Genomic DNA, 139,351 nt, shown 5'->3' on the forward strand with positions numbered 1-139,351 from the left:
ATATATAGTAGATAGAAGATAGATAGATAGATAGATTGATTGGTAGATGTGATAGATAGATAGATAGATGTGATATACATATGTGAAAGATAGATAGATGTACTAGATAGATAGTTAGATGTGATAGATATATATGATAGATAGATAGATGTGAAAGATCTGTAGATGTGATAGATAGATGGTACAGATAGATAGATGGTACAGATAGATAGATGTGACAGATAGATAGATACATAGATAGATAGATAGATACATAGATAAATAGATAGTTGGGTACATAGATAGATAGATAGATAGAAGGATTCAGTGATGGTAAAACATAGAATATCCAAAGAATATTGCTGTGAAAAGATACCTGGAAGATGGCCCTTCCCTAAAATAGAGATGTGTATCCATATCCATACATAATCCAAAGCTTCATGTGCAGCACGCTATGGAACCTCTGGCTCTCTCCCAGCTTATGAAAACAATCACCATTGGCTGACCCATGCGCCTGATCTCTCTCGCCCAGTGTGGCTTAGCCGTGTGCGAGAGGGAGTTTTCAGGGCATTTCATGGAGTGCAGGGTATCGTCCAGCCCTACATTTGCCTCAACGCAAGGCAGGATGATGATAAGAGACATTCCAACAGGCACATACCGTGTGTAATATCAAAAATATTCATATCATATTCCATTCTTGTCAAAGTGAAAGTTCTTCACTCGATCATTCCTCTTGTGTCAGCATTTAATTCAATTTTCTACTCTGATTATGTGCATACCTTTTCCGTTTGGGTTGTGTGCATAAATATTCTCCGGGTATCACACACAGGAGCAGGACCTGGAGAAGGACCTGGAGCTGGAGAAGGAGCAGGGCAGGAGGCTTGGGTATAGATACTAAGGGAGATACTCTGGAGTTTGAAATTGTACTCTCGACGAAGATTTGCTACAAATTCAATTGCAACTGTTGGTGAAAGCCAGGACCAGGACTTTACTTCAGGGGCCCATTTGGGGGAGCACTGGGAGAAAAATGTTGAGGCTTTTGTCGTTGGACAAAACCACATTCCCCTAAGCGAATGGAAGCACGCTTTTCCATGCCATTTTGTTCCATTAAAATCACTCGAATCAGAGACCTTTTCAGAGCCCGAGTGTATATCTTTCTCTCTTGACTGCTCGCTCTCTCTCCCAGTGAGACTTTCGTATGTTGTCCTCTCGTCCTGTCTCACATTTTATTGCCTACTTTTTTGGGCGCACAGGAATTCCCCTTGTGCCCTTTCAATCAAGCATTGCCTCAATCAATTCATTAAAAATCGATGTATTTTGCACCCTTCGGTGGCCCAAGATCTCCCTCAAAGGGATCATTGGGGTTAAGAGAAAGTAATGGTAAAGGAAAAGGGAACTGGAACTGGAAAGGCGGCACTCTGATTTTCCTATGCAGCAGCACATTACCCCTTGAATGCGATTCTTTCGCAGTAAATTAGGCAAATTAAAATTGCAAATTTCCTTTGCCAGCAAAGAAGGAGAGGCATGTGCCGTGTGCTGTGTCTTAATGCATATTTATGAAAGGTCCTTTCACCTATCGAAGCGAGGGACGGGTGCCTGGCGAAGGGGGGGGGGAGAGAGTCTTGATTAAATTTGCATTCGCCCAAAAAAGGAAGCGAAAGAAAGAAAGAAAAAGCTGAATTTACCTAAGAGAGAGAGAGAGAAAGAAGAAGGCTTTCTAGCATAAGAAGAAGTTGGAGCCGCAGAACAATAGAAAAAAGTGGGGGGCAAATGGAGGCGGGGGGGGCAGAAGAAAGGAGCCAGGCGAAAGAAGGAGGAACCACGCAAAAGCAGACGACGTTGATTTATGTGTGTGGAAAAGGGAGAGCCAGAGAGAGTGGAGTGTAGGGTCTAGGACTGCGCCATAATGTCCTTGAAAGGGATGTTGAAGTATATGCGTGTGTCTGTGTGTGTGTGTGTGTGTGTGTGTGTGCTCGTTTATGGTACAGGTGTCCCATAGCCACTGGCAAAAGCCAAAGGAAATGGCATTTCCCATTAACATGGCGTCGTCACCCTCACCCTTGTGTTGCCCCTGCTGGACCCCCTCATGGCCGGCGAATTGGACATCCTTTCATTCGTAATGCCCGGAACCCTTCTTTAATCCCTGCTTTAAGCCCCAACGAAAAATACGTGCCGCTAAATACACAAAAAAATTGGAAACGAAAAGAAAGAGCAAATCTTTTCCCCGCATACTCCTCAGTAAATGGAATTTCCACTGAGATTGAGATCAGGAATTGTCTATAAAAGGTCTATAAAAAGGCGTTCCTGTGGAATATCTAAGCTTTAAATAGTGTTTACTTGCCTTTTGCCTATCATTCTATCAATTAAATCGATTGATAAATCGATAAATAATACCATATTGCAACTATTAGCTTTTCACAGATGTAGCTATCGTTTTTTATCGATTTAATATCGTTTATTTTTGAGTTTATTTATGCTATTACAAGTTTTAATCGATATTTAATCGATGAAAGATGGCCTAGAATCGGGTGCTCGGAAGTCCTTCCAGATCGATCCACATTCAATTACGGCTAATTCTAGGGGCACATGTGCCTCGACAAAAACGTTAAGATTTTCCGCTTTATGTCTTTGGCATCCTTCCGGAATGGAAGGAACAGCTCAGAGCTCACATGCGAGAAGTTCCATCTGTATTTTGTGCCTTTCACTCGTCCAACGATCAGCACTGGACAGAGAACATTCACATTCAATCGTCCGGGTTGTCGTGGGCAGAAGCCCCAACTGGAAAGGTAGGAGCAGGTGGTGGCAGCGACACGTGGAGCACAAACGGCGCCAAGGGGAAGATGCCACGAGAACAGGATCGCCTACGTCGGAGTAGCCTGCCGTCTAGCCTGCCGTCTAGCCTGCGTCCAATGTTCCGAGATGTTTTAACATCAAGCACGAATGAGATGCGGGCTTAATGTTTAATTTAAGATTCTATAGAGTGCAAATTTCAGACTGTCGCGACACTGCAGTATGTCGCATAAGCCGATTATCCTTCCAGGAGTGGGTCCTGGGCCCTCTACTCGTCTCCTTTCAATGCCTTGGCCTTCGCGCAGTTAATCTTTCCTTTTCCCATTTGGGTAAATGCAAATTGTAGCCGTCTAAGCGATGGCAGCTGCCACTGGCAGATGCACTCGTGCTTTCTGGAATCCCTGCCAAATCCTGTAGTCCTGCTGCTGTTTTTGCTGCTGCAAAATGTTAATTAATTTGAATTTCAACATGACTCTGAGGACGGAGCGGGCCACGCAGGCACACACAATTTTTGCCATTGTTTCTGTTTCTGTTGCTGTTGCTGTTGCTGTGGCGAGGAGCACTTTTGGGGTCGTGAGAGCAGAGCTCCCATGGAAACTGCCAGAGAAAACTCGGGTGAAAACTGATGCAATGGCGAACTGATGCCGCCACCGACGCCGGAGTGGCCCCCGCCTGTCCCCCGAAAGCCCCCTGCTGTCGAGTAGGAAATGCACTGGCAGTGTTGCGTGTAGTTGCTGTCGTTTCTGCCGCTTCTGTCGCTTATAACAATGACACCAAATTACATCATTAATGGAAAATGAACAACAAAACAACAGACGATCCCCAGCACATTGGGGGAGTGGCAGAAGTGGCAGAAGTGGCAGTTTGGAGATGTATTGCATCATGTCGCGCCCTGTTTTTGCCCTCTGTAGAAATGTATCTTTGGAGCTGCGGTTTCGTGCGAAACCCATTGAGGAAATGTATTTCAAGACGGAATGTGGCATGCTTCAATGGCACATGCTTCAATCGTTAAGCAGAAGATTTGTGTCCAGGAAAAGTTCCCATCAAAGCTGCCGACACATGAAAACTCACTGCCAAGCCACACTGCGAGAGAGAGAAAGGGGTATTAATACTCACCACGAACGGCTAAGCCACACTGGAAGTGAGTGCAAGTGTAAAAGAAGTTAGCCAACCGAAACGATAGTAAGGAAAACAGCAAATCTCACTGGGCGAGAGCTAGAGGTGGAAAGAGAGACCCTCAACTGCTAAGCCACACTGGAGAACACGAAAATTAACAGAGAGATCCACTAAAACTCACCCTGAACGGCTAAGCCACACGGCTAAGCCACACTGAAAGAGAAAGAAACTGTTGGAGAGAGAGGGAGAGTGAAAGAGAGTTGAGGACCAACTGCTAAGCCACACTGGGAGAGCGCTAGCGGTGTAGAGATGAAAAGTGCTGATATGGCGCACCTGACGCTTCCCCATCTGGTAAGACACACTGGGAGAGAGAGAGAGAAAATCCGTCCCTGACTATGAACATGAAATCTCCATTAAATGTTCTCCACAATGCCCATCAAACTCCTAAGTAGAGCCAACAGAAAACAGATCCGCCGTTGCTCCTGTCGCTGCCGCTTTACTAATTTGCAATGACTTTTGCAACACTGGATGTGGCAAAAAATCACCGCCAATGGCTGAAAACTTTGCCGTGTGCTCTGAAACCAAAAACTTGTGCAACAAAGTTGTGCATTTCAGCAGAAAATCCCATTGGAAACTTTTGTATCGTGAAGGAGGCATCTTCTGCACTCACTTCCGTCTCGCCCTCTCTGCGAATTTCCAACACTGAAAAGTAGTAGTAGTAGTTTTTGCTCTACAAATTGGTCCTCAACTCGGTTTGCATTCTCCTTTATCAGAGCTCTGGCATCGCCATCGTCGTCACAAACATCAAACAGAAAGCCATCACCATCCGCCGCAGAAAGCCATCGGAAAGTGTCAGCAGGTGAAATGTGTTTCTTTTTTATTCGCATTGAAAGGCAGAAAATGTGTCGGAATCTCTTGTGGTGGGCTGGCAGGAGGCTGTGCTGGGTGTTGGCTGTTGGGTGTTGGATGTTGGGGTTGGTAAACAGCTTTTGGTTCAACAAACTTCAATTAATGGTCCACCGCAGCATCGCAGCACAGGCAGGGCTTTTGTTGTACCTTTGTTTGGGTTTGGCAAACTACTACACAAAAATGGAGTACAAAAATCGAGCGAAAATGTGTAAAAAGTGTAATGGAAAAAAAGCAACCCAGCAAATAAACCAGATACCAGAAACCATAAACCATAAACCAGCACATCGAAGATTAAAATATTCTAATGGGGGCAGGGAACACTGTTTGATATAGTCCTACACATATCGTTTTGCATTGAGGTGTTGAAATTAGTTCTAAAGTCTTTCTGTCTCCCTGGGAGAGAGCTACGAGGAGGAGGTGGGGTTTTACGGATATCAGCATTGGATTCGAAAAACATTTATGCTTCGATTTTCTCAAAGTTCTGTGGAAGATACATTAAAATATTTTTATTATAGCTTAATTTTTATTTTTATTTTTGCCAAATTTGTATTTATTTTTTAAGTGTTTTAAAGTGTATTCATATAAAATGTATTTTTTGTTAAAACTTTAAATTGTTTTTTTTTTTTTAATTCTGTTTTAAAATTCTGTGGAAAAAACACAAGTAATTTTAATTTTTCATGTTATTATTATTTTTTATTATTTTTTTTTTTTATTATTCACTATTTTTTTTTATTATAATTTATTTTTTTTTTTTGTATCCTAAGATAAATTTCTTTAAAAAAAAAATTCCTCAATTCTGCCAGTCCTATTGAATCTGCAATACGAGAGTACACCTCCGGAAAGAGTAGGTCTAAACATAAACTTTGACGACACTTATCCACAAGTGTCGACTGTCGTGGTGGTTGATGCTTATAACGAGCGCGAACTAAGCCACACACTATCCACCATCCGGACACCGCACCGCACCACAATTTATGGGAGGATGGGGAGGTGAATGGGGACTACCTTTCCATACCACAGAAAGTTATGGCTAACCCCAGCTACCAGGTTGGGTCCATAGAAGCTGGCAGACAGGCGGGGAGGAGGCATTGGAGGTGGACTTTTGTTGCAGATTTCTTTCTATATTTCTCATTCATTTTTCCCTAGTTTTCACTAGTCTTTTCTTTTCTTTTCTTTTCCTTACATTATTTTGGCCCTTTCTTTTCTTGACTTTTTTTTGCACTTCCATTTCTTTGCTCTTCTGTTTCTTTTCTTTACTTTATTTTGCTTTCCGCTTCCTCTTTTGTGCGTAAATATTTGCGTGGCTTAAAAATGTGCTGCCTTTTGATGGGTGGGTAGGGGGTTAGTGGTTTTAAAAAGCTTCAAAATGTACATATATCTTGAATTTATTCGAGCATATTTTCGCATGCAGTTTTATTGAATTTTTGGCTGAATTTTCCAATATGTAGATTCTTGGCATTGTTGCCGCTGTCGCCGCTCTCCCTCGAGCGGTAACCATTTTGTGGTTCCATTTCCAAGAAGCATATTAAAAAAAAATATGGTGCATAAAGCTGTCGGATTTGGAAACTTTTATGTGTGGTGTGGCAGGCACTGGCTGTGGCTGGGGCTGCATAAAACTTGCAACAATGTTGTTGCGGCCATAAAGTTTTTAATTAAAATTGTGACACACATTTGTTTGATTCATTTCTCATGGTCGCAACTCTGGACAAATATTTGCCGTAGCGGGCAACCCTCGAATTGGCGGATGGAACAATGGGAATGAAACAAAAAACGAAAGAAAACATTGATTCACTTTGGGATTTGGGTCGCTGTTTCCTGAAAGGAGGCTCCGCCTTGGCACGAATCTGTCACGAGAAGGATTTAAAATCTTGATGTTTCTGTTGCCTCTCTTCCCCCCTCTCGCTCTTTAAATCCTTTAAGGATTGAGAGCTCATTCAGCTGGATTGGGGCTAAGGCCTTGCCACGTTTCGTTGCACACAGCAGCAGCAGCAGCAGCAAAGCGAACACTTGGGAAAAACGACAGGCAAATACAAAGTGCAATTCAAAGTCGCTTAATTAAAAATGCCTCATGCTGCATGCCTCTTGCTGCATGCTGCATGCTGCATGCTGCAAACTTCTAATTAAGATTATAATGCAGTTGTTCCTTGTGCGGCACTAGAAATACAAATTTATGGGCATTGCAGAGCCAAAAGGAACGACGGAAAGGAATGCAAAATAATTGGAATTTTTGGAACTGAACTGAAGTGATCCCAAAGCGAATGGCACAATGGAAACGAAATCGAAATTAAAAGAATGGAACGAGAAAATGGAAACCAATAAAATGAACAATGAACAAAAGCACAGGAAAACGAATGGAATCCATGTAGAATATAAGACGATTCTTCTTTGAAAATAACAAAGGCTACAATCGGGTGCTTGGAAGTCCTTCTAGATCCAGATCAATTACAAAAAAGCTAAGACCTCTTTGGCATACTAGAAGAGCTTTTAAGTGGCGGAAGGACAGAGTGGAAGGAACCATTTTATGTGCAGAGTCAGAAGAGTTTAGAATTCACATGCAAGAAGCTCCACCCGTATTTTGTGCCTTTCAATCGCCGAACGATCAGCACTAGACCGGGAATACTCGCATTCTATCGTCAGGGTTATTGTCTCGGGCTGGTATTCTTCTTTCTGATGGCCCTTCTCAAAAAGGATAAAGCAACAGCGAAAGCGAGAACGAATCAAATCGATAAAAGCCGTGTATCGCCTGTCTTTAAGGAGCTGTTCTCTTCGCTGCTAACCTGTAACCAGAAAATCCTAACTGACGTGGCCAAAAGAGAGTGAAGAAAGCAATGCATGGGCATCTAACAGAAGCGCACACACAGCACTTAGGCAATTAAGGTTAATTCCCAGAGATGGGCATTCGACCAAATCCATTTATAATGCTAATTTATTGATTTTGTGTGTGTGTGTAAGTGAAGCAAAATCGAATGAAAATATTACAAGAGCGATGGCCTTATGAGGTCTACCATTAGGTCTCTCTTCTTTGGTGACCCTTAAAAAATTTGAACACCATATTTCTGTGGTTTTAAAGAGCTTTAAACCATTATTTCTTGATTATTAAGAACTTTGAACTTGTAGTTGCACGTTTTTAAATTGTATTTAGACATTGTTCTATGATCCGCAAAAGTGGTGACCCTAAATAGGTTTTCTATGTCGGTTTTCTATGTTATTTAACATTTTTTAAAAGTGAAAACCATAGAAAACGATTATAAATAGGGGTAGCCCTTTGGTGCTACATTGGTGACCCCTAATTCATTTTCTTGTCACATTGGTGACCCATCATTTTCGGTTCTAGCCATAAAAACCCCAATTTGCCAGAAGTAAACGCAGATAATACACAGACAGTGATTGCCTGTGATGTGAATGGGATTTCAGATGATTGAGGCGATGACTGTTGCTCCAAATGCCATTTGCATGGTCATAGCATGCTTGTTGTTAACCGCACCGATGAAAAGAAAACGAAAAAACTCATACCGAAAGCAGATTCCCCCCCATTTCCGACCTGGAGTCCTGGCCCTGTCCACGCATGGCTGGGCATGGCAGGAAAAATGGCATAACAACGAGCGAGAGAGGAAGAGAGAGGGAGCCATATTCAGTGCAAAAGTTTGTGGCAAAATTTATTATATGCAGAAGAGGGGGGCATGGCCAGAACCCTTTCTCCCCGTTTTGGGGATGGCGAGGAAATTTGCTTCCATCTCCTCTCATTCTTGGCATTAAATATTGATTTTCTGTTGGGTATATGTGTGTTTTCGCTCCGTGGCTCTGTGGTTACTGGGGGGAAAGCGCTCTCATGCCACATTTCGAGGCATAATTTATGCAATCCGCAAGACAGACACACTTTTTGATGGCGCGGGGCTTGTGCAAAATATAATCTAAAAAGCATTATTTGTGGAAAATTGCGCATGCATTTTATTAGCGACAGAAACAATTCCATAAATAGTTTGCAAATCATTTTAGCGAACATTTGAAACACTTGTGTTTTCCATTCACGTATTTTCCATTCATTTTCATGCCACTCGAAGCCCATCCCATCTGTCATGGCCAAACATTTATAGTTCATTAAATTCGCATTGTTGGAGAATGGCTTTCGATAGATAAATTGATAAAAGTGTTTTAATTAAACTGCTGCTGGCGATGATAACCCTCAATAAAATGAATTTCAATATTATTAACGGAGCGGAGCGGCGTGAGCATCCATTCGATAATGTTGAAAAGTGCGATGTAAATACAAGGGCGAAATATTTTATAATGAACGGAAAATGAACAGAAAATCTACGCAAAAGATATGCCTGTGACAAGCGGAAAAATTCCTGCCCGGATAATGGGAGATTACTAATCGATAATCACATCAATGACTGAATTGTGTGATTATCGATATTTATCTGTATTACATCGATTATTGAATAGACTTCATTAAACTGTGATAGCTTCTAGATCAACGTGAAAATAATTTAAATATCGATGAATAATACTTATCCGATAATCACATAAATTTATCGACGATGGCGATTTTATCAGAAAATGTTGCGATCTATGTGAAAATAAAATGAGTAATATCGATTAATGATCGATAAAAATGGCTAATAATCGATATCTAAATACAATCGGAATCTTTGAATACCTATCTTCTTCGTAACAACTTTGCTTTTGAATGAATTTCGATTAATAATCGATAAACGCACTATTGTAGTGATTGTCCCTACTTTCTTTGGCACATCGAAACAGTCGTGGAACAGCACACCGACTCCACTTGAAGCGCATCCATCAAACAAGCGAAATATTCAACATTTTCCCCCAAATGACTTCCCAATTGCCGGGGTTCCAGGGGGATGGGGGAAATGCAACTGCAACTCGAATTGCAAAATGATTTCTCTTGCCTTTACGTCTCATTAGGGATCTATCTCTCCCTCTGTCTCTGTCGCTCTTCCTGGGCGTATGCCTGCCTCATGGATGGCGGGGGTCTGTCTCCCTGTCCCCCATTCTGTGAGCAATTAACAAGATGGCGCCTGCCGTTCTTTGTTGGCAGAACTTTTCAATGCACACGCCACTCACGCCAATGCAGCTAAAGGATGGGGGCAGGAGGCACAGACGGGAGCGGGGGAGGGGGCGACTGCGCCTAGACACGACATATCGTCCGCACACGCCATCACCTTTGGGCCTCCTTTTATATGCCCATTTGTCACAATATTTGCTGTGAAAGGCAACTAATAAATTCTCTTACTGCACTGCCACACTTGTCTCCTTCGCGTCCCTGTCCCGACCATGTCCTGTGCTGTGCTGTGCTTTCCTTTGCTGTGTCCTTCCCTCGTCACTGTCTGTTGATTGAGGTCCCGCTGCTCTACTTTGTACACCTACCGACATCAAACAGCTGCCAGCCTGCACACACGACACGTTTTACACCGATGGTTTTTCCTGTTGTTGTTCTTCACACACTTATTGTGTAATTTGTTTTTGCATTCTCTGGCTGGCTCTCGACTGAAGATAGAGAACACGTGCTACTCCCTCGAATCAAATGTGCCATTCGCATGTAGACGTTAGAAAACGTGGACACGTTGAAGGCTTAGATGTTGGCACATATAAGAAAATTGGAAAATGGAAAAACAAGTGTGGATCGGAGACGGTTAAAAAACGTCGTTGGAAATGGTATCGTGTCTTTTCCTCTTCTCTCTTTTCCTAGCCTCCTCATTTTCATCACTGCATTCCTCTACTACTTTTCTCCCTGCTCCTCCGCTTCCTCTACTATTTTCTCCCTGCTCCTCCGCTTCTCAAATACATTTCTCTGCTGCTTTGCTCCGACAGTTTCGACTTCACTTTGACTGAAAGTTTTCAATGCATACACATGTCAACAGGGTAAAAGTTTCCATTGCTAAATTGCCTTGCCAAAGGCACTCTTCTTCACTCTCTTCATTGCTTGCCCAGAACCTAAAGTCGTCCTGTGCCCACCCCGTCGCCGGCCCTCTGTGGTTTATGGCCCAAACCATTCACAAAATATGTATCCTCAGCCGAAGGAGCAGCAGGAGATGGCAGCAGGGGAGCCGGCCTTAGAGGTAGACGGAGCCTCCTACTAGGAAGAAGCTACTTAGACCAGTGGCTGTCGGACTGACGGGCTGACGGGTTTTGGCTTTGGCTTCCTTTGGGATATTTGTGGATTGCCTGCCATTTGCCATTGAAATTGTTTTGTAATTGCAAAATTGGGCATTTGCTGGGAGCAGGATGAGAGGCATAGGAGGATAACGTTAACGTTCGTAACTGAACCGCAACAGTGGCCCCAAGCAACAGAGGAGTTGAGTGGATTGGAGGGGGATACCAGGGGTATGCAGAGGTAGAGGTGGAGGTAGAGCTAGAGCTAGAGCAGGGAGGTCCATCATCCCCCGTGTGTCCATGTGTGATGATGTGCTGAAATCATTCGACTGCAAATTATGTACACTGTATCGTACTCTAGTGCTTCGAAGTTTAGGCCCGTCCCCAAATATAACTTATTAAAGCACCTGCCAACGTTGATTAGTGAAGAGGATTCTAGCTCTCTCTCTCTCTCTACACATTTTGCCATTCAGACGTCTTCCATCCGATCCGCGGTGACTCGTGAATGGCTCTTTTTCTTCGGTAAATGATTAAAACCTTTGAAATGTGAACATTTCCTAGAGTTACTAGTACGTTACGGCCGGCCCCTCCCTCTATTTCTGTCTGCTTCTGTTTCTGTCTCTGTTTGTCTCTTTGTTGTTTTCCAACTTAATTTTCATCTTGTGCGAACAATTTCGTTTCAATTTCTGTTTCCTGTTTGTCGCCGTAGGAGTTCCAGGGGTATTCAAGTTGTATTCATGAAAATGGAACAGATTGCCACGCAGATTTTTTTCCAATATGAAAGACCCCCCCAAGAGCTGACTAGAGTGGTGTTTCATACGACATTTTGGCATCTTTAGTTCATAGAATTTCGTTCATTTTAAGGAAATTTCAAGCGCTTCAATTCGCTGCGAAAGTGGACAAGGATTCCAGGGATCAGTGATCGGCAAAGGGTATATTTTGATCAGCCCCATATACTCTTTCGCCTCCTAACTACAGCCAGTACTAGTGGAAATCCTATAATTAGTAGATGCTGACTTCAATTCAGTATCTTTTCCCATTACTGGGTATCTCATGGTCGAGGTTTTCTCTCTTATTTGTCTGTGCCTGTGCCGTTGCCGTTGCCGTTGCGTGCGTGCAGTGGGAGATGATGATGATAATGTTGATAAACTGATAACAAGGCGCGCTGCTGTTATGACAACAACGAAACAAACAATTCTAGTCACGCAATACGCACACACCAACAAAAACAATAAAAGAAACACACACACTCGCACACACACACACACGAAGGTGAGCAAGCAGCCTGAACAAAAGCTCGGCTCGGAGCAGCGGCCCAGGGTACATTTAACAGAAGGTGGGGCGTCCCAAGAGAGAGATAGAGCATACACAAAGCAGTTCTGCCTTACCTTCTCTTGAACATACCTTGCCCTTGAGCGGCAGAGAGGGGAGGTGCCAGAAAAAAAACTGAAAACCAAAGCCAGCAACAATTGAAACGTGCAACGAATGGCAATTGCTTAAAAATAAGAGAGAAAAACAAAAAAAATAAGAACAATAAGCAGCAGCAGCAGAAGAAGAAGAAGAAGCAAAAGCAACAAGAAATAAACATAAACGAAAGCAATGGGTGACAAGGAGACAAAGTCAGAAGCGGCCAAACAGAGAGACAGCGAAACAGACAACCGAGAGAGCGCTGGAGAGAGAGCGAGAGCGAGAGAAGAGCAGGAGTGGGTGCCGAAGCGATTTATGCATAAGCAGACACATGCACCCTGTGTCCCGCCCTCTCCGGCAGATCCACTAACTCGCTTTATTGTTCGCTCTTCCACCCACCACTCTCCCACTCTCCCGCCCTCCCAGCTAGCACCACCCACCTTCCACTGAGACCACTCGCACTAGCACACTAGCAATTCGCAACGCCAACTTTTTCACACTTCAAAAGCAAGAAGCTAAAAAAATGGGTAGCTTTTTGTGAGGACGAAGTTTTAGTTATACTCTTATAAAAGGTAAAAGGGTAATTTCCACCGATTGCTTATATAGTGAACCGATCTTAGTGGCTCTCATTGTCGAAACAGAAACATAATGGAATCATCTACAGATGAATCTGATCAAGAAAATTCCATCGAAGATTGCAAGGATTCTTTGAGCATTCCGTTCTCGGCCTTATAACCCTTATAACTCTCTCCCAGGGACACCTTTCCAGCTGTGCCCCCTCATTCATTATGTTATACATGTGTATTTTCATAATCTTTGATACCTTCTGAAAGGGTACACAAAAAAGGCACTCAGCAACAGCAATAGCCATGGGCTACGAATCTACGAGCACAACTATGCATAACTAACTGTCTGCGTGTCTGACTGTCAGACGACCCCATCATGCACCCACCACATCTGCATCTACCTCCCCTCACCCCTCACCCCCCACGACCCCACGCGCCCACGCCCGTCAAGCACTTTATGCTAATTGCGCTTTTGCCTTTTGGTCAGGTGGCAGCCAATGCAAGTCGTAGACAAGTCAAGTGGTGCTCTGTTGTTCAGCGCGTGGAGGAGTCTACTGGAGGTAGTGGCGGTGGTAGTGGGTGCAAGGCGCGGTGGTGGCGGAGAAGTAGTGGTTTATGTTGTGGGGGAGCAATTCAGCACAAAACTATAAATAAGTACATGCATTAAAAGATTTATGGATGGATGGATGGATGGATGGATGGTACCTGTTGATAAGTAAAGTCGTAAAGTTCTCTCCATCTTTGTGTACAAGAAAGACTCTGGAAAACTCAGTATATCCATAAATGATTATTAATCGATAGCCGTATCGATAAAGAAGCAAACTCGGGATTCTCCATTAAGTAGGCTATGAAATCCTGCGCTGTGTGGTCCTTCGCTGAGCTCTTCTTGTTCCTGGCTTATTTCTGATTGAGAGAGAGGATGCCAAAGTGCCCGCCCTCCTCTGAGGCTTACGCCTTAGTTATGTCTCTGGTCCGTCTTCTGTTGCTTTTCTGCTCTGCGACATCTACTTATCAAATTTTTCCATATGATTGGCTGACGGCTAGATGGCTGGACGGATATAGATATGTATATGGCTTGACAGGAGACTGTGACGTTGATGGACGTTGAACGTGGACATTGTTAACCCAACAGTGTCTTTCGTTGGCTGCTGGCTGCTGGCTGCTGCTGCGCTTAATTATTCAAATGAAATTCCCTTCTTTGTTTGCTCTCCTCTCGCTTGTTTGCTTTGCATTCCGGATTTGTGCTTGTCTGTTTCTCTCTGTTTGCTTTTGTAGCGCTCTGTTTGCCTTGGCCGGTTGAAGTTCACGTTTACTCAGTCGTTGCTCATGGCTAAGAGCACACACACAGACCCAAACATTTGGCAAATAAATATTATATTCTATGTTTTAAAAATATATGATATACTCATACAATAAAAGGTGAAACGGTCAAACGGTGAAACGGTGGAGCGCCAAAAGAAAGAGCATTGAAACGGAAGAGAATGTTCAGACTGTACGATTTTATTCTCACCGTAAGATCCCCACCGATAATCTCCGGCTCCCATGCATAAAAAAGCTAAGCCTTGGCCATAAAACGACTCTAAACCAAACCGTTTTCTGACCTTGTCTGAAGTCTCAGCCTCAAGCGCCTGCAAATCGAAGGTTCCGCTTTTTATTGTTAATTGGCATTAATTGTATATAATTTTATTTTTTGCTATTCTTTTTTATACCCTAACAATGGGCGGCCTTTACAGATCTTTGGATCAAATGTTCAGTCTATATTTTCTACTTCTAAGATTTTAGTTCGTGGTTGTCAATCGATATATCGGACAAAATCGGAAAGATATTTGTATCTAGTTATTTTTGTGGGTCTTTTTTTACGGAAAACTGAACAAAATACTCCATTTTCGATTTTATGTTAAGTGTAATCGATAAATATATATTATTTTCGATATACAAAAAGCACAAAAAGTTCTCAAAAAACACAATATTATCGAAAAATTCCATTTTATTTTATTATGTAAATTTGAATCGATTATCGATGATTATCAGTCCACAAAACTATCGTTTTGTCGTATTTTCACTCAAAATACAACTTTTTTCTGTAGCATTTAATGTATTTGAACAAAATTCGATACTTTTATCATGAAATACCATGGAAAATCGGTGGACACGATCTGTCGTCCTAGGACAGAATGAAGCTGAACTTTGACTGTAGGAATGAGACTATGTTTGCCAAATTTAAACAGAATCTGAGAGATACATGCATACTCGTGCATATCTGTAAACTTTGGTTGCCAATCTGCCATTTGATGTTGCCACAAAACTTGGCTCTGGTGCAAAGCCAACAAATGAGTCACAAAGCCATATCGAAAGGGGTGTGTGTCACAGACACTCCGGGAAGGGAAGGGAACGGAAGGGAAGGGAAGGGAAGGGAGGGTACAAAAAATAATAACTGCCAAATTTTGTGTGCGAATTGCATGCGAGTATTATTTTGAATAAATTGATACCAGACCCGCAGTGCGAGTGCGAATGTGTGTGAGCGGAGTCTCTCTTTCGCCGTGTGTGTGTGTGTGTGTGCGAATATTTAATTGCATAATGTGACCAGACTGACATACTGTCCGTTGGATATCATCATCATCATTATCGGTACGTGGGGAGGGGGATGACTAATGGGCCATCATACCGCTCCAAAGCCATTGAGCATCATGTAATGCCAAAATGAAGAAAAGAAAGAAAACGTGGGGGGAAAAGCAGCAAACCAGAAAAACAATCGCAAACAGCGTATGAAGAAGAAACGAAGAAACAAAAAAAGAAACGCCGCACAAAGAAGCAGAAAGAAGAAACGCAATCATCAAACAGCAACAAAAAGATCAATTATGCAAGAGAGTTACAGTTAGGCGTCACTCCGCGAGCCAGTAGCGGAGTGAGAGTGATAGAGAGATTCGGAGCCACCGCCATCGAGAGAGCGGAGCAGTAACTGCAGGGGAGAGCGGAACAGCAACTGAGAGAGAGAGAGAGAGCAGCAGCAGCAGCAGCAGGTGAGAGTGAGAGATGGCTGTAAAGGGAGCCTGCCTGAGGCGTGAGTTTTTTTTGTTTTTTTTTTTTTGGACTGGGCCAACATTTCATGTTTCGTTTTGATTTCGTTAGCCATTTCTTGTTTGGGTTTTGTGTGCTTTTCTTTTGCTTTAATAAAGCGAAAGCGCAACGCCGCCGCGCAATGCGATTTGCAACAAAAACGAGTCCACGCCACCACAAAAAAAGCCAAATATGTAGTGAAAAAAAAAACAGACTGAATAATTGATTCGATTGATTGATTGATTGAATGAATGAGTTGGGGAGTGGACTGGAGTGGAGTGGACTGGACTGGACTGGCAAGTGGTTGTTAAAGTGAGTGACGACAGTAATTGGTTGCCAATTCCATATGCATGAGAGCGAGCACGAGGAGTAGAAAAGGGAGTTTCGTATGCTATGCAGGCGTCAGGAGCCGCTGGAGTGTGGTGAAATGATCAGATCAGCGCGATCAGTTCGGCTGCTGTGGTGAAGTGAGGGATTTGTGATGCTTTGTGGTGAAATCGGACGAAAGCCCTGCCGCTGCCTCTGCCGCTGCCGCTGCCGCTGCGCTTTCGAATCAAACAGATAGACGCTGGAGTGCGTGTGCGTGTGCGTGTGTCTGTGTGCGTGTGGAGGTGAGAAGGAATATCTTGACACCTGGAATGCGTGTAAAAGTGGGAAGGAAAGGAATCGATGACATTGAAATACCTGTGGAGGTGACAATCATCGCATTCGGATGACCTCTCAAATAGCTGCGGAGGTGAGAACTTCATTCGGATGACAATTGATCAGGGGCTTTGTCGTGCCTCCTGCTTGCATTCGAGACGCGTTGAGATTGTGATTGAGATATCTTCAACTTATTTAGTATGCAACAGCCATGTTCAGCGCAAAAATGTATACCCAGAAAAGTAGCTATAAAATGGCGCATAAAAAAGTGATTTCCCTGCTTTTAAAAGGGGTATTCCCAACTTTTATACAACTTTTGCCACATTCGGGCACAAATAAAAATTTTAAGAGTACAAAATTTGAAAGCCCATTATACGCTTCAATTGGGCCAACAAAAACAACAAAAAGAAAACAAAAACAAAAATTCCTTTTCCGGCAGTCGACCGGCGCCATTTTGTTTGTGCGCCATTTTCCGACACGATTTTTGCCGTAAAGCACTTTCAATTTGATGCCCAAGTTGGTCTCTTTTTTTTTTTATATGCTTTTATGCGGCCATTACCGCAGCAACGCCCCCAAGCCGCAGGCCCCAACCTCCGGGTAAAAGCCCTCCAAAAGTTGATGGAATTACATTTAACGGAATAAAATGACGACGAATGGCCGAGAACATAGAAATTGATAGTTTTTGACGGTGAAATTTGAATAAAATTTGGGCATTCGTGTAATGGAAAGCCACATAAACAAAATGTTTCGAATTTTGATGAAATAATCGTGCCATCACATCAGATGGGTAGGCGATCAGGGGAGGGGGGGGCCAGGTGTCTTTCCCGGACTGCGCATTTCCGTCGTTTTAATCCTTTAATGTGCCCCAGCCCTGCTGCTCCTACTGCCTACTGTCGGGACAGGATGTGCACCATCTGTGTCCCGTCGCTCGCCAAATCCATTATTATTATTATTTCTCTTTTTTGTGCATCATTTTTGCACGCCGGTTGCCGTCAGTATGGGATCCCAGGCAGTAGGCGGCTCATTGTTTGCGGTGTTAATATTTGGCGTCTGGCACCCAACAGACAGGAGGAGCAGCATCCAGCTACAGGACGGAGACCAAAACATCAGCAAACACACCGAGCAGAACTGTGGAGTGCAACAGGGACAACAGACAAACATCCAGGACACCTTCTCATCCTCATTTGGCAGAGGAGCAGGCAAGGCAGGGCAGGGTAGGGTAGGGCAGGGCAGGCCGTGTGCCATTTAATTGTCACTCTTTTTTTTTTTTTTTGCTGTTTGTCTCAGTGTCGCTGCTGTAGTTGTTGTAATGTCATTGCACTTTTTAGAGGCAGGGATGTTGCATGTGCCTGCAAAGGAATGGAAATATGCCAAAAATAGCTGCAGAATCTGTGGAAATATGAACAAAATTTAACCTTAACTGAAGCAAATGTACATTCAAGTGAGAGGAATACTTTGAAAGGACACTTGGCTCTGTAAAATAACTCGAATAACAGGGAAAATAATGGATAAAGCAATGGAATGGAAAAAAATACAATATTTAATTGGAAAAAGAGTCTCAGATTGGGTTGAGTGGCCAGAAATGGAGATTGCTTCAGAAAATGTATTAGATGATAAGATATTTACATAGTATATGATATAAGAGAGGGAAAAACCCATTCGTGTACACTTGGAAATATCTTGAAATGTATTTTGAAAACAAAGAAAAATGCTAGAACCGCTAAGAATAACAAAGACTAGCGGTCTAAAAGAAAACGTACATAATAGCTGGGAAAAATCCGATGGAATATTCAAACGAATACCTGAAAGCACACACAAGATGAGGGACTGAAAAGCGTAAATGGTAGTGTATGCTAGGGAAAAGCGTAACCTCAATAGACAAAAACAATGGGAATAAACAATATGCTCTAAGATGGCATTTGCTGTGAATATGCCAAGTGATCTTGGGATTGAGATAAGCCCTCACAAAACTAAAAAAAAGTTAAGAACAAATTTTTGACGTGTTTCTTTATGTTTCATTACAGGATGTCCGATGCGCAGATCTAGCCATTAGTATACCCAACAATCCCGGCCTCGACGATGGTGCCTCGTATCGTCTGGACTATAGTCCGCCCTTTGGCTATCCGGAGCCAAACACAACCATCGCCTCCAGGGACATTGGCGATGAGATACAATTCTCGCGTGCCCTTCCCGGCACCAAATACAATTTCTGGCTTTATTACACGAATTTCACGCATCACGATTGGCTCACATGGACGGTGACCATAACAACGGGTGAGTAATGGAAGGAAAACGGTGTTGCTTGCCAGCACTGGCTCTTTTGCAGTGTTGGTAAGCGAGCAGAACATTGCTGCTTAGACTGCCTTTGGTACAGTTCCGTCCAAAGGGACTTTCGCTAATAGTTTTTGGGGGGGAATATGAGAAGCATTGGCAGAGCAGACATTTGAGGATTAAGGCCTCCTTCCTCAGGTTGAGGGAATTCACATCACAAAAGATTAGGACCTCGTCCGCCAATGGCTTCTACTCTCCATCTAATTGCCTTTTCCTGTTGTGTCCGACAGTGGCAGGACAAGTGAGAGAAAACTCTATCGATGAAACCAAATACACGACGAACGGTCTGCAAATTGCTAATTGCAGTTCAATAGTAGGCCGCCCCCCGCCTTAACCATCGTCTGGGTGTTGCCTAATGAGCAAAACTCTGACTAAAGCCACTGCTGTTACACGATATCTTTTGTACCGCCGCGACGGCTTTGTGGCAATACCAGTGGGATGGATATTTCAGCAATGTACATTTGATAGCATGAAAGTCCAATGCAAGGAAGACATTCCATTCCATTCAATTGTGGGGTTCCACCCGAATGGATTTACATACACATACACTCGGAAAAGTGGAACAGTAAAATGAAAACCATCCATATTTCAATTCAACACACATCGAAGATTTTAACCAAAAGGTCCTCTTTTTTTCAAAGCGGATCCCCAAATCACCCCAAATTTTAGTGTCTCCCGACTGTATGCATGAACGTGTAAAGGAACACCCGTACAAACCGTGTGAATGGCTCTCTTGCGCTCTACGAACAGTGTGAATGGCAAAACGCATCGGTTAAATGCGTATCGTGTGACAGTCACTCGAGCAACAGAATCAATTTGGCAAAAGAGAGTGAGAGCGAGCCAGTGGGAAGTTTGGGCGGAGGCGGGGGGAGTGTCTGAGCGGCCAACACCTGTCCCTTGGTGACCGACCACCAGCGGGTGCGAGCGGTAGAGAGAGTGGTCAAGGGAGACAGAGAAAAGGGCGTGGAAGTGCGCCTATAAAATGACCCAAGGGTATCGTTTGAATGAAATGGAAGTGGACCCAGCCCCCACGTGCCGCAGACAATCCACAAACAATCCTCCAGGGAGGGAAGGGGGGTGGTAGGCATTGGGAGGCCATCGGTGTTGTTGCTGGAATAACGAGAGCGAGGAGTGTCCACAGTCCCCACTGTCAAAGAAAATTCCAAGACAAAAACAAAGCAAAGCCGCGCGGAATGGATGAAAGTGAGAAGAAACGATCAAAAAGTATGTACATATGTACGTGTGTATACGTGTGTATACGTGTGTGTGTGTGCCGATGGCTTTATCGATCGACAGGCAGAAGTAAAAAAGCTTTAGCAGAGGGCGCTTTTGACAGCGAAAGCTTAGAGGGAGATTAGAGAGCGAGTGGGAGTGGGAGTGGGAGAGGGAGAGGGAGATTTCAGATTCGAGTTTCAAGTGGAAGCTGTCGCAGGAGCGGGTGGGCACGAGATAGAGGAAGAAATCCGACTGGAAGCGTAAGCTCTTCCTAGCCTAAAGCCTGGAATGGAAGTTTGAGTGGAAATAGACGCTGAGAGACGGACAAAAACAATGATTTTATTCAATTAATTCGTCACATTCGAAGAATGTGTCAGTGGGTTGAGTGCCAATCTACTGGTCTTCTGGTGGACTCATCTCAATCGCCTCCTGCTCGTGCTCCTGCTCCTGCTCCTGCTCTGCTGCTGGGATCTCAGTCTCGCTCTCAACTGATAGATCCGGAATCTCCTGTGGCAACCGCTGCCAAAGGTACTTGCTGTCCAGGTCCTCCAGTCGCTGGGACTCTTCGTCGTGCTTCTTCAGCAACATTTTCGATACCATTATCTCGTGCACCAGAAAGACCACCGGAATGGCGACAACGGCCAGGGACAAGGCCACGTAGAGAAAGAATATTTTTGACCAATCGAACATGGTGGACTAATTTTGTTGGTTACGAAATTTTCGAATAGGGGATAGGGAGTTTGTTTAGAAAACTATGAATGAAGTATATGTACTACACAACTATACAACGGAGTCTTGACTGATCGGTCAAGGGGAGTAAGATATACATATACTGAATGAGTGGATGGGATTGTTTAAGCTATGCTTGAGAGACCCAGATCTACGGGCTTTTCCTACTCCTGAGACCCATGGGTATGAGCCTAGACTTGAAGCCTAGACTACTTCAATTCTCTTTGGGAGTATCCTTCGTCTCTCGGTTTCGTCTGTTTGTCAATGCCTTGGGCAGCTGTCGTCGATCCGAAGAATCCAACAACAAAATACACACATCCAACCAAGAGCAATCTGTGTTGGAAGGATTCTGTCGCTTCCTTCAGATGGGAATAGAGCTCGAGATTAGGGACTAGCCTGAGAGAGCGGCAAGTAGACACATCCAAAGGGATTTCTCTCGTCTCAATTGATGCATAATTTGTGCCTGTAATTCCTTTTTCCAGCACCCGATCCACCATCGAATCTGTCAGTGCAGGTGAGGAGCGGCAAGAATGCCATCATCCTGTGGTCCCCGCCCACCCAGGGCAGCTATACGGCATTCAAGATCAAGGTGCTGGGCCTGTCAGAGGCCTCGAGCAGCTTCAACCGCACCTTCCAGGTGAACGACAACACATTCCAGCACAGCGTGAAGGAACTGACGCCCGGCGCCACCTACCAGGTGCAGGCCTACACGATCTACGATGGCAAGGAGTCGGTGGCCTATACGAGCCGAAATTTTACCACAAGTGAGTAATCGTCCTGTTGGTCCTTCCCCCCAGGTGGCAGTACCCCGGCCCGATAACTACCATTCGTTTGTTGTACTTTGGTGATGGTGTGACTCAACCTTTGATTAACTTCTCTGTTTCCCCACGCTCTCATTGTAACTAAAAAACAAATGCCAATCTAATAACCAAACACACACACACAAAAACACACACAAAAAACACACAAAAAGGTCGAAGGACGCGGCACAAAGAGTTGCTGGACATAAAGATCCTAAGAGGTAATGTTTTAAACCAACCAATGCAACCCATTCCTATCTGCATGCCACACACAACTGGTGTTCCCCTTTGCACTCACTAGACCGTAAGTGAGGCACGTAACCCTGACCCCCAGCACCCCCCCACACACAGCGCCAGTGGCAGTCCCAATCCCAATCCCAATCCCAATCCCAGAGGCCTCAACAGCAAACTACTGACTAACCGGCATTGGTCTGGCACTGGTCCAAAATGTGCACGAAAATTCATTTTTAATCCGACAATTGCCAAACCGCAGTGCACTTTCTCCCAGAGACCACACAGTGGCAAAGCAACAGCCAACGGACCACAGCAAAGCAGTGTACATTCTGCAGTTTACACGTACAGTGGTCACTCCTGTTAGGTGGGATGTAGCAACTCGAACTCGTTCCAAAACCGCTTAAGGAGCATCAAATAATCAAAGAAATGCTAGGAGGAGGACTCTATATACTGTAGAGGCGTCCCTCATAATCAGGATAACCGATTAAAGTGCTTAAGAACAGTTCTTTAGAGATTCTTCTTTAATTCAACAAAAAACCAGTTGAAATATTTGAAGTGCCAGATATTCTGCTTTAGCGCACAGATAATTCTACGAATACATACAAAACAAACAGTTGCAAGTATTTTATGTGGCGGCACACGTCCCTCGACAACAAGATACCAGTTTCCAGTGTTCTGAAGAACAGTTCTTAGATAATTTGTCAGAAATTTGTTGATCAGAATGTGTAAAATAAATATAGTCTTGCAGCAGTGCAAGGATGACTCTTACAGGACTAGATATCTAGATATTTCATGAATTTGCCGACACTCTTTGGCACCATTTGAAGCACTTAGCGATGGTCTTTATTTCAAGAATATGTTTGCCAAGGACTACCAAAGTATTTTAGCCCCCTCCAAGCACTACAAATCAGAGTAATTTTGTAAACTTTAGATCTAGCTTAAGCACTAACATTTGCCTAAACTTTAACGCTTGCTTTACGTATAACACAAAAATGTTTCATTGCTGTAAGGAACTGAACCCAGTAGCATCTCAGTTGCATGATAACCACTGTACCCACTGCATCCCAAAACAGTCGAAAAGAAAGCACTAGAAACTAGAATATTCTGCAACAAAAACACACAACAACAAGGCTCTAACACAAAGCAATCCTCTGCCATTGCCGAATATCAATCCCTACCGTCCCGCAGAGCCCAACACGCCGGGGAAATTCATTGTCTGGTTCCGTAATGAGACGACGCTGCTGGTGCTGTGGCAACCGCCATATCCCGCCGGCATTTATACGCACTACAAGGTCTCCATCGAGCCGCCGGACGCCAACGACAGCGTCCTCTATGTGGAGAAGGAGGGCGAGCCCCCGGGACCGGCGCAGGCGGCCTTCAAGGGTCTGGTGCCGGGCAGAGCCTACAATATCTCAGTGCAGACAATGTCCGAGGACGAGATATCGCTGCCGACGACAGCCCAGTATCGAACAGTGCCGTTGCGTCCGCTGAACGTTACCTTTGACCGGGACTTTATCACCTCCAATTCGTTCCGGGTGCTCTGGGAGGCCCCCAAGGGGATATCGGAGTTCGACAAGTACCAGGTGTCGGTGGCCACCACCCGCCGCCAGTCGACGGTGACACGCAGCAACGAGCCGATCGCGTACTTTGACTTCAGGGACATTGCCGAGCCCGGCAAGACGTTCAACGTGATCGTGAAGACGGTGTCGGGAAAGGTAACCTCATGGCCAGCCACGGGGGATGTGACGCTGCGTCCGTTGCCGGTTAGGAATCTGCGAAGCATCAACGATGACAAGACCAACACGATGGTCATCACGTGGGAGGCGGATCCGGCCAGTACACAGGATGAATATCGCATTGTGTGAGTAAAAGGGGACCCGGCAGACACGTATGCACAAACGAATGCCAGAGCCCCTCGATCTCTTTTGATCTCTTATGAACACTTTTTTCCCTACCGCAGATACCACGAGCTGGAGACCTTCAATGGCGACACCAGCACCCTGACCACGGATCGGACACGCTTCACCTTGGAGAGCCTCCTGCCCGGCCGGAACTACTCTCTCTCCGTTCAGGCCGTGTCCAAGAAGATGGAATCGAATGAAACCAGCATCTTTGTGGTCACACGACCCTCTTCGCCCATCATTGAGGATCTGAAGAGCATTCGCATGGGTCTGAACATCAGCTGGAAAAGCGACGTCAACTCAAAGCAGGAACAGTACGAGGTCTTGTACTCGAGAAACGGGACGAGCGAGGTGCGAACTCTCATCACCAAGGAGTCGCGGCTGGTTATCAAGAATCTGCAGCCGGGCGCGGGCTACGAACTGAAGGTCTTTGCCGTCAGTCATGAGCTGAGGAGCGAGCCGCATGCCTACTTCCAGGCCGTCTGTAAGTGGCCTCCAAAGCAGTGCCAGCTAATCCGCAGCTAATTTTTGAATCTCCCCGTGTATTCGCAGATCCCAATCCACCGCGCAACATGACCATCGAAACGGTGCGCAGCAATTCAGTTTTGGTCCATTGGTCGCCCCCAGAGAGCGGAGAGTTTACGGAGTACTCGATACGCTATCGGACGGACAGCGAACAGCAGTGGGTGCGCCTGCCCAGTGTCCGTTCAACGGAGGCGGACATCACCGACATGACCAAGGGCGAGAAGTACACCATTCAGGTGAATACCGTCAGCTTTGGCGTCGAGAGTCCTGTGCCCCAGGAGGTAAACACGACAGTGCCCCCGAATCCCGTCTCGAATATCATCCAACTGGTGGACTCGCGCAACATTACGCTGGAGTGGCCCAAGCCGGAGGGACGAGTGGAGTCGTACATTCTGAAATGGTGGCCCAGCGACAATCCCGGTCGTGTCCAGACCAAAAATGTCTCCGAGAATAAGTCGGGTAAGGACCTATAGAGCTTTTCTTTTTGTTCTTTCAATCTTTTTGTGGCACTCTGAACCCCATCTCTAATGGAAATATATAATGATAATGATTCTCTCCCACAGCTGATGATCTGTCCACAGTGCGTGTGCTCATTGGCGAACTGATGCCGGGCGTGCAGTACAAGTTTGATATACAGACAACATCGTATGGCATCCTTTCGGGTATCACCAGCCTCTATCCGCGCACAATGCCGCTCATTCAGTCGGATGTGGTGGTGGCCAATGGCGAGAAGGAGGACGAACGGGAGACGATCACCCTGAGCTATACGCCCACACCGCAGTCCTCATCGAAGTTCGACATCTATCGCTTCTCGCTGGGCGATGCCGAGATCAAGGACAAGGAGAAGCTGGCCAACGATACGGACCGAAAGGTTACCTTCACAGGCTTGGTGCCGGGACGCCTGTACAACATCACCGTATGGACGGTGAGCGGCGGTGTGGCCAGTCTGCCCATTCAGCGGCAGGATCGCCTCTATCCAGAGCCCATTACCCAGCTGCATGCCACCAATATCACGGACACAGAGATCTCGCTGCGCTGGGACCTGCCCAAGGGCGAGTACAATGATTTCGATATTGCCTACCTCACGGCCGACAACCTGCTGGCCCAGAACATGACCATACGGAATGATATCACGATCAGCGATCTGCGGCCGCATCGTAACTACACCTTCACGGTGGTGGTGCGCTCCGGCACAGAGTCGTCGGTGCTGCGCAGCAGTTCCCCGCTCTCGGCGAGTTTCACCACCAACGAGGCCGTGCCCGGACGTGTGGAGCGTTTCCATCCGACTGATGTCCAGCCCAGCGAGATCAATTTCGAGTGGTCGCTGCCGTCCAGCGAGGCCAACGGAGTGATCCGACAGTTTTCGATTGCGTACACGAACGTCAACAATCTGACGGATGCCGGCATGCAGGACTTTGACTCCGAGGAGTCCATCGGTGTGATCAAGAACCTTAAGCCCGGCGAGACGTACGTCTTCAAGATACAGGCCAAGACGGCAATTGGCTTTGGGCCGGAGCGGGAGTACAGGCAAACGATGCCCATATTGGCGCCACCACGACCCGCCACCCAGGTGGTGCCCACGGAAGTGTATCGCAGCTCGTCCACGATACAGATCCGTTTCCGCAAGAACTACTTCTCCGATCAGAACGGACAGGTGCGCATGTACACGATCATTGTGGCCGAGGATGATGCCAAGAATGCCTCTGGGCTGGAGATGCCCAGCTGGCATGACGTCCAGTCGTACAGCGTGTGGCTGCCCTATCAGGCCATCGATCCGTACTATCCGTTTGAGAATCGATCTGTGGAGGACTTCACCATTGGCACCGAGAACTGTGACAATCACAAGATCGGCTACTGCAACGGACCCCTGAAGTCTGGCACCACATATCGCGTGAAAGTGCGCGCCTTCACGGGACCCGACAAGTTCACGGACACCGCCTATAGTTTCCCCATTCAGACAGGTAAGAGTCCCTATCCCCTAGCCCGCCCACCATGCATACTATTCCTTAATCCATCTCTCGTTGTGTATTTAAACCATGTCTTGCGTTTGCATGTTCTATGTTAAAAGAACTGCTAAGCTCTCCGGGTAAGCCATCGAATTTAGGTGAAACTTTGGTTTTTTTTTTTAGTTTTTCTCTCTTGCATAAACCTTAGATGGCTTTTTCTTTGATTTGTTTACGTTTTCCAACTGAAATTCGTCACGAGTGTTCAAAATGTATCTACAAAGATTGTTAAACCAGGCGTTTCTTACAGTGTACGTACAGCAGCGCCCTTCGGCTGAGCTTGGGTGTCGCTTGGGTGTCGCTTGGGCCTGCCATTGCATATAAAAAGCCTCCACAGTTTTGAGAATCTAGTATATGACCTTTGATGTACCGTCTTACGCGTCGTACAGTAGCGCCCTTCGGCTGATTTATATATATACTAGACTTTTCTTAGCTGAATGTCTCTTAGAGTGTCTCTTGGAGATGTGATGACGTTTTCATCCAGTATTTCTTACATTAAATTCTGCTCATTTCTATACTCTTCTGTTTACGTTATGTAATGCAGCAGCGCACCTCGGCTGCTCGTAGAATGCGGCGCTTAACAGGCTCTGGCTTGCTGTCGCTCGGTCCATAGACTGACTGCCTCTCATATTCTCATAATTGTAGTGGATATCTTTTCTTGGACCTGCGCGTCATCTGCAGTACTGTACCGTTCCGTTACTGCGGATAATTCTCCTAAAACTATCTTAAAATCCCTAAGCCTGTGATACGAAGTTTATTTCTTGGCGATATCCTTTTGTTTTCATGCCCCGCAATCTCTCAGCACCTGCCACTAATGCTACGATTGTTGTTCCACCTTTAGATCAGGACAACACCTCATTGATTGTGGCCATCACTGTGCCACTGACCATTATTCTGGTGCTGCTTGTGACGTTGATGTTCTATAAGCGACGGCGCAACAATTGCCGCAAGACCACCAAGGACTCGCGGGCCAACGACAACATGTCCCTGCCGGATAGCGTTATCGAACAGAACCGTCCCATTCTGATCAAGAACTTTGCGGAGCACTATCGTCTGATGTCCGCCGACTCGGACTTCCGTTTCAGCGAGGAGTTCGAGGAACTGAAGCATGTGGGTCGCGACCAGCCATGCACTTTTGCGGATTTGCCCTGCAATCGTCCAAAGAACCGATTCACCAACATCCTGCCCTACGATCATTCACGCTTCAAGCTCCAGCCCGTGGACGACGACGAGGGCTCCGACTACATCAACGCCAACTATGTGCCCGGCCACAACTCGCCGCGCGAGTTTATTGTCACCCAGGGACCGCTGCACTCGACGCGGGACGACTTCTGGCGCATGTGCTGGGAGAGCAACTCGCGGGCGATCGTGATGCTGACCCGCTGCTTCGAGAAGGGCAGGGAGAAGTGCGATCAGTACTGGCCCAACGACACGGTGCCGGTCTTTTACGGTGACATCAAGGTCCAGATCCTGAACGACAGTCACTATGCCGACTGGGTGATGACCGAGTTTATGCTCTGCAGAGTAAGAATGAACTTCCCCAATCGTTCTGGATCGATTCTAAACACCTTTTTGTCTGTTTACAGGGCAGCGAGCAGCGCATTTTGAGGCACTTCCACTTTACCACTTGGCCCGACTTCGGGGTGCCAAATCCTCCCCAAACGCTGGTGCGTTTCGTGCGCGCCTTCCGTGATCGAATCGGGGCCGAGCAGCGACCGATTGTGGTCCACTGCAGTGCTGGCGTTGGTAGATCGGGCACCTTCATCACACTGGATCGCATACTCCAGCAGATCAATACCTCCGACTACGTGGACATCTTTGGCATCGTCTATGCCATGCGAAAGGGTGCGTCTACATTTTGGCTGCAGCAAAAAATGTTTAGCAAAATAGGAGAATGTTTTAGAAGCTGTTTTAGCTCTGTACATTTTAAATGAATGAAACTCTTTGTGTGCAACGGGGAAATCTTCTTCGTCGAGGCACATGTGTCGCGACATTAAGATACCCCTGTAAGTTACCCTCAAGATACCCCTCAGTTAGCTTATATACAATATGTAAATTCCACAAGCGATTCCAGCTCTCTTGTAGGATCATTCTCCAAAGCTGTACATTTTCTGGCCGTTGTCGATTGTCTCGTATTTCACGAAATAATCCTTCCTATTTCCTATTTAGAGCGCGTTTGGATGGTCCAAACGGAGCAGCAGTACATCTGCATCCACCAGTGCCTGCTGGCGGTGCTCGAGGGCAAGGAGAACATTGTGGGTCCTGCGCGGGAGATGCACGACAACGAGGGCTACGAAGGTATGTGACGATCATGCCTTTATATCCCCAAATCCGTACGCTTCATCCAGTTTTCGCTCGCGCGAGCGCGTGCGCGCACACAAAAATGACTAACCCCCACCCACCGAAAAAGAAACACTCCTTTATGGGACACACCCAAGGACAACATGGGATCGATGGAGCCTGAAACTTGTGTTTTATTTTATTTTTAGTGTAGCTTTGTACAAAAAAAAAAAAATGAATACCCTACAGACCTTCGGTGATGGGCTAACAAAATGACTAACTTAACGCTCTCTTCCCATTCATTGCCCATTTCTGCTGCTGCTAAAAAAAATATATATATATATATGAAAAAAAAAAACAAAAACAAAGGACAACAAGTGGTGCAGCTGGACGAGAACGGAGATGTGGTGGCCACCATTGAGGGCCATCTCTCGCATCACGAACTGCAGCAGGCCGAGGCGGAGGCCATTGACGATGAGAACGCGGCCATACTGCACGACGATCAGCAGCCGCTCACCAGCAGCTTCATTGGCCACAAAAGCCTCAATCTGCCCACAACCACATCGATGAGCTCCTTCGGCGGCGGGGCTGGCAACAATCTGACGGATGGCCCGGACAGATGACATTCGGTTGTCAATCAGAGCGATAACAACAACTCTGTGGTTATCGTTCTGGTTGACAACAAGCCCAGTTCGATGATCTGCAAGGACAGCAAGAGTAATCTCGACATCATCGATCCCAAGCATCAGCAGCATCTGCATCAGCATCAGCCACAGCCTCCATCGTGCACATCCATTGGCGGGGGGCATGGGAATGGCTACAACACGCTCCAGCATAGACGCAAATCACAGCTGATCACGTTCAGCTCATCGTCCTGTGATATCAAGAACAGTCTCAGCCATGAGCATATCTCCAATGGTGGTACCGGAGGTACCGGCAGCAATCGCGCCAGTCGCGCCAATGTTCGTCTCAGTTTCGCCGAAGAGGATGTGATGATCATACCGCAACAGCATCCGCAGCATACACAGCACACACAGCATCCCCAGGACGATGAGGTCTTTGTGCGACGTCGCTCCCTGCTCGAAGTGGAGCTGGGCGTGGAGGTGGGCGAGGAGGGTGAATTGGTGCCACAGCTAGAGCTCGATGAAGAGGAGGAGGAGGATGAAGATGAAGAGGAAGAAGAGGAGCTCAACGTGGACGAGGACCACGACGAAGAGGACGTTGAGCTGTATATGCACGACGAATTCGAGACGCACATCGATGCCAAATCGAACAATGCCAACGATGACAGTGGCGGCGGCAGCTATGAGGACTCCCATGCCCTTCACTCCTCCCTGGGCGGCAGCAATCGGAACAGCCTCGAGAAGGATGACGACGACATCGAGGTGGATGTGATCAGCACCGATGTCAGCTGCTACGACCAGTTGCTGGGCAGCAGCTGCAATACCCGCAATGGCGATGACGATGACATTGCCACCTTGATGGGCGATGCCGATTCGAATTATGCCACAACGAAGCTCTGCAAGACCTCTCTGCATCATGGCATACTGGTTGGTGCTGGAGCTGGCGCTGGTGCTGGCTCAGCCATGGGCGGTAATGGTGGTGGCAATGGAGGCAACGGCGGCGCTGGTGGCGGCGGTGGCGGTGGCGGTGGCTGTGGTGGCGGCGGCGGCGGCGGCTCCATTGGCGCAGAGGCCGGCGGCGGCATTATCTATGCCAATCCATTCATGGGTTTGTAGACAAACACACACACACACACACAGTATCCCCATGGAATGGAGAGACAACTATTTGTATTACTCGTATGTTTTCTGTGCTGCCTGCCATTCATTTATATTTGCATGACTTCTTTTCTTACGTTTTTTTCCATATACATACATATGTATTTTATGTTATATGTTATTTTTTATTTAATATCTAACATGCATGTCAGCTATGTGCTTAGGGATGATTGCAAATGAATGATTTCTCATCCAAAAATGATGGTATATCTTACAGATGACGAGGGCATTGCCGAGTCGGGGATGTAGGAGGCCCCCAATAACTCAACCGAAACAGAACCGAACCCAACTCAACCCAAACCAACCCAACCATCATGTGGCAAAACTATCGTACATTATTATTTACTTAAGAGATGAGGAGTGGAATGGAATCGATGATCAACGCTTGATATTAATACTTGGATATACAATATACAATATACAATATATATATATATATATATATGTACTACACTACTTTACACCGATCTACAACAGATCTATCGAATGGGAATGCAGCAATCTCGCCAAACACGCATCAATTTATACATTTTATATACTATATATATATACTATATATATGTGTATGTACTAAAAATCTATATCTAATATATTTGTAATTGTAATTGCTGCTTCAACAACAACAACAACAAGATGAAGAAAGAATGGAAGGATACAGATGATTGTATTTTTACGCTAGCCACAATTTGATATTTGTATATGTATCTTCCAATTTTTTTTGTACACCTAATGTTAGTGGATATATAAGTAATGTATGTATTGTGACGAGCAAAGCGCTAAATGTTTTACGTTTTTTTTTTAAACATATACACACAAGCATACAAAATACGATATAAAGACCTATATAGATACTGGATAAACAATATGCCTAATACTAGATCGTAAACGAAACTAAAAACTAAACTATAGATCGCACAAAAACAACAAACAAACCAGCAACAAAAAAACAACCATAAAAACAAATACACAGATACACAATGCAATAATTAATTGAGTTACATAGTTTTTAAACGAAAATGTTTGTAACGTTAATTGTATAGTTTTTTTTTTATTTTTGATTTTTTATTTTATTCCTCCCCACATATACAATATGTATGCATGTTTTTTTTTTATATTATTATTTGTACAATTTTATAAACCTTATGTGTATGTACTATGTGCTACTTATAGTCTTTTGTGTTTAAAATTACATTTTATTGAAAAACAAACAACAAAATACTCTTTATACTTTATATATTGAATTTGGCGCTCACTTAACCATAGAATGGAGCCATCAGATCAATCGAAACACGTTACAAAAAAGTAAAAACAAACGTAATTTAAAACACCGATGCAGAAGAAAAACAAAGACAACCAGGAAACCGATATGGTTACGATATGGATGCAGCACAACAAATAACGAATAACGAATGACCAACGCATTTTTTAAGGCGATAATCATTTACCAACAAAAGAATCCCACGAAAAACTGTAGACTATAGAGAGAGAGAGAGAGAGAGCGAGGGGGAAAATACTAGTACCCATCCATATAGAGAGGGCTGTTGCCAGACAGCCGGTGCCAAAGCCTAAACGAACAGAACCCATACAGAACAGAAACACCCCCGACTGTTATACCAATAGAAAAAGAAAAAAACAAAACAAAAATAAATAAATAAACTAATAGAATTTGTAGTCCAAATAATTTGCATACATTTTTGTACTTTATTTATTTGTCCAAATAAATATAAGAACAGAAGAACACATAAGAAGTTAGTTAAAATGTTTAACCGAAAGAACTGTGAGACAGAAGAGAGACACAATAGAAAGGTGCAATAGAAATCAATAATAGTTTTGCTTCTAGATTAGTGCAAAGAAAGCGATACAGAAGAGACAACGAAAGGAGGAACCCACCCCTCCCCCCCCATGCATACAAAGATGAAAGAACTATGAAAGAAAAGTCTGTATAATGCATGAATATCCGAATATATAGTACTACCCCCCCCCCCCCCACACACACACACACACACACCCTACCCCTACTAACATAAAACCGACTTGTATGCGTATATATATATATATAGTCGTACATGAAATACATACATATGCATATACATATACATACATACATACAATATAGACATATATAAAATATATATCATTGTAATAATTTGTAATGTTTATCAGTAGAATTATATGAACAGAGGAAAATCGCGAAAACTCGAAAAATGAACAAACAGAAAAGCAAAGAACGCATGCGGCAACAACCATTAAAGTGTACTGTAAAATGTGTAACATTGTGTTTCAATATTTCATTTCCGTATCCGCTTTCGCTTTAGAGAGGGTGCAAATGTTTGGCGTTTGGGTTAATTTATTGTAGATTTTTTTCTAAGTACTATTTAAAGATAGGTTTAACAGGGTATCTCTCACAATTTGAATACATATTGTGGAGTATAAAGCATATTTATAAGTAGGAAGATACCATTGAGGTGTGGCAGTTTCCCTGGTCATAAAAGATAAAGTGGCAAGGGGAATGATCACCTACTGGGCACTGCCACTGATACTGGCTGCACCAGAGGCTGGAGCTGTTTCCGTCATGGCCAGCGTGGCATCCAGCTCGGCTTGAATCTGTTCAAACTGATTGTAGAGCTGCAATAGCTCTGGGTGTGTCATCTCTGAACTAATGTCCTCTCCAGCTGCTGTTCGCAACTGCAGCACGCCTATTGGCGTCTTGTCGCGTTGCTGGCAATGCGAGGAGACCTCTACGTGCAGCTTCCAGGCCACGTCCTCGACCACATTTGACTCGTAGCGCGGACTGGCCAGATTCTCCATGATCGGAGTCGCCTCGCGCACCCACAGCCGCAGAATGGCATCGATCTTGGCCTCGTCCTCCAGCTGGAGCTTCTCGCGCAGCTCGCGCTGCAGCAGACTCGGCTTAATGATGAACGTGGAGATGCGACGCAGGATGTACGAGAATGTTTTGATTAGCAGCAAAAAGTCGGCACGCGGCACGCCCACCAGCCGCTCCAGCTCCTCCAGCGTGTACTCCGGCTCATTGCTGCTGGTGGGTGTGTCCTCGGCGATGCTGTCGGCCCGCTCCGTGGTGGTGACGCTGGTGCCCACGGTGCTCGTCGGGGCTGCAGCCGTTGCGCTGGGGCTCATCTGCCGATGGGTGTACCACAGCACCGTGTTGAAGGTATCGTACGGCAGGGCATTGATGATTTTTATACCCTCTCGGGCCCTGATTGGGTGGATAAAGGCACTTTGAAGGGACGGGGAACAACTCAGTTTGGTTTCTATTTACCGTTCTGTAATTTTTATCCAGTTTATGCTCATGTCCCCACTCTTGTTTATTCGGCTTATTATTATTATTATTAGTCAGCTGGTGCCAGCGTTGCCACTTTCCCATACTCGGTCGATAGTATCGATAGCCGTTTCTTGAGATTTTCTTTTTTTGAGATTTCTTCTCGTTTTCTTTAACTTCTCGCTTAAACCTAATTTCAGACACAATCCAAAAAAAAGAGCCCGTAAAGTGGACTAAGTTCGCTTTTCATCAGTATATTTACGGTATAATTTGAAAACGAAACGGTATATTTTGGTATATTTCTGAGGGTCAGACGAAAAAAAGAGTCGCAATTGTGAATGGGCTATAACAAAGGGTATGGACAACAGGCAGAAACCGCCAAAGAAAATTGCAATTTGCGTACGAACCTCACCTCGCGTGTGAGGACAATATACCTTGAAGGCAAATTGACAAGGTATACTGTGCAAATAGGGTGCATTTCACCTTGCATGCATTGCATTTTCTGGGCCGCGTTGGCTGTTATCCACACCTTGCTTTTCCTTCCGTTATGTAGAAAATGCGTAGTAACCGTGTAGAGTTTATTATAGACTATTGTTTTTTTCGGTTTGACAACACATTGTGCCGTGTGCTGTTTTATTGCTCTTGCTAAATAAAGTTGCTAACAACAACCCCCCGCACACACACACACATACGAACACACGAATGTGCTGCTGCGGAGCAAGAAGTGTTGCTTAAAACGGTCGAAATATTCAGTGAAAACTCAGTATACGGGTAGTCCGTATAATCGAAGACGAAGTCCGACTCAAATTTTTTAGAGTGTTTAGTGGTTTAGTGTCAGAGTGCGTAAGGCATACAGTGACCAAGAGAGTGGAAAAAGTGGGAGTGTAAAGAGTGCAATGACAACGTCGACAGTTAAGCGATGCCGACGATCGTCGCAAACGACGAGCTCCGGCGGTGATGCGGTTCCCGCTGAGGATGTCGATGATGATGTGATGACCGATACCAACAGTCCCATGCACACCAGCAACAGTCTGTCCAAACGGGACTCCGAGGAGGATGCCTGGGCATCCAAGGGCTACAACTATATCAATCCCTTCGTGCATCGCCTCGAAATCGACAGTCACATTGAGGTGGCCAAGGTGAGTCGTGGGCTTCGATTCCCATTTATATTCCCATTCCCATTTTTCAGACCGAAACGCTGTTTGCTATTCGCTGTTCGCCTTTCGCCATTTCCTCTCTCTGCCATCCATTCATGCAAATCGAAGCGAGCGAGCACTCAGCACATGGGCGCCCGCCGCTGAGCTAATGATGGAGTAGGCACAACTGTTGTTGCTGCTTCCGCAAGTGCGCTGCTACTTTCTCTTGCACTCTTTTTGGTATGCTCTATGCTCTCTGTCATTGCCTTTTGCATTGCACTTGACATGCATTTCCGTTACAGTCATTGTTCAACTTGTTGTTCTCTTCTCCTTTGCAATGAGCTCTTTTTTTTTTATCTGCCGCTGCCGCTGCCTACGTCAACGCTTCGCAGGCGGGCAGCGAGAATCGTATGATTTTCTTGTTCCACTTGCGGTTCTTGCTGCTGTTGCTGTTGTTGTTGCGTACGTTGTTGCCGGTTCTTTTGGCATGTGCTGTGCTCTTACCATTCCCCCTTCGAGTCCCACGCTCGCTCGCTTTTTCTCACTCCTCACGCCCAGCTGGTGTCTTGTGCCGCTTTGTTCTGGCTGCTCTTGCTTCTCCTCCTTCCGGCGGTGGGTTCCAAACAACGGTACACTCTCCCCCCTCCGATGGCGCAATCCGCAAATCGCTTACAGTTTCCCACACGTTCTAATTGCTCCCCAGCAACAAAGTGTTTTGGCAAAAACAAACACCAACGCCGTAAAATGGCGCGAGTTTTACAGCCCTGAAAATGATCTAATTTGAGAATATCGCCAGAACCAGAGTGTTCCCCTGCAAATTTCAGTAGATGCAGAGCTTGACCTTGTTTCAATATTGTCTAAAGAGAGGAAATCTCTTTGAATATTCATGTGTTCTCATCGTCCACGGAACAGCCCTACTATTTTCGACCTTCCACAGCAGTGCCGTTGTTTATTTACTTCCCTGGATCATCGTTAGTTGACATAGGTCGATATCTCCCGCTATTAGTATGTACATATGTATGTACAGCGGTATGCATTCTGAATCATTTTGTATGGTTCGACTATTTTTAAAATTACTAAATACTAGAGCTCCCGTAAGACCACAATCGTAATGCACTGGCACTGGCAATTGATTAGATCGGGCATTTGCCATGGTATGCATAAATAATCACCTACTTATACATATGTATGTACATCTGTATATACCTGTGTGTATATGCCTGTGTAGCTGTGGGGTGTACCAATCATGTCATAGCTGATCTCAATGACGCACCCAAATGGGTCTTTCGACTGAGTCAAGGCTCAAAGTCTCAATTGAAATAGAGCCATGCTGAACAAACAGACACACCGATTGGTTTGATAAGGCTCAGGCAGGCGGGCAAGTAGGCAGCCAGGCAGCCAGGCAGTTCAGGGAAATGAAATACTGAAATGCATGCTGAAAGCTGGATTAGGCTGAAAACAAACTACCGAGCAGATTGTGCAGCATTAGAGAAAGGAATAGGCTATCTTTTGTCTTTGCATTCTCGGTACCAGTTGTTTGATTTTTGCATTCTCTTTTGCACTTCTGTCGGTTGTCGAAGAGCAATAATTTCGAAGAACCCCCTATAGCATGATTATAAAAAGCTCAATACAACAGATAGAGAGAGGGAGGGAGGGCGCCAGACACAGCTGATCGCCGATGCAGAAACGGTGAAGCGCAGAGCGGAAGATCAGAAGAGAGGAAGTGCCCAAAACGGAACGAGCCATTGACCCAGTAATAACATTAAAAACGACAAAACAAAAAACCCCCGACCCCAGCTGCACAGCTGCACAGAGTCAGGTCGAGTGTCGAGGGGGGAGCGATTCCGTTGACTGCAAAAAATAAACGAACAAAAACCGGTTTTCACTTGGTTTTATAGACTTGAAAAGTTCAAGGTACTCTGCGCCGGCATTGGCATTGACTACTCAACGGTTGGCTTCTTCTGTTGCTCTTCGCGCTCTTCTTTCGCTTTATATTTGATATGGGGAGATTAGGTGGGTATCGATTCGAAGGGTACATATGTATGTACTTTCCCTTGCCTGTGATCAAAAGCCAATCAAATCTAATGTCAAGATGTAGCATGAGGGACCATGCGTGGTTTCTTATGACAGATGGTGCGAGCGGGGTTCCAGTTCTCATTTAGGCTATCCATCGTCTCTCACCGCGGCACGCTGCCTCTTTGGCGACGCACAACGTAGATCGAGACTGGAGACCCTGCTACGGCGCAAGATGGCAAGAACAAATACATTGCTTGGGCATGATTTAGCACATATACCCCTGATAGTACTCTGTGTGCCAAAAATTAAAAAAGAATTTGGGAAAATGCCATCTCTATCTCTCCATAAGTATCTCTCAGAGTTCTTCCCGAGAAGAACACACAGATCATTAAGTCTGAGTGGCGGATAAGGTATCCCATGGTCGGACTATCGATTAAAGCATTCTCCTACGTGTTGTCTTTTCTTCTGCTTCCACCAACAAAAGCTGCTTGCCGGCAAAAGCCTCCTCACCTACGAGTATGCACGCATTTGTTGCTGCCCGATGGAATTTGTTCTAAAATAAACTAAAAAACATTCGCCAAGTAAAAAAGTCCACAGTCTAGCATGAAAAGCACCGTTGTACGGGGGTGCTCTGCTCTCCTGAGGCTGGGAGAGGGGCAATCAAAAATTTGTTTCGCATTTATTTGAACGCTTTTTGACCGATAATCGAAGCTAAAGTCCGGTACGTGGCCCAGTAGCCAGCACTTGACTGATAAGCGGCGATTAGTAGCCATTATCGACAGCTATCGACAGATGTAAACATTGAAATCATTGTGAGGGAATGGATTTATGGGCTCCGGCCCCCTACCACAAGTATAAATATGTGTGCGATCAAAGGGGTAATATAGCTAAGGTTAAGAAGAGACCACGCGAATACTTGTATCCAGAGATACCAGTAGGAATACATTGACACGCTCTAGGAACAGGGACAATCATTGAACAATAGATCTGTAAATGTAAAGAAATATATGTACCAATACCAGGTGACCCAGTAGACCCGGCAAATCATTTGCCGCAGTATTGTGAACACTATTAATGTTGCTCCGAACGATGCCATTTGGAAGCACTTTCGGATGAGGGGAAAATTTAATATTTGCTTCGTGCTCGATTTGTTCATTGTCTGCCGCTTACTCTGTAAGTGTCAATTACGTACCGGAGCGCTTGTCTCCGTTCCAATTGCCGCTTTTGATTACGTGGATCTCCTGCCCCTTGTGATTGAGATTGCAGTTGCGACATGCGCACACGCACATTTTCGTTATCTTGTTGGACTCAATCGTCTGTTCTTTCTGCTCTACTATTTCGCCTGTTTCCTGCTCTATTCTGTTCTTGCCGAATCGGATGCAGCGGGAAAAATCAATACTTGCTGATGTATTCTTGTTGCATCACAGTGCGCCGCCAGAAAGGTTAATGCATAGGTATGCTACATTTAGGTATGCTATATAAACTTTTTGCAGATAAAACCATGTTCGTTGATCTAACGATGCTCAAGAGGCAATCAATTGAATAATTTAGCTTTTGCCTTGCAGATCTATGTGCTGACGGTTCTGTTGCTGCCCATCCGTGTGGTCGGATGCGTGCTCTCCCTTCTCTCTGCGTGGATGTTCGCCTGCATTGGGCTCTATGGAATGACACTGGATGATCTCAAGGCTAAGCCGCTCTCCGGCTGGCGCAAGTAAGTGATATCCGGGTATCCTGTGGCCGAGCTAATCGTCTTTATTTTTCTGTCCACAGGCAAATGCAATACATGACGGCCAAGGCCATGCGCATGCTGTACACCTCAGGATCTTTTCACCACGTGAGCATGAAGGGGACACCGGCGACACCAAAGCAGGCACCCATTCTGGTGGTGGCACCGCACTCCTCCTACGTGGACTCCATTCTGGTGGTGGCCACCGGCCCGCCCTCGATAGTGGCCAAGCGCGAGACGGCAGACATACCGCTGCTGGGGCGCATCATAAACTACGCCCAGCCGATCTATGTGCAGCGCGAGGATCCCAATTCCAGGCAAAACACGATACGGGACATTGTGGACCGGGCCCGCTCCACAGACGATTGGCCGCAGGTCGTCATCTTTGCCGAGGGCACTTGCACGAATCGCACGGCTCTGATCAAGTTCAAGCCGGGCGCCTTCTACCCGGGCGTGCCGGTGCAGCCAGTGCTGCTCAAGTATCCGAATAAATATGACACCTTCACCTGGACCTGGGATGGACCCGGAGTGTATGTTTACAAAGATCTGGTTCTCTATGTTTCACTTATCTGATGTGTTGCTTCCTATCCCCCCTCCGCACTTTAGCCTACGTCTCCTTTGGCTGACGATGACTCAGTTCTACAATCGCTGCGAGGTCGAATACCTGCCCGTCTACCAGCCAAACGAAGCCGAGATGGCCGATGCCAATCTCTACGCCAATAATGTGCGCGAGGTGATGGCCAAGTAAGTGGAGGGTGTTCCCCGCAGCTACATTTAAGGATTCAAGGATCAGAGAAAATGCCAGTTGAAGACTAGCCAATGGCCGCAAGAAATCAAGACAACTAGGGCGCGAGAGCTGCTCAGATGCAAGATAAAGACCCAAAGAACAGTACAGCTTAGGCATTACTCAAGTTACTCAATATGAATATTTTTCCCGGGAATCGTTATAGTTAGTATTTCCCCGAGCTATATTCCGCTGAAAGCTCTATTGAACTATCGATCGCTTCTTAGTTTTAAGCTGTACCTAAGTATAGTTTTGTTGATTAATGCTTTGATTGGACTTGATAGGGCTCTGGGTGTGCCCACGTCGGACTATTCATTCGAGGATGTGATCATAATGAGTCGGGCCCGTGACATGAAGATTCCCTTCCCCGGCGACATTGTGGAGATCGAGCGGACCATCGATCAACTGGGACTGCTGGAGAGTACACGGGATGCGGAGTTGTGCGCGAAATACTTGAGCTTGTCCAACACGGACAAGCTGGACATCATCACCTTTGCGGAGCTGCTCCAGGTGGATCTGAAGAACCCGAGTTTGCACAAATTGTTTGCCCTTCTGGATCATGTATGTATCTTCGACGATCCGTCTCGCTCTAATTGACGTTGACTATCTCGTTTCGTTCAGCGTCGTCGTGGCACAGTCTCGCTGAAAAGTTTTCTCCTGTGCTCGCTCTTCAGCAAATTGAAAAACGCCGACCTGTCGACCTTTCTACGGGCACTGATCAATGTAATGTATAAAGTCGATTTTTTCGAAGTGCGCTTCCCTCATCATAGCCAACTTCTTCTCTACCGCAGCTTTATAGCGAGTCGAGTGAGAAAATCAGTAGGGACAGCTTCGTGCGTCTGATGCGACATGCTGGTGGCAAGCTGAACGAGCAGAAGGCCCAGGTGCTCTACTATGCGCTGGACACCGCCAACATCGGCTACGTCTCCTTCGGTATGTCCCATTTGCAGACATTTGAAAATAGTATCTGCCATTAAGTCAATCGTCTCTCTCGCAGATTCCTTTGTGGAGTACTCGGAAAAGCAGTCGAACTACAAGTTTCTCTACCACAAATCGGAGCACATAAGAAGATCAAAGACGACCGTCGCAAGCAACCCCAACTAAAGCTGCACCTTTAAGTTATGTCAAAGTCTAAGCAAGATGCTAGAAGCAAGAAGCAAAAAGTTGAGAGCAAAATACAGGATAGGAAATACGGAAGGAGTTTGAAGTATGTTAGAGAAAAGCCCAACCAACATAAGCAGAAAGTGTCGAGTGTATATTTTTAATATTTATTTACCGTGTAGCGCGTGTCATGGCACCTATAATTTGTACGATTATTACCTTAATTATTTTTTCTTATATTTTTTATGTTTGTAACAATGCTCACAGCGGCAAAGAGATCTGGATCTGTTAAGCGGCTGGCCTTGTTATTATTTATACATACTCTGACTCTTAACGCAAGTCATTTCATCTTTGTGATTTTTTTTATATACACACAAACAAAAACCCTTACGTTACATCTAGGCGTTATATATACACTTAAATATAAACAAAAACCTATATATATATATATACATATATATAAATGTCTATGTAGAGGCAGGCTAACGTCCAACGTAATGGATCGGCAAACGATTGTATTCGATTTGCCCAGTGCCCATTGAATGTTTTCCATTGCAAATAACTCGTTTACAAGTATACATAAAATATTGCACGGCAAGCCATAAGTATAAGACTATGTACCATGTAGGTGAGGCACAACCCAATGACACAGACCAGACTTTTGCAACTTCGGAGCCAAATGCCTCATTTGGGATCCCCCACACAGCCCAGCCCAGGGGGACTACTCGTCCAACAAAGTGGAACAACCATCAAGCACACTATAAACTAGAATTTGTGAAAATTTAACCATTGAAAAATCTGTAAGATCTGTACTGTACTGATCATAAATCCAACCAACTCCCGAAAGGACCAACCTAACTGAATCGAACAACCACACTTGTTGCTTGATTTTGATTGAAATTGGCTATTTTTTGCCTATATATATTCGTATTCCACTCCACATCCAAAACAAAGAATCCGGCACTGTGCTAAGAAAATTTAAACATCCTTTGAAATTGTAATATTGCCATAACAGTGAAGTCTTTATTCTGTAATGTCTAATAAGAGCTTCAATGGCTTCAAAGATAACCATCCTATCCGGAAGAACAGGCTATCAGAACCTACCACCATTATGGGAAATCTGTTGTCAACACAGTCTTACGTTCGTTCTCTAGTTCCTATCCATAATATGGCAGAAGCTACAGTAATAATAATAGTTTCTTGTGCATTTGTAACTAATACAGAAACCTTATCTAGACTTTAGACCGGCACCTGGCACAGCGCATAGCCTGAACTTAAACCAATCACTTCCTACTTTACCCGAAACAGAGTCTATGCTATAAATGACCAAAAATAACAACGTGTACTATGTAATTGCAAAAGTAAACTGGCCACAAAACAACCAAATGTATCCCATTGAATTATCACATAGTCCCTCGTGTCCCTTTCGCAGGAGCCAGGGGCAAGGCAAGGCAAGCAGAACTCCATAGTTTTTACATTTTAAAGTAAAACTAACCCTAGGCTAAATGATGTTATTTATGTGCAATTATAATGGATATTATTAGAAACCTAAGCCGGCGCCGAGAGCAATCCGATTGGGATCAGTATCGGTCGCGTTCTGTATTCCACGTCCACCAAATCGGTTGAGAAATATGCTCAAAAAATATATATAAATGTGTATCTGAATGTGTGTACGATATTAAGCGAGGGTCGATATTTATTTAAGGGAAACTGGCTGTGGTTGGGCTTGTGCTTGGGGTGTGCACGTGGGATGGCAGATTGATGGGCGTACTCTTGGGTACCGCCCCTTGCACCACACTTAGTTGATCTGAGTAGCGGCGTTCTGGGAGATAGGCACAGTCGGACATCGTTAGCCGAACGGTGCGGAATACCCTTGTTTTGAATTTCTTCCGAGTGTTTCCTGGGGATTGTGTCTGCATATTTTTTTGTCCAAGTGATCGAGTGAGTGATTGAGAAAGTGTTCTCTGATGGGATCTGCAAGAGGCAGACTCCTGCTGTGGCCTTGCCTTATCCTAATTGCGGATGTTTGGCCAGTGGCAGAGGCTTTTGTCAACTCGTAAGTGACGCCCCAAACTGTGAAAAAAACATCTATCGTGTGGCCTTGATTCCGACTCCCTTCCCACCGATTTCAGGCCGAAAATCATCAGCAAAGATGGCAATCTGATCTTCGAGTCCGGTGCTAATCGGAACATCACCTTCCGTCTGTCAGGCAACTCTCGGCTGACCATCAACGAGGAGTACGATGTCCTTGAGCTGCTGCTGGCCAGCGTGGGATCAAAAAAGCGGCCCGGTAGTGCCAAAGATGAATGGAGCTCGACCGAGGATTTCGTTGATATCCGAGAGCTGGCAGATCAACTAGCGGACTTCCAGAGGCGGGCCTTTGGTTCGAATGGCCTCAAGAGCATGCTGCAACAGCAATTGAACAGGTGAGATCCATCCCATTTCTGGAGTGGATGAAGATTTTTCAACTTTTCCCTTAGTCATATACCATTTTAAGATACAAAATTCAAACTAAAGGCACCCAAATTATCCAAATTATAACTTAAAAATGTAGTAAAATGTTCTAAAGATACAGTCCATCCACCAATCTAAATAATTGTAAAAGGAAAATGTATTTTTTTAGTACGGCTTGCTCTTTCCTTTTCGAGGGAGAGTTTTATACCTATCAAGTTCATCATTTTTGGCTGTATTCTGCTCCAATTCTGAGTGTTCTCTATATAACTGCAGGACACGCGGATCACGGGTTCTGCTGAGACGCTATCAGGTCAGATTGAGGGCCATGGAGAACAAGGTGAATCGGCTGGAGACGCAGCTGGAGCTCAATAACTGCCAGAGCGGACCGTGCGAGAACGGCGGTAGTTGCTACAGTACCTTCAATGGCTATCGCTGCCAGTGCCGGCCGGCCTTCGAGGTGGGTTGTTCTGCTCTGTTCTATCGCACCCTTCGACCCCAATGTGGGGCGTATTGAGGGGCGTCTGTGAACGGTGATTTGTATATGTATCATCTCTCTTTTGCGGCGATTTAGGGTGCCAAGTGCGAGATCGATGTGAACGAATGCGCCCTGTACGAGGGCACCGATCTGGCCTGCCAGAACGGAGCCCAGTGCGTGAATCAGTTTGGATCGTACAGCTGTCTGTGCCTGCCAGGGTGGCATGGAATGCACTGCACCCAGCGCAAGGGCGACTGCTCGCTGGCCAGTGCCTGGGAGCTCTGTGGCCATGGGTCCTGTGTCCCAAGCTCCGATGAGGCAGGCTACCGTTGCCTCTGCGAGGCGGGCTGGAAGAGTAACGGCCTGACGCCTGTCTGCGGCGAGGATGTGGACGAGTGCAGCGATGCGGCTGCCCACACGCCCTGCTCCACGAAGTGCATCAATCTGCCGGGGAGCTTCACCTGCGCACCCTGCGCCCCTGGGCTCACGGGAAACGGCATCAGTTGCCGCGACCTCAACGAGTGCGAGGCCAACAACGGCGGCTGCAGTCTCAGTCCGCGGGTCGACTGTCTCAACACCTACGGCTCCCACCACTGCGGCGAGTGTCCCGTGGGCTGGACGGGCGATGGGCGAATCTGCGAGCGGAACAGTCCGAGCAGCAGCAGTCCCGGCAACTCGGAGCTGGCCACCATCAGCAGCTGCTCGCCGCGGGGCAGGCTCTGCCATCCGGCGGCCAACTGCTTCGAGATCTCCGGCACTGTCGTCTGCAGTTGTCCGGCCGGAATGGTCGGCACTGGCTATGGCTCCAATGGCTGTGTCAATGGCACGGCCAACAACTGCAAATCTAATCCCTGTCTGGTGAGTACGCCCCCTTTCCGGATCCTTTTTTTTCTGCCTTATTATTGTGCCTTTAGACCAGCGATGGGCACCTCGGTCCTTGCTCCCATGCTGCGAAAGAGAATGCTCGAGAACCACATACATGCGCGTGCATGACGCGGGAAACTAAAACTAGTGTTTTTCTGTTATTGTTGAACTGCTTCCTTCAAGTAATTCATGTACAATAGTTACTATATGTATGTACATATATGTACTATATATGCACATAAGTAACGAAAACACTTTCTATTCTCCTCCAAGGAAGACCTCTCTCAATCCCTCTTTTAATAATTTTCTGTCTATCCGTTAAGCCGTACTGCTTTCCATCAGTAAACACATATCTAGTACATATGTATGTACATTCCAAAATAAATATTACCAAATGATTATTCAATATTTCCTCCCGCACTGTGTAGAATAATGGCATCTGTTTGGATGCTGGAACCTCGACCTTCACGTGCTTGTGCAACAGGGGCTTCCGACCCCCTTTGTGCGAGCCACTGCCAAATCCCTGTGACGCGCATCCCTGCAAGAACGGGGGACGCTGCAACCCCACAATGTCGAGTGGCGACGGATTCGTGTGCCAGTGTCTGCCGGGCTACCGGGATCGACTGTGCTCCACGCGGTTCAGCAGCTGCAATGCGATGCTGAGCGCGGAGAGCGGTCGGCTGAGGTATCCGCCGGAGGGAACCGGGTACGAGCACAATGCCCAGTGTGCGTGGGTGATCCGTACAAACGATTCGCTGGTGCTGAACGTGACGTTCAGCAGCTTCGACCTGGAGGACTCGACCGAGTGCCGCTTCGACTGGCTGCAGGTCAACGACGGACGATCGGCGGCGGCGCAGATCATCGGTCGGTACTGCGGCAACCATTTGCCGCACGGCGGCAACATCGTCTCATCGGGCAACCTGCTGTACCTCTGGTTCCGATCGGATAACAGCACCTCGCGCGAGGGCTTCGATCTCTCCTGGGTGTCGATGGAGCCCCAGTGCGGTGGCCGCCTTGAATTTGATACCCACGGCACCTTGGCATCGCCCGGTTCGCCGGGCAACTACCCTAAGAACCGGGACTGCCGCTGGCTCCTGGTGGCCCCCACCAGCAAGCGTATCAAGCTCACGTTCTTCAGCCTGCAGCTGGAGCAGCACACGAACTGTAACTTTGACTATGTGGAGGTGAGCAACAGGGGGATTGGGTGGACATATGAAGTACATACTATATGAAGATAAGCATACACTGAACGACTTACTGAACTCTTAACAGATCAAGGACTCCCTTTCGAATCGGGAGCTGGCCAAGTTCTGCAGCAGCGGGCAGCCCGCTCCCCTACTGCTGCCCACCCACGAGGCCATCATCCAGTTCCACTCGGACGACGACGGCAGCGACACGGGCTTCCAGCTGCATTACTCAGTCGAGGAGCGGGTGCCCGGCTGTGGCGGAGTCTACACCAGCAAGGAGGGCTCTATCCGCACCAGTAGTCTGACCAGTGACGTGCCCATGTCCTGCGAGTATGAGATCCGCCTGGCCGTGGGCGAGTCGGTGGGCATTGAGTTCGTCACCTTCGAAATGGATCGCCAGGACTGTCTGGAGTTGTACGATGTGGCCGTCGATGGTACCAGCCTTCTGCAGGCCAAGCACTGCGGTGAGACGCCCGGAACTCCGCCCAGCTTCAGGTCTCTCTTTAATCGGGTTCGCATCAAGGCGTACGCCACGCGTGGACGCTTCGAGCTGCACTACAGGACCCTCTGCTCCTACACGTTCGACAGCGACTCGGGCACTGTGCTCTCGCCCGGCTACCCCAATCTGACCACCAGCGACACACTCTGCACCTACACCATCACAACGGCACCCAACAAGTTCATCATCATTAATCGGCAGGACTTCCAGCTGGAGGATGGTGCAGAGACGAGCGATGAAGATGACCAGGATGATGCCTGTCTAGGCACTAGCTTAAGGGTGAGTGAATTCAAAGGGGTGACCTTCTTTTAGCATTGAAAAGAGTCCTACAAGGGGTATTCATCGTCCCCTTATTGTGAATTTGACATTTGTATATCTTTTTTAGATCAACGCTGGCATAAACAGGCAGATACTGGGACCCTACTGCGGCAAGCGTCTGCCGGACGAGGAGTTTCTGAGCCGGACAAACCACTTGATCCTCCAGCTCCAGACGGACGGAAACAGTCGGGGACGTGGCTTCAAGTTCGAATATCAGACGGTGGCCGCTTCAAGCGAACACTGCGGCGGTGTGTACACCAAAGAGGGCCACATACGTCTGCCCGTGGATGAGGGCGGCCAATATGCGAACGATCTCACCTGCTTCTGGGTGATCCAGGCACCGCCGAGGAAGGTCATCCGGTTGCACTGGATCAGCTTTCAGTTGGAGAGCAGCAGCGACTGTTCGTACGATCGTGTGGAAATTTTCGACAGCATGGATGCCTACAAGGAGGATGCACAGCCGCTGGTCCGGTACTGCTCCATGGCTCTGCCGGGGGACTTCGTGACTCAGGCCCGCCTTCTGGCCATCAAGTTCGTGTCGGACTACAGCAGTGGATACGATGGCTTCGAGCTGGCCTTCAGCTTCGTGGACATCGACAATTGTGGCGGACACATACACGCCTCCACTGGGGAGCTCATCTCCCCCGGCTATCCGATGAACTACTCGGCCGGGCTCGACTGCGACTGGCGGCTGACCGTGCCCATGGGCCACCTGGTCGAGGTGCAGCTAGAGATATTCGACCTGGAGGTCTCTGCAAACTGCAGCCGGGACTACCTCGAGGTGCGCAACGGAGGCTATCTGTCCTCGCCCCTTATCGGACGATTCTGCGGCACACAGATGCCTACGCGCGTCCCAAGCTTCAGCAACGAGCTGCGCCTGTTCTTCCACACAGACGCTGCGGTCAGTGGGCACGGATTTCGTTTGCGGTGGCGCGTCTTCGCCAGCGGCTGCGGCGGTCGCCTCAGCTCCAATGAGGGAGTGATTACCTCTCCACGGTACCCCAGCAATTATCCGCACAATGCGTACTGCGAGTGGCAGGTGAGAGTCCATCCCGGGTCGGGGGTGCAGCTGCTGATCGAGGACATGGACCTGGAGAGCTCGGAGTCGTGCGTGTACGACAACGTGAAGATCTCCACCGGCTCTCGGCATCCGGGCTTCGAGCCCATGCTGAAGCTCTGTGAGCAGCCGGACGAGAGCCATCGCGCGGTGAGCCTCGATGACAACGAGGCGACAGTCACCTTCCACTCGGATATCAACAATGCGAGGCGGGGCTTCCGCATCTCCTACACGACTAACTGTCGCCGCAACATCACGGCCAACTACGGCACCATCGAGAGCCTGAACTTCATGGAGCCCTTCTGGGATCAGATTCCCATCGATTGTAGCTGGACGATCCGAGCGCCGAGCGGAAACCGCATCCGCCTCGAGGTCTCCCACATGGAGCGGCACGAGGAGCGCCTGCCCACAGCTCTATCGGGCGGGGTCTACCTCATCGATGGTGGCTCCCTGCTGCCCCTGCTGGGACCGGGTGCCCACAATGTCAGCGGCGACGTTGTAACCGTCGTGCACAATGCCAGCAACGTGAACTTCCAGCTGGAGTACCGCATCGATGGCTGCCAGCAGGAGTTGCGTGGCGAGAGCGGCTCCTTCCAGTCGCCCAACCATCCGGGCATGTATCCGAACAACATGGAGTGCTATTGGCTGATCAACGCCCAGTTGGGCGATACCATCGAGCTGACTGTGTCCAACCTGGACCTCGAAGAGAGCGTCAACTGCACCAAGGATGCTCTGACGGTGGGTGAAATGTTGCAATTGCCGTTTTCATATGATCTCTCATCACTGTTATCTGATTACAATTCTTGCAGGTGTCCAATCATCCGCACGAGGCCTATGTGCACGAGCGCCATTGCGGGGTGACAACTACGCTGGTCCTCACCAGCGCCGGCCACCGGATGCACGTACGCTTTATCGCCGATGGCTCGCACAATGGGCGCGGCTTCGAGGCCACCTACCGCACAGTCAGAGCGGGTGAGTATTCCAGAGATTCGAGAAATCCCCGTGTCTAACGTAACGCCTTAACAGAATGCGGTGGAAAGCTGACCGGCCGGAACGGGGTCATCCAATCGCCCAACTATCCAATGCCGTATCCGGAGAGTAGCCATTGCGAATGGTTGGTGGAGGTGTCACCGCACCATCGTATAGTTTTTGATGTGCAGGACTTGGAGATTGAAAGCGGATACGAATGCTCCTGGGACTACCTCGAGGCCTTCGACACCAACAGCGGGGACGACGATACCGAGGGCCGGAGAATTTTCAAGATCTGTAGCGACGGTAGCGACGGCGTCCAGCAGCAGATTTCCGGCTCGAATACAGCCATAGTGCGGTTCGTCAGTGACGACTCCATCGCGCGGAAGGGATTCCGCCTGCACTTCCATGAGTCGTGTGGCCAACAGATCACCATCGATGACACCGACTTCGAATACCTCAGCTTGGAGCGGCAGGCGGCCCGCAATGAAACCTGCCTCTGGGTGCTGCAGGCATCTGATCCCGGCAAACACATCATCTTCACGGCCACTAGCATCAAGCTGCGATCGGAGGCTGACACCATGTATCCCCAAGAGAGCGACTGCATGCCCGTGGGCGTAAAGATCTACGATGGCCCTGAGGCTGCGGGGACGCCGCGTCTCCGGTTCTGTCGCTCCCATCCGCCGGCGCTTATATCGAATGGCCAGTCGCTCACCATCAGCCTGCCCCTGCTTCTGGTGGAGGAGTTCGAGGGCCACTTCATGACCATGGACACGGCCTGCGGCAGCCTCTACACGGCCATATCCGGCCGCTTCACCACCCCGTACTACCCCGGCAGCTATCCTCCCAACATCGAGTGCATATGGGTGCTGGCGGCCAGCCAGGGGAACTCCCTGAGTCTGACCATCGAGTCGATGGACTTGGAGCAATCGGACGGCTGCAACAGGGACTATATGGAGGTGCGCGAGGAGGTCGAGCGCGGCCCCCTCATCGGGGTATATTGTGGCAATCAGGTGCCCGGAGTCATTCACTCCCGGGGATCGATCTGGATCAAGTTCAAGAGCGACGACGACAACGTGGGCGAGGGTTTCATGGCCTCCTACAACTATGGTATGTCTGTTTATATACGGTACTTGAAGAGTATTGGGGTACTTTAGATTTTTGCTGAAAATTGCTGTGTGTGTAACACATGGAAGGAAGCGTTTCTTGATCAGCCATGTCGGTCTGTCCGTCCGATGAGCGCCTAGATATCAGAGACTATAAGAGTTAGAGCGACCAAAACATGTATCCAGACTCCTGTGAAATCACACTGAATCAAGGTTATTTCACAATTGTGCCACGCCCCATTCCGCCTCTGCACTAAATCATAAAGAGTGACCATATCTAGCAGATGGCCGAATCTGGATCGGATCAATATTATAGCCAGCAGGAAGATCTGAAACTGGCTCTCTCTCTCTCTCACGCACGTACTCTTCCTCGTGTAGTGTGTGCGCTCTGGCAGAGGGGAGCAAGATAAAACGCGGCTGGTATTATTGTGAGAATAGAGAAAAACAGACATATACATACATATACTAACTTAAGTATGGGTTGCTGTTATTATTGGTTTTGAACTTTTTTATAATTTCTCTTAAATTCATGCGCTATTTCTAGAGCGACACAACGAGCTAAACGGCACGGACGGAATAGTGCAGTCACCTCAATATCCAAGCAAATTCCAGTCCGCCGATCCGTACAGCTGGCGCATAATCGTGGACAAGAACTATGTGGTCATGATCACAGTAGACCATCTCAGGGACTTGGACCATCCGCATCTGCGCTTCTACGACGGCTACTCGGACATCGGGGCACAGCTCGAAACAGTGAGCGACGCACCCATTATATCCAGCACCAATGTGGTGTACTTCACGGCCAGTCGGGGTCCCTTCAAGCTGAACTGGCAGCGCCTGTCCAAGGAGTCGCTGCGTTCGAACCGCACGGCCGAGGAGCAGACGCGCCACTGCGGCCAGCAGTTGCTCCGCCTAAACCAGACAATGTTCACTTTGAATTCGCCCGGCTACCCCGGCGGCTATGAGAATGGACTGCAGTGCGCATGGAGCCTGGTGCCGGTCAATCCTGCCATGCACGCCGTGTTCCAGCTGGCCAAGCTCGATCTTGAGGTCTTTGGCAATGGTGAGTGCATAGCCGACTATCTGAAGATCTCGCAGAGTGCTGACATGCAGACCTGGACGGAGCAAGCAAAGCTCTGCGCCGAACTGAACAACACCTCTCCGCGCATCTTCCACGGATCTCCCTACCTCAACGTAGAGTTCATCACGGATGCGAGCGTTAATCAGACGGGCTTCAACGGTGTGGTGCGCACCGAGTGCGGCTCAGAGCTTTCCTCTCCCAGGGGCCTGGTTAACATCACGGAGACTGTGCTTTCCAGCCCCCTCAGGCCCCAAGAGTGCGTGTGGAAGTTGCGCGTTCGCCAGGGACGTCGCATCCGTATCGACTTTCCGGACTTCCAGCTGGACAACCCGAATGGCGGGTCCGGAGCTCCGTCTCCCTTCGGCGGAGGTCAGCAGCAGTGCGGCACCTTTTTGATGGTGCGGAACGGCTATGCCGCGGACTCCCCCTTCCTGGGCAGGGGCAAGTACTGCGACAGTGGCATTACGGATGTCCTGGAGACGACCTCCAACCGGGCGTACATCAAGTTCCGCTACCAGGGATATCCTCGCTTCCGGGTCACCTTCCGCTTTGAGGAGCTGGGCCACGCCTGCTCTGGCAGAATCGTGCTGGGTCCTGCCGCAGGCGAGCAGCAGGTCATCACCTCGCCCAACTACCCCAACCTCCCCAATCCGCACTCGGAGTGCGTGTGGGTGATCACTGCCCCGCCGCAGCACAGAATCGCCGTGCAGTTCTTCGGCAATTTCGATCTGACTGCGGCGACGGGCGCATCCAAAGATGTCATCGAATGCGACCGCGAGTTCATCCAGGTGAACGACGGCAGCACGGAGCTGAGGCCCGAGCTGGGACGCTTCTGCGGCAATCGCAAGCCGAACACGGTATACTCGTCGGGCAGCCAGCTCCGGATACGCTACTACACAGAGGTGCCTGAGCCGCTGCACGGCTTCCAGGCCCGCCTCAGCATCGCCCGCTGCGGCGGCACCTACTACAGTCCGGAGGGGGAGATCAGTTCGCCGACTCCGGACCAGTTGCAACTGCACTCTGACCAGGGCATGGCCCTGGAGGAGTGCGTGTACACCATCGAAGTGGACAAGGGCAACACCATCAACCTCGAGAGCGATAGGCTGCATTTGCCCCAGCCGGAGGGGGCCAACTGCTCCCAGCACACACATTTGCGGCTGGAGGAGATCGAGGCATACGGCCTGGAGGGGGAGGAGCGTGTTATCGATACCCTGCTTCTGTGCGGCACGAACGACAGGCGACTCCTGGTGGAGACCAACAAGGTTGTGGTGCGGCTGAAGCTGGTCGATGGTAACCTGCAGGAGAACCAGGGATTCCGCTTCCGCTATAAGGCGCTCGGGTCTCGATGCGGCGAAAAAATCGAGGCCATGCAGGGAGTGCTTCAGACACCAGGCTATCCGGACGGCGTGACCCATCCGATGCACTGTGTGTGGCGTCTGGAGGTGCCCAAGGGACGACGTGTCCGCGTCGAGATTCTTGACTTCAATACCGGCGGAGAGACAACGACTCGAGGGTCGCCCGCCTTCCGGGGCCGCCTCACCTTCGCCAATGACCACAAAATACAGTCCATCCTCGGACGGTACACCAGCGACCCACCATCCGAGATAATCTCCTCGGACAACACGATGGGTATCGATGCCTTCCTGCTGCCTTTTAGCCGACATCGCGGCTTCAAGCTACGCTTCAGCGCCCACGGAATAAGTGAGTGCCGGCGCCTGAACCTCATCGAGGGCGGGCCCGGAGGATCCCTGAATTTTGAGCGGTCCAATCTGACCAGCATGGTGCACTGCAGCTACAACCTGAGTCCGCCGCCCAACAGCACGATCCTCATCCAGGTGCTGCAGTACAATAGTAGCTCCGTGATCATGAGGAACCAGCACATCTGCGCCCTCCTCTCGCCCCTCAAGCTCTCGCGCCTGGAGCAGTCTGAGCCGCTCCTCTCACACTTCCTCTGCGGATTCGATAGCATTGGCCCCGGAGACACTCCGCCCACCGTGCGAGTGCCCTTCCCCATTCAGCTGACCGTTTCGGCCAGCATCCGCAACGAGCTCAGGCATCTGGTTCTTGGCTATAAAATGCAGTCCTGCGGCGGCATTTGGCCGCTGGAACCGGGTGACAATCTGACCATCCGCCAGCCGACTGGCATGAGCGGTGTGGCGGGAGCCATCGACTGTGCCTGGGCCATCGGTCCCGACATGGATGCGAACGGAGAGGACGGACCATCTCCGCAGGATATCCAGCTGGAGGTGTCCCTCACAGTGAACCTGCCAAATGGAGGTGGATCTGTAGGTGAGGGCGGCTGCCATCAGCAGTTTCTCAAGGTGTACAACGGTCCCGACCAGAACTCACCCACTCTGGGGACCTACTGCGACCAGGCCTCGGCCGTCAATCTGGTGGTGGAGCGCGGTCTTTTCCTGGAGTATCATGCCGACCGGTACGAGGCCAACTCTACCTTCAATGTGTCCATAAAGTACGGTTCGGGGTGCGGGGGCAAGCTCAGCTATCCGTATCGCCAGATTGACTTCAGCGAGCAGTACAAGAACAACGTAGAGTGCGTGTGGGATGTGGAATCGGAGCCGGGCTACCACATTGGACTATCGTTCCTCTCCCGCTTCTACATCGAGGACAGTAGTGGCTGCACCAAGGACTATCTCCTGGTCCAACAGCGCAACGAGTCCGGCGGCAACTGGACCGACCTGCAGAGGATTTGTGGCCGGGCCCCGCCGCAACAGATCAACACCACAGCCCCCTTCATGCGTCTCATATTCCGCTCCGATGCCGATGTGGTGGGCGACGGATTTGTGGCAAAGTTCGAGCGGAACTGCGGCGGTACTCTCTACGCCACTGCCGACGAGCAGGAGCTGACCAGCCCCGGCTACCCGGGCTATGATAAGAACCTCATGTGCAGCTGGACATTCGTGCCACAGGATCCGCATGCAGCCGGCGTACTGGTCAGCTTCCTGCAGTTCGACTTGGAGCAGGCGCCCATAAATGTCTGCCCCTTCGACAACGTCACGGTGGTCACGAGGGATGGCAACGACCACGTGCAGCAGGCCACCATCTGCGGGGTGAAGCACAACCACGAGTACCGGGCCAGGCAGTCCATCGATCTGACCCTACGCACGGACAGCAGCTACAACGGGCGCGGCTTCCGGCTCGTATACAGCACCCGGCTGTGCGGTGGCGTGGTCAGCGAGACGGGCGTGGTGGCGTCGCCGCGGCAGCACACGGACAACAAGCTGCCGCCCAGCAGCGACTGCTACTGGAATCTGACAGCGCCAGAGGGCCACAAGTTCACCATCAAGTTTGAGCTCCTCGACTTTGAGGGGCACTCGAACTGCGCCTACGACGGGGTGGAGGTCTTTGCCGGGGCTGTGCCGAACGAGAGGTTGCGGGCCGGACGTTTCTGTGGGTGTATCACCGAGGATCTGCCCACCATCAGCATCGGTAGCGATCGCGCTCTGATCCACAGCTTCTCCGATGAGCGGGATCCCTCGCGAGGATTCCGGGCCCTGGTGCGTGTGCTGCGTAACTGCGATGAGCACATCCAAATTAACAACTCGGCCAGGTACGTGTTCAGCAAATTCTACAGCCAGGAGGGCTACGACCCCAACCTGGACTGCAACATCGTGTTCAGTGCACCGGCCGATCAGCAGCTGAGCATCGAGTTCCGCAGCTTCCATGTGGAGCAGTCCGAAGACTGTCATAAGGACTTTGTTGAGCTGCGCGACGGGGCCGGACCCTTTTCGGAGCTCATTGGCAGGTTCTGCGGCTATAATCAGCTGCCAACTCTGACCACCTCCCGGCACACACTCTTCCTGCGCTTCTTCACGAACTCGGACATCAATGACTCCGGCTTCGAGCTGACCGTTAGCAGCATTCCGAGGCTTTGCGGCAGTCCGGAGATAAAGCTGGAATCCACTGGCCTCAAGCAGGTCACCCTAGGATCTCCCTCCACGGAGGCCGAGGGCAATTACGACAACGGTGTGGCCTGCTTCTGGAAGATCACCGGGGATGCGGCCCTCAATCTTCAGTTCGTCAGCTTCGATTTGGAAGGGCCCGATGCCAGTGGTAACTGTACGGCTGACTATCTGAAAATCTACAACAATGAGGTAATTTGTTCCGTCTTCAAGATTCGGGTTTTATTTTACGCTCAGCGCTTTGACGCCATGTTTGGTGCGGGAGGGAAGATCTATATAAGACCCGAACAGAGAGCCAGTTGCTTGAGCCACCATGTATAATTTCATCATGATTAGGATGAGCACGACAAGCCTCTGGATCGGGTTTCATTCACACATCCAATTCATCACTCACACACATGCACTCACAACGAATCTTGCTGCTGTATATGCATATGCATATGGATCCTCAAATCAAATAATTTAAGTTTTCCTCTCTCTCTCTCTCTGTGATTTTTAGGATGCCCTGATGGTGGAGCGGGGCTTTGGCAGTGAGCTTATTTTCAACGGCCACACGTCCGGTCTGAACATGCTCAATTATGCCACGGAGCATGTGTACTGCGGCTCCGGAAAGCCGGACACGTACTATGCGAATGCCCGCGAAGTATACATGAAGTTCCGCACGAACGGTGCGGTGACTAGGCCCGGCTTCCGGATTCGGGTGTCCCTGGACTCGGACTGTCAGCGCCACTATAGTGGCCTTCAGGGACGAGTGCGGTTGTCGGAGACCTCGGACTGCGATGTTTACATCCGGGCGCCTGCCAATTACACGCTCAGCCTGTACCAGGCGGAGCTGGTGTTCGGGTCATTTGATTGCGATCAGGAGAACATGCAGGTGTTCGACAGGAACAACCAGTCGCTGCAGCGCGTCTGCTCCTACGTGGATGCGGGCAAGAGCCTCTTTAGTCAGACGAACGAGCTGCGGCTGCACATTAAGACCGGCTCCTATCTGAGCACGCTGGACCTGACCTTCCTGGCCAGCCCCGTGGAGGCGGGCCCCGGTTGCGGCGGCCAGCTCTACAACACCGAGGGCATCTTCACCAATCCCTTCTATCCGGACAATGTACGCAACAACTCCGATTGCCGCTGGACGATCCGGGTGCCCAGCAACAACCGCGTGCTCCTGTTCTTCGAGAGTAAGTCAAGCTTTCCTTGGTGTTGGCCCAAAACTGATTATCCTTTCCCTTGTCCAGCCTTCAATCTGGGCTCGAGAAGCACCTGCCACACAGACTTTCTGCAGGTCCTGGAGACGGACGTGGTCACTGGCGAGGAGCGAGAGATGCGACGGTTCTGCGGCGATGATGCCCCGCGTGTCTACAAGAGCCAGAGCAGCCAGCTGGTCGTCCGCTTCCATAAGACTGTAAACTACGACGGTGTCGGTTGGGTCATCAAGTTCTCCAGCGTCTACTCCAACTACCAGATACCCGCATATATGCTTGGAGCATTTGATGCGGCAGCCTTAGGATAATTTATTTTATTTATTTATCCAAACTATCAAGTGTAACAAATTGTTTAATCCGTTTTTATAAAGCTCACCAAAATTTGCTAAAAATCTGATTGGTATATAACAAACTTTTATCCTTTATCCGTCGAGTGTGGAACGACTTAGTGCTTTGAACAATTTAGCTCGGTAAAGTCAAATTAAAAATTGTCATTCCCCTACAATACTGCTAGTATACTTTTTGAAGACGTGCGCCTTGGGATTGTACTCCCAGGTAATGTTGTCCCACAGCGTGTCTACCTCGTGACTGCGTGTAGGCCCGGCCAACTAGCCAAAGATGATAATCGTCTGCAGGGAGAGCTTATTCCACTTCTGCCTCATGTCGGTGGCATGTCGACTGTAGAAGAACGACTAAAAAAATACTGCCTTTGGAATCACTGTGTTACGCAGCCACATAAGGTAGGACTCAATAATGGTGTCTAAGATGCAAAGTCTGAACTTCTTCCTGGGGAGATACATCAGCAGACTTATCCGGTTATCGGCACTTAGCTGCCGTACCACAGGCTGTGTGGACTTGCAATCGGACTCGGCAATGCGACAGAATGCTTCGGCCGCATCTTCGTCCACGGAGCTGAACATTTTGCAGCACAATTTCAAAAAATTTGCGATTTAATCGTTGAGAATAATGTGTTCCTACTCATACGTATACATAAGGAAACGGTACAGCAATACAACCGTTGTTTTTGAGAACTAACGAATTGTAGTGTTGTGCATTTTCTGTTACAATTCACTCGTTTGCCAGGAAACTTAGAACACTACCATCATCCCTTCACCAGTCCGTCCTGTCACAAAATTTTGTTGTTTGGTTCGTTTTCTGCAATTTATTTATAAATTTCATTGTTTCGAACTCAATGAAAATGATAGCTCGCGTCATACGAGGTCGGCAGCTAATGCATGGCCTGTCCTCGACAGCCGTGTGGACCCGCAATCGCCGTGGCCAAAAGGCTTTGTCCAGAGGTTTCAGCGAGATTTTAGCAGTTACCCGCTTGGAAAGACCCAATGAGGTGACAATGATGGCTCAGCGCTTCTTCACTAGCACTTCCGATGATTTGGACGACATGAAAGCGCGGGATGAGATGCCCCGAGATGCCCGCCTGCCCGACACAGAGAAAGTGCCCGACGTATGGCCAAATGTTCCGCTACTGGCCGTGCGTGGGCATCCCCTGTTTCCGAGATTCAAGAAGATTATGGAGGTGAGTGCCATGACTGGAACATTGAACGCCAGTAGCCTTCCATGTCGTATCTTCCAGGTGTCCAATCCGATTGTCGTAGAGCTGCTGCGCCGCAAAGTTGCGCTCAACCAGCCTTATGTTGGGGTTTTCCTCAGGAAATTCACTGGGAAGGAGGAGGTCGTCAGGAGTCTGGACGAAGTCTATCAGCTGGGATCTTTTGCACTGATTCAAGAGGTTATGGACTTGGGCGACAAGCTGCGCCTACTGCTAGTGGCCCATCGTCGTATACGCATCACAGGACAGGTGGTCGATGATCAGCAACCTCCAAAAGAGCCAGGTATGAGCCGAAATATGTAAATTGTGAAAAACTCTTGTGACATCATGGCATTATCCACTCGAAGCTGCAGCCGCAATCGATGCCGAAGCGAGTACATCCGCATCAGCATCAGCATCAGCATCAGCTGCCCCCGCTGCAGCGCCTGTGCTCATTGTAGAGGTGGAGAATGTCAAGGTACAGATCTACAAACAAACCGTAGAGGTCAAGGCGCTCACCCAAGAGATTGTCAAGACCCTACGCGACATTATCACTTTGAATCCCCTGTATAAGTAAGCTATAAAATCAGAAACCGGAAACCAGAAATCAGAAATCAGAAACGCGAAGAAACTCACTGCTTTATCATCTCGCTTTATTTTAGGGATAGTTTCCATCGAATGCTGCATCAAAATCAACGAGTCGTGGACAATCCCATCTACCTATGCGACCTGGGTGCCACCCTTTCAGCCGGTTACCCGGAGGAGCTGCAAGACATCCTAGAGGAAACAAATGTAAATTTGACTAAAGATATTATTTTTATGATAATAAATGCTTCCTTTTAAGATCTCCAAACGCCTGCAGCTGTCCCTGACCTTAATCAAAAAGGAGTTGGAGCTATGGAAACTGCAGGCGCTAATTGGAGAAGAGGTGGAGGAAAAGGTCAAGCAGCATCATCGCAGACACATACTGCAGGAACAGCTGAAGGTTATCAAGAGGGAGCTGGGCATTGAGAAAGACAACAAGGCTACCATCGTTGAAAAGTATCTCGAAAAACTCAAAGAAAAAATTGTTCCCCAAAGCATCAAACAGGTCATCGATAATGAACTGGCAAAACTGAAATTTCTAGAGAGTCATTGCTCTGAATTTAAGTATGCAAGAGATCCATTAGTTCCGCAACATCATCGTAATGTAACTTTCTTTTCTGGTTAAAATAGTGTTACCCGCAACTACCTCGACTGGCTCACCTCGCTACCCTGGGGCGTCAAAAACCCTGAGAATCTCTGCCTGGACAAGGCCAACGAGATCTTGAACCAAGATCACTACGGCATGGAGGATGTCAAGAAGCGCATCCTAGAGTTTATTGCCGTCAGTTCCCTGAAGGGCAACACGCAGGGCAAGATCTTGTGCTTCCACGGACCGCCTGGTGTGGGCAAAACGAGCATAGCCAGGTCCATTGCTCGGGCCCTGAATCGTGAGTACTTCCGCTTCAGTGTGGGTGGAATGATGGATGTGGCTGAGATCAAGGGATATCGTCGCACCTACGTGGCCGCTTTGCCTGGCAAACCAATACAGTGCCTGAAGAAGACCAAGACTGAGAATCCCCTTGTGCTCATTGATGAGGTGGACAAGATCGGCAAGTAGGTGGCACGAATAGCAATAGATGTAATGTCGAATAGAAAGAAATATTATGACCAATCAATCTATCCACAGGGGCCATCTGGGAGATCCCAGCTCGGCGTTGTTAGAGCTTCTCGATCCTGAGCAGAATGCCAATTTCCTAGACCACTATCTGGACGTGCCAGTCGATCTGTCGCGTGTGCTCTTCATTTGCACGGCCAATGTGGTTGACAGCATACCAGAGGCACTGAGGGATCGAATGGAGCTGATTGAGATGTCTGGCTATGTGGCCGAGGAGAAGGTGGCCATTGCCCGTCAGTATCTGGTGCCGAAGTCAATGAACGACTCTGGCCTGACCGACGAGCATATCAGCATCAGCGAGAATGCCCTGATTATGCTGATACGAAGCTATTGCCGCGAGTCCGGAGTGCGCAACCTGCAGAAGCAGATCGAGAAGGTTGTTCGAAAGGTGGCCTTCCTTTTCGTCAAGAAGGCGGGCACCCACTTCCCAGTGGATGCCGAAAACCTGACCACATTCCTGGGCAAGCAGATCTTTACCTCGGATCGCATGTACGAGACGACGCCGCCGGGCGTGGTCATTGGCCTAGCCTGGACGGCCATGGGCGGCTCATCGCTGTACATTGAAACATCGCCACGGAGCAAGCGGAACGGTCGTAGATGTCGTGGCATGTTATACATCACCGGAAGCCTCGGAGATGTAATGAAGGAGTCGGCCCAAATAGCGCTCACTGTGGCGCGTAACTTTATTGTGAAACGAGATTTTAACAATCAGTACCTCGAGTTTCAGTAAGAGTTCTCGTAGAAATCACTCGTTGATTCATCTCATCTGTGTCCATTATAGAAACATCCACCTTCATATTCCTGAGGGGGCCGTACCCAAAGACGGGCCCAGTGCTGGCATCACTATAATCACTGCCCTAATTTCGTTAGCCACCAACAGGTCCGTGCGGAAGGATGTGGCCATGACGGGCGAGATATCGCTAAAAGGAAAAGTTCTGCCCGTTGGTGGCATCAAGGAGAAGGCCATAGCCGTAAGCAGATGTGTAATTATTGCGCAGCTTGATTCGATCTGATCAAATTACCACCACTTTCAGGCACGTCGCTGCGGCATCAACTGCCTCATCCTGCCCGCGGACAACCAGTCGGACTTTGCGGAGTTGCCCAAATTCATAACCGAAGGCCTGGAGGTCTACTTTGCGGCTACCTACGAGGATGTCTACAACATCGCCTTCTCCGAGCCCACCCAAAACGTGGATGTGACTGCCAAAGTGGTGCAGGTGCCCCTCGAGAAGGTATCCGGCGAGTTCAACGTCAAGCCATCGTGGCCGAGGTCTTAATCGTATTCTTAGCTTAGGGGTTGGGTGTTGTTAACCTGAATGATTGGGCGACTAATAAAGTTGGGAAGATGAAATATACATATTTTATAAGTGCTACAAATTGTTCCTTGCTAATGATAAAATTGTCTCTTGAAAAGTGTTAGAAGTAGCTTCTTCTGAGGGCCATCTCTTTGTAATATTTTAAATTTTATTTTAAATATTTTTCCAGCTCTTTCTTAGCTAGCCGAACATCTCAAGGCGCACACTAATCGTCGAGGTGTCTCATGGATAGGACCCGTCAGAACAATATTAATCTCTCCGGCCACGGCCTTCTGTAGCAATATAACAATATTCTTCGGTGCTATGATACTGAACTTCAAGATCGAACGATTGTTTTGCTTCAATTTAAAAGAACAAACTAAACTAAAACAAACAAATAAAGAAAGAACAACTCATGCAAAAGAATGTCCGCAATGAGTCCAATGATATATGTAGATGTGCTGATTAAGGTTCTGAGGCCTGGGATTCCCTTGAGGATATCCTTCATCCCTGAACTGAGGATGCTAAAGAGACGAAGTTCGAGAGACACCTCTTTGAATTGTTCCGTTCCACAGACCTACCCACTCTTGGGGGATTGAGTAGTCATCGCTAGAAGGAGGCGTCAATGATGTGTTTGTACCTCGACAACTGATGTGTGGGGATCAAGGATCTGGCAGCCAATTTGTTGCTTTCTATATAATGTACCTCTTTTTGATCTCTTTGAAGTATTATGCGTTTTAGACGGAGTCTTATCCAAGCATTACCGAGGCGTATTCGAGACAGACCGAGTCCCATCCCAGCCAGACAGAATCGTATCCCAACAGGGGAGAAACGCACCCCTTGCAAGATCCGAACCTAACAAGCAATCGTCATCCTTCGACCCGACTATCGACAACAAGGACTTTGACTATGGCATCCAAGGGGGCTACTAGATTCTAGGTAGATATCGGTATTAGGTTTAAGGATATACGCATCCATTCATTTGGATAGTTGATACAAATAATTCCACTTGCTTATTATTTATGCTAAGCTAAGTTTCGATCAATAAAACTTTATGAAAAATCATCCTTGCTTTATCCAGTATGGGGGAAATGATCCCGATTACAAAAAGGCGTGGCTCGCCCAGATCGGTTCACAAAAAGCGGAGAAAACTAAACATTTTTTATTGGGGCAAATTTCCTTAATCCTTGATAAGGACTCGATCAAATCAGGGACTTTTTTTCGATCACAGGAAGCCACCGCACGTCCCGATCGGCCCACAAATAGCCGAGAAAAGTTAATAAGTATGGTTGGGGCTATTGTAGTCCTTAACGAAGGACCAAGGAGATGTTTCCAATCACGGTGGGCCATGACCCGTCCCGATCGGGCCACAAATAAGGAAGAAAACAAGATATATACATAAGTCTATTCTCAATCTGCGACCTCTCAAATGGCTAAAATCGAATATTTCAGATCTCGGATACCAGGCGAACAGAAATTAGCAGAAGGTCGATAGTTTTTTTTTTGATTGTATTTTTTCGTTTTTTACCTCCCAAAAGTATGCAATGTTTTCTAATTTTCTGTGGCCGCTCAAATGGCTAAAATAGCGACCTTCTGCTGCATTCTGTTCGCGTGGTATCCCACGAATTCGAAATTCTCTTTTTTGACCATTTGAGGGTTGTTGTTGTACAACAACAAAAAATGTTTGTACAACAACTGACAACAACAACTTTTCTTGTTTTCTCCGTTATGTGTGGCCCGACATAGCCGTGCGACGCCTCCCTGTGTTCGTAATAGCTTCCTTGAGGCAATGCATTCCTTATCAAGGATCAAGGATATTTTCTCCAGACATGTATATCTTGTTTTCTCACTTACTTGTGGGCCGATCGGGGCGAGCCATTTCCCCACGTGACCACGAAAATGTCCTTGATCCTTCGGTAGGGATTCCAGCATCCCCAGCCCTATATATTTATCTATATCTCGACCAGATCGGGACGTGCGACGGCTTCCTGTAATTGGAAAAATGTCCCTGATTTGATGGAGTCTTTATCACGGACCAAGGACCTTATTTGTGGGCCCCGGACCAACAACCCCAACCATGCATATTCAGTTTTTTCGGCTATTTGTGGGCCGATCTGGGCGTGCGATGGCTTTCTGCTACCGAAAAAGTGTCCCTGATTTGTTGGAGCCCTTATCAAGGATCAAAGACATTTTCCTCAATAAAAACCGACCTGGGCGTGCCAAGCCTTTTTGTAATCGGGATCGTTTCCCCCATAAAGGATACAACAAGAATGATTATTCAATAGTTTTATTCATCAAAACTTAGCTTAGTATAAATATACAAGTGGAAAACATTTGTATCTACTATCTAAATGAATAGACTCGTATATCCTTAAACCTAACAGCAAGGATATCAACCTAGAATCTAGTAGCCCGCGTAGCCTCTCCCTTGGTCGCCATAGTCAAAGTCCTGTTCGCTCTGTCTCGAAGACGCGTCGGTAATGCTTGAATATGACTCCTTTTGTCATATCCTTTTCTCTGTGAAGGAAGATATAGTTTAAAATATGTCCTCAATTGTAGACTGATTCACTTACGCGTTTTGAAGCTGTAGAACAGTGTTTGATTCGGCGGCGTATGAATGGGCGTCAGGGCTGGCTCATGATGACAGGATAATAACCGAGCGCCAGAGTCAAAGAGCCTGGGATCTAATCCTGAAAGTTCGCAGATTTTGCCTCCTGCATCTATCCTCGCTCTAGGATGGTAGGACCATTGCTGCTCAGATCTTTATCTATAAGCTCTTAATGGCTAACATCGATTGCTTAGTAGGATTGTTTGGTTTTTTCTGTAAGCTACATATATCTCGAGTAAGCAGCGGCCGATCCGAGATGCTGTTGATGTTGTTCGGCAGTCTGGATCCTCGCGATCCTGGGACAGTTTGTCCTTCGTCGATCTGGCCCTATTTGTCTGAGATAAAGCCTTCTGAAGATTTAGATTTGCATATCTTTGAAATACTGGTTTTTTCTGTAAGCTATATCTCGGATAAGCAGTGGCCGATCCGGGCGAGGCATGGCTTTTCGTGATCGCGAGAGTCCTGCAATTCGACTGCCATCAGAAAAGAGGACATCACTTTTTTCACGATTTTCGCAAAAAATCATGATGGTTACATCATTAAATTTGCCAAAAATCGGCCTCATTTTCGATGTCGAGATTTTAATGCCGTTCGACAGTCTGGATCCTCGCGATCCTAGGACAGTTAGTCCTTCGTCGATCTGGCCCTATTTGTCTGAGATAAAGCCTTCTGAAGATTTAGATTTGCATATCTTTGAAATACTGGTTTTTTCTGTAAGCTATATCTCGGATAAGCAGTGGCCGATCCGGGCGAGGCATGGCTTTTCGTGATCGCGAGAGTCCTGCAATTCGACTGCCATCAGAAAAGAGGACATCACTTTTTTCACGATTTTCGCAAAAAATCATGATGGTTACATCATTAAATTTGCCAAAAATCGGCCTCATTTTCGATGTCGAGATTTTGATGCCGTTCGACAGTCTGGATCCTCGCAATCCTGGGACAGTTGGTCCTTCACCGATCTGGCCCTATTTGTCTGAGATATAGCCACCGAAGGTTTTGATTTTGAATTTCATTAGAATACTGGTTTTTCCGTAGGCTATATTTCCGCTATCCGGCACCCGATCGGAAAGCGGCATGGCTTTTCGTGATCGCGAGAGTCCTGCCAATCGACTGCCATCAGAAAAAAGGACATCACTTTTTTCACGATTTTCGCAAAAAATCATGATGGTTACATCATTAAATTTGCCAAAAATCGGCCTCATTTTCGATGTCGAGATTTTAATGCCGTTCGACAGTCTGGATCCTCGCGATCCTAGGACAGTTAGTCCTTCGTCGATCTGGCCCTATTTGTCTGAGATAAAGCCTTCTGAAGATTTAGATTTGCATATCTTTGAAATACTGGTTTTTTCTGTAAGCTATATCTCGGATAAGCAGTGGCCGATCCGGGCGAGGCATGGCTTTTCGTGATCGCGAGAGTCCTGCCAATCGACTGCCATCAGAAAAAAGGACATCACTTTTTTCACGATTTTCGCAAAAAATCATGATGGTTACATCATTAAATTTGCCAAAAATCGGCCTCATTTTCGAAGTCGAGATTTTGATGATATGATAATTTCATATACATGAATATGTCTAAAGAATGTAAATTTGAGAAAAGGTCTTTATTAGTTACGTTTTATCTTCATATCAATATTTATACCTTCATATAAAATTAACAAAATAGGGTATACAAAGGACGACACGCAACATAGCGACTCTTTTTTTTGTTGAACTTTTTCGTTTAAACCTTTTTTTACAATAAATACAATCCTTGCTTTTAGGATAAAAAACTATTCAATCTTGTAGAAAATTTATTCATCAATGGGATAAAACTATGTGGGCATTGCTGAGAGTTAGTTAGTCAGCATTATTCAATGGAATATGAAAATTGAGCAATTTACTTTTTCGTTTGTTTTGATTGACCTATTTCGCTACTTGTTTTTTGTTTGACTTATTTCGCTAAAACCTCTTTTTACCCAAAATGCAATATAAGCAAGTATTAAGAATACACCAGTTAAATAGAAAATATATTCATCAATCGTATAAAATTATGATGGCATGGCTAAATGTGCTATCTAGCTATTAATATACGATGGAATATCAATCGAGGAATTTGTACAACGGAATTCAATTTTCGCCCGTCTGAACTCAATCTACGGGAATCTTAACGGAATATCGCCGCGCAACGTAACAGTCCTAAGAAACAGGTCGACAAGAAATGCTTGTACGTGGACGCCAACAACAATGCGGAGAAAAAAGAGGAGGATATCGGATCCGATCTGCTATCGGAGAACATTATTATTATTATATTTTCCTTTGGTTGATTATGTTCTAACACCCCATGTGCCCACAGGAAGCTAACCTAATGGACTTTCGCCAGTGTCCCTACTGTTTGGCGAGCGCCAAAGTAATCAAGGAATCTGAAAAAACTTGGACTCAGATCCGTCAGATTGAGGACGCCATACTATCCTATAGTGATCTGTTAGCCGAGTTTGATACTCGTCACCAGCAGAATCAATTTACATTCAAAAATGTATATCTAGCAGTCAACTTAACGTGTTGAAAATACATCTGTATTCAATTAATTAATGTGTTTTTTTTTCGGGGTAGAAGTCTTTCTTTGTATTAATGTATGTAAAATAGCATCGGACACCCATGAACCCACATGCCAGGCTTCATATTTTCATGCGACTTAAGGTGACGGAAAAGGGAACATGGCCTAGCTGGGTACAGCAGCAGCGGGAGCACAAGAGCACCCCAACCAAGTGGATTACCGCCAAGTAAGTGCATTTAATTGAAGTTTACAATTTGTATGCCCTTCTTTTTACAGAAGAACTATAAACGCCTAGATCAAATGCCTTTGACGGCAGGATGAGATCAGCAGAAGCATTGTCAACTGGCTGACACTGGCTTGGGGGCTTCCAGATAAGTCACACCGTGTTATTCTATAAGTATATTATGTATAGTTTGTGTGCTTCTTTTAACCCATCTACCATCTCAATTACAAAGCGGCTTTAACGCGTAGATTGTAGAGGTATCGCTCCATTCAAATGAGCAGAAGAATGCATGGCACCGAAAGTAATTCAATCACTTAATAGGTCAGCACACTTTGAAATTGATTTTCAAGGGCTCAATAGCACCACGTACATCCGCCGGACACATTGGTAAGTCGTCCTAACTCCTAGCTTTAGATTCCATTTGACTCTGTTTCTGTTTATTTGCTTAAATCCTGTGCTGCAGTTTTCTCAACCACTTGCAAATCCATTGAATGGATTAATTTCTGCTCTACCTCTTGGAGATCCGCATTTTGGTGCTCCTGGTGCGCTCATCCGGTCAGAACTTACGGAAATTGGCACGCAAGTTCGACTTAACCGGCAGTGTGACGCGTGGATAGGAGACCGACAAGAGGCCACAATGGGAGTTGCGGAAAGAGAACCAGTCAACGGAAATGTGACGCTGCAGCGTTGAACCCTATGAATCTCCAGGTCGTGGCCACTATGAATGGCCGCCTTCGTTCGTAGAGATTCAACCTTTTGAAGAATGAACACTAGATAATATTTTGACTGGAATTCGTCTTTGCGCCATTTATATGATACAAATACCAACTTCATCATACCGGGGGTATTCGAAATTATATCGCGTAAGGAATTTGGTCAAAAAACATTTAAATAGACACATTTAAATATATGTATATGACAAACGCTGTTGCATAAGGTGAGTCAAGCCTCTGCGCTGACCGGCCCATGGGCCATTGATCAGCCAAAGTATTTGCACACACCACGTCAAATCATCCTCATTATAATCACTCCGATTTCCATTCAGATACCCGGCTGGGGCTGGCCTGCCCCAACACTAGCGATGCTTTGTAACCGGCATTCGAAACAGCTTTAACGCAGAAACAACAAGGTGCTAAAATGCCGATCGCTTTAAAAGTTGTGTGCTGTTATTGCTGCCTTTGATGGTCTTCAGATGAAGCTGAAACCGAAACCGAACCCGAACCCGCCATGAAAAACGACCAGGTAACGGGTCATCAGCAAATCGAGGAAAAGAGCCAAAGAGACTACTGGGTCTGAGGGCATGACAAGGTCTGGTCTGGTCTGGGTCTGGGGTCGGGGTAACATGCGCAACAACGCGCATTAAATAATTTATACAAAAATGCACACAAAATTAACAAATTTCAAATTATGTTGCATGATATAATAATCCGGCTGACGACTCGACTCCGGTCCGGTGCCAATTCGTTTGTTTCCCAGAGAGCGCTAGAGATTGGGCCAATCGACACAAATGTATGTATGCCTGAGCATACGAAGAGCTGTTGCAATCCGAGAGACCCAAGAGGCAGCTGAAGATCCGATCCGATCCGACTTGATGGTCGTTAGCCTACCAGAGCCAACGAAGCGCCCAAATCGATAATCGTATGCAAAGAGCCGGTCAGTCGCGGTTGCGGTCTCCGCCACCGTCGTCGTCACCGTCGACGTCGCGTCGGCTTGATATTGGGATATGCTAAGGGGGGCCGCCTTTGCCCTGCTTGACCCACGAAGCCAGCCCCCCGATCGGTCACCCTATGCTGGTGTTATCTTCTTGTAGTTTTTGTTATTTGTTTGCTTGTCCGCCGGCGTTGTTAGTGTTGCATATTATTTGGCCATTGAAGAAATAGATGAAGACGACGGCACTGGTAAAGGGTGTCTTATCGACAAGCAATGTTATTATTAACCTCTCGTTGCTATCTTAACGCATTTCACAGAGTGGTGTGCACCAGTGCAGAATGCTTACAGCTTTCATTGAGTAAAAGAGAGCGAACACAACACCCTGTATGAATGGAGGAGGGCCTCCCATTCAGATGCGTGCGTGTGCTCAAACATCTCATGTGAGTTGCAAGAGCAGCAGAGATACTACTCGTAGTAGCCTACGACGGCAGCTGACGTCACACATCTCTCCATCGCCGTCGCCGTCGCCATCGCCATCGCCATCTCTCGCGGGTTGCGTCGCCTCTAACGGGAGTGGGCAATGTGGGCAATGGGAAACCCATATCCGATCTATGTATAAAAGCTTCGGGAAGCTCGAAGCTGGCATCATTCACTTCCCGGGAACAGCCCGACGCGCACAGGTGTTCCTTCCACACCCCACACACACAAATAGAGAATCTCGGACGGAGTCAACGGTTTAGCTAACATGAAGGTGAGTGGATCACTAGCCGGAATTTGGATAACGAACTAAACGGATATATACTAAACGGAACGGTTACTCTATCTGACGGTTAGGTCTTTATCTGTCTCTTGGCCACGGTCTGTGCCTGCAATGCCACCTTCCTGTCGTTACTAGGCGGTGGCGGAGGAGGAGGCGGCGGTGGCGGTGGAGGAAGTAAGACCACATACAATGTCATTGCCACGCCCAGCTCAGGAGGAGGTCATGGCGGCGGAGGTGGTGGCGGCGGCGGTGGTGGTGGTGGCGGACACGGATATGCTCATAGCCATGGCTATTCCCATGGAGGCGGCGGTGGCGGAGGCTCAGCCCAGATCATCAAGGTCATTCTGCAAGAGGGCCAAGGCTACAGCAATGCTGGCGGATCAGCTGGCGGCATCGCGGCTAGTGGACACAGCTATGGACAGGGCTATGCCAGCGGCCATGGTCACGGCCACAGCCACGGCTCCTATGGCGGTCAGCAGGAACAGATCTTTAAAGTTATAGAGCAAGCCCCGGCTCCGATCCCAGTCTCATCTCCAGTTGCCTACCATGCAGTAAGCGGCGGCGGCGGCGGCAGTGGCTACTCCTATGGCCAGGGTCACTCGTCCCACTCCTATGGACAGTCCTACGCTTCTGGACATGGCTATGGCGGCTCCTCCTCCTACGATGTGCAGCAGTTTAATGCCATCCTGCCACAGATTCTCCAGCTGGTGTTGCAAGAGGACGCCTTCGGTAGTGGCGGCGGCGGCTCAGCCGATTTGGGTGCCATTAACGGGCAGCTGATCAATGCTTTCGGCAGCAAGGGTAATGCCATCATCATGAAGGCCGATCAGGCACAGGGCGCCTTCTTTAAGAGCGGCCACGTTGTGCAGCGCGGGACTCTGAAGGTGATGCGTGTCCAGGACAATCAGCAGCAACAGGTTCAGTCTGGTGCAGCTGCTAGTGGCTGGAGCAATGGTGGTTCCTCCCATGGGGGTGGCGGCTGGAGCAGCGGTGGTTCCGCTCCCAGCAGTGGCTGGAGCAGTGGTGGCTCCGTTGCCAGCAGCGGCTGGAGCAGCGGTAGCCCCCCTTCTGCCTGGTAGCTGCCTCTCTCTACCGGCTTAGTTAGCTAGACCAAATTAGTTTTTTTTTTCTGTCAACTATCTATTATATTTTTTTTCATAGGCTAGTAGAAAAACAAAAACAATCATGAAAAGAAAACTCCCATGGGCCAATGGGCCTCTTCATTGTTAAATTAAATTATTTGTTAATAAATAAATACGAAAAATCAACGAAATGCAAAACAAAACGAAGATCTGTAACTTGTTGTGGGGGCTCCCCTCCCCACAATTCAAATGGTTTCTTATATCATTATATCACGACTTTCATTGGTCAATGATGGCCCTCAGCCCCAGCCCCAGCAACAGTTTGAATTGATTAACCGGCGAAGGCGTTGCGAACTGTGGTCCCAACTGTGTGTTCAATACCGAGCCCAATTCCAAAGAGGGGAAGTTTCCACGCAGGTCTACGACTGTGCAATGGCGCTGTGAGATACCTCACGACCTTCCAAACAAACACGTGTAGGTTCAGCTTGAAGTACTTACTTTTTGAAGGCAAGAAGCACCACTAATTGACATCCATTTGATAGGATTACTCACTCAGAAATCTACATACTATACATGGCCCTTATTGGTCTCCGACATAACTTGAGGATGTCCCACATTCATTTCATTCCCATTAAAACCATTACTCATCATTTTTGTGCGTAAGTATAACGATTCTATTGATTTATAAAACGATTTACATGCATCATGCATCTTCAAACGTCTGTACGTACCATTCACATCCAAATGTTTCTTTTTTTTTTTACTTTCACTTCGCTCACGATGCGATCTTCTCATCTGTGTGTCACACAGCCGTGGGCCAAATTGATTTCGGATGTTTGACCCACTTATTTTGTTTCCTCTTCACAGATGAAAGAAGGTTGCCCAAGACATGAATGGTTGCGCGAATGATTATGATCTGTTGATTGTTTCAGATAGATCTGTTGATCGTTTCAGATAGATCTGTACTAGTTTTAAATACTTTTCAAAAGTACAATAATTCGATTTATTAGTAAAAAAAAGTAGTAATACACATTAGAATATCAACAAGAGTCCGTCCATAAATGCTCGGACTCTCGCAGTGAGTCCCATACCGATTGCCTTTTGCTGGTTGGTACGTTTTAGTTAAGCACACGATAATACAGGCATGGACAAGCCATTTTGGTGGTGGTGTTAATCCTAGGTTAGTAAATACTTGTGATGTTAATGCCGGCTAAATTGCACGCTGGAACAGATGGGCCAACAGCTCGGCCTCGCTCAAGTCCATTTTGTACTTCTGGACAATGTCCTGCACCTTCAATCGCCGTCGCACATGCGGCGGTTGGTAGCTGCAACAGACAGTTATAATTCGATTCATTTAATTGCATTTCAAGACATTGTCACTCAATCTTACTTATCATTGTCCAGTCGCCGTCGTCGGGATATGTTTAGGGCCGTTTGACGAACCAGATTGCCAACGACGCGCCGACTCAGCACCATGCCATCGACTAGGGGCGTGGCAAAGCTCATCCGACCGGGTGGACCCTGCAGTTTGACCCTTAATAGTCCCGACAGAAGCGAGTGCACGAAGATCACATGACAGTCGGCGGCCCTGGGTTGCTGGAGCGAGTGCAGCTCCTCGCCGGTGCGGGTGTAGGCAAGAAGATCCTCGAGCGGGAAGTTCAGATAGTCCTCGTAGCTCTCCAGCCACACCAGGAAGATCTTGGCAGGCGCCTGAGCGAGCAGCGTCGGCTTGGTTACGTTCCCTTTGCGTCTCGTTGGCGGCACAGGCTCCTTTTGCGTGCGACCGGTACCGGTACCGGTGCCGGTGGCCGTTTCCAATTCTAAGCTGAGATTCCGCGGCTTGGACTTGGCTGGACCAGTTCCCGTATCCGACTCGCAACGTGCCCACACATTGCTCGATCCGATCTGATCACTGTTGGCTATGCTGGCGCCATCGCTAATGTCGCTGTTGTAGCGCAGATTCCAAGTGGTCGGCACAACGAAAGCAATCTCCGACGAGACATCCGCCCAGTAGAGCACACGCTGCGATCCATTATAATTGAGCTCGCTGGGTACATTGGATTTAAGCTGCAGCTGCTGCTGCAGCTGATGCTGCTGATGCTGCTCCTCTGGCGTTCCCTTCAGCGACCAGGAGTTGTGGGCAAAGCCCGTCCAGCCAGAGTGATCGGCCACCAGCACCGGCCAGCCAAGGGTTTGCAGCATGCCGGCAAAGTGCGGATCGTAGGTTAGGGAGGGCTCCTCCACCATATTGCCAATTATTTGCTGGGCACTTGTCTGACCCGTCTGAATATTACCAATGAAATAAATCGTTTAAACGGTCATTAATTAATGGAAATTTAGATTGTCTCCCACCTTTACATAGAACACATAGACGGTATCATGGGTGCGAGCACTGAGCTTATCCAGCCTGTCCAGATCGGCGGCAAATGCTGTCGACTTGGTGTCCAGCACAATGAGGGGCCGCTGAGGCGGTGTTCCCAGCGACTCCGCTGGATTGTGTGGATTGCGCGTCTCGAATGTGAGGAATCCAAAATGAGATAGGAAAAGCCGTGCGGCATGGAACTCTTGGCACACCAACGGCGGCACGCACTCTTGCGAATGCGACAGACTGTCCACACTGTTATCGGCCTCCGCCCAGGCCAGCTTCTCATGGATGCTCTGGTTCTCGAGGATCAATTCCAGCTCCCTGATGCTCCCGGATCCATACTGCTCGCGAATCTGCTCGATAGTGGGTATGGAATAGTCGGCCACGCAGGGCTGCACCTTGTCAACGCCGTCGGGGAAGTTCTTCTGCTCGCACTCGGGTCTCTGGCTAATATCGTTCATAGGAATGGGCCGACCAGGATTGACGGCGTGGTACTTGATGCCCGACTTACTGCGTGGAAGATGCCGCAGCTGCATGGTCCAGGCATGTCGTCCAAATGGTCCACGTATCAGCACTGTCAAAACGGACATAGATATGTACAGAATTTGAGTAAAGAGGCTTGCTTCGGGTAATTTCATGCCGCTTGGACTTGAAGGAGTAATCACTTACGTGTCACTGTTGGCTGTGGGTCCTGATCGTTGCCCAGCGGCTCCTCGAGCAGGGCCAATATCGTCGAGTTCTCCGTCACAAAATACTTGAACTTGGCAATTGCCTGCTCGGTGCTGGCCGCCGCCGCCGGCACCATCGAGTTGCAGTGCTTCATCAGTGCCAGCTCATCGAGCAGGGAGGATATGGACTCGGGGCCGCACTCGCTTGGGAAATAGCCGACCTGTTCGAGTATGATTGTGAGCAGATTCTCGGCTGCGTCTCGCACCCTCATGGAGGCCGGTTTCAGCTCCTTCTCATCCTTGAACTTGGGTATATCGCCGCTTTTGCTCTGGCTCTTGGTGCCAGATATGCCCAGCTCAACCACCTCCAGAACTGTCTGCAGGCAGTCCTTATCCTGCAGCAGATACGGATGCTGCATCAGCCATGCTGCGGTGCACTGGAAGGCAGCCACAATCGTGCTGTGCAGATCCTTGCTGTGGGCCGGCGGCGGCCTCGAGCACTGATAACATATGTAGTCGCAGATCCACTTGACGGCCCGCTTGCACTCTAGAGCGTCTGAGGAGATTATCGTTAGATTCTGACTAGCTTCGTATATTTTCACTAATGTGTCTAAGGTGGGTGTGGGTGATGTGGTGTTGTGTGGTTCAGGTGGGTTCAGGTGTTTTTTTAATGTTATATACATTGTTTTGTGTGTGGTTTGTGGTGTTTGGGTGTCCCGCAGGAGATACAAACGAAATATATAGAAAAAAACGAATTGCGATTATCGATTGTAGATGAGTTTTTCGGTTTCGGTCGGTTGCGAGATGGAATTGGGTAAAGGGTATTGGGTATTGGGTATAGGGTATTGGGTATTGGGTATAGGGTTTTGGGTATTGGGTAGGTAGGGTTAGATGGCGCATCGAAAAAAAAACGAAAGAAAGAAAGAAAGACAGAAAAAGTGGCGTTAGTTAGGTTTGTTAGCTTTTCAATCAATTACCATTTGTAAACTTCCTGGCTGCCGCATAGAAATCACAAAAGCAAAAGTTGGCACAGGCACAGTCAGGGGTTAAGGTGGTTAAGGTTGGGGTTCGGTTTAAAGGAGGTTAGCGGGTAGCGGGTAGCGGGTACGGGGTAGCGAGCGGTGGTTTTACAGTTAAGATACGAGGTAGACAAGAGTACGCACATACGATATAATCCGAAAACCAAGGTACAACAAATAAAAGACGACAGAAAACAACGACATTAACACCAGAAAAGGAAGAATAGCCACGGCTGGGCCGCGACTTCGAATTCCCTTGAAAATTCATTCAAGATCCAATGCTATAAATAACCTAATTACAAGTAAGCCCTGCCTAGCGGATCGGATACATAGGCATTGTTTATGGAACAACTTTATGGAATATTGACTATTGTACAACCAGAGACAAAAAGCCCTAAGAATGGAATAGTAACAATGTATATCAATACATAATCCTTACAGTCTGCCGAGTGGCCCGAGAGAATAGTTGGTAGACGGACAAACGGCCATAAATATAAATTTTCTTAGATAGAACATTATGCCTTTGCAAGGGAATGAGTACACCAAAACCATCATGCACACTTAATTAGAGAGGAGGAGCACACTACCTGTTTCCCGTATGTGGAGCCTGGCCAAGCCGGACAACAGCTCAAGGGCCGCCAGTGAGACATTTAAGTCCGTTTTCCACGACGAGATGAGCCGATGGCAGACCAAATACGTGGCACGCACGAACAAGGCATGGGCATTATCTGAAAGATTCGGTTTAATATTTGTAGTAAAATGTAGTGTGAACATCAGAGTAACATATACATATGTAGATATTGTAGATATGATGAGCACTTGATGATCGATAAAACAAAAATTACGAGTATTGCAAGGAACAAAACCTGACTAACATCAGATTGGATCCCTTTGACTTCACAGAACCGAACGAACACAAAAAACAATATAAATCTCTTTACCATATGTGGTCACGCCCTCCAGCTCTTGGCCAAACTCAAATGACATGTCATCGGAGATGGTCAAACTTGGATAATCGTGGGCTGAGGCCGTGTCGCGTATGGAGCCCGAGCCAGCTCCCATGGTGGCCGTCGTTTGGGCCCCCAAGCTGGCCGTGCCGGTGCTGACCAGCGAAGCGGAACGCTCCGAGCAACCTGTTCGTGGTGTTCGTCACCACAGCCGGCGGCAAAAAATCAACACAAAAAGATCACGAAAAATGCAAAAAAAAAAAAAAATTAAACAACAAATTGGCAATTAAATAAAAAAAATTTTAAAAATCAAATCCAGAGTTAATTGCTGACCCAGATGCAGATCGAGATGCCCTTCAGTCCGCAACCTTACCCGAGCTGAGGAGATTGGCCTCATGGTGCTGGTGCTGGGCACCGCCGGAGTTGTGCAGATGAGTGGCGCCAGAGCCAGAGCCGCCGCCGCCCAGATCGGTCTCCTCGAAGGTGACGGCATCCTGGACGCACAACAGCAGGCCGCCCAGCAGCATGTGTGTGTTCTGGGCATCTGTCTCCACCTGCAGAGCGTTCATCAGAATGTTCATAAGTCGCGACTTGAGCTGGATGAACGTGAACATCCTAAAAGAGAAGAACAGAAAAGGATAAAAGGGATGGGACTCCTTTGTTTGCCATTTCACCTACTTCTCGCTCGTCTCGCTGGACAGATCTCGAATGGGCAGTGACTGGTAGTGAAGGGGCAGCACCATTATCGACAGCAGTATGTTGATGGCCGAGCGCCGCAGCTCCGTCCGGTTGAATGCCATTGACTGCGTTTTCAGCTTCAGATCCTTGTCGGGCAGCACAATCTCTAGGGCGGCTATGAAGCCCGGCAGCAGGACATTGATCCCATCCAGGTCCAGGCGAAAGAGATCACCCGAATGCAGCAGAATGCTGGCCAGCGTCTCGTCGCACTCCTTCGACTCGGTGATCTTTAGGCACTGCTGGAGGGCCATATAGAAGCGGGCCAAATAGACCGGCAGTATCTCTTCGCCGGTTTTCTTCGCACAGAATATCTTGCAAAGTGTACCAATGGCCTCGGCCCTGCCCGACTCGTACTTATCGATGGTCAGCGTGGGTGGCAGCGAGGCCGGATCGTTCAGAGAGTTGGGCTGGGATAGCGATATTGAACCCTTGCGGTGCTCCATTATCATCGACGATGGCCGCTTACTGGCTTCGCATGCCTGTTCTGTGTGCGAGACGGAAAAAGGTTAAGATATCTAGCAGCAACTCATCCAGCTGCTGCCGCAGGGTCCACTTACTCTTGCGGTTCTGGCGCCAGGTATCTCCACCTATGTGCGCTGCCTCGAACAGCCACTCGTGGAATACGTGGAGAATGCTGTTACACTTGGGCCGCGCCACCGCCAGCTCAACGCCAGCTCCCATCGATGTCAGCGGCAGAGCTACAACGCAAAACAGAGCAACAGGGGCGGCAGTGCAGAGGGCGATAGAGAAAGAAAGGGACAGATTGAGAGAGAGAGGGAAGGAGAGAGGGGTAAAGAAAGGTAGGGGAAAACATCTGTGTTAGATTGTTTCGGAAGCGACAAATGTTTCGCACAACACTTACAGTTGATGCTGCTGCTCGCCGAGGGCGGACCCGATGTCGATGTTGGCGTTGTGGGTGCCGCAGCCGCAGCTGGAGCCGGTGCCTGGCCACCAGAACCGGAGCCAGTGCCAGCGCCAGTGGCAGTAGTAATGCCACTGCCAGGGGCAGCGGCAACACCACCCGTGCCTTGGACGGGGCCAGCGCTCGTCGAGCCGCTGCTGTGGATGTAGCTGCTGCTGCTGCTGCTGCTGCCGATCGCATTGCGTGCACCGCCCCCCGTGAGGCCGATAAGCGAGGTTTTGCTCAAGCCTGCACAAAGCATTCGTGTGTGTTGGTTGTTGGTTGGAATGTGCGTGTTGGGCAGAGAGCAGTGGAGTAGAGTAGAGCAGAGCAAGTGTGAGAAATTAGTAGTAGCGAGGCAGAGTCATAGTCGGAGAGGAGAGGAGTCATTGGAGATATGAACATAGACTGTCCGATGCCACTGCCAGTGGCACACATGCAACGTGGTTGGCATTAATTGTGGGCGTACAATAGATAAATTACAATGCATATTATGCCTGGTCTGGCCTGGCCTGTGAATCTGATGCGATGCGATGCGATGTGATGTGATGGCGGCAGTGTACTCAATGGCAGTTGGAAAATGGAAACAGTTACTCTTCCACTCAGCCATTCCCAAACACATCCCATCCCATCCCATCCACTCCACATCCAGTCGCGCTCCGAGCAATTACACACAGATTATTCCACTCATGCTACGGAACAAATTATACAAAAACTTAAATGCAAAACGTGCATGCGGTGCGCGGCGCGCGGTGCTCTGTGCTCGGTGTGCCCTGAGGCAAGGTGCTCTCGTGTCATCGTCGAGCTGAGCAGAAGCTGAAGCTGAAACATGAACTGATCTGGGAGCTAATGGCGAATACATTAATGGAGGATTAACTCAACAATCTAGGCAAGCAAACACACATATCAAATCAACGCAAAGCAAGTTAAAGGCACCAGAAATTAAAATTTCTTCGGTGAACCGAAGCCCCAAATACCCTGGCAGAGCAGTATTACATATTATATATTGATATATGCATCCAGTTAAACCATTGAGCTCTTGCTAATGAAGACATCATATAGATTGAAAATCGTTATTATAGATTATTAGGAGTCCCTGAATATTATGGATTACCGAACCATCGGTTGCACGGAATATTCTGGACTATACAATAATATTTAATCCTAAATACAATCTGTTTGATCGTTAACGTTTCTTTGAATACAAAAATATAAGAACGGATACTGGATACATCACATTTCCATGTACTACATCAGGATTGCGATTCGGACAGAAAAAAAGATTTGATTTGGTATGCCTAAAGTCCTCCAGCATTGGCAAAGATTGATTAATACAGAACGATCTCTTTTTAATTTCTGACTTAACAATCCCATCGAATAATCCGATAACTCGATTGTGGAGACCAAGCATGGATGTCTTACAACTCAATATCAAATCCATAGACTTTGTAATACTTTCTGCCAAGCTACTGCTATAAAAACATTTAGTACAACATTCTAGAGGATCTAAAGACGAGTTCGCACCCTTCTGCTGCGTTATGGTGGGCGCCACGCTAAAACTCTTGGCCAATCGTCGCTGTAGCGGAGGTGTGGGCGTGCTGGAGACACCCGTCGATGGCAGGTTAGCCTCAGTCGTGCTAAAGGATATGCTGCCGACGACTCCGGCCGAATGGCTACCACCAGCGCTGGTGCTTCCAACGGCAGAGGCCCCCATCGAGTGTCCCAAATTACTGGCAACTAAGGCAGCGGTCGACGTAGGCGAGGCTCCGCTCTGGGAGAGTGATAGCTGTTGCTGCTGGTGGGTCTGCTGATGCTGCTGATGGTGGCTGTGATGACCCATGATGGCATTCAGAGCAGAGCTGGCCGAGTTGCTCATGAAATTGTCGCGCAGGAAGCTGCCAGCGCCATGTAAATGCAAGTGCGGATAGTGTAGATGATGGTGGTGATGCATATGCTGATGCTGGAGCTGGAGCTGCAGTTGTTGCGCGGCGGAGCCCTGCTGCTGGCTATTTGCCGATATATTCGATGCGCTGCTCGAGTGGATGAACTGCTGCAGCGTGGAGGAGGTGGCCTCGTTCAGCGAGTGCCGTATTTCCATTAGATTCGTCACGACACTATCCGTTTGATGTGGCGGCGGCTGATAAACGCCTACTCAAACAGCGGTTTTCGATTTTCGTTTTAGATACAAGTTTTTTGGGTTAGATAAGCAAGAGATGAACAAACGAACAAGAAAGAAAGAGAGAGAGAGAGAGATAGAGAAATACTGGGCTGCTAGCCTACCACAAAACTATTTGCTACTGAAGCCTATCGATGGGAGAAGTCGGTGAAGTTCGGCTCGGATCTTACCCAGAAACGCATCAACCTGGCTGGAGATGCCCTTCATCGCATTGAGAAAGATCTGCGGCAGCATCTGCAGACACGGATGCTGGTGTGTCTCGGCCCCCTTCTCGTGGGTGAGTGCCCACTGCACGAAGTGCGACGATTTGCTGATGATGTGCGGCGAGCAGAGCGCCGTGGGATTGCCGATCATACGCAAGAAGCGATACCATGTCTGGGCCACACAATCGTTCGACATGCCAAGGGGTATCAGCTGGCCATCCTCGTCGGCTGTGGATTGCAGAGAGAGCTACATTAGTATATTGCCAGAGAAGACGAACCTTTCCCCACCAATGAGCGCCACAAACCATTTTTGAGCTGGGGAAACGCTGGTCCGTAGCTGAACTCGAGAAGTCGTGACGTCAGGGCCAAGTTGACACGATTCCACTGATCGACAAGGGCCACGCGATGCCGCCACATGGAGCACGACTCCTGTAGCGTCTTCCACATCGAAGGCGACGGGAAACTGCGCACGCAGGCCAGCAGCCACACTTCGAAGAGCACGGAGAGCACACGCTCGCACAGCTGATCCCCCACATCGTCCTTGACGGTGGGCGGCGCCAGTAGAATTTCGTTAATGGCCAAAAGGAAGAGCAGCAATGTGTCCCAAGTCTGACGATCCATTTGCTGCGAAATCTGCGCAGTCTGCTGCAGAGTACGCAGTACCCGATGACAGAGCACCGCCTGCCGCTTGATGGTGTCGGCACCTGGAAATGGGCAGCAAAAGGAATGCATTAGTCACGTCCAGTATCCATCCTCTAAGGCGGCATCGAATGCAGTGTACGTAAAAGAGCAACCTACCAAGCGTGGTTTGGTATAGAAATGGCAAGACTTGAAATTTAGATGGGGATTAATACATAAGACTGTGGAGTGGACATTTTAAAGGCAATGGCGGCAATAGACAGCGGATCGGGTGGCCTGATCGCGGCAATGATATACTTACTTTCGCCCTGGCGCGGAACAAACAGATTGTGGAAATGGTTGATTATCTGGCGGGCATACAGATTGGCATCCTCGCATATGGGCTTCGGCACACTGATGCGCGGCTGTGGATGCAACGCAGTGAGCCACTCGCAGTATACATTTACGCAGTCCTTGATGGTCTCGTGCTCTTGCAGGGGCAGTGACAGCCCAAAGCAGATCACATCCATGCACCATTTCACCTGTAGAGCGGAAGGCGAGAGTGTGAGATTCACTGGCAGACCCAAGTGCCCGAGCTCGAACTATGGACAACTGATACTCACCTCCTCATCCTTGACCAAATGACTAGGCTCGGCATTCTGAGTGATGCCCAGATTGGTGCCCAGCTGCTTAACCACCGACACGACCACTTCCCGTCCAGCCGAGGCTGGAAACTTGTTCAGCACGCTGAAGCATTGCGCCCCGCAGCTGTTGGCTGTAATCTGGGCCGACAGCGAGGCCCATTCAGAGTACATTTCAGAGTACCGTACCCTTCTGCGTGTGGTCCAGTGGAGGTTTTTCGGCGGCTCGGCTCCAATTTGCGATTTTCTTTTCACGTTCTACTGGCTGTTCTTCTTTTTGTGTGTTTCTCTTTTCCGCTCACTCGAATTTCACTTTGTTGACGTCAACAACATCAAGAGCATTGGAGCAGGTGCGCCATGTTGGCGGTGTTACAAATGTTTCTGTGCCTGTTCCTCCTGCTGCTACCGTGCCCAGACATGGTGCATCTCAAAACAGCCTATGATATGATTGTTGATTACTTATTCACTTGCGCCTGCCTATTAGAACGAAATTTGGCATTAATTTTGCAATTCCATTCCTCCTAACAAAATTTCACACCGTGAAAAAGAGAGCAGAGCCGAACAGCTGTGTGGGCTTGGTTTCAGTGCTGTGTAACGGCAGAAAACATCTTTAAAAATATCAACAACAAAACGGAGACGAGACAGTTTAAAAACATGTTTTGGCTATAAAATGTAATATGCACAAACATTGAGTTGGGTTTTTGGAAAAGCCAAAGCCAAGTGAATCGAGGAAGCATCGTTTGAATTTGCATAAATTTGCATGCGTTTTGGCGGATTTGCTGGCTGAACCAAAAAGCATAATGGGGCGTGAACAATAGCTCATAAATAAAGTTTAGCCAAAATAAAAAAAAAAAACAACACAAGCTCCCAAAACAATTTGGAAGCAAAAAAGACAATCAATTGGCACACCGAACCGAAGGCATGGCGCCTTCGCACGTTCTGTTCTGTTGAAAAGAATTCATCAATGGGCATGTCGCGGAGGCAGTGCGGAAATCCCGCAATAGGTGTCGCTGCTCACGCGTCACTGACAGCACCTGTTGAGCCGAATCGATTCGAATCGACAGGAACAAGTTCTCATTGTTCTGGCATTTGAAAGGCGTTTTATTTCATTCGTAAATAAGTTATGATGCTGCCTCGCATTGTTCGTCAAAGCAAGCCACCAATGACCAATGCGGGGTAGTATCCACTATACACTAATAATGGCAATGATAATGCCACCTCTCAAGTATCTTACTTATGTATGTATACGATTTAAAATTAGCATATCGCCTTACGAAGACATTGTTGTGTTGTAGTTGTAGCTGTCTCTGGTTATGTTCTTTGCCGGTTTTATTACTCTACTTTCGAGCGATGCGACAGGGTTCTGACCGCTATATAAGATCTCGGTATCTGCCAAAAAAATCAACACAAATCATCCACCAACCAGCAACCACCAATCAGCCAAACATCTCAACATGAAGGTGAGTGCGCATCCCCATCGCCCCAGGATATTGGAGCCTCTACCCTTACACCGACACGCAACCGGATTAAACCTCTTCTCTCCTTTTCAGTTCTTCATTGCTTGCCTCCTGTTCGCCGCCTGCCTGGCCCTGTCCCAGAGCAGTGTCATCCATGGAGCTGCTTACGCCCCAGTGGCTACCGTGCCACTGGTTCGCACCGTCCCGGTGGTGCGCACCATACCGGTCGTCCGTCATGTTCCAGTGGTGCGTACAGTGCCCGTTGTCCGTCATGTGCCCGTGTACGAGAACGTGGCCGTTCCTTCCGTCGTCCGTGTAGGGCACGCCGCCGTCTACGATGCTCCCCTGGCCTACGGTGGCTGGCTGAAACAGAAATAAGTGCAGTGCCACCCGCTTCTACTCGACCGCTAACTAAACTTAACCGACTTGTCTTTTTTTGTCTATTAATAAATTATAAGACATCGAAAAATTGTATGATATGATATCAACGAAATTAAATGGGCTTCTAGTCATCAAAGTATGCATATGCTTCATGGCGGTCTTAGAGATTAGAATATATATTATGTTGTATAGAACTAATCATTACGAGTACGTAGATAGATGGAGAGATAATCACATAGTTCATAATTTAAATAAGGAACGAACTCTGATTCAAACTCCATCCATTTTGGGTACATAATGTATACCTATATATATATATATATATTGTATTGTAGTCCAATAAAAACACACTTAACATTTATCCAATCCATAATTATATAATCTTTCCTGTCTTTATCTTTATCCCATCTCCATTCATTCAAGACTTTGCTTAATCAATTTATTATTCATTTATGGGGCAGTCTAAATTCTGGAGACACTGGAATTTTGCAGTTTTCGTTTTCTGCATTTTTATATTGGGTGTGGAATGCGTCTCTACAGAGGCAGTCCAGTCATTAGTATCTGTCTGGGAGGCTCAACAGTGGCCCATTGAGCAATACAAACTAGAGGCTGATATTCGATGATCTTGTTGTTTTTGTTTTTTGTTATGGTTGTCGCTGTCGTTTTATGATCATTCGATAGACAATGATGCGTTTTACACGCCTGAGAAGAAGCCACTTGCATAATCATAGTAATGGGACGGCGTTGGCTGGCTGGCTAGTTGACAACGGATTTCGGATAGATTTAAATTCACCTTGAAATAGCCAATGATTGTGGATGGGGTAGTCTTGGATTGGATTGGGCTTGTGCTTGGGCTGTGGCCCATTGGGTTGCACTGGGTTGGGTTGGGTTGGGTTCGTTTTAGTTAATGGCTCAAAATCGGACAGACAGCGAGCCGCCTTATGAGGCAAGCGCTATGGCTGTGGCTGTGGCTCTGGCTATGCAAATGACAAAACGAAATATGAAAGCCACATGCTGTCGATGCCGCCCGCCTTGTCTTAAGGCAATGCCTTATCACCATCAGTGCGGCTCGTCTCAGTTCGGCTCGGTTCGGTTCATTTTCATGCTAATTGTGGGAGCCGCTGCTTTCGGAATTTCGGAAATGCATATTTCGCCTAACGTAACGTAAGGCTTTACGAAATTCGAGGCTGGAAACTGGAAAGAAATCGGAACCGAATCCAACGAAACCGACATAGGAATGGGAAATGGAAATTAAGAGTATCATGAAGATGAAGAACCCGAGGCCAAAAACTGGGTGCGGCTTAGTGAAAATGAAAGCCATCTATCGATGACTTCTTTCTCCAACGCAACATCCATTCGCTACTTGAGTTTTGCATCATCTCAGCATGATTATGATATGTATGTATGCCCATGATGATGATTTGATTCCAATCGCGATGATGACGAACCGTTGGAAATGTTAATGAAATGCCTTTGTTTGGGTCTGGGTCTCTTGGTCTGGGGATGGGCTTGGGCCTGGGATGCGTCGGATCGTGTTATATGCTGTTTTGTTGCGTTGCTAATTTGAATTGTGGGACTTCATTATGATCGCTTACATCGTATGGCCGGATCGGATCATCGTATAAAAGAGTCGTGATGCTTTCGATCTGACATCAGTCGTCTCTGAAGAGCATCACCACTCAAGGCGTTAGGAACCTTTCGGTACTGGTATCGTTGTCATCGAGTCAAGTGGAATAGTAGTTAACATGAAGGTGAGTCCGAGTCCGAGTTCCCCGCCCCCTACACACACACGTCCTGGATAGCCACTTTATATCTACACCCTTCTCCTCTCTGCCTCTCCCACCAGGTCTTCGTTTGTATGTGTGCTCTCTTTGCTGTGGCCAACGCTGGCTTCCTCGGTCTGCTCGGAGGTGGCGGCGGCGGTGGTGTCGGCGGTGGCGGTGGCGGCGGCGGTCTTAAGGCCGGCATCAGCTTGGGCGGCAGCAGCGGCGGTGGTGGCGGCGGCTATGGTGGCGGCGGCGGCGGCGGCTATGGTGGGGGCTACAACGGCGGCTCACATGGCGGACATGGCGGTCATGGTGGCGGTCCCGTCCAGGTGGTCAAGGTCATCCATCAGCAAGGCGGCTACTCTGGCGGCGGCTACTCCGGAGGCGGCGGCGGCGGTGGGGGCTATGCCGGCGGCTATGGCTACGAGCCCGCCCCACAGGTCTACAAAGTAAAGGTCATCTCCGAAGGCGGCAGCCATGGCCATGGTCCAGCCCCCGGACCAGTCTACGGTGCTCCAGAATCCGTCAAGGTGATCAAGTTATTGTCGGAGTCCGCTCCTCTGGTCAGCGGTCCATCTTTCGTTGGAGGCGGCGGCGGCGGCTCGTCGGGTGTTTCCCAGGTGATCAAGGTGGTGCACGAGAACCATGACGGTGGTGCTTCCTACGGCGGACATTCTGGCTCAATTCAGGGTGGACACGCCAAGGTTGTGCGCGTTATCCATGAGCATTCGGGCGGCTTTGGCGGAGGCCCAGCTTACGCTCCCATCGATGTTCCCGGACCAGCTCCGGTGTCTTCCTACCTGGCCCCTGTCCAGGAGGCTCCAGTTTATGCTCCCCCTGCACCCGCTCCAGTCTATGCTGCCCCTGCACCCGCTCCAGTTTATGCTGCTCCCGCTCCAGCTCCAGTGTATGCCACCCCACCTCAAGTGAACTATGCTCCAGCTCCTGCTCCGGCTCCGGTATATTCTGCTCCCGCTCCAGCTCCAGTGTATGCCTCCCCACCTCAAGTGAACTATGCTCCAGCTCCTGCCCCGGCTCCGGTATATTCTGCTCCTGCTCCAGCTCCAGTGTATGCCTCCCCACCTCAGGTGTACAGTGCCCCCATCCAGGCACCTGCGCCGATCCTGAGCATCCCCCACCAAGCACCCGCCCCAGTGTTCGCGCCCGAGGAACAACTCCTGCCCGTGGGACATGCGCCCGCCCAGACCTACGGCCCACCAGCCTACTAAGACGCTTTCCCCCACCTCCCCGTCGCCACACATCCCAGACTCGGGAAGACCTTCGACCTACTACTACTACCACTCTACCTCTATCGACTTTTCCTACACAACGCCATGAGTTAATTTAAGTCATTTTTTTACCCATTTTTTTTTGCTAGAAAATACATAAATACCGAAAAGATAAATTCCAATCCGCGGCCTACTCTCACTTTCAACAGCACAGCCACAAAGCGAGTCTGGCTGGCTGGCCTGGCTGTAAACTTGACCTTCCGATCGGGTTTCATTTCGGAAGGGATGGGAGACTGTGCACACGCGCAGCAGTCGAAGCAGCGATTTCCATACAAATCCACCACACCGTGCAGCAAGATAGACATGATCGTTCGCTTAGGCATACGACACTTTCTCAGAAGCGCTTGATTTCTCATGGCAGCAGGAGCTTCGAGCGTTTTTGATACTCTTACAGGATGATCGTTCGCAATAAACGTCGGATATGGTATGCAGAACAAACAAAAATTTGCATTGCAATTTTCCAAACAAAAAGAAGTGGTTACTCTGATGTTTCCTCGAATGCAAAGCCTCGTCTACCTATGGAGGCTAGATATTATATAAAAAGTAGTAGTCCGATGTTGATTAAATAACGTTTAGAATGGTTTTGAGATCCCTCTGATCTATTCCACAGAAACGAATCAGACATACGAACGGTGGAGAACTTTGATAATACTTTCTGCATGTGTGTAAAAACAGCTATTGCCGATGGTTTGCAGATTGTTTCACAGGTGCAAGTTCGTATGTTTCTTCCATCTTTCTCGCACACTTCAGACAACCGTTTAGTAAAAGATTTACTCAACATATCATTATAGCATTTGCATATTGGGGGAGCCCCGAAATCTTGCCTTAAGCTCTCTCTCCATGCGACAGTGTACGGCGAGAAAATAGACATTTTGTTTTAAGAGGGGCTTACAAATCGTTACAAAGACGATTAGTAGCAACAGAAAACACATGAAAACAACAAAAAAAAAACACAAAAACTCGTGCGCTGAGATGCGATGCGATTGATCCACAGGGTTGTCATTAGTTCGATATTATAATTCGCCTTTTATTGTTTCATAACGTGGGATGTCAGCCAGCTTTTGAAATTGGCCACCAATTCAGTTATGTTGTGTATCTATTTACTTTAAACGCAATGCCTTAGCTTTTGGGTGTTGTGTGTGGTTGTGATTACGTCTATTCGGCAGCTTTGACTAACGCCTCAGCGACTTCGACGGCAATGGCAGCTTCTGCCTTGGCCTGCAACGGAAATTGGAAGAGTGATGAGAGTTCTGGACGGGGTTTGAGTGGGAGAGAAGGACGTACCTTGTCGTCACCAGCGGAGCTCAGCTGGGACTGATATTTGCTCAGCAGTTGTCTGGCCTCGGCGACGTCAATGTCCGCAACATTGTGAGCTTCCTCGGCCAGCACCTGAACGGAAGAGTCCTCGTTGACGGTCACCGAGCCGCTGGAGACAAAGTATTTGGTGGTCTTACCATCGTTATCCACAACCTGGACAACACCTGGCTTCAGCACAGCTGTGGGCACAACATACAAGACCCAATTAGAAGCGTTTCGAGTGTGATATAATCAGCGGGGCGATGGACTTACCCAATGTGGGCACATGCTTGGCCAGAATGCCGAAGGCTCCGCTGAAGGAGGGAACATCGATCTGGCGGACCACGGCGGCATCGTAGAAGGTCTGGTTGGCAGCAGCAAAGGTCAGCTTCATCTCGTCCGAGTAGGCCCGGGACTGGGCAAGGCGAGCGCCGCGTGCGGCCAAGAAACGGGCATTCTTAACGAACGACATATTTCACTGCAAGAGGAAAAGGCAATTATATTAGAGTTTTGCGTTAATGTCCTTGCAGCAGCAACGTCTAATCAAAACAACATATTAAAATTATGTAACTTTGTAGGTTAGGCGGCGTTCAACTGATTTTCTCGCTGGAGTCACAAAGCAAAATCCCTGCACAAGTCCCAACACAGCCCTCGGTTTCAACTCGGAAAACACTTTCGCTCTACGCCATCTTCACCTTTTTTTCTATTAGGAGTGTGGCAAAAAAGGAATACAATGGAATTTGTTGCTGAAAATCGGCCGCTGTTTTTGCCCAGAATAGAGGTGTCAAACCATCGAGGGCACTATCGATAGTATCGGTGTTTTGGTGCTAGCCGCTACTATCGATGGTTTTTCTACTATCATGGTACTATCGAGAATATCAATCTCCCATCTCAAAATTTAGTACATTTTTCAAGGAGACGATTTCTGGTGATGGGAGTTGGCCATGGGAACCATGGAGTTGTCCCGTCACTATATACAAAAATACATATTTTGAAAAATTCTAAACTTGAAAGAACAATAGTTCTGTACATGGGAGGGGGTGGGAAATATACCGAGCTACTTGACAAATTTCAAAATATACCGTAAATATACTGCCGGATTATTTGCATTCAAGTTGCATCGCAATTGCAGCAAATTCAACAAAGTCTAATGTCATACAGCTTTAAAGAGTCCCTTAATTTGGCTTATCGTCGTTTTTCACTACACTTCCAGATCAATCTATTTCACAAGACGGGGACAGGGCTGCAATTAATATCGATCAGCTATCGATTACAGTCAGGGTTTCAGGGTTGTTTTGAGAGAGACCATTATTTAAATTTGTGTTTGTCATGACTGAACAGTCTGCAGGATTCCAATAATTTTAAGATATCTGGCGGACATTGCTACACAAATAATAAGATGCAGTACAGAAACCGCTTAATATGTATATTGGTAAGTTTTTTTGCGAACAAATCGGTAAAACAATTACAATTTTTGCTTAAAGGCAGACTAGAAAGTCGGTGCTGGTGCTCGCTGAGGTCAGCCTGGATACTGTTGACATTGTGACACTTTTGGGGTGGTCGTCACTGTGAGCAGTGTCCATCGGTATATGTTCCCACTGAAGACGGTTGGAGTAGCTGTGGGCGCTGCTGCTGGGCCAGACGATCTTCAGTCACAATCTATGTTCTATGACGTGACTGAAAAGATCGCAGATCCAAGTACCTACTCCTTACGGACGGACTCGGAATGCCCACTGTCGCTGCTTCGTTTATGTCGGAGCACGCTCAAGTAGCCCACTTTGCGGTGGCCTACCAGAACAAGGTTTTGCTCCACTTTATAAACTGTGCCGATGACTCCACTGTGACGCACGAGGTCAGGGAACCACATCTGATGCCTCGCTTTCTGTACAACCTTGCGGGTGCTCTGAGGTGAGTGCCGCAGCTTCTGGGTCAAGACATACCGATTTAATGTTGTCTTTTTTTGCTATTTTATTAGACAAGCGGACTCTGTGGATGCGGTCAATTACATGTCATTCAGTGAAATCGATGGCACGGCCTATCTTCTAGTTGTTTACAGGAGCAATGAGCTGCGACTCTGGTCAGTGGATACTATGCAGGCAGTATCCACCATTAACTGCTCTGATGGAGGTCAAGGAGCACCAACAGCACAAGGACGTAAGTGTTCGAATTCTAGAACATCTATCTTTCGAGCTGCTAATGCATATTTGGTTTATTTCTGCAGCACAAACAACTCTCACACAACGATGGGGCTGAGTTTTTTGCGTGCAACTCGACAAGAATATGACAGATGTGGGTTCCAGAGACATAGAATTGATTATGAAGCACACAGTGGTGAAGCCAGACATGGATCTGATCAACTTTAATGTCACCCTCTTACACATCTGGGCGCTCTGGAGCAATGTTGAAGTGGATTTTAATGTCTCCACGATCTATTATGGCTCTAATCAGCCCATTCAATGGGTTTCTTCTGTCCTAGAACCGCCACCAGAGGGTTATTGTCTCACCATGCAGCATGGCATCGATCCACGCGAGGCCTACTGCTCGTACATTTTCCATCCGGGTCGATTCGATCGGACTCTGATTACCAAGGCCTTATATGTGAGTATATCTTTGCCGGAAATGTAGATTCATCTATTGTGGATTCCCCCAAAAAGATGTTCCGACGCGTCAACATGCAGTTTGATGTTAGGCAGCTGTCGATGACAGTGCTCAAGGAGCGGGTGTGCCAGGCTGTCAAGGATGAGATCCAGAACGAGTTCAAAGAGTTTGTGGTCAGTGACGGAAATCGCCACTAGGCTATGGGATCGTGTCTACTCCTGCTGCGAGCAATACCACATCAAGTACTCGGAGCCCATTGGTTTGGTTTTTCCATATTGGGTGCCATGGATGCGGCATGCCTCATTAGGTGGCAATCTTTTGCCCTGCCACGTCCATGCGAACTGTGGCAGCATATTCTGTTCATTGGGGAGCAAGCTACAAATGTGACCTCGCTGATGGCCCCATTCTTTCCAGACAATCTCACAATGACGACGGATGTCAAAGTGGAAACGGATAAGAAACTGTATCAGCGAGAATCGACCATCGATCTGGCGGCCAAACTGGCTGCCAGAAGCATAGATGATGACTACACTGGCGCCATCCTTCCAATGGACACCGATCAGAAACCGATCAGAGCAACCGCAAGGTTGCACAGAAATCGAGGCATCAGATCCGGTTCCTGGACCTCGTTCGTCACATTGAAGTCATCGACACAGTTTATAGCGTGGAGCAAAACCTTGTTCTGGTAGGCCACCGCAAAGTGGGCTACTTGAGCGTGCTATGACATGAACGAAGCAGCGACAGTGGGCATTCCGAGTCCGTCCGTAAGAAAGTAGGTACTTGGATCGTCGATCTTTTCAGTCACGTCATAGAACATAGATTGTGATTGTAAATCGTCTGGCCCAGCAGCAGCGCCCACAGCTACTCCAACCGTCTTCAGTGGGAACATATACCGATGGACACTGCTCACAGTGACGACCACCCCAAAAGTGTCACAATGTCAACAGTATCCAGGCTAACCTCAGCGAGCACCAGCACCGACTTTCTAGTCTGCCTTTAAGCAAAAATTGTAATTGTTTTACCGATTTGTTCGCAAAAAAACTTACCAATATACATATTAAGCGGTTTCTGTACTGCATCTTATTATTTGTGTAGCAATGTCCGCCAGATATCTTAAAATTATTGGAATCCTGCAGACTGTTCAGTCATGACAGACACAAATTTAAATAATGGTCTCTCTCAAAACAACCCTGAAACCCTGACTGTAATCGATAGCTGATCGATATTATTTGCAGCCCTGTCCCCGACTTGTAAAATAGATTAACCTGGAAGTGTAGTGAAATACGACGATAAGCCAAATTAAGGGACTCTTTAAAGCTGTATGGCATTAGCCTTTGTTGAATTTGCTGCAATTGCGATGCAACTTGAATGCAAATCATTCGGCAGTATATTTACGGTATATTTTGAAATTTGTCAAGTAGCTCGGTATATTTCTGAGGGTCGATAAATCTGATATCGATACGCAACAACAACGCCGACTCGCATTCCATTTCGAAGTTATTTATTTTAATTTGTTGCAACAAATATCTGAATTATAGATCATAAAAATGTTCCAGCAACGTCTGAGATGCGGATTCATTTCTCTATTTACACTGATGGCGATATGCGCTGCCGCATCCCCGCCCCCAATGGCGGACACAGTGTTTTTGGCGCCGGGAACATCCATCGATATCACCGCCAATAGGTATGGGCCAAATACGCTAAGGACATACTGCTATCCTGGTAAACCGTCCTCGCTACTCAGTGTATTCCAAACGGTTGAGTTCTTTCTGGACATCGGCAACGATGACTATACCGAATATGCCGGACGCACTCCAAAGGAGGTGCTGGATCACTACAATGAGCAGCGCTCCCTCTTCAGCTTTACGCTCTTCTCGCAGAAGCGTCAACGGATACATCTGTCACCATTTGAACCCGAGTGCATTGGTGTTTCCTCCAGGCAGCCCTACAATGTGAGACTCCATCATGCGCAGTTCGATGTCTGGCGGTTTCTACAGTTTGGCTTGGGCGTCCTCGTCTTCTGCAGCAGCCGTACCTTGGCCAAGAACAGCATATTCTATTATTTGGCTGGCATTGTGCTGGGTATTTGCGGCTCGCTGCTGCTCATCATCTCTTTAACATCAAAACTTTTCCCCAGGCGACCCATGATGTATGGCGTCCTGATTGGTGGCTGGACAATTGGAGTATATATACTCAAGCAGTTGGCCGACAACATGCGTCTAATCCTATTGACCTATCGCGACTATGTGGTTTGGTATTTGATCATAACCAGCCTCATATCATTCCTCGTCTGCTACCGCATCGGCCCACCTAAGAATAGGCGCTCCCAGAACATCATCATGTGGCTGCTCCAGGCGGTTGGTGGGGGTCTGGCCTACTTTAGTAGCTGGCATTCTAGTGGAGTTCTATTTCTGATAGTCTCTGTCTTTGCGGCATACTATTTCCCACAATCGCTCGTGGTATATGGGAAATCGCTCTATCGACGCCGCTTTCCGCCCAAGCGGCGCCTGCTCACACAAGAAGAGTACTACCAGCAGACGGTAAACGAGACACAAAAGTCACTGGCGGAGCTGCGCGAGTTCGTCAACAGCCCCAACTGCAAGCAGTGGAACATAATGAGCAACCTACGCAATCCCATTCGCTTCGCTTCCTTTGCCAATGGGGAACCACATTTGTTCGATGAAGAGATCGAGGACTACTCACGCACCATAGAAGAGTCAATGGAGGCTGCCGACCAGAACGAGGCCGAGGACTATCTGCAGTGCAGCATGCACTACCGGCCCTTGTCCAACAATGGGTTCAACGTCAGCCAGGATCATCGTCGTCGGGCGCCTATGCCCCAGCTCCATTCACCGGCCTACCAACGAGACACGCTACGTGCGAACATTCAGCAGGCCTATGAGTCTGATAGCGATGACGAATACACGGAGCAGGATTAAGACCAAACAGGAGAAAAACGAAAAGAGCCGATCCACACGAATCAAGAGACTCATTAGACTAAGATAAGATTAAATGTTCTGATATGGGTTTGTGTACTTTGGTCAAGTTCCCGTTCCCTCAAAGAATGTTTACACACAGGTTGCTAAATGAATGAATTTCATGCTAATTTTTCAACCTTATCGCACCATTGGCTGTTTTGCCAGATTCACGAAAAAGTTCCTTCGATCGCCGCTTAATCATAATGAATGCCAAATAAGGAGAAGTCATAGAGATATACACCTCAAACGTATGCGATCATTTTCAATTCATTTTCAGAATTGTCTCGTACCAAATAGCTACATATAAACGAAAATGAGTACTTACTTAATATTTCGCGACTAGCCATTGGAACCGACCTCTACAATTATTTTCCGAAAGAGTATCTTACTTTACTTTAGACTGACTGACTAAATAAACTTGATTTAATTCAATAACTGACCTCAACCAGACACATACATACAATCAATTATTAACCACCACTTTCTTATTTTTTTATCCATTTACTTAACAATGATTTGCTGAAACGCACTGTATTGCTCCACTCGGTATAGTTCTTAACTTTCTTCCCGGATATTTTTTTACTGGACCAGAATTTTCATTGTACAAAAGAAAATATTTTCGGAATAAATCGAAATTTTGACTTTATTGCCATCTCTTTCATTTTGGAGGGGCACAGTCCACGGGCAGCCACTGGCAGGCCTGTGATGGAGGCGTATGCATCTGTCCCGGCAGCATCTTGATTAGGCGTCGTTCCTTGTCAAGCATTTCAGCGGCACAGAGTGTGAGGTCGCGCTGGCGAAAGATGAGGGCATCTTCTACATAAGTGACGGTCCAGAAGCTGGTGGAGGAGCTGGGACTGCCCGAACGAAGCGCAGCCAGGCGATTTCCCTCGCTGGGATCCACAAAGAAGTACCATTTGAAGAGTTCACTGCGCAGCGAGAACACAGGCGTGGAGTGCTGCTCCTGGACAAACGCTCGAATGAGACCAGCCGAGTCCGTATAGTTCTGCTCATGCCAAGTGAAGACCTGACGTCCGTTGAGGCCGTAGTTCCAGTCATCAGTGATGGTCGTATACAAATACTCACGGTTATCGCGACTGAGCAAGCAGAAGCCTTGGGGATGGAAGAGGGCCCCCAGCACTGGCGGCAGACTGTGATTCAGTGCCTCTACTCGTCGTTGCAGCGACGCGTCCACGCTGGCATACATGTGATGGGTCTGGATCTTGCTCACCGCATGCGCCATGTTGAACAGAAAGGCCTCGTTGCTATCGTGCATTGTCTGGTAGCGCCAGAAGAGCGATAGCTGGGCCTCGATCATCATTTTGAAGCTGACTTCGTCCCTGTCCGTGTACAGCTTGTCCAGTTGCTGAGTGAGCTTCTCCAGCGGCCGGTGGAAGTAGACGTCTTCGATGGTATGCTCTAGGATGTCACGAACTAGGGACGGTTCTATGCTGGATGCCACATACATGCCATACGACTGAATGCTCTCCTCGGCATTGATGAGATTGGCCAGGCGTTGCGACATCAGTGACCGCAGGTGCCGTCGCACCTCCTGCTGCAACTCACAGGCCGAGCGCCCCGTGGGTCCACTGGTACACTGCATATCAGTGCGTATGAAGTTACCCAGCTGGGTGTAAAGACCTTTCACCTTGTCGGTATCATCGATAAAGTCGGACCGTATGGCTCCCCAAATGCTTTGAAAGACTTGCAGCTTATCGGCGCTGTTGGCAGCACGTCGCAGGATCATCTGGTAGCCTTCCAAGTCCGGTTCCACCGGAAAAACTTCGGCGGCAGCCACCAAGATCAGTAGGCCGATGACTAACAGCAGACGATGCATCTCGACTGGCGCACAGTTGGAAAATGCCTTATCGAGCAGATGCCAGGCAAGGGTCAATGGAGGTCCATCTTGATTTGCTTGGCTTCATGACTAGATTGATTGGAGCAACAGGGTTCTTCCGCGATCGGTCGCTTGCCTCCAACCATAGACACCACTTTAATGCGCTCCGTTAGCTGATCGATCTCCATGGGTTTCTGGGGACGGCGATCCCGTGGCTCGCGGCGCGGTAGCGGCACAATGAATCCTTTGTATATCACCCGTAGTTCATCTAGCGTCAAATCCTTTTCATTTGTCAAGTGCAGCTCCCTCTGAAAAAAACAAACACCAAAAATTACTGTTACATTATACACATTTACATGAGACAACATACATATGTATGTCCTGTATGAAAATGGATGTTTACCCTTTTGAATTGCTCCAATATATCTTCGCGAGTCAGGTCGTGCCAGGTGTCCATGACTATTGTTATTAATTAATTGAGAACTACAGGTGATCCATGAAAATAGCGACGGTCGAGCTTAACCCACCTAACGCCCCTCTATTTAAACCGGCGAACAACTTGAGTTTGTTTTACTGTATGCCAATTCTTCTTGTGGAAACATCCTATCCTTTATCTTTACTTAAAACAAATATTTCAACTTTGATTATTTTCGTGGAGTATAGTTTACTATCCACTGGTCTACAATGGGCTAATCGTTCTCTGTCCCGGATCGCAAATCATATTCCTCCATTTTAATATTCGTTTAATTATCACTAGCTAGCTGGGATCCTCAGCCTTGAACACATAATTTTAGCCGATTGATCAATCAATTTTCTACAAGATTGACCAATTTTAACGACTCCTTTTTATTGCATTGTTTATAAAAAAAAATGAAACAAAAAAGGTCAAAGCATAAAATGTGAGTGTGTACGTAAAGCAACGTAAGTGCGTTTGGAATGTTACGTAATTTTTGCTTGGTGGTCACCCTAATGCGCTATCCAGACGTTTAATTACCCCGCCATGGAAAAGAAGACTCAAAAGGTGTCATTCACTGGATCTCCCTACATCTCCCTATAAATTCCATTAATTTTGTATAAATAGTGTAAATAATGTATATACCCCATCCATATATGTAACATTAATTTTATGTGTGTATGTATCTCATGTGACCAATTTTTTTCCCCTTAAATGTAAAACTAGATTAAGTTAACTTTCCACGCTTGTTTACAATAAAATAAAAATTTCCCACATGAAAAAGATAGATTGTGGAGAGCGGCGCCGAGTGAGAGCTAAATATTTTTGTGGAATAATTATCATGGGAAAATTATAAATTTCTTAAATAAAAATTGAATTGATTTAAAAAATAAATCGAATAAAACTATTTTCCATTAATCTGATAAGCAATACGATTCAAATCTGGCGGGTCTATCATTGCAGAAAATTGTTGCATACTTTTGGGCGAGGAAATTAAAGTGGATATCAGCTGCCGAACAACTGTTCATTTGACAGGTGAAGACACTGGGAGTTGATTTTAGTTTGACGGGTGAGAAATAATTATCTGTATGCCGCGCTCCATACGCCGGATCCGAGCTATAATCATGGCCGAGAGCTCAGATTCGACCTGAAGACGCCCCAACATGTCACCCGCACCAAAATGGAAATTGCTACTTCCGCACCAAGATGGTACTCCCGCAACAACATGCCACCCGCACCCACATAGCACCTATGGCCCTGGACCAACAGTCTGAAATGATATACTATACAGCTTTGCATATCGACCGACCTGCTCGACATATCGAGCTCTAACGGCTTCATCGAAGAAATTAAATAGGGCAGTAAGCATAGCCAAAAATAATTGAGAACCACACATGAAATAAAAAAACTCATTCCAAAGCACCCCAGAGCTACAGTTTTTTGTGCGTATTTTTTAAGTGGTGTCCCCAATAGGCCTAGTCCACTATATTTACTTTGGAGGTGGGGCCCAAAGAACCTTGCGAACATGTGAAGCCGTCTCGAAGAAGTGTCTGGAAGTATCAAGTTATTAAAACCATTATTACTTTGACTTTTTTAATTTTATTAATTTTGACTTCACTTCCCTTTTGCGTTTTGGAGCGTGGATCTGTTCGAAATGACACCCTTTCCACCGAAGCGTCTCGAATCCTCTGATTGATTTGGCGTATATGCCTGAAAGTAGAAGGTTCCCTTGTTGCATGACATCGCTCATCAGTCGCCCCATCAACAGCCGCAATCGCTGCCTACAAAATCTTTAAAATTCCGTATATAACCGCACCGCACTCTAGAAAATTGCAGAGAAGTAGAGTAGAGTAGGGAAAAAAAAGATATTTTACGTGGTTTCTTCGGTGCAAGTAGCGGTGTCCCGACGAAGCGGGCTATAAAATAGAGAGCATCCTCTTGAAGGTCATTAGGCTGGCTAATCTTGGATGCATAGTTTATAATGTCCGCTGCAAACATTTTAATAATGAAACCCATTGTTTCGAACTCAATGGAATTTACTTCCTTCAGCTCCAATGGGGTTACGCGCGGAAAAGAAAACAATTTTTCAGCCATCTCTCGATGTTGAACAGCTCCGGTTATTGATATTGATATATTGATCATATTCTTCGGGGACTATTGAGTGATAATCCGCCAAATTATCGAATACGTCCCGCCAATTCGTCGGCGTGAAGCTCGAATCATATATGTAATTTTCTTAGAATAACTTCGTAGAAGGGTGCTTTTGTGTTGCCGGAAAAAATCTTATCCAGATGGGTAACACCACACAAATCTGGTATTTGAAACGGCCAATAGCCGTTAGGTTGTCAGCTAGGCCCATATCACACTCCTTTGCAGGACGATACTTAAGGCCGCATTTATTTTTTTCAAGCCGAGTTTGGAACGGTTTTGAACGGGTGTAAGTACTTGCGCTATGAGGTAGCGCAAGGAAAAGAAACGGAAGCAAGTCTTGCTAAAAAATTTGTTAAGAAAAATCGGTTGGTTTTAAAAATCAACTTTTTATATTATTTTTATATTTGACAGAACCGCGAATTCGCTCAGAATTGTTCTTAGTTTTGCCCATTTACTACAAAAACGACCACCGCGGGATCATATGAATTATGATTTCAAATTATTTATAATATTTAGACGGGTTAGCTCATTACTCTATCTGCTATCCATGGAGACAATCTCCGTTCGTCGATTTCATTTCCAAACTCCAGCGGATCGCACGTCGTATTTGACGTTGACATTGACAGGCGAACGAGGAGGAGGAAACGATTTCCTTTTGCCATATTTTTTGGCACTTTATGTGCCTGCAGATAAGGCATGCCCAATGACGGGGACTTCTTTATAAGTATGTATTCTCATTGTTGTATAATTTTTTTGGGATGGGAATGGCGATGTGGATGGGTATGGGGATGGGCATTCAAGTGTTTAGCGTTAATCGTTTCCTTCGTCTCCGTCTCCGTGTCGGTACAGGTCCAGGTCCATCGAAAACAAATTGATATGCGTTAGTGATCGCTGGTTCGTTTATTATCCTTTGCCCGCTCGGGGCATTTGAAAGCGTTTCACGTCGGTTTTGCCACTTCACCGAGGGGTTCGGTTCGTCGTCTTTTGCCTTTACTCAAATATCACTTCAGATCGTCTGTCCCGCTGTCCATCCGTCCATACGTCCGCCTGGCTGTCTTTCTGTATCTTTTTTTTAAGACAAACTCACATGTTGTTCAGTTGTGTGCCCATTGCCGTACAAAATCGAAACGCTCTCATCAGTAGGGGGTCGTCGTGGCTGCTGATTGGAGATTTTCCGTAAGTGCATTCAAGTATTTCATCCCAGTAATGGTGTGTGTGTGTCGTGCCTTTCGCCTTAGATATTTAGTTGAACCCTTAGAAAATACTTCATTGATTATGTTAATATGAAAATAACCCATCCCCTACTCCACATTCTTCTGTCCCTATTTGTCTCTCCTTTTCCCAACCGGCTTTATCTCTGGGCACTCTTCTAACCTTCGGCTGCTCATTGTTTTAGTCGGGTCTCTTCCTTCTTCTGCTTTAACCCAATGACCAAAGATTTTCATAATCTTTGAATTGTTGTCAACGGCTTGGTTTCCCTTCCCCCTGCCCCATTCCCCCCCATACTACTAATATCTCCCCCCGATTTAGCTCAGGGTTTTCTCCGCACACTCACAAACACAGGCACACACAGTAGACACTTTTGAGAGTGACACAACACACCCGATCACGTTCCCGTTCCCGTTCCCGTTCCAGTCCCCGGTTCACACGTTACCCATGGAAAATTTCGTCTTGTTCTGTGCTGTAATTATGTATATATGTTGATCAGTTTTCAATCGTTTACATATAAATCTGGGCATTTTCTGTTTGTGTGTCACTCTTGTTTTCCCTTCATTCTGGCTATTTGTGGAGTTTTCTGATGTTGAAGTTGAGGTTTAGAGGTCCGTCACCCTCGATTTACATGTGTAATATGTACTGATGGAAAAGCGTACACACCGCACACCCTTCGTCCTTATTGCTATGGGAAATGCTTTAATTGCTTTGTGGGGGAGGGGATTAGCTGGTGAAAAATTGTATTTATGTTTAGTTTAGTTTCTTATCTTAAGTTTCCATAAAAACACCAATATATTTCCAGTATAGATTTGGTTTACAAGTATATTTTATATCTCGAACTCCAATCTTTAGTGATTGATGTATGTATGTAACATATGTACGTGTATGTATGTATGTATCTACATAGAAGCATTCCAGGATATTTATACGGGTTTCAACCAACATTACTGATCGTGCTAATATTTTCGTATTTTGTGGTTGTTTTCAACAGAGATACAACATTATTGTCTTTCCCTGTTGATTCGTCCACGAGTTATGATAGGTTGTAACGGGACTTACACAAAACACACAGCAGCTGAAGAGGGCAATGTGTTCTATCCACAGATCCCATCGAATTCCATTTTGCAGTTATCCTTTTGCAATCGATTTCCATGTTTACAGCTCATACACTATATAGAAATTTCTTTCGATACCTACCCCCGAAACACAACCCGCACACAGTACACACACATGTCCATTCATGTCAGGGAGGACGAAATCATGTGTGACTTTTCAATGACTCTGGGCCAATATTGTCGAACCGTAAACAACTGCAATGGAATTGGAAATTTCGAATTTGGATGCCTTGTAAGTGGATACTTGGACAGCACTTTGGACTGTCATTTGTTTGTAATAAATAAAGAAAAGGATCGCTCGCTCGCTCGCTGCCGATGCCACTCCCGTTACAGCTGAAGATCCCTGTGTGTGTGCCTGGAAAATAAAGCAATTAAAAGTGTTTCTGTCACTGCCCCGTACAGCCAGCAGAAGACACTTGCAGGCGTGCCCGTGCCTTCCGTCCAATGCATAGCCGACGATAATAAAAAAAAGGAAACCAAACGAAATTATTGCCAACACATGGAAGAGATTCCAAATGCATTGAAACAGACACATGCAACCGTAGAACTGTAGAGAGTAATACAACTTTTGCCCTAATTTTCATTCAGGCTGAATGAAACTCTGCAGAGACTGAAGCACAAGCTGAAGTGTCTTTTGTCCGAACTGAAAGAGGAACAGGCGCGACTTCCTTCCACAGGAGCTGGACCAGGCCCCGCCAACTTCCTCTACAATACCAACAACAGAGGGAACCAACAACAAAGAGAAAAGTTCTGCCCATCCTCCTCCTCAACGCCACGCCGCCGTCGCGACTACATAGCTTTCATACGCAGATGAGGCTGTTGCTGGGGACTGCACCAGCCTGAAGCTCAAGGCATCTCAAGGCAGAGAATGCAAAATATATTGCATGCGAGATGTGGGAAAAGGGTTCGGGTTCGCAAAACAGGTTTCGCTCACTAATAAGTGATTCAACATTTGGGTCAAGGTTTCAGCCAGGCCAGGCTAGACGAGACGAGCTAGAAGAGCTCAATCAGGTCTATACACAGTGCGTAGTACGTAGATCTGTTTGTTAATTTGCTGATGTTGCATCTTTCGCCGATGGCAGGCTATAAATATCCCAAAGACGGTTTATCGCATAGGATCTTTTGTGGGCGGTTACCTTTGCAAGCCTCGCCCTCGCTTTGTCAACGGGATGCAGCTCCAACCGGGCCGTCTTCAGCTGGACCCTAAAGTTGAAGCTATAGTTGATGTCTGCCGTTTAGTACACTGATTTGAGACCTGCTTCCGCATAGGTGATAGCCTCCTTGTGCTCCGTTCTGTTGTTGGCGTAGTATGTTGGCGCTTAAAGAACCATCCATCCACCTCCTCGGAGAGTTGGAGCTGCTGGTTAGAATTCAGATGGTCTTGTCCCAGGATGTGGGTCAGGGCTCTCAGGAGAATCTCTCATCCAGCATTCGCCCAATCCTAAGTATCAGCAGCCAGGCTTCATCGGCCTGCGCCATGGCTGCAGCAACTGCATCGTCGATCAGGGCTTCCCAAGAACCTCGATAAATTGACTAAAATATTTGGTTACACTTTCAAGCCTTTGCAGCCGGGCTGAAATGTGAATATGAAATTGAACAAATGATCTCTATGAATTTCTGGTGGTCCTGAAAAGGACCGATTTGTTGAGGGCCGTTTCCTGGTTTGGGAGTAAGCCTTTCGACGACTCCAACTACAGTCGCTATGAACCGATTCGGTCGGTTGCGAACAATCACCGACCCGAACAGCTCCAGGTTGGTGCTGTTCAGCATGCACAAGGTGGTAAAATGTGTCGTCCCCGGGTAGGAAACTATCCGTTCCACAAGGCGTTGAACCTGTGCCACCTCCGTGGTAAGCCGGGTACGTACGATATTTTCGGGATCAGAGGGGTACGTCGGGATCGGTGGATATACAGTGTCCTGCTGTGAACTTCAGTTGATTGAGCTGCTCCAGCACCGTGTCCACCACCTCGTACTCATCCGCCAATAGTTTGCGCAGGTGAACACTATCCCATAGCACAGGGTTCTCGTGGGAGGCGTTCATATTTGCAAACATATTGGCGGGGCATCCATCAATCTCGAGCCATATCCTCGCCGACGAATGGTGTCGACACCATTTGTTAACAATAAAACTATATCATAGGAGAAACTACGCGACGGCGACCAGATTGTTTTGGTTTGGTCCGGACAGTGTACGGTCTGACCCATAGAAATATACCTCACAGTTTCAAAATATACCGCAAATATACTGACAATATACGCGTTAAAAAAATACTCGAAAATACTTTGATAAATAAATAAAATATATTTACAAATAGAATCGAGATTGCCACATACATACAAGATTTTAGACAAAATCCAATAAAAGCAAGTATCTAGAACAACCCAGTCAGGTAGAAAATTCATTCATTAATCGAATAAAATAATGTGGGCAGAGCTGAAAGATTTATCTAGCTAGTATTATTCCATGGAATATCAAAATCGAGCAATATGGTTTCCAATCCTCGATAGAGAACGATTAACCCATTGCAAGCCAAGGGGGTATTTTAATATTCCACCGAAACTAATAAAAATCTAATCATTTTTGCGCAGTTCAGGTGAAAGGTATCGTGTTTTTTTTTAAGTTCAGAGCAAAGATGGCAGGAATCTACAAGAAGAATTTACAATCGTAAATATATTCCGCCATTTACCTCAAGTAGTTGAAAATTTTAACTAAACGGGACTTAAGTGGGCTAAGTTCGGTTTTTCATCATAATAGACGGTCACACTTGTCAAACGTCAAAACAGTGAAATTTTCATTCGAAATTGGGATCGATCGGCTGAGAATATGTCTGCTATTAGTCGCCAATTCGGCGCTACTGCGGCCCGGAACATGTCTGGCACTGCTGCCGTGGCCGGCGGGCTCTCCTTAAACATTTGCGACTCCTTTCAGGTGGCTACAAGGTCTGGAAGCATCTCCTAATTCCATTGTTCATGTTTTCCATCGAAGTCGCAGTCTACTTTGCCCTCTGGTTCCTTTTGATCGGCCTCTGGTTGTTAGTAAAACTTTTGCATTTTAGCGTTCATTTCTCAAATCGGAAATTATGATAATTTTGAAAATGTTATCTATACCAGAAAATGAAAAATTTAAGAGCTGGTAATATTTTTGTATAAAAAATAAGTGATATCTATGTCCTCTATATATATAGTAGAATATGTTGAGACAATTATTATTTAAATTTTCACAGACTGCAGTATGTATTATGAAAAACTAAATATATAAGAAATCATATTAAATCTCGACTGAAAAATAAAAACTTCAGACAGTAATAATATGTCCCGACATTTGAGCTTTCGCGTCTTGCCTTTCGTTGGATAGGGTATTTCATCTTCGACTTTTGGCCTGGGCTTTTGCTTCTTGTTTTGGTTTTGCTTTCCGTTGTGTGTGTGTGTGTGCTTGTGTGCTTCCTTTCTTTCTTTTTTTGCCCACGAACCGGACTACGAAGCCGAAGAAGCCGATGCCACAGCTTCTTGAATGTGTGTGCGTATGTGTGTTGTGTGCTTACAACATAATTTTAATTTATAGCGTCAGCATTTCAAGTACAGTTGAGGTTGCAAAAGCAACAGGCGTCTGCTGGGATATGGGTTGATGACTCAGGCGCTCGACGTCTCTCCATAAGGAGAACGAGGAGTAGGATTGGAGGGCGTTTCCCAAAGCTTCCTCCCTTGGGCCGTCTCTCCCTCTCTCCGTTTGGAAACGAGAACCAAAACAAAAGCACAAAAATATTGTGTACAGACCATACCTCATACCCGTATGTAAAGTACCCACCATTCATGATCTAAGAGAACGGAGAGGAGAACCGAATTCGAACTCGAATCCGAGAACTTAGCCTATCTATTCCTGTTCCAGACAATGGCGATGGGAGAGACAGACTGGGTGTCTGTCTCAGAGTGTTCCGATTGAGGGATTGAATAGAAGCTTGATGGAGCTGGAACCGAAAGTGGCCCAAAGGGGCACGGGCATGGACACGGGCACCTCGGGAACAACAACAGCTGTCGTTGTCGTGGAAACAAGTTTCCCAAGGCCCAAGCTCGGCCACCGACATCCTTTTCGGCTTGGTAATTATTCTGTGCTCTCTGTACTGTGCTCTGTGCACTGTGCACTCGGTGCGGGTACGGTTCGGGTACATCGGTTCCGATTGACGTTTATTGGACGTTGGATCGTTTCGTGCCTGCAACGGAACAGAAATTATGATGGTTGCTGGCTGCTGCTTCGGCCAAATTACTCTCTTCGATTGGACAATGCACATGCGTGTCCGTGTCCTCTGGCCATGCTGCCCCATATGCTGCTACTAGTTAACCATCATCACCATTCCATCCCATTGCATCCTACCCTCTGCCTACTGCCTACTGCCACACGGTTTACATCAAAGCCAGGGGACCAGGGCAGGCCCATCACCATCCCCCCAATCATAATCATTTTTTATGAAATACAATTGCCAAAAATTAGTTGAGGAACGGAACACAGCTAATAAAACTTGCAGATTGCTTGCAGAAATGGCAATAGCACACGCAACATGCCTTGCGGTATATTACGGTATTTTTTCTTAAATAATGAAACTACTACTATGCTATACTGTATTCAAATCATTCATTTAAGTGGATACTTACTCGTATGTACCTCCTGAGGAGCATCAAAGGTCCTGTGAAACCAGCCGAACTTTTGGGTATATCGTACAATCCACAATCGATGTTGTGTCTCGTGGAAAGTACATTCAAAAGTTATCCTTTTATCGCACAGCGTTATTCCTATATTTCTATTCCATTCTGAATAGGCATAATTCAATATGTGTAATATGTATTTCATCGAAGTCCAGTTAATTCTTTGGAACTACATACATATGTATCTCTTTTTAAACATTTATAGAGAATGCATTTTACCATACCTATTTTATTGTATCGCCCGCGCTCCAACCCCCTGCTCACTCGCTTGCTCCGATGTATACAGTGTATATAACAGAGAGATGTCTATGTACATATATACCTCAATTGCTCTAGAATGGTCTCTCTTTCTATTCAAGATCCCAGTTCTATGATAAACTACTTCGATCTTAAGGATCGTTAGTTAGAAGCAAACTTCTTTAAGTTTAAAGAAACTAAGCAGTTTTCACATTGAAGGAGTTCCGACTGCCCTGACAGATGTAATCTTCGAAGATGGATTGGCTTCTATTACAGCTGATCCCATAAGGAGCCCTATACTTTCTTTTCTTTGAATATTCAAATCAAGACAAACAGAAGTTGATTTGTTTTTAGGCCAGAGAACAACAGTGATCACTTAGGCTTAGAGACCGCAAGCCAGGAAGGACTTACCACACTTAGAGCGCGTCTTTCCCCCGTGGCTGGCCGTCATTCCTTTGGCATTTCCCATTTGCCACCTTTTCCTTTGGCTCTAATCTGGGCAGCTGTTGCGCTGTGGGCCAAAGCAAACAGAAATTTGTGTGAAAGACACGAGTCAAGAGGGTGACCGACCGAGCGACCCTTCCAGCAGGGAGAAGCCAATCTGCAAAAGTCATACTTCAATGTAGGGCCAGAGAGAGAACGGGCGAGTATCCACTTCAAAGAGCCAAAAGTCATGGACCATCAATCAAGCCACAAAAAGCGAATTGCAAATACACCAAGAAACAACAACTGATCAATCATATCAGCGCAAAAAGATATGCATATCTTTTTTTAGTATTTATCTTAGGCACACAAATGTATGTACAATGTACATGTGTCTGTGCAGATACTGTGGAAAGGATGCCACAGTCTCTACCTGGGGTGTCGACTTACTTGAGTTGTCAACAACATTGGGCACTCGGGAAAAGGTGTTGCTCTGCAGGCCCGCAAAAAATCCAATTCCGAACCCAAACTGCGGTCAGCGTCAGCCAAGTGTGACCGTAATTAGCCCGCAGGCAATGGACAGAAAGAGAGAGGGAGAGAGTGAGTGAGATCCCGTCGAGCGGGCCGACGCAGACCTCTCAGGGGGGCACCACAGGACCACAAGATGAGGCAGGCAGGGCCTCCCCTCGCCGTTTACATGACCAGGTTCTTCTGTAATCTTCTGTAATCTTTAATACTCTTTCTTGAGATACATACCTCTGCTCGTGCTCTCTCTGGCTCTGCCGCTTGAGTATCTCAGAGGCCCAGTGGCAGCTGGCGACGTTTCTGTTGCAATTGTCGGTCATTAGCACGCTGATCTCCGACCAACTTGAAACTTGACCTGCCTCCCGCCCTACCATCCATACCCAAACCCCCCCTCCCCCTCCCGTACATTCTCCTATGCGTACCCCTTGCCCTGGCAGTCTCCCATAAAGCTGCACCTCAAGGGGGCCATAGTTCAGACTTTCTTTTGGGCCCCGTTTGCGTTGCGTTGGTAAACTGTCGTCTTTTTATTAGTTTTTTGTTGTTGTGAGCGGGGCAGGGGTGGGGCAGGGGGACCTGCGTTGGGCCCCGAGCATTTATAGAATGTATCTTTGTATCTAGTGGAACATTCGGGGGCCTGTTGTGGCACTGGCTGATGTTTGAGTGATGTGCGGCCAACAGCTGACTAGCAATGACTATGCTCCACGCCAGACCAGCCACCCCCTTGTACCGTCTTCTACACCTTTGGCGACGGTGATAATGATGATTAAATTTACCGTAGTACGAGCATGTTGCCAGGGAAGGAAGTAGCACGAAAAAAAGTGTCGCAGCCCGAAATGTCATTGAACCCCCAAAAATGAACGACACAAATTATTGAAATATTGAAGAGGCAGAGGCAGACAGAGAGAAACAGAGAAAGAGTACAAGTACTACTACGTACGGCAATGAGCTCGAAATGTCTTTTATCACTGTCTTACGAGTACCTTACCGCAGAGCCGCGCCGCTGTCGATATTTCTTCAATTTTCCCCCAACTTTTTTGTGTATTTTGTTTGGTCACAGATCAACTGATTGCCAGAAAGCCAACTAAAATAAAAACAATAAGGAAAAGCCCGATGAAATCCATACCCCTTAAAGTTAAGGCACCCAGAGTGGCCACAGAACTCTCCACAGGCCGGATTGTTGCACTATTATCCCATGGGACGCCATCCATTTAGATCCCAAATATCATTTCCGTGGATATACCTGTGTGGAATCGAAATCGAAATTATTGATCCCCTTCTGTTTCAATAAATTTAAACAAATGAATAGGATGTTCCCATGTAAACACATACATTATGCCCCCATTATATTTACATAAGTAGCGATCCCGTATATGCGGCAGCGCCCATCGGTCGCTTCTGTATCCTTGCCTGGGATAGGCTTCGGCTTGATGGCCCCTTGATGGTGTATGGTCATTGCATATCAACGTCCATTCTAATTTTCATACGTCTCTCATTCACCTTATATTCATCTACTTATCCAAAATATAGTTCCCAAAACGCTCCAAGTTCTTCGCAAGGAGAGATGACAGCCCATCGATCCCCCTTCCCAGTCGACAGTCAGGTAGGTAGGCAGGCACATGTATCTGTATCTTCCATTTGCCAATACATGGCAAGACTTTCTCCCGAGCTGATTGATAAATTACTTAGCAGAAGCCAGAAGCCAGAAAGCACTGAGTGGGCGTTGAACTATATACATAGTTTTCGCTTTCGTTGAATGGTTTTTGTTTTTGCTTTTGTTTTTTGGCTTCGGCTTGTCAATCCGTTGGCAGTGTCAAAGCGTTTTTCCAAATGAAAAAATTTGACTAATTCCGCTCGCAGCCAACTCGAGGGGTGAAAGACCTTTTGATGAGCTACAAATCAACAGAAATGTGAAAAAGGGTGGGAAATGCTCCCCTCGCATAATTAGCCAAAAAAGAACTAAAACAACAACAAGTATTTATTAATATTATACGTACATATTTACTATGTATGTCTGTATATAATTCGCCAATTAAGCAGCAATCAAACGAATAGAAAGCTATACGAGTGTACATATGTACATACATATATGTATTCCCTTTGCGTGTTAAAATTAAAAACTCGTAAAATACTCGTATCAAAAACAAACGTAAATTGCAGCATAACAAGCATTTTATGATTCATAAAAACCAGCAGCAGCCACGAGGGTCGGCAGGGACTGCAATTGCAGCCACGACAAGGAGGAGGGGGCTGTGGCCTGCGGCCGGGGGTTGGGCATGGGCATGGGTAGGGGTAGGGGTAGGGGTAGGGGTAGGAAAAAGTCCGATTCCATTAGGGAAATTATGAAATGCAGGGACTACAGTGTGTTTCATACAGAGTATGAGAGTAGAAGGAGCCTTAAGAATAATTTATAATTTATATAAAATATTAAAAATATAATTTATAATTCATATAAAATATTAAAATCTCCTGGACTACCCATAAAAAGAATACTCCTCAACATAAATAATAAAGTTAATATAAAATGAATGATAAAAGCAAAAAAAAAATCTAAATAAATACTAATTTAAATACTTATTAAATACACCATAATTCTGGAAGTAAATCAAAAATGTTCGAAGAAATCTCATACGTCTCCCAAACACAGCCATTGATATTTTCGAGCCTATAGTTTCGCAACGCAGTGTTGTTCCAGACCCAGCTGACACGAGCCCCTAGACCTAGGCGCCTCCTGGCTGATGATGGTCCATTCATTGCAATCGCAATCGTCCAGCCCGGGCCGACAATGCGGGATGTGTAGGACAGTCCAATGATGGATTTGCACAGGCAGGGACATTCGGTGTAGATGGCCCTATGGAACCCCTATGGCGAATCTCTTAGACACTCACCCTGCCGGGAGGAATAGAAATGGCCTACACGGTCTGACTTTCTTTTAGAGCGTTTTGGCCTGATGTTGGGAATGTTTTCCTTTTCATTTTTGTATTTCGTATTTTGTATTTGGTTATTTCTCGTTCTTGTGTATGTGTGTGCGTGTGTGTTTGTGTGTTGTTTTTGGTTTTCGGGTTAAACATTTCGTGACCTGCATTTCTTGTTGTTGAAAATAAATTGGTCTCTGGCTCTGGCTCTGGCTCCGGCTCCGTCTCCTTGGCATATGGCAAGCATGTGGCGCACGTACAAGCCACTTCACTCCTTTCAATTATGTGCGAAAGAAGCAGCGGCAGCACAACACAGTTGTTGCACATAACCGAAACGTGAATATACACAGATGCATGCATGCATATATGTATGTACTTATAACCGAAAACTTTTGGCTCCTTTTTCATTAACTTTCTGCTCCTCTGGCTCCGGTGCTCCCCCTGCTCTCTCCTTTAATTACAAACTGCAGAATGCTTATGACACGATCGAGGGTTGGATGCCTGGCTGCCTGGCTGCCGCGAGTGTTGGTTGCATGAAGTGAGTGTCACTTGACTTGAGCCGTGGGATCGACAGAATCGAAAATCGTGAACCAAATCCAAATTCAGCACTCACTAAAGGCAGGGAAAACGGAAGAAATGCTGAAAGAAACAAAAGAAAATGATCAAGTGTGGATTCCTCGGTATTCACAAAATGGAAATCCCGAAAACGAAATGGAGGAAGGCGTTTAAGAAGAGCAGGACAATCCTCTAATAGACCTCCTCCGACAAATTATCATTGGAGTTACATTTTTGTTTGAGTCTTTCAAGGTCTCTTCATTTTCTGCCACCTCTAATGTTCATTGATTCAGTTGGAAACTCCCCCTTCATTGGTTCGTTTCGATTGCCATTTCCCAGAAAGAATCCCAAAGGCAACCCCTGAGAACCGACACAAACATGGCATGGAATGAAGCCTACAATATGCATTTGATGTACTATAATAATAATTCTGATAAGATCAAAGAAACTGACGTCAGTGTCACAACTTTCTCAAGACTCAGACTTGGCGCAAAAACAGATCTCTGGAGGTCGCCGCAATGTTTTGCGATTAATTTATGTTGTTTTAGTTATTTTTTTTTTTATTATTTCAGTATTTCTCCTCTTTGATTGATGATTAATCCAGACTTTGACTTTTGGCATTGACAGTCCCCGAGTCCCAGTCCAAAGAAGCCTGAGAATGAATGCCTCTGTGTTGGGTCTTAAAGAGGGCCGCGGTCCCCACCCAGCAATTGCTTGTAATTATGCCCTAACCAGTTCTCGGTTGTCTCAATTCCAGCGGGCAAGTTGAAACACCCGAAGATCACACACAAAGGCAATCATTTTCAGAAATTTACAGGACCACAAAGACGAATAAACCTTCAGTTAGAAGAAACAGAGATACGAAAGGAGAACTACAAGCAGCAAAAGGATCGTTACTAAGGAATGCTAGATATAAGCAGATATTGATGGGATACCTTTAAGAATATCCATTCAGAGGAATGTTGGGTTGCAGATAAAACGGAACCATTTATTGAGTTATACGAGAATTTCAATGTCTTTCGAAACGTAGAAAATACAATACAAAATTTGGCATGAATGTGGATAAATTTTCCCTTAAGAGGGGGCGGTTTGTTAAGTTTCGATAGATATCCACAGTCATGGAAACACCAAAAGAAATAGCACAATTTAATAATTAATTTTTAATATTAATTTTTATTGACGTTGTATAACATAATGTATCAAAATAGAACAAAACAATAGGAATCAAAGATCTTGATGTACCAAAAATAAAATATTTCATCTTTTAGGACTCTAATTTTTCCACTCCACCTATTATTCAAAAGAGTATCACATATTCCACAAATTCGACTCGGTGCCTTTCAGTTCTTTTTAATTGTAATTGCAAATATGAGCGGAAACGCCTGCTTTGAATGGATAACAAACAGTGACCGCAAAGGGCGACACAAGACGGCAGCCGGGGAGCCGGGCAGTCGGGGAGTATCGGAAATCGGGGTTACGCATAAGGCCAGACCAAGTCGAGACCGCAGATCCCGATTCCGATTCCGATCCCCCTCCCACTACATGCAACGACATATGTACATACGCCTTGTGTATTTTATTTTTATTTGATTTCCCTTCTTGGTTTTTTTTTTTTTGCGAGTTTCAAGCTAAACATATCATACATCCCATGGGGGCAACCAGAAGTGGATCGTCGCACTCGGCAAACCTTTTAACGTATTGATAAGGTCTCTTCCCGGACTGCGATTAGAAACGAGACGAGACGGAATGTGTTTCTTGTTAATTTGATTGTGCGGCAATCAATTCCCTTCGGACGCCAAGTCTGTGCGAATTGAGCTCCTAAAAGGACTACTCATGAAACGCTTATAGCTTTCATAATTCCGAAGAAACTCCCTCCAGTCGTTCCTGAAACATTTGAAAGTCTTGGGACGTCGTCGTTGCAAAGCGAGTGAGCCAGGGGTTGTCGCACAAGCGCAGAGAGTGCTCAAGGGGTTTGCCCCTTAGTAATGCTATATCGTCGGTCAGAGATCTTTCGTGCCTGCTTCTTACTATTATTTTCATTTGTATCTAAAGTTAGCTCCCGCTGAAATACGGATGGCAGTATTATCCAACTATTCAGAAGTTGGTTGATACGATTCTAGATCAGAAGTAGAGGCCGACTTGCTCGCCAAATCGGACCATTATTCTAATAGGAAACCATTTAATATTGACTTGTCGATCCACGTATTTCTTATGTACGGAACTGAATTCGATTTCAGGTTGGATCGTAAAATTTAAAAATGTTTGAACGACTCGTAAAACTCAAACAAAGCAAACCCAAAATGTAAAATATACGAGTATGCGAAGTATACAAAACGAGTAAGTATTTTTTTGTTCATACAAACTGTATATGTATTTCGCTTGAGAGCAAACATTAGCTTAATAAACATAAAAAGAAGAAGATCTTCTGAATTGCCATGGAATTGCTTCATAATTAGTTGCTGTTAAATGGTTTGAGCAAACGAAGATGGCAGATGGCAGATGGGAGATCGAAAATCGAAGATCTCGGCGATGACTGGCCAAATATTGGGACAACATGAGGCAAAGATCAGCACACACACTCGCACAGACACTGGCACTCACGATCTCTTATACGGGAGAGCAATGACATAAGGTATTTTTACCAAATCTTCTCCCAACTCTTTGGGCACTTTGATAAGTCGCAAGTAGTTTGTCATGCGACGCCACTAACTGAAATAACAGGCGATCTTCAAGTTGAGCAACCAACATTTTCAGCTTACACTTTAAATATTTGACAGAAATAGATTGCGAAGAATTCAATGATCTTTCGGACGAGCAAAAAAAACCTCAACGGGGGAGAAATCCCAGCAAAATTTGAGAAAATTAGTCAGCTGACGATCGTTTAAGGCATCTTCTACCGGGATCTGTGATCATAGAAGATATCATATGAAGATTAAATAAATTATGTATCGACCTGTGGATACTGTGTAAGATCCAGTATGCAATTAAAGTTCTTATGAATACGACAAGATCAAATGCAATAGCTGTTTTGGATGTATATAGAGTAGTAATAAATAGGTAGTACTTAACTTTCCCCCTATCATTCATGTAAACACATAAGCTATCGATTGTCTACGGATGTACATGCGATCATTTGATGCGAAATTCAGAAGAAGATATACGCAATCTTGTGTGAAGGTGTTTACAATCCACCGAGAAATCCATTCGCATGTCGGTTTCGGATCAGCCACAGTCATCTGTGAAGGAGATACATTTGAAGTATGGCTGCTCTAGTTCTTAAGTCTCTGAGATAAGGATGGACAAGAATATGTATACTCTATGCTGTTACCCCTGACATTAATATATATAATAATAAGGAACTCGAAATGGGAAATTGGGTTGCTTGCAGATATATGTAATTACGAGTATTTTGTATACAATTTGTGTGACATCTAGTGCGGAATTGATGGCTATCCATGGCTATGTTCTCTAGATCGTTGTTGTTTCCTAGCATTTTGTAGTTTATTCGCAGCAGCGGGCAGTGGACAGCGGGCAGGTGAAGACAGCGTTCAGTTCAATGCTCCATGGATCTCAGAAGTATCTGTGTGTATCTGTATCTGCGCGTGTGTGTATATGCGTGAGTAGATACTAAATATTATTATTGGCAGTTCTACGAAATTAACTCATTCATTAAATTTATATACAAACCACTAAAGCGCGAGAGGGAGAGGAAGAACGACAGAGAGAAGGAGCCGAAACAAGATATTGTATCTTAGTATCTTTAAGTATGCTTCGCGCTCATAAGCATAACGCTCATAACGAAACCTGCAGCCCCAAAAAGAAACAAACTAAATAAAATAAAATAAAGTAAAATAAAAGAACATAACCGAAACCGAAAAAAGAATCAACGACGACGACAACGAACCCCAAGCTTCGTATTAATTGTCGGCTAAATTCTGTTTGAACACCCAGTCAAGACCAGATTTCGGATCTCAGAACAGGTACCTCAACAACAACAATGGAAAAGAAATAGAAATAGGAATAGAAAAAAAAGGGGCCGCTAAAGGTCGCCTAATGAAACATTCTAATAGATGCATAGGGAGAGAGAGAGAGAAAGATAGAGGAGAGCCATAGATTTAGATAGTATATTGAGCTAGGCCCTGATCGATACGAGAGGCCCCACGGACCGATCGACCGATGGACCGTCTTCTTGGCAACAGGTACACACAGCCAGAGCCAGAGCCAGAGCCAGAGCCTCCGTTTTCGTTTCCATCAGTATTTAAATAAAACTTAGATTAGTGTCGTTTAGCAATTTGGAATTTTCTTGGCATTCCATGGTATGTGTGAGTGCGTGAGTGCGTGTGTGCGTGTGTGCGTGTGTGCGTGTCTGTTCCACACACACATTCCACATTCGACATTCGAACGCTTTGCGCGTGCTAAACTGGACCGAAGCACGAATATTCAAATGGGTTTCCCATGAACTATTGGACAAGTGCTACAAGTGCAACACGTGTGTGTGGCAACTGATTAATGGCATTATTGCAATTGAAAGTGGCGTGGAAATTATTTATACATAATGGTCAGCCAGCAATTTCTAGTAATAAATAGAATTAGCCATTGTGAATAGTGATTGGCTATACTCATAAGTATTCGACTATAATTCGTCTACCCCTTGGATCGCAGGCAGTATAGATTCTTTCATAAGATGGCCGTAACATTTGTAAAACAATTGAAAGACAATTCTGGGCTTGATCTTCCATCTTTTTTCCAGGAGAGCCTTTTTTTTTAAAGTTTGTTGTTATAGATAGTGGTACTTTTTTGCACATAACTTCAGCATCTTACAGTTGATGGTAATGAATCTGACAGTTCTGAAAATCTGATAAGTGCTGCTACAAATCGTACCGAAACACATTGTAGCTTCCGCTTACCGGCTAGAAAATATGAAGCATTCAAATGCAAAACTCATAATTTAGTTAGGGAATTTTTTCAAAATCTCAGGAAAAGTCGAAAATTATTGTTTTCATAAGCTATTAGATCTGATTCATGTAGGTGCATTATTAAGGCGTCTTTTAAGACATTCTTCATAAAAATCTATGGATAAACGGCCTTGAATATTGAATACTGTGGTTGGAAAACATCCGATTTTTTAGATCAAACACATGTGAGTATTCCCTAAGGAACTCCATGAATCTGCCATCCGTGTCGCATCAAAGAAGAGTGTATTTTTCAAGTAAATGTTCAAAGTCTTTTTGAAATATTCTGGTTTTGACTTTAGAATGGTTTATCACAAGGTTTCCTCTGGCTTAAGCTTCTAATTGAAGCCCGATTATGGCGATCTTCAGTCTTGATAAAATATTTCGAATTTGTCTGGAATACAGTTGAATATTTCTATTTTTCTTGTTCTTGATGAATCGCCCGCTGATCATTCAGTTTTCCTCTGGGGAAATCTCCTCCTCGTTCAGTATGCCTAGATTTCGACTCATTAGAAGTTTCATTTGCGCTCATCTGTGCCTTGACATTTGACTGGCAGAGCCGTAAAATTAATCAAGAGCTGTGTGGGCTTAGACAAGTGGAAAGTGTGGAGGGCTCTACTCTACTCTATGGTTATCGGCAGCCAACTCAAGGAAACAATTTTGTTCCAACAGTTCAATGAATTCAATTCTACCCAAAACCATATTGATATGAGTGCCTCTCTGTGTGTGTATGCTTTTAATTTTTTATGATTCTTATTACATTTTGAATATAGGCGGACGATAGTTTAAGCCGATGCGAGGTCAAGCACGGCTATTGGGAATTGAAAGTACATAGAACATGCCAATGAGATTAGATTAGAGAGAGTCTAGTTGAACCCTTCGCCCCGTCCATGGAGCATTTCTGATGGCTCCGATTGGAGGGGGATCGGGTGGGGGCCAGAAGCGAGAGGTAGACGAAGTAGCCAGTCATTCACGCACTTGAGGCTCCTAATCACATGGCCTGCTGGGCAGAGCAACTGGTTAAACTACTTAATAAGTCCATCTACAACAGCACACACACACGGATACGTACTCTTATATGTGCCCTATATCTTGGCATAAAATCATAATTTCTAGAATTTTTTTTCGTTTTTTTACGTTTTTTCCTTTGGTTTTTTTTTGGTCTAGATTTTAATTTTGATTCTGTAACCTCTGACTTCTTTATATCTTATCTTGTGTGTTTTATGTCAAATATATACCGAAATATCGGCCTTTTTTACCATAGTGCCGCTCTGCCTCTACACTAATTACCGCTAAGTATCGAAGCAAACTAATCTCTCTTCTTAACGGTACAAGGCTGATCGGGGAGGGCTTCGAGTCTGTGGGAAATTTCCAACCGCCCCCGCAAAGGAAAATGCCAGCCTGGCGCTTTCCACATGATCGGAGGAGATCAAAACTAGCCCATAGAGACGGCAGCGTGAGTGTAGAGTGGAGTTCGTGAGTCGTAAGCGACGTATTCGACGAGACTTGACTTGAATCAACTGGTATTAGTTTGGTGGGAGCTTATGAGTAGACCTTCTAATGATAGTCCCAAGCGATAGAAGCGTTTCAGCCGGGGCGAATCGCGAGTGTGCTCTGAAGAGTATACTGAGAATTGGGATAAAGAATGTATGTTGTACAGGGATGGCTGCAGCTTAGAAGGCACTTTATTCGTTTTACTTACGTAATTGCCGTGAGATTCAGTTGCTGGACTCACGACTCACGCGCTCTTCTCTAGGTGGCGGATGGACTGTGCGAACACCAACTAACATGTAGCCCGACCAAAGGGCTTAAAACCTAATTTATCATCGCGTAAGCAAGCTATGCGAACCAAACAAACGAAAATAATATGATCGAAAGTAGCCAGAGTGATGGGTGGCGGGGGTCTGGAAGAGTGGGGCCATCGGGCAAAGGTACGGACCATAGGCCTAGCAACCCGACACGCACCTGTAGAAACTCTACTTCGGTTTATTTTGTTTAGTTCTTTTTCTGTTTGTAGTTTTATGGCGGTGGGTTTTGACACTTAAGACTCACGACGCCGCGGCGTTGATATCGATATGCAATCTTAATAGCGCACACAAATCAATCATAAAAATATTATAAGAAATGTGATGGCATACGAAAGCCTGGCATTCCCTAGTTATAAGAAGACTGGAAAATCTTCCGCTATCCGGAGATACTTCCGCCTATCCAAGATCTCATCTTTGGCAACTCGCTGACGTAGCCCAGAGAATTTATAGAGCTAATATTTAATGCCTGGGCCTCGAGCTAGGTGCTGTATGGTGTATGGTGTGTGTGGTGTGTGTGGGGGGTATTTCTTCTTCATTGAGATCCTACACGCACCACTTCATCGAATACAGTGTTTCTTGGTTTTTTCTTTTATCAATTTCTGTTTACACACATTTTTGTGTTTGCATTTTCTTTGATACGCTTCGTTGTCCTAGCACTTGTGTAATCATCATCACGATTGTCATCACCATCAGCGCGCCAGAGCCATAGACAGACCAAACAGATCGAGAGCGATACGGTGAGAGTACAGGTACAGGTATGGGTATGGGTATGGGTATGGGTATGGGTACGGGTACGGGTGAGGGTACGGGTGAGGGCGAATGGCATTGCACTTTGTTTGTTATCCATTTGGAATGCTAATCTCTTGGGTAAATGCTTCACTTTCATCCACAGATGCGAGAGCGTTGCCGTTTGGCCCAGTGCAGCTTTTGCCCCTGTCCTCTGTCCCCTGCCCGAGTGTAATCAAGAAATTAGAGCGCACACACACTGACATTAATGATATATGAGGTACATAGTATATACATGCATACATACATATATGCTGTGTGAGATATCCACGCACATATAAGAGTATCTGGAAGATAACAAAGTATTGCTTTTATTTTTGGTCCCTACTTCCATTTCTTTCTTTCAATCTGGAATTCCCCTTATAGTAATTGTCTGTGATATCAGCTGTTCTATTAACACTCATATGTGTGTGTGTGTGTGTGTGTGTGCACACACATAGATACAATCAGATAACAGAGTTTTGCTTTAAAATTACGCTTCTACCTATTTCTCATTCTCTTAAAGTTATATGTGGTGTCAGCTGTTCAGAAAATAATTCCAAATAGATTCTTCCATATAGAAACAATAAAACATTGCTTGCCAATCAAAACTCGAATGGAAAAAGAGATACATTCTCTAGATACTGCTCTAAAAGATATTGTTGAATTAGGATACTTTTGGAGTTCAATATTGAATAAAATCTACAATTAATATTCCATTAATGACTTCTATTGGGATGTTTCCATTATCCATTTTCAAATAAACACAATTGATGCAATTACAACTTTCGAAATACATCGATTGTCCAATAATATCGCTACAGTTATCGAACTGTCCATTTCATAGACATTGCGCTCTGAGCTTTGGGGGAACTGTCAGTTTGTTTCGTATACTCGTATCTGTATCTCACAAACATAAAGACAAAAAGATACCATGTCTGCGACACTGAAACCTTTTCCACTCCTCAGGTCTATGGATGTGTGTGTCTTTCTGTGCCTGGAGATATGCTCTGTTATCTTTTTTTATTTGTGTATTTGCCTGTTTTCTTTGCTCACAAAATTCTCACGTCTGTCAAATAAAATAAACGCAACCGAAACGACAAACGATCATCATGATAAAGGCCAAGAAGAAGAGAAAAAGATGCACCGCAGAAACAGCAGAGAGAAACAGAGGAAGCACCCAAGACTCACTCATCATCGCTGCAGATCACCGATTCCCTGAGTGTGGCATGGCAGTAGTTTTGAGATCAGAAATAACGCATTCCAAGGGATCAGGATCGCGATCAGACCAGCCCAATGCATAGAGATCATTACCGGATATTTGGCAGGTTGTATGATCCGTTTGTATAGAGATCCATTCAATATATTTCATACTATAGGGGCAAAGCCTGGCGCCAACTCTTGAGGTATTGGTAATCAGGGTTGCATAGGATCAAATTGTTTTATGATCATTCCCATCCATTGCACCGGTGATCATTGATCAGTTTCATTCCATTGGTTTCATTCATTACGGCTCCGTGTGAGTGATCAATGTGAAACGATCTCGTCCCGTGCTTCTCTCGTAAAAATAAGAAATGTTTACTTGTTACATATTACCATTACCGAAACCGAAACGAAAGTGATATGCAAATGTTGACAGTGGCACAGTTTTTTTATGGAGAGGAGAGCACGAGACTATCATCATCATCATCATCATCATCGCCAGCTTCTCATCGTCATCGTCCATATCCTAGACTGTGTGTGTGTACATAGGTAATAACTATGGTAATCATAATAGTAAATGTTAAGAGACTTATGCTGATGCTGATGCTGATGTTTGCATTCCCCCATAAAAGATGAAATCTAGTCCACTAGTTGCTGTAGGCACATGGGTGGGGGAAAAGGTAGAGGTAGAGCTGCACTCCGACCAAATAAGGTGGCTAGTCTTTGTGTTTGAATTAAGAATAGACAAATTAGAGACATATCCAGAGCAAAGCCAGCTGCAAGACATTTATCTATTGTTCGAACAGATTCTTAGCTCGTGCTAAGTATTCATCATGGAATAATACACAACTCGTACAAATTTATGCGTATTTATTCTTTCCATTCGTTCTTTGTTGAATTTTTTAAGTTGTTCGATGCCCTCTACTCAATGGGGGCATATGGAATACTGTGAATTAGATGTTCATACACGGAAACCACACGTTATCTATCCTGATTTACTGACTTATCATAATGATTATTCGAACCAAAATTTTCATTTTTATTCATTTCATCTGTCATCTAGCATTTCGAACAGATTCTGCCCCTGTGAGTCTGTCAATCTTAAGCAGCTTTTTATGGTGCGATGAAGCTAATTGCTGAACGATGAGTTGGCTTTTTCCCTTCTCTGATATTATCTTCCAGTGCCAAAGTGTTGATTAACTTGGGCTAGTACTTCCCCCAAATTGTATGTATCATCTTTGTATAACTCTGGGATATTTCTATTGTATTTCTACACGTAGATGATGTTCTTTACTTGGAAATGTAGCCACCCTTATACGATTAATTTCTAGCGATTAAATTCTTTGTTCAAATTTGTTGCCCCCAAGCTTTAAGGTATGTAATTTTCGCATACGAGTTAGATGTAGGATATTATGCGTACCAATACTATTCCTAGTGTTTCCAGATGCTACCATCAAAGGTATTCCTACCCCTTTTTTCATTAGTCCTTCCATTTCCAGGGCATACCCCGTGTCGATCAGCGTGCCCTCTCAGCATTCATCACTTTGTTTCGCTTTTCATTTTTTGGATGCTTCCTGGTTACACTTATTTTTGGATGCTGTCGCTGTCGTCGTCGTCTGTTGCGCGTCCGAGTGATTCCATCAAAATCGCATAAATCCAAAACAAAACGTTTTAGTCGCCAGCCGTTCTCCTTCCTACTCCACCCTGCACCCTCCATCCCCTCCCCCTGGCTGGCCACTAACCCCTCCCATCCCGTGCCCTGGCCTGGCCCGGCCTGGCCTGTCTCTTCAAAAATAGTTTATGTACGAATTTTTGATTTGATGCCAAAATGTCGCAGAATAAATATGTTTTAAGACAGAGAAATCTTTTGGCCGCTATGCGAAATGTCGCCCCATGCCCCCCGTACATTCTACACGCCACCCTGGTCCATCTCCCCTCTGGATCCATACCAGACACCACTCCAACCCACTCGGACCACATCATGTAAAGTTCTGACATCCTCCCACATCCTAATATTGCTTTCTCCCTCCCTCTTCCTCTCTCTCTCTCTTTTTCGATCTAAATATACCCAAACTTTCATTGGATTTCAAACATTTATCGGTAATTAACATTGGGCCGCGAATTTCTGGCCTAACTTTCAAGTAATTGTATTGTTTTCCTTCCTCTGCTGGTTGTTGCTTCTTTTCGGCTTAGTCTTTTGGGCTGCCAGAATCCATAATGTTTGCTCTTAAATTAGTCTTAAAGACATTCCAGTCATAGACCTAGGCATAGACCTAGACACAGGCGCATGTGAAACACATTTGAACCATTTTTTAGCGGCGGGTTGGTGGGCTGGCCTACGTATTGGCCCGATGTGGCCAATGGTCGTCGTCGTCGTCGTCGTCGTCAAGTGGTAAAATTTAACAGACAACAAAAAAAAACTAAAGCCTTCACTAGGGGCTAATTCGGTCATAGGCGACTAAAGAGATAGAATATGTACTGAATCTCTATCTATCAAAAAACCGATTCTTTCACTAAGTAACTCTAACCAATACAAATAGCGATCCTTCTTACTGTTTTCTGACCATTTCTACAAGATAGATGGATAGGTTTGCTAGTCAATTTCCCTTATTTATGGGTATACCAACCTCTCTGTATGTCTGTGGACGTGGCTCTTTAAATTGGCTATATTTTGATATCATTATAATATTGAAAATTCCTAGACATCTTCTAAGTCTTTGGTATCATTCTTTCGGTGTATTTTTGATACTCATAATCTTAATCCACTATTTCAATATATGTATTTATCAACCACCCACCTTTTAGCGGACATACATATGTATGTACATATATCCTTCCATTTTCCCTCTAACATTTGCCTGAAAATTTTACATATGGATGTGTTTGAATCTACTGAAATCTATTGAGCTCAGATCTCGCAAAAAAGATTGTTCTGTAATCCTTACTGATCCAGGCAAGAAGGGGAAATAATTATAAATTTTCTGATCATCTTTTTGCAGACTTAAAGGCCCCACCTTTACCGTGTAGGGCATTCGTACTTAGGAAAAGAAACTAAAGAAGAACAAACACCAGAACAGACCAGGCAGAAGCAAAAGATTTCACGACTTTTGACGCTGTAATAATTTTATTTTATTTTCTAATTCTGGCAACAGTTGGATACCAGATTCGAGATAAATGTACTATTTCATGCTAATTCTTTTATTTTATCTTTGACATTTGTGGCGCTATATCTGACGCGCTCTTTCGGCCTTCTGTGCTCTGTTCTTTGAAGGGCGTCGGAAAGGGGGCTGGGGGTGTTTGGGGGGTGTGTGCGTGGGTCTACACCATATTTATTCTAGTTGTTTTTTTATAAATAGAGTTTCCTTCTCTCAGACTGTATCTCTGGCCCATTATCATGTGCTACACGTGCCATTCATTTAAGTTGACTTTTATTCCTATATTTTATTTATTTATTTCTATTTGGTTTTCGTTTTATTGTATGGAAAATTTTCGCCTGAACTTGTCTAAACTTGATCTATTTCATGCTCACACCAAAATTCATATATTTCAGCTAAGATCGGCATAGACAGAAAATTATATGATCACTCGAAGCATGGACTCGTTGCTAGGAGAACAATATCCAACTGACAGATTGATTATCTTTTCAGTAATCATTAAAGATCATCTTCGAACGGTCATTGGTTTGTAGAGATGGAGAACCCATAAGGACTCGCATCACTCCCACATCATCTTGGGATTTTCATTCCCAGCCAATCTTAGGATTGGGACCCCACTCCCACTCATTCATAGCTCTTTATCGAATGATTCATTTGAAATCACCTTTTAAGTATCCTCCCATTATGGATATTCCATTAAATTTAATCACATTTTTTTGTACAACATTGTACAACTTTGAAAATAGCCCCAGAAAATTTTCCATTGGGTTGGAAACCAGTTTTTCCCGAACTCGAGGGGCTTCGAGGGAATAAAATATAGACTCTGAATTATGTATAAGCATACACATATGATATATACTGTAGACAATCCAAAGAGTTTTCTGTCTCCCTCTCTCCCCATCGAATGGCCATTGATGAGGCGGCTTTTTTTGTGAATGTCGTATTGATTTTATTGCCCTCTCCGCTTGAACTCTGAGGCAACTGCGTAGAACCCAGGCCAGACACGAAAATCAAATTCAAATCCGTAAAAGAAATGCTCAAAATTATTCTGCAATGTCAACGAATATTTCGCTGTGTGTCCGTGCCGTGGCCGCGTCCCTGTCCGTGTAAGGTGACATTTCCTGCGCCTCCACCAGAAACGGCCTTCGAAGCATTTTCTCTCGGTCAGCCATTCACTGACTGACTGACCACTTGGTGTGGGGGCATGGGGGCATGGGGGCGCTGGTCTTTGCTGCATTTGGGAACATTTCGGTTGTTTTGGCTTTCACAAAAATGCTGACACTTTTTTCTGTTTCGCCCTTAAATTCGCAAAAAATGCACAAAAATTCATCGAACTTAGGCGAAATTCAATTTCTCACATCAGCTGAGAAATTTCGTTTTATTGAGTATGGAAACTGCACAAAGAACTAAAGTCCATACTTGAGGCTTATATGGGGCTATGCTTAAACATCAGTTTTCAGGTTCTTAACAATGAATAAATAAATATTTAAATGATATTTTATGCTACATATATATTTGGAAGAACTATGTATTTGAGGCAGATTTATACAGAAAATATTTATATTTTTTGTGCTGAAAAATACTATTCCATTGAATTAATATTTTATTTGTATTTTGTTTTCATCCACATACAGCTTTCCAGGCCCATTTGGCCTTTGGCCTAATACATAATCAATTGAATTAATGAATTAAATTTCAGTTTCTGGATATCAGTCTTTTCCCTTTTTTGCAATTATTTCGAGTGGCGTGGCCTCCCCTTCGATCTGTACTATCAGCACTTATGCACGAACATATGTATATGTATATATATATTTGAACGAGTATTTTGGTTTGGCTCTGCACTTGAAACTGTACAAAACTGATGGAAAAAACCTTTCGTTTTGAATTTCCATCAAAAAAAATAGAATGCATTTTCCCCCGAGGCAGGGAGCTGGCGTTCTCAAGAAGTAAATTTGAGAACCCCGGAATGTCTGACTGTATGCATTTATTTGATTTATTGTTGGTTATTTTTTGTAATATTTTTCGTTTAAGATCATGTTAACGGGAACGACGGAAAGACGGAAAGACGGAACGGAAGGGCTCATATTTTGCACGCGCCAAATTTGTTGCCTTCACTTCTTTGCTTATGAGACTCCGACATTGCGGAATGTTTCCTGTACGATCGCCCAGCCAAGGGAATTCCTTACTATCAGGAATTTATGCTACCACCACACGAAACTTGAGTTTCTGGGAGCGCCTCTTCTTATATCACATCTTAGAAAATCATTGGACAATCCTTGGCACAAGATCATGGGGTCCAAGGGTATAGCAGAGGAATATGTTCTGCATTTATTAGCATGGGCTTCATTTACCTTCTTTATACAATGTATCTATATTCCTGTAGCTTTTACCGTCTACATATTTTTCAGACATTTTGATGTATTTGGATCTATTAGCCCTTTGGTTAACCCATTGTTGCCGCGCTTGTTTAATATTATATTTTTTTTTTTTGTAATGAAAAGCGAAAAAAAAGTATTGTATCTAAATTGATAAGTATTTTATAATTCTATATATTTTTTATTTATTTAATTTTGTGTTATATATTATATTAATTTTAAGAGGTAAATATCAATTTTCCTCTAAATAAAGTGAATTCCATATCTAGTATTCCCAAAAAGTTTCTATTCGATGGAAAAGTGTCTAATGTATCTTTTTTCATCGAATGTATCTTTCTGCTTCATTTTTGTTCTCTTGCAAAACCCAAAGGCCTCTGAAAATCCATTCAGGGTAGGGTATCCACAATTCCGTCTCTGCGTCTTTGAGTCTTTGCCTTCTTTTCTTTTTGTTTGATTTCATTTTATCTCACTTGCTACATAGGAAAACCAAAACCAAAGCAAAACAAAAAACACCAAACAAAACAAAAACAAAACGAAATGAAACTTTGCGGTTGAGTTTCTATTTTCCCACGCGCCGTCGCTTGTGGAGTAGGAGGAGAAGGGAGGAGGGTAGAGGGTGGAGGGTGAAGGGTGGAGGGCGGAGAAGGAAGGAGAAGGAGAAGGAGGCAGAGTTGGAGAAGGAATACATACATATGTGAATTGTTCCGGAGAGATACATGTGCTGCCGGAGGGAGGGAGCAGGGAGGAAGGGAACCTAAACATTTGCTCACCTTTATCACAATTGTGTGTGTGTTTTGAAAGCTTTTCCACGCACGCACACACGCACGCACACGCACGCACCACGCACACCAAAGCACTCGATTAATTTATAAGAAGTTTCACGCACCTTGCCCCCCGTAACCATGACACGCGTGACGAATCAGCAACAGTTAGCGGTGGGTAAGGGCCAGGGGCTGGGGGCAGGGGGCACGGCAGGCAGTGCTAACCCCTAGAGTACGATTATCGCCTACTTGTCGGCGTATGTATATAATATATACCTAGAGAAAAAAGTCCTGCGAGGCCCCAATAACGATACTTAGATATTGCCCGAGAATGGAAATATTAAAATCGAAGTGATCTTTACTTTTGGACAAAAGTTTGAGCAAAATTTATCGAAATGTATTATTGTAATGTAACGTAATTTTGTTTTGTTTTATATCTAAATCAAAGTTCATTCAATTTTATTATTTTTGTATTTAAAAAACGAATAGTTCCTTTTAATACGCCGTTTTTCTCTCAGTGTACACTCCTCATATTGAGTTTTAAGCCTAGTTTTCAAGAACTTTGCAAGATTGATAAGTAGACACTACAATTTCCCAACTATTACGTTTTCAAATGGAAAATTAAAGAAGTTTTTTTTGGTATTTTTCTCTCGAAATATTAAATTAAAAATCCAGTAAAAGTCGATGAATACATTATGATAATTGAAGAAAAAAGATCACAATCCTCGGAATATCTTTGGGATCGCCAAAGCCGATAGCCGATAGCCGATAGCCGCACGACTGGCACAAGCGACCAAAAGGCAGAAAAAATGACAACCGGAAGGCCGGCCACCTCGGCTCGGCTGGATTTCAGTGCCTAGGTGCTGTGCTATCCGATCTGGTTTGGTTTGATTATTTGGACATTTCCATACACTTGTCATGCGCCATCGATCGTTCGGTTTGTGAAGGGTTTTCGTAGAGCTACGAACCGGAATGGACCACCAACAAGCCAAAGCCAAAGCCAAAGCCAATCCCACCTGAGCCTACTGGCCACACTTTGTATGAGCAACCAAGCAGGCCCGTGCCAATTGATCAATACGGCGGCTGGTTGACCAATGAATGTATAAATTGTGCGAGTATTGGCACAGTGGTTGGATGGTCGGCAATACCTAAAAAGAGACAACCAGACGTCTTGAGAGATTTCGAATGGAAACCCCCTACATATTTCGTAATTGTTTGACAGTTTCAAACCAGTTTTATCAGAGAACGGAACATTTTACTTAATTAAATTTGAATTCACTCGATTACAGATCGAAATTATCCCAATCATCGATGTCCTTCTCAAACATATCGCTATCGTCATCGGGTTTTCTTCGCGTGTGGTTCGGGTCGTCGTACACTCGACACGTCTCCAGGCACTCAGCCTTTGTGTAGAACCGATTCGGATTGCCGCCACAGCCGCCGTAATAGTAGAATATGCAGCGATTTGTCAGATAGTCAAAGCCCCAGACCTTGACCCAATCTTTGCAGGGACCCGGATCCACCAGATATATGCATTTGGCTGTGTGATTGGACTAAACGCTTGTAAGTTATAGGAAATACAAATCTAGTTGGCTGACCATTGAGAAACTTACGTTGCCGCACCGTGAATCCCTGTGGCACAAGACCCGCCACAGGCGCCACCAGGAGCTGTCCAATTGTTAGATATAGATACATTGCTGTAATTGGGAAACTATATTCTGTCATATATACAATCGATTGGCACTCTTGTTGAAGTAAGACTCAATGCTAATATGATTCGAACGATAGATCCGCACAGATCGTTCTCTGCAACTCGATAAAGATGGGACCACATTCGGGGAAAAGGACTTCGAATCGCCACCAGAGCGTCTCTTCTTATAAGTATGCTCGTAAGTGCTCGTTTGGATGTACATATATTTGCATTCCTAAAGCAATTTGTTTTTGAACCAGTGTGGCTTAGCTTCACACATGCCTTGCCATGCCATGCGCTCGACCAGGTTCAGGGTCAACGATGTAATATTTTAATTTATTTCGCGTTCTTTCTGCCCTACACGTTCTCTGTCTCGGTCTCTCTCGGATCCAATTTTGTATAGATCCTTCGTCTATATACTTAGAGACTGCTGGGACCGACACGGTGGACGCTTTCTTTGCTTTTTGTTTTGCTCTCCGATTCGTAAGCCGCACTCTTTCTACCCCCCTTTGTCCCCCTTTCCCTGGGCTGCCCGACCCAGTTAGTCTGTTCTCCTCTTCTGTGGATTTCTGTGGCTTTCCCATGGCCAATGGGTCCTCCTATTTCATTCTTTGGGGTTCATTATGTAGGAACTTTGTTTCGGCTTTCGATATGTTCATTAATCATTCGCCGCATATTGAGTGGTCATCCCTCTTCGCGGCACAACCCCCCTACCCCCTTTGGCAGCTCCCTTTTTGGGGCTTTTGTTCCTCCAATTTGCTTAATTAACTTCTAAACGTCGCCTTTGGCTTCTTTCTGCGATATTTTGCACTCTTCCACTCCAACTTCCACTCCTTTCCCACTGTGTTCTTAGAGGGCTCGCATGGGGCATGCGAAATTCCTCTTTTCGACTAATTAGCAGTTTCGTTTTGTTCTTTTATCTTCGGAGACTTTGTCTTCATCTGCGATTCGGGCAAGCACTTTTTCACAGTCGCTGCGGAATTTCTCTCAGTGATCAAGTCAATATGACTATGGACATTTCAGCGGACAATAAATAGCGGTTCAAAGTTTATCGATCTGGATATCTTTCTCTAAAGCCTCCTCTATCCGCACCATCAGTAATAAATGGTGGAGGTCGGAAGAAATAGTTTATGCGGAATACTGATTACTGATGCTAAAAATATCATACTGATACTAGGCTTAAGGAACTACTTTTAAATATTTTATTTTGGCTGAATTTCGAATTTATCAAAAAATCCATTAAATTTAAGTTTATAATATTTTAATTTACTATTAATTACGATTATTATTATTGTATTATATATTGTAATTATAATACTACTTATTATAGGCAGATATATTTTTAAATCAATTATTAATATTAATATGTATTAAATAAATATTTGTTCTACTTTACTTTGTAATTATATTTAAATTAAAATTTCTTTTCTATTTCGGGAATGTGATTCAGCGAAGACTTCTTATGTGAATCCCATTAATTGTTCCCTCAATTCCGCTTATCATATAACCCAAGAAAACCGTCGAAAATGTACCCTCAAGCACCCTCGGACCCGGTTCGACCTTGGTTGATTTGCAAATTTATTGTTGCTGCTGCCTGGGCTTTTTCATGGCTATAAAGTATTATGGAAATAATTAAAAGATTTGGCAGGGTGCGTAAAAAAAAATGCTCGAGTTTCAAATGTGAAAAAAAAAGAAATGAAAATGAAAATAAAAATCGTATTTTATACACATGCGATTAACGTCGCATTTTTGCAGAATCGCGCGATACGGACCTTGATTGATAACTAAAATACACATATACATATGTATGTATACATATACATATTTAAGTATGTATGTATGTGTGTATTTATGTACGCACTAAATATAGTTAGTGATAGTTGTGCTATAGCAACTAGCCGACGTTCGGGAAGTGAAAGACCTTCGAAGCGAACGAAAAGAGAGAGAGAAAAGAAAAATGCTGAAAAGTGATAGTAAATTAGCTTGGTTTAGCTTGAATTATATGTATGTTTATACTACCACACTCAAGTGTATGACAATTGATAAGATTCCGTGCCTCAGATATAGATATTGCGTGGCCCCGCCCTCGCCCCCGCCCTTAAAGCACTACAGATTTCACTATGCTCGCACACGTTTCATCTAAGGGGTGCGGGGGGGGGGGGGGGGGGGGGGTCTTAATTAGCGACATTCTGAAGAGAGATGAGTGGCGGACGCTTTGATTAGCGTCGGTCGTGGCGGCAGTGGTGGCTGGGGGAATCACACAGCGAAGAGTGCCGAAACCAGATCGCTGGATAAGCCCTTGGAGGAGCGGACGGCCAGGGGGAGGCAAGATTTAACGGAAGTTGGGGCTGGGGCTGGAGCTGGAGGATAACTGTAAATACACCCAGGGAAAAAAGCCCTGAGAGCCCCAAGAGTGGAAGTATCAAAAAATATTTTATCTAAATACATTTCATATTTAATTAAAATATTTTCACATTTAAGTAAAATTATTTCATATTCAAATTCAATATATTTCCTACAAATAAATTATATTAAATTGGTTTTATATTTGGCATAAATATGGGCAGTATTTTTAATACAAAGTGAATTTAATTTAATTTTAAAAACGGAATACTTCCTTTACTATGCCATTTCAAGCTCAGAAGGACGGGAAGCAGTTAGTATAAATATTTATTGAAAAATGAATTAAATTGAAGTCAAGCAATACAATCCAATTTTTAACATTGAAGATCCGTTGATTTTGATCGCTCATTCAGTGGATCATCCATCCAATACGATGCCCACTGAACTGCAAAGTTCAAGCAAATGAAAGACAACTTGGTCGATCGCCCTCAACTTCCTCTTTAAACTCTAGACATTTTGAGGTGCCACCAGGAACAGCGGTGGGCCCCAGGCGGGCTAAAATTAACTTAGCCCAAAACTGTTCACTTTCCCACTCCCTGCTGGTTGCTGTCGTTGCCAGTGGAAGGCGAGAAACTGCAGCTTCTAAATCTGTTAGGACAAAATGTGTCTAAGGCTGACCAAAAATATCCATCAGATATGTACATATGCGCATCTGTATCTGTATCTGTATCTTTGGGCCGGTGTTGTGCAGTTTAAGGGTTTGCCGAACGCATCGCGGCTGATATTTTTGTTGGCTGCAGCGTTGGAGGCAGCGGCAAAAGGTCACGCTCTTGGCTGATAGAGATGGAGAGGGACAGACAGATAGAGAGTGTGGCAGACGGACAGACAGACGGGCGGACAGATAGTGAGTTCTGAGTGACAGAGAGAGCAAACAGAGAACCGAAATGGAAAGCAAAAATTCTGTTATCCAAAAATAAACAGGAAAATTATCTGAGCACACAGACGCACACGCACACACACACACACACACACAGACCAACACACACGCAAGGAGGGAAATATTAGTTTTGAGAAGGAAAAATGAAGAGCAAGATTTTTCCGCTTATCGTGCGTGTGTTTAATGATTTTCCCTTGACGATAACCTCAAGTGCAACATTGACGAGAGACGTCGGGGGTCCCAACGCAACGCGACGCGACGCGCATCACAGCGCATCACAGCGCAGCGCCCTGCCCTCGAGTTCTGCTGTGAAGTGGCAGGTATGCCACTCCCCCATCCCCACCCCACCCCACCCCGACTCCGACTCCGACTCCGATTCTCCTGATCTGATGGTGGCTGCCTCCTCTGCTCACCGCCCTGGGGTCGTTTTGCTTACGGGTACGGATATACCCTCGTACCCGTGGGGCCCAAAGGTATACTCGCGCTCTCGCTTCGTTTCTTCGTTTGGCATTCGAGTACGAGGAAAATGTTGAATATTCCGCTCACCCGAAAGTGATGATTGCTGCTATATTAAGACATGAGTGATGTGTAAAACCTTTACTCACCGCTCTACAAATTGTCAGTCCATCTTGAACAAACAAGTCGCTGAATTTGATTTAAATTCTAGTAATAATGAACAGATTTAACGAGGTAAAGATATCTTATAGAGGATGTGGAGACAGCGGTAGTGTAGAATTCAGATGCGTATTGATAGAGGTAAAAACTAGAGCATATAGTTAAGTATCGGACAAGGAAATATAACATACTATAAGTTAAAAGCAAGTTAGAGCTAAAAGATTGATCCGAATTGTTCAAATATACCACTTGTTGATCCTACGACTGAAAATAGTCTTCAGGAGTATATATGTATGAATACTGAATGAGTACTCGTGAATGTTGGGTATTTTGTAGTCGAAATACTGCAGAAAATACGTAGTTCGTTCTTTGTGTTTATTTCTTTTGTTCTTTTGTCTTTTTGGTGTTGATTGTTTTCCCCCGTGGCGCGGGTCTTGGACTCTTTGTGTGTTCAGTTTCGGCTGCTCCAAAACGCATCTTTCGCTGTCGAGTGGGTCCTTTGCCCTGTGCCACTTGTGTGCGCCACTTCTCGAGCACTTTTCCGCGGCTCACAAGTGCACCACTGCCACACAAGCAAGTGCTTCATCGGGGGTGGAGGATAGGCATTAGGGAGCCGAGTGGGGTCCCTAGGAAATACCCCACAAGCGTTTTTTATTCATGGGATGCTTGAAATTAGTGGATGATCAGGAGAGGGGCAAACCGGCAGTCAAATTGGTAAGCAAAACGATAAGGATAATGGATTGATCTCAATATGGAAGAACCTGATGCACATATGTACTTTGCACATCTATTTCAAGGGAAACTCGTACCTTAAAGTATTTCAGATTTCATTATAAGGATCTCCTCGAAGAGAAACTTCTTATCCCAGTCCAATCCATGGTATTGGTATATTCAAACAAAAATTATGATTCTAAAATCTAGGCTCTTCCTACTCAAAAGGTTACCCGACGACTGGGCTAAATCATTTTTCGCTCATCCGAAAGTGCTGATTGGTGCAGTTTCCCCAAAAACATCCCGCGTAATTTTCTGATGTAATCGCGACCCACCTGTTTTAATCTTTAACCTGTTTCCTTATTCTGCTCCAATTACCAACTCCATTTATAGCTCGATTCCAGTGTTTGGGCCAGACCAATCTGAACGCAAGTTTTGCTCGAATTCCCGCCTTTACCTTCAAATCGAAATTACTTTCTGTGTCTATGCCGTAGCCAAGTCTTTGCTTGAATTTTTACTTCAATATTAAATTTATCAATCCTTACAATCGTTAGTTCCAGCCCCAATCTTTAAGCATTGGGGACCACCCATACTCTCTCCCTATCTCCACATCTCCCCACCTGCACCTCAATCGTTCAATCGAAGACACTCTCCACCAATCTTCCCCTCCTTTTCCCCCTTGAATTCCATCCAATTCAAATTCCAATTTCAATTCCGATTTCGATTCCAATGCCAATTCCGAATTCCTTTCACAGACAGACGCTCAGGAACATTAACCTGGCCACAAAATGACCTTGAACCCGGCATGACCTTGACAGAGGGACTGTCCACTCCTCCCCTCCAAAAGGATATATAAATATACAACAAAAATCACACACAAAATAGCAGCAACAATATTTTCGCATGTAATGGTCTCGGAGGCCTCGGTCGGAGGATGCAGCCTTGCCACAAGGAAGGAAGCGGGAGGCGAGACAGCAGGAGGCCAGTGGGCATGACCTTCAGAGACGAAGGTGGATGTGGGAAGATGGAGGCAGGAACCGGAGGTAGGAGCTGGTGTCAGGAGCTGAAGAGTCTGCGGAATCCTTTGGAGCTGATTTTCTTGATTGCGCAGGACACACTACGCATGAACCACATCAAGCCGAAGGAGACGCGTCGGAGTTGGATGTGTAGGTGGAAGTGGAAGTGGAAGTGTCTGTCTGGCCCCGCACAGTAAGCCTCCTCGTCTCCCTTCCTGTATGACCTCCCATCCCCCGATTGCGGTTGAATGTCCTTTCGGGTGTCTGGCAAGTTTGCTTTGCTCGCAGGCGAGGTTTCATTATCGTTTTGAAGGTCGCAGACAGCACCTCCCCAGTGTACTCTCCCATGGCCACCGCTCCGCTCCACCCACCTTTTGCGGGTGGAAAATTGTGCCAAATACACAGACAGCCGCAAACCGAATGGAAAAGATACGACATAAAGAAGGCATAAAGGATGTTCAGAGCAGTACAGTACCGGATAAAAGTTTTGACTGGTGTAGACTTTTTTTCAAATATTGAAATATTTCACATTTAATATTGTATTTATTTCATATATAGATGGTTTCCGTTCCCATTTCCGTTTCCGCTCTCACTTGAGAGCGGAAAGAGCTCCTAAGCTGTGAACTGCTTTCTCGTTACTCGCTGACAGTTTTTGCTGTTGCATTGAGAGCTTTAATTGCAAACTTTATTGGGTAACCGTAAAGAGAAATTAAATGAGAATGGGTAGAGTGGACGTTAACGTTAACAAGGTGCGGCCTCAGGGTAGTCATTATACATAAATAAATACTTATTTACGACGTATAACACCCACACTCCCAAAAGGATCTTAAATTCATCATATTATGAATTTCCTGGAAAATATTTCTTTATATTTTTTATTTCTCTACTTAAAAAAAAGTCGAATATATTGAAAAAAAAACCACGAAACAAGGTAGAAAAACCAAACAATAAAAAAATGCGGAAATACGAACGGAATATTGGCAAGAATAGCGAAAATACTGTATATTAGTTCAAAAAATTCAAAGATCGCTTGGAATCAAAAAAAGCGTTCAAATTAAGACAGCAGAATGATGCGGCAACATTTGTTGCCAGCGAAACGAAAAAGCAATTCAAGAGGCAAAGAAATAAGCGCTCAAGCAGTCACTCAAATGTTACACTCGATCAGTTCGACTCCGCTCTGGCACTGCTGCTGTTCTGATTGGCATGGGTAGCGCTTTTGCAACATTTGGAATTTTCGAAAAGCTGCTCAACATTTTAAAAATTTCCGCAAAATTAGGAAAAAACTTTTGAATATTTTTACGCTCATATGCCCGCTTTCCTACGCCCCTCGAATTTGTATATGTATGCGTCTTTTGGTTTATTTACATACATATGTACATATGTACAAATTTAGATACTATCTTTTTGTATATTTGCGAAATTATTCAACTTTAGCCCGAGGTTTTGGTGTGTGTCTGTGTGGTCTATAATTAGTTAATCGCATATACGGTTTCAATCGTTGGTGAAATACCGGCCAACCGGTAGGAAACACAGCAATAGAGAGGGAAAAACAAATGAGTAAAGCAGGGAAGAACGGCACAAAAAGCCGGCAACGCTTTAGGTGTGTGCGCTAGACGGAGATGGAGCGTGTGTGGAAGCTTCGCAATCTCCGAAAAGCTTTTGCCGCTGCTTTTATTTCGCTCGCTCTCTCTCTCACTATCTCTCTGTTTGCGCTCTGCCGCGTTCTTCGTTTTGTTTTGAGTGCGTTTTCATGCACGCTAATGAAAGCAAAACCAAAGCAAAATACAAAAAGAACAGCAAGAATAATTGCCAAGCGTGCGCTTGCTTTGCTTGCATTTGTGTGTGTATGCAGGTCCATTCCGTTATAAGGCCTCATATTGCAATTGGTTCCGTGTGTGTGCTTTGCGCGCGCAACTGTACCGCCGGCGTTTTTGTTTTCGTTGTCTTGTCTTTTGTCCTGCCTGCCCCTTCCCATATGCTTGTCGCAGTCTCTCTTGTTGCTCACTTATCATCTTCTCTGAGCACTTTTCTTTTTTCTGCAGCTGCTGTTGTTTCTTGATCAGGGAGCTCCCGCTCCCGCTCCCAATCCCAATCCCATTTCTACTTGCATATTTAATTTCTTAACACTTCTCTTAGTCCTTTGTCACCCCATGCAAATTGTGTCGTTAATCGTAAGTGGTGGAGGAGGAGGAGGAGGAGGAGGAGTATTGGTGACAAAATGTGGGGAAAACGGTAGATATGTATGACATGGAAGAAACAAAAACTAAATGGAAAACCTCTTAGGCCTACAGCAAAGCTCTTGTGCTGTGTCTTCCCCCCGATGAATGGGCTGAGACTTATGTACTTTTAATACATACAAACATATGTACAATGTATGTACATAACTCCCGTAATTACCGGTATGAGTCAGTAGCCTGTGTGCTGCCAAAATACTTGAGCCTCTTCAAATAATTTATTATTGAAGGTTTTTGCAACGTTATCTTCTGATACGAAAGCGACAGGCGCCAGAAGCGACTCCAAAGGGTGGCGCCAGACATGAAACTAAATGCACTAAATGGCTGCCATTATGATTAAGTCCATTATGTCCATTCCATTGTGGAATACTCTCTACCAATCTTACATTGTGGAACAAAACTGAAAGAAGCTGGAATACAAATAGAGCACACAACGTATTATTTTTGTTCCCCCAATACATCTTACAAAAAAAAAACGGTTTTAAATCATTTGTTCCTGAAGTTGGTGCTCTATTGGGGCTATCAGAGATATTTCATTGCTTAAATGTAGGATTTTTGGCCAACCTTGTCCCTATTTCAAGTAACTGTGCGATTCGATTTTAAGAAGAAAGCCATCGGGAAGACTTCGCTGGAAGGGAAGGCGATCGATCGAAAGACATTGGGAATGCCGTACAGCGAATACAAATACAAAACCCGTGTGGGACGATAGCGACAATGTTGCCTGGCCAAGGCTGATGCGCAAAATGCAATTTACAGTTCCAGCGGCCGCCTTATCAGCGTGCGACCGTGTTTCGGGACCAAAAAGCATAGCTCGGTTCCGTATGCACACCTGCCATTGGCAGCGGTAGCGGCAGAGCCAGAGGCACTGGCAGCGGTAGCGGCAGCGGCAGCGGCAAGACTCTTATCAGCTTGCGATTTGTACAATGTTACTGCACGTGTAACCTGTTAAATAGTGGACGAGGGTAAGTGTTAACCCGTTACGTAGGCCAAGGCGCCGCCGTCGCTGCCGGGTTTTTTGTTTTGTTTTGAAAGCACAGCAAATTCTTGGCAAGCGACGCTGCGGAGAGCTGCAGGCGTCAACACTTGTTGCCGCTATTTACGCAGTAGGTATTCCCTCTCTCTCTCTCTCTCTCCCTCTGCCGTCCCCCTTCCCACTCCGCCCGCTGGCATCTTACACCAGCACGCGCAAAAATGATTGAACAAAATCGAACGGCAACAATATTGCAAAACGTATTGCAATAAAAGTTTAGCAGAAAAACTGCCACAACAACAGCAATGGAGAAAGCACATGAAAAAGTTGTCAGAAAAGCTAAAGCGCAAAATGCGCGGCATTACCCGGCATCCCCCCTTACCCTATTTGCCCATTCCGCTTCGTTGTGAAATCAAAACAAACCAGGGGAGAAAATCCAAGTTCGGTGGTCGAACATTTGATACCCTTGCAGATTCATCGTACTAGTCGGGGTTAATACCAAAAACAACGTTATTGTTACGAATTTCCTTTCTTATACCTATCATATTGATCCTTTCTTGGAAGTCCCATAGCCGTTGCACAAAGGTAAGCACATATGTATACATACTTACGTATGTACATATGTATGTATGTATTTAAATATATAAACAGAACAGTGCCCGAGAGGGGATTGGGATGGGGATGGGTAGCTAGAGTGCGGTGTGTGCGAGAGAAGGGCCCACATGGAAGGGCCAAGGCCTGCAAAATGCACGCGCCAAAACGTGCATTGGGCGAGGGGGTGTGAGCGGCAGTTCGGCAGCGATACCACGCTGAACTGTAAATCAAAGCGAAGCAAAGCAAAGCGCAGCGAAATGCGAATGGGGGAATGGGAATTGCGGACACGCTTGTGTGCTCCATCGTTCAGGAGTGCACTTTTGCTCGATTTGAGCAACAACCACCTGATGATGCGATGGCAAGAGCGGTGGTGGACAACGGGCCATTACATGTTCTAAGATAAGTTTATGCAATTGTTTTCTACACACATATCTAAGTACATACAAATATCCAATATATGTAGCTACATATGACGTGCAATGATTCTTCCTGCCGCCCACTCCCGCATATGCACATATTGTAGGTATGTATGTACATATGTATGCATGTATGTATGTGATGAGATCCTATTAACTCTCCCCTTAAATCATACATCAGATTTTTGGCGCTTTTTGTTCCCCTTTCTTTTTGTATAATTTAATTTAACTTGAGGTAGGTTTATATGTATGTACATGCCCGCAGCTCTTAGGAAGGGGAGGGCATTCAATACACTGCCTGACAGGGAGACAGTGGCAGTGAAGGAGTAAGTGGTGACATTTGAACAACGAAAGGTTGAAGGAAAACACAAACACTAGTGGTGCATTTGCCTAATTGTATTACCGTTTATTTCGGTCTCGTCTTTCTTTTTGCGTTTGTCACTACTCACTCGTTTCCCTCTTCTTCACATTTCTCACTCAAATCAACAAAAGCAAAACAAAACGAGTGAATTTACAGCTAGTATCGTGCAGAGCGCATTTGCCGGCGTCGTCGACTGCGCACATGTACCGGCATTTACGCCGGCAGAGGCGGCGGCGCTCTCTCTCTCTGGTGAAGAAGCAGACTTTGCATTCTCTCATGTATTGCATTGTAGTCGATCAGCCACATTTGCATTGCTTGTTAGTGTGTGCGTGTGCCGACTCGACTGTAAATAAACAGAGAGCAGAGACCTAAGTGGTATTGCAGTCGCTTATGAAATGGCAGAACTTTCGAGAGAAGCTATTGGCATTACGGCGATGTTTGTAATTGCAAAAGCTTTCAGTATTTCATTAAAAACGTAAGAAATACTGCGCAGCAGGCGATGTCCAAATCCCACTCAAAGAACTAAACTCTCTACAGCCGGCTTCCGAGCGAGCTCAACAGTATTGATTGCTCTCTCGGGTTTTGTCGGCTTTGCTCGTTTCCTCTCTTGGCTTTACCTCTGGGATATTGAAATGTTGCTCGGCAACAGTCTGCATGGAATGTTAGAAGAACAAGGTAGATGTTTGTAGCATGCCAGCTGTATGTTGCTGGCCGTTTAACCTCGTTGTACATACCTTCTTATAGATTCCCTGCACATTTTGTACAGCAACATTCAAGCAGAGGCCGGAAAAATTCGATTACCTACCTACTCTGTCACAATGGGTCAAACGAATGAATTTGTTGTGAATTTTACTAGTTTCATTGTTTGCCTTGAAACATTCCTTTTTCTCAGAATTCAGACATGTTAAGTCTGCTTTACGATCTGAATCCGGCCAGAATATGAATCTAAATAATATATCATTTATTATTTTTCTAGTACTCCTACCTTAGGAGAACGATCTGAAGCATTAATTTTTCTAATATATAGAACATAAAAAATACTGATTAAACGTAGGAAAAAACACGAAGACGACACCGTTTTTACTCTCGATCGTCTTGGTGTTTGTCAGCTAGATAGGCCATTTGACCCATTGTTCCTTGCAGTGCGACCGGTTTGCGAGCAACATTCAGTTAACACGCAACATGTATAGCAACATTCAAGCGGTCGAGTCGAAGTTATGGGAATGAATGCACGGCCTTGCTGCCCCAAACAATTCACGCCCGTCGAGTTGGAACGTCCGACGCGTACTTGGTTCTTCTCTTCGTCTTTGTGGATTTTGGCTGTTTCCCGCCCAGAAAAAATTAAGAATAGAATCACCAAGTTTTCCGTAGCTCGCGCCAAACCACCAATTGAAACAAAACACACAAAAAAAATAGCAACAGAAAATGCCGAGTAAAACAAACAGAATTACAATAGTGCTAATATATTTGAATAAAATATATTGAGTCCCAAACCGTATCGAATCGGAAATCGGTCTTGGAGAATATTCCAATTCCAATACGTGAAAAAGCCGCGCAAAAACTTTCAGTTTCGTTTTCCTCTTTCATTGCTGCCGGAGCCGGCAATAGACGAGGAAAGTCTTTCGTTTGCGGTCCGAGCGCCAAACGAGACCGGCACGAGCAGAACGAAAAGGAAGGAGGAGAATAGCGGAAAAGTCCAAGAAGGCGCTTAAGTACCGTTTGTTCAGTAATTTCGTGATTTTTTGTGAATTGTCGCCAGACGGTAGTGCAGAAACGCCGAAACGCAAAAACAACCAGAACAAATCACAAAGCAACTACAAATACATAAGATAAAGCGTGAATTTTACAGTGAAACACAATTTAACAAACAAATATTCAAATCAAATCACCGGGAACGAGGACAATTCTCGAAAACCCCTGTACGGCAAAGCGCGCGTAATAGAAGGAGGAGCAAATTTTTTTTGGTGTCCCTTTTTGTTGGGTTGGTGTTTTCTCCCTGACGATCACAAGAAAAGAAAATAGATTGAGAGAGAGAGAGAGAAGTTAAAGAAAAGCTGCAGAAATTCTAACAAAGTGGATTACAATTAATTTTTGACGAACTGGCTATATCCACGTAGATATTCCAGAAATAACGGATTCCACTTGGAAAACAAAGCCCTAAGGTGAGTTGAAAACCAAAGGAAAAAGCTGTGCAGAATGAACAATGATCGAAACAGAACAGCGGAAAGTTAGGACCGCTATAAGTGTAGAATGCAGACATTACAGACAACAGCGAAGAGGGTGGCATAGGATAGAGGGCAAGCAAGTGTTCTCTCTATTTTCTATTGTTGCTGTACTTTTTAATCGCACTTCACACACACACACATGCATGCATATGCATGAGAAGTTTTGGATTCAAAATGTAACGGGGACTAACGAAGGATTGTCATCTCACTCTAACGCGCAGGAATCCTACAAGATCAGATTCGACTCTATGCAAAGGCAAAAAAGGAGAATGGTAGAATGGAGAGTGTAGCAAAGAGTTGTGGATTTTTGTTGTTTTGTTGTATGTTCAACATTCAAGGAAAGACAATTTATGAACAGAACAGATTTTCGGAAGTGGATTAAAGGATGCTCACACTTACAGTTACTTGGTTAATGTACTTACATGTGTGTGCATATGTGTGTGTGTGAGTGGGAGGGATTGTGCAGCTGTGTAAGAAGAGAAGAAAGAGAAACGTGAGCAGCTGAACAGATATATAGAAGCAATATCTGGTATTGTGAATGAATATTATTAATAGTAAATAAATACAAAAATTAGCAATAATAAATAATACTAATCGTTGCTGCTGATCAAGTTACCGCAGCAAAAGGAAATTTCTAACGCCTAAATCTTTATTCCTTTCCATATCCCCATCTGTGCAGCCAAATTCGCAAAGATGGCACTCCCGTTTTTCGACTTCCCCGAAGGCTGTCTGTCGCAAATTCACATGGACGAGGAGTTGTTTAATGGCCCATTCAATATAGATGATATGTTCGGTGGCGATGCCCCGAGCATACAGAGCGACCTGGCCAAGATCGAGTCGCGCGAAGGCCTCGACTACTTTGACGATATGGAGGACATGAAGCCGGAGATCCGCAACGGGGACTGCATGTGGTCCGCCTCCTCCAGTTGCCACAGTAACGGCAGCGCCGGCTACAACAACAGCGCCGCCTCCAGCTACAGCGATGGCATCGCCATACCCCTGTCCATTGTAACAGGCGGGGCCAATCCCTACCAATGCCAACAGGAGGAGCAGCAACAGCAGCAGCATCAGAAGAGGCAGAAACAAAATAGCGGCACCAAGCCTGGAGCAGAGGATCTCCCCGTGATTATCAAACAGGAGCCGCTGGACGACTACCTGCCATCCGTGGAGAAGCGTGCTCGGCTCAGCGTTAGCGGAAAGGCACTGACACAGTCGGAGAGCACAGCCTACGTCGCCGCCGATCAGCTGATCCCGCCCGGCGGAAGCCTACTCCGCAAGCGCAACGTCCTACTTCAGGGTAACCAGCGTTGTAAGATGGGCCCGACGGTGGCCGAGACCAAGCCTGCGCCCAAATACCTTCGCCCCGACACGCCCCCACACAGCATTCCCGATGAGAGTGCGCCGGAAACGGCACCCATGTTCCGCCACAATGTCGATCTGCGAGCCTGCGTCATGGGTAGCAACAACATCTGCCTGACCAGCGACGGCGATGTCAGCTGCATTAACCAGATCAGTCGGGAGCTGCAGAACGCCAGCAAGACGCTGTTCTCGTTATTCCCGGTGCCGGAAATCAACGACGTTATGGACGTACTCAGCCAGGACTCGCAGCAGCAGTCACAGCAATCGCTGCAGTCGCTGTCGATACAGCAGGCGTTGGAGGCGGCCGCCAATGCGACAACCGTCAAGGTGTCGCCCCCCAACAGCAGCTCTGACTACGACTCTGATGACGAGACCTATCGCGAAATACACAAGAGCACGATGCTCATGCGGCACATCAGCGATCACAGTTATACGCGTTGCAACGAGCTGGACGACAGACACGCCCCGGAGACGCCATCAGATTCGGGTAAGTGTTGACCCCTTCCTCTCATACCCATGCCCATAGCCCTACCCTTACCCATACCCTTACCCTTACCCTAACCCTTACCCTAGCTGTAGCCTTAACGGTTTTTGCATTCAACTAGTGTGCTACCCTGTCAATGTTTGTGTGTGTGTGTGTGTGTGTGTGTTTGTGTCAGTGTCAGTGTCAGTGTGTGTGTAAGCGCGTGTGCTTGAATGTGTGGGTGGGTGGAAAGAACGATGACGCCCAAGTTGGAAGTAAAAAATCGATCGCCAACGCCTACGTCAACAGCAAACATAGTAGACACCGTTAGGCGTTACGCGTTACACACGCCCACGCGCGCACCGTCACTGACAGTGGCAGTGGCAGCGGCAGCGGCAGAGGCAGAGGCAGAGAAGCTAGCGTCTGTCTGGGGCAGTTTTCATTGATTTTCGCTAAACCCCTCCCGTTTTCTTCCGCTTGTGCTTTTAGCTGTTTTCTCCTCCTCCTCCTCCTCCACCTCCTCCACCGCCCCTTCCCCAACCTTAATTCTCACCCGCCCTCCCAATGGCGGCGCCAGTCATGGCGTCATCCTCTCTCTTTACTTTTTTTGTATTTCTGTTGGGAGCATCATCCCCCCGTCTCCCCAACCATGTCTTGCGCAGTGCTACGCCCAAAAGAAAACGTAGAAGAGAGATTCTCTCGCGCTCTTTCCGGGCGCAACACCCCATTCGGTTGGGGGGAGGCCACTGTTCAAGGATGTCTGCGACCATGCCACGTGGCAGACGGCGCTCACCTCTGCCTCTCACCAGCGTGTAGTAGTAGCAGCGCTGCTCCGGGTTCAATGGCTCCCAGCTTTGGCGCGCAAAATTCATTGAGCAACCCTCGCTGGCGCGCACACTTGCGTCAATATTATATATTTTACTACACGCCACTCTACGCTTTACGCTACTCTACGCTTACGCTACGCTACAACTACAACTAGCACGCTGACTGCGCTTTGCTGCTGCGCTGATGCTGACTGCAGACGCTGACGAGTCGAGTTCCTCCCCCCCACATAAATTAAGCAGAGAGAGAGAGTGAAAAAGCTGCGCTTGCTGAATCTTCACTTGTTGTGACGGCGTCGTGTGTGTCTGTCTGTGTGCATTCGTCGTCGCCGAGTGCACTCACACCTAAAGGCAATAGCAGCAGCACTCGGGACTGCAGGGCAGGCACCGCACGTTTCGCATTTAGCGTTGTTATTATTTTCTTGTTGTTTTTGCTCTCTGTCTGCTGCTTATCTTCCCAT

At 46.1% G+C, this 139,351-nt stretch overlaps 17 protein-coding genes across 27 annotated transcripts in view; 11 read left to right on the top strand and 6 right to left on the bottom strand.

Moving 5' to 3' along the window:
- The first annotated feature begins 21,040 nt into the window (after positions 1-21,040).
- LOC6597376 (tyrosine-protein phosphatase 10D) lies at positions 21,041-29,227 on the top strand. Its single transcript, XM_026990732.1, has 10 exons — positions 21,041-21,044; positions 21,344-21,625; positions 23,084-23,756; positions 23,856-24,280; positions 24,349-24,780; positions 24,885-26,282; positions 27,166-27,848; positions 27,911-28,169; positions 28,494-28,622; positions 28,974-29,227. Exons 1-10 carry the CDS (start codon positions 21,041-21,043, stop codon positions 29,225-29,227), a joined length of 4,539 nt encoding a protein of 1,512 aa, XP_026846533.1.
- Positions 29,226-31,378, top strand: LOC113566179 (tyrosine-protein phosphatase 10D-like). Its single transcript, XM_026990583.1, has 2 exons — positions 29,226-30,154; positions 30,603-31,378. The coding sequence occupies exons 1-2, from the start codon at positions 29,300-29,302 to the stop codon at positions 30,957-30,959; spliced, it is 1,212 nt and encodes a 403-aa protein (XP_026846384.1). The 5' UTR covers positions 29,226-29,299; the 3' UTR covers positions 30,960-31,378.
- A 1,343-nt stretch (positions 31,379-32,721) lies between these two features.
- Positions 32,722-33,774, bottom strand: LOC6597377. Its single transcript, XM_002022544.2, has 2 exons — positions 33,666-33,774; positions 32,722-33,602 (listed from the first exon to the last, which is right to left on the bottom strand). Exons 1-2 carry the CDS (start codon positions 33,695-33,697, stop codon positions 32,903-32,905), a joined length of 732 nt encoding a protein of 243 aa, XP_002022580.1. The 5' UTR covers positions 33,698-33,774; the 3' UTR covers positions 32,722-32,902.
- Positions 33,775-34,300: 526 nt separating this feature from the next.
- Positions 34,301-42,093, top strand: LOC6597378 (lysophosphatidylcholine acyltransferase). The gene is made up of 8 exons (XM_026990629.1): positions 34,301-34,804; positions 38,383-38,528; positions 38,588-39,073; positions 39,150-39,287; positions 39,612-39,888; positions 39,949-40,050; positions 40,119-40,260; positions 40,325-42,093. Exons 1-8 carry the CDS (start codon positions 34,562-34,564, stop codon positions 40,429-40,431), a joined length of 1,641 nt encoding a protein of 546 aa, XP_026846430.1. The 5' UTR covers positions 34,301-34,561; the 3' UTR covers positions 40,432-42,093.
- A 208-nt stretch (positions 42,094-42,301) lies between these two features.
- Positions 42,302-55,949, top strand: LOC6597379 (cubilin homolog). The gene is made up of 12 exons (XM_002022546.2): positions 42,302-42,484; positions 42,561-42,854; positions 43,156-43,339; positions 43,454-44,215; positions 44,650-45,405; positions 45,494-46,186; positions 46,293-48,020; positions 48,092-48,254; positions 48,309-49,361; positions 49,902-54,550; positions 54,858-55,533; positions 55,591-55,949. Exons 1-12 carry the CDS (start codon positions 42,396-42,398, stop codon positions 55,863-55,865), a joined length of 11,322 nt encoding a protein of 3,773 aa, XP_002022582.2. The 5' UTR covers positions 42,302-42,395; the 3' UTR covers positions 55,866-55,949.
- Positions 55,950-56,748: 799 nt separating this feature from the next.
- LOC6597383 (lon protease homolog, mitochondrial) lies at positions 56,749-60,157 on the top strand. 3 transcript variants are annotated; one of them, XM_026990660.1, is made up of 9 exons: positions 56,749-57,091; positions 57,149-57,407; positions 57,472-57,676; positions 57,766-57,895; positions 57,948-58,252; positions 58,319-58,741; positions 58,815-59,528; positions 59,584-59,773; positions 59,837-60,157. In XM_026990660.1, the coding sequence occupies exons 1-9, from the start codon at positions 56,750-56,752 to the stop codon at positions 60,077-60,079; spliced, it is 2,811 nt and encodes a 936-aa protein (XP_026846461.1). In that variant the 5' UTR covers position 56,749; the 3' UTR covers positions 60,080-60,157. The 3 variants fall into 3 exon arrangements, with proteins under 3 accessions (XP_026846461.1, XP_002022586.2, XP_026846462.1); XM_002022550.2 differs by having other exon boundaries at positions 57,478-57,676; XM_026990661.1 differs by lacking the exons at positions 59,584-59,773; positions 59,837-60,157 and having other exon boundaries at positions 58,319-58,745; positions 58,815-58,830.
- Positions 60,158-67,814: 7,657 nt separating this feature from the next.
- Positions 67,815-68,950, top strand: LOC6597384 (glycine-rich cell wall structural protein 1.0). Its single transcript, XM_002022551.2, has 2 exons — positions 67,815-67,862; positions 67,946-68,950. The coding sequence occupies exons 1-2, from the start codon at positions 67,857-67,859 to the stop codon at positions 68,948-68,950; spliced, it is 1,011 nt and encodes a 336-aa protein (XP_002022587.1). The 5' UTR covers positions 67,815-67,856.
- A 979-nt stretch (positions 68,951-69,929) lies between these two features.
- Positions 69,930-79,743, bottom strand: LOC6597387 (ral GTPase-activating protein subunit beta). Of its 8 annotated transcripts, XM_026990576.1 has the most exons (16): positions 79,212-79,743; positions 78,911-79,130; positions 78,769-78,798; positions 78,276-78,674; positions 77,938-78,198; positions 77,116-77,739; positions 75,553-75,840; positions 75,248-75,388; positions 74,631-75,174; positions 74,326-74,567; positions 73,947-74,138; positions 73,593-73,733; positions 71,988-72,542; positions 71,306-71,892; positions 70,344-71,236; positions 69,930-70,278 (listed from the first exon to the last, which is right to left on the bottom strand). In XM_026990576.1, the coding sequence occupies exons 1-16, from the start codon at positions 79,401-79,403 to the stop codon at positions 70,164-70,166; spliced, it is 5,424 nt and encodes a 1,807-aa protein (XP_026846377.1). In that variant the 5' UTR covers positions 79,404-79,743; the 3' UTR covers positions 69,930-70,163. The 8 variants fall into 8 exon arrangements, with proteins under 8 accessions (XP_026846377.1, XP_026846381.1, XP_026846376.1 ...); XM_026990580.1 differs by lacking the exon at positions 78,769-78,798; XM_026990575.1 differs by lacking the exon at positions 78,769-78,798 and having other exon boundaries at positions 71,988-72,596.
- A 558-nt stretch (positions 79,744-80,301) lies between these two features.
- On the top strand, positions 80,302-81,203 carry LOC6597214. Its single transcript, XM_002022555.2, has 3 exons — positions 80,302-80,467; positions 80,525-80,689; positions 80,780-81,203. Exons 2-3 carry the CDS (start codon positions 80,684-80,686, stop codon positions 81,062-81,064), a joined length of 291 nt encoding a protein of 96 aa, XP_002022591.1. The 5' UTR covers positions 80,302-80,467; positions 80,525-80,683; the 3' UTR covers positions 81,065-81,203.
- A 1,609-nt stretch (positions 81,204-82,812) lies between these two features.
- Positions 82,813-84,062, top strand: LOC6597215 (heavy metal-associated isoprenylated plant protein 33). The gene is made up of 2 exons (XM_026990733.1): positions 82,813-82,818; positions 82,914-84,062. The coding sequence occupies exons 1-2, from the start codon at positions 82,813-82,815 to the stop codon at positions 84,060-84,062; spliced, it is 1,155 nt and encodes a 384-aa protein (XP_026846534.1).
- A 1,062-nt stretch (positions 84,063-85,124) lies between these two features.
- Positions 85,125-86,189, bottom strand: LOC6597216 (ATP synthase subunit delta, mitochondrial). Of its 2 annotated transcripts, none has more exons than XM_002022557.2 (4): positions 86,114-86,189; positions 85,692-85,896; positions 85,407-85,618; positions 85,125-85,340 (listed from the first exon to the last, which is right to left on the bottom strand). In XM_002022557.2, the coding sequence occupies exons 2-4, from the start codon at positions 85,888-85,890 to the stop codon at positions 85,278-85,280; spliced, it is 474 nt and encodes a 157-aa protein (XP_002022593.1). In that variant the 5' UTR covers positions 85,891-85,896; positions 86,114-86,189; the 3' UTR covers positions 85,125-85,277. The 2 variants fall into 2 exon arrangements, with proteins under 2 accessions (XP_002022593.1, XP_026846422.1); XM_026990621.1 differs by lacking the exon at positions 86,114-86,189 and adding an exon at positions 85,990-86,006.
- Positions 86,190-87,266: 1,077 nt separating this feature from the next.
- On the top strand, positions 87,267-88,662 carry LOC6597217 (nuclear pore complex protein Nup160 homolog). Its single transcript, XM_026990702.1, has 4 exons — positions 87,267-87,326; positions 87,394-87,572; positions 87,640-88,016; positions 88,073-88,662. The coding sequence occupies exons 3-4, from the start codon at positions 87,699-87,701 to the stop codon at positions 88,211-88,213; spliced, it is 459 nt and encodes a 152-aa protein (XP_026846503.1). The 5' UTR covers positions 87,267-87,326; positions 87,394-87,572; positions 87,640-87,698; the 3' UTR covers positions 88,214-88,662.
- An 899-nt stretch (positions 88,663-89,561) lies between these two features.
- LOC6597218 (nuclear envelope integral membrane protein 1) lies at positions 89,562-91,640 on the top strand. Its single transcript, XM_026990679.1, has 2 exons — positions 89,562-89,700; positions 89,761-91,640. The coding sequence occupies exons 1-2, from the start codon at positions 89,564-89,566 to the stop codon at positions 90,953-90,955; spliced, it is 1,332 nt and encodes a 443-aa protein (XP_026846480.1). The 5' UTR covers positions 89,562-89,563; the 3' UTR covers positions 90,956-91,640.
- Positions 91,611-92,846, bottom strand: LOC6597219. Its single transcript, XM_002022560.2, has one exon. It carries the CDS (start codon positions 92,829-92,831, stop codon positions 91,653-91,655), a length of 1,179 nt encoding a protein of 392 aa, XP_002022596.1. The 5' UTR covers positions 92,832-92,846; the 3' UTR covers positions 91,611-91,652.
- A 36-nt stretch (positions 92,847-92,882) lies between these two features.
- Positions 92,883-93,330, bottom strand: LOC6597220. The gene is made up of 2 exons (XM_002022561.2): positions 93,235-93,330; positions 92,883-93,139 (listed from the first exon to the last, which is right to left on the bottom strand). The coding sequence occupies exons 1-2, from the start codon at positions 93,286-93,288 to the stop codon at positions 92,885-92,887; spliced, it is 309 nt and encodes a 102-aa protein (XP_002022597.1). The 5' UTR covers positions 93,289-93,330; the 3' UTR covers positions 92,883-92,884.
- A 30,085-nt stretch (positions 93,331-123,415) lies between these two features.
- Positions 123,416-123,827, bottom strand: LOC6597222 (kunitz-type serine protease inhibitor textilinin-5). Its single transcript, XM_002022563.2, has 2 exons — positions 123,746-123,827; positions 123,416-123,672 (listed from the first exon to the last, which is right to left on the bottom strand). Exons 1-2 carry the CDS (start codon positions 123,825-123,827, stop codon positions 123,416-123,418), a joined length of 339 nt encoding a protein of 112 aa, XP_002022599.2.
- A 13,161-nt stretch (positions 123,828-136,988) lies between these two features.
- LOC6597223 (myc protein) overlaps positions 136,989-139,351 on the top strand; it is a 10,163-nt gene continuing 7,800 nt past the window's right edge. The window contains exon 1 of the mRNA XM_026990734.1: positions 136,989-138,090. Coding sequence (XP_026846535.1) covers positions 136,989-138,090 — 1,102 coding nt within the window. The remainder of the gene's footprint in view (positions 138,091-139,351) is intronic.

Source organism: Drosophila persimilis, unplaced genomic scaffold (genome assembly GCF_003286085.1).
Source record: "Drosophila persimilis strain 14011-0111.01,24,50 unplaced genomic scaffold, DperRS2 tig00000606-arrow-arrow-pilon, whole genome shotgun sequence".
Taxonomy (NCBI): Eukaryota; Metazoa; Arthropoda; class Insecta; order Diptera; family Drosophilidae; genus Drosophila; species Drosophila persimilis.

What these genes read in the sequence shown, in the direction of transcription:
- LOC6597222 (XM_002022563.2), bottom strand. Translation starts at nt 123,827, where the DNA reads ATGTATCTATATCTAACAATTGGACAGCTCCTGGTGGCGCCTGTGGCG. An exon ending in GGGATTCACGGTGCGGCAAC is followed by an intron (nt 123,673 to 123,745) that starts GTAAGTTTCTCA and finishes CCAATCACACAG; the next exon opens with CCAAATGCATATATCTGGTG.
- LOC6597217 (XM_026990702.1), top strand. Translation starts at nt 87,699, where the DNA reads ATGACAGATGTGGGTTCCAGAGACATAGAATTGATTATGAAGCACACA. An exon ending in TGATTACCAAGGCCTTATAT is followed by an intron (nt 88,017 to 88,072) that starts GTGAGTATATCT and finishes TCCCCCAAAAAG; the next exon opens with ATGTTCCGACGCGTCAACAT.
- LOC6597378 (XM_026990629.1), top strand. Translation starts at nt 34,562, where the DNA reads ATGACAACGTCGACAGTTAAGCGATGCCGACGATCGTCGCAAACGACG. An exon ending in CCGCTCTCCGGCTGGCGCAA is followed by an intron (nt 38,529 to 38,587) that starts GTAAGTGATATC and finishes TTCTGTCCACAG; the next exon opens with GCAAATGCAATACATGACGG. An exon ending in ACCTGGGATGGACCCGGAGT is followed by an intron (nt 39,074 to 39,149) that starts GTATGTTTACAA and finishes TCCGCACTTTAG; the next exon opens with CCTACGTCTCCTTTGGCTGA.
- LOC6597379 (XM_002022546.2), top strand. Translation starts at nt 42,396, where the DNA reads ATGGGATCTGCAAGAGGCAGACTCCTGCTGTGGCCTTGCCTTATCCTA. An exon ending in CTACCGCACAGTCAGAGCGG is followed by an intron (nt 48,255 to 48,308) that starts GTGAGTATTCCA and finishes ACGCCTTAACAG; the next exon opens with AATGCGGTGGAAAGCTGACC. An exon ending in CATGGCCTCCTACAACTATG is followed by an intron (nt 49,362 to 49,901) that starts GTATGTCTGTTT and finishes CGCTATTTCTAG; the next exon opens with AGCGACACAACGAGCTAAAC.
- LOC6597216 (XM_002022557.2), bottom strand. Translation starts at nt 85,890, where the DNA reads ATGTCGTTCGTTAAGAATGCCCGTTTCTTGGCCGCACGCGGCGCTCGC. An exon ending in CAAGCATGTGCCCACATTGG is followed by an intron (nt 85,619 to 85,691) that starts GTAAGTCCATCG and finishes TTGTGCCCACAG; the next exon opens with CTGTGCTGAAGCCAGGTGTT. An exon ending in GCTCCGCTGGTGACGACAAG is followed by an intron (nt 85,341 to 85,406) that starts GTACGTCCTTCT and finishes TTTCCGTTGCAG; the next exon opens with GCCAAGGCAGAAGCTGCCAT.
- LOC6597218 (XM_026990679.1), top strand. Translation starts at nt 89,564, where the DNA reads ATGTTCCAGCAACGTCTGAGATGCGGATTCATTTCTCTATTTACACTG. An exon ending in ATCGATATCACCGCCAATAG is followed by an intron (nt 89,701 to 89,760) that starts GTATGGGCCAAA and finishes CTCGCTACTCAG; the next exon opens with TGTATTCCAAACGGTTGAGT.
- LOC6597219 (XM_002022560.2), bottom strand. Translation starts at nt 92,831, where the DNA reads ATGCATCGTCTGCTGTTAGTCATCGGCCTACTGATCTTGGTGGCTGCC.
- LOC6597387 (XM_026990575.1), bottom strand. Translation starts at nt 79,403, where the DNA reads ATGTACTCTGAATGGGCCTCGCTGTCGGCCCAGATTACAGCCAACAGC. An exon ending in CCAGGTTGATGCGTTTCTGG is followed by an intron (nt 77,740 to 77,937) that starts GTAAGATCCGAG and finishes CTGTTTGAGTAG; the next exon opens with GCGTTTATCAGCCGCCGCCA. An exon ending in CCCACAGCCAACAGTGACAC is followed by an intron (nt 71,893 to 71,987) that starts GTAAGTGATTAC and finishes CCGTTTTGACAG; the next exon opens with TGCTGATACGTGGACCATTT.
- LOC6597383 (XM_026990660.1), top strand. Translation starts at nt 56,750, where the DNA reads ATGAAAATGATAGCTCGCGTCATACGAGGTCGGCAGCTAATGCATGGC. An exon ending in GCAACCTCCAAAAGAGCCAG is followed by an intron (nt 57,408 to 57,471) that starts GTATGAGCCGAA and finishes ATCCACTCGAAG; the next exon opens with CTGCAGCCGCAATCGATGCC. An exon ending in GAGGTGGACAAGATCGGCAA is followed by an intron (nt 58,742 to 58,814) that starts GTAGGTGGCACG and finishes ATCTATCCACAG; the next exon opens with GGGCCATCTGGGAGATCCCA.
- LOC6597376 (XM_026990732.1), top strand. An exon ending in CAGGATGAATATCGCATTGT is followed by an intron (nt 23,757 to 23,855) that starts GTGAGTAAAAGG and finishes TCCCTACCGCAG; the next exon opens with ATACCACGAGCTGGAGACCT. An exon ending in TGTCTCCGAGAATAAGTCGG is followed by an intron (nt 24,781 to 24,884) that starts GTAAGGACCTAT and finishes TCTCTCCCACAG; the next exon opens with CTGATGATCTGTCCACAGTG.
- LOC6597377 (XM_002022544.2), bottom strand. Translation starts at nt 33,697, where the DNA reads ATGAGCATAAACTGGATAAAAATTACAGAACG. An exon ending in TGGATAAAAATTACAGAACG is followed by an intron (nt 33,603 to 33,665) that starts GTAAATAGAAAC and finishes CCACCCAATCAG; the next exon opens with GGCCCGAGAGGGTATAAAAA.
- LOC113566179 (XM_026990583.1), top strand. Translation starts at nt 29,300, where the DNA reads ATGATCTGCAAGGACAGCAAGAGTAATCTCGACATCATCGATCCCAAG. An exon ending in CTCTGCATCATGGCATACTG is followed by an intron (nt 30,155 to 30,602) that starts GTTGGTGCTGGA and finishes TATATCTTACAG; the next exon opens with ATGACGAGGGCATTGCCGAG.
- LOC6597220 (XM_002022561.2), bottom strand. Translation starts at nt 93,288, where the DNA reads ATGGACACCTGGCACGACCTGACTCGCGAAGATATATTGGAGCAATTC. An exon ending in TATTGGAGCAATTCAAAAGG is followed by an intron (nt 93,140 to 93,234) that starts GTAAACATCCAT and finishes TGTTTTTTTCAG; the next exon opens with AGGGAGCTGCACTTGACAAA.